Genomic DNA, 144,179 nt, shown 5'->3' on the forward strand with positions numbered 1-144,179 from the left:
CCTTATCTATGAGTTCACTGTTTTTAAAAGACCTTAGACTAACGGTTGGAAAGGCTTCTCAATGGTAGCAAAATTGTGCACTCTGCAGTTAAACAGTTGATCATCTGGTGGGGTTTCACAGAGAACATGAGTTCGTTACAGTTCACCTTTCGGCTGTGTGCTGTGGTTGCAGGTTTGCTGCCCGTTCAGCTGCAGCATGCACTCAAAGCTGCTGAGAGGAGAGGTCAAGTTTTCTATGGAGTGAATTGGAGACAAAGAGGACTAAGAGAGTGAAACTGAAGGGCAGTGTTCTGCAAAACCCTTGGCTCATTGAACACATGATAAAGATAAAAGAGGGGGTGTATTATCCCCACTACCTGCATCTATGCACTACAAACAACCAAAGTTTGAGAACTTGATTTTATTCATTTCAGTGTCAAAAAATATATGGAGCCAAAACTGAATGACAAGTGAGGGAACAGGTGCCCCTGACAGTGGTGTGATGTGATTTGATGATTTTGAGGAGTGGGTAATGCCACAGAGACCGGAGCGAACGTATTCAGGCCACCAGTTTTACTTTTAACTTGATTCTGATCTGGTGTTTGGTTCAAACCCGCAATGCTCTTTCCGAGCAGATCAAGAGTCTAGCCCCACAGGGATAGCCAGAAATAGAAAGCAACAGTTAGAGAGGGAAGGGTGAGGTGGTCCTAAGGGTCTTAAAGCATGTTAGTATAGACTGAACAAGAACACAGTAAAGTGTCTTTATTAAAAAAACACCCTTTGGAAGGGAATGCATCAATAGCTTTATAGCAGAGCTACTAAGTATTAAGCCATTTCAAGTCAAAACTTAGTCTTCATAGCAGTAAAAATCGCACAATGATAAGTACTGTGCAAACGTCTTGAGCCACCCGTTATTGATTTATTTTTGCTTTATTTTGCTTTGTTTATTTTCAAAGCGCCAGATTTTGTTGTTTTTTACTTAATGTGGTCTTAAAGGGTAGGTCAATGTTTTTCTTTGGATAATTGGATGCTTTTTCACTCATTTTCATTCCTGTCCTCATACCTGATTATTTTCAGATCAACACTTGCCACTGACTTCTGAATCATCAAAGCTTCTAAAACGGATGAGCCAGTGTTGTGTCTGCACAACAAGACTAAAAATATTGAAGACTATCCAAAAGTAAAGTCCTTAAGTAACCATCTGGCCCTTCTGTTGATAAATCAACAGCCTCATCAGAAATGGTCTCAGTGGAAGGGTGGGTGTGAAGAAGCCAATCTTAAGGAAGAGGAAAAAGGGTGAAAAAGGTGAGGCATGCCACATCATGCAAGAAAAATCAGTGGCAGCAAGTCTTAAAGTTGAAATTTTGCCATCAATATGTATGGTGGAGGTCAGGAGAGAGCTACAAACGTGAGTGTCTACAGCCATCTGTAAAACATGGTTGAGGCTGCATTTAGTTGGTGGTGTTGGAGTTGTGAACACAAAAAGCACAGAATGATTTTGATCCACCATGCAATACCATCTCGATCATTGCTGACTAGCATTCAGTTTTTTAGCATAACAATGAACCAAACACAGTACAAATGCAGTAAAAACACACGATGGAACACTATCTGTCAAGGACTCGCCTCCACAAACTTCAATACAGTAGTGTGTTGACAGAGAGCGTAATAAAAGGAAGGCCAACATCCAATGAATCTTCAATGTCCTTCAAAAAACCTGGAGAAATTTGTGTTTGCAGATGTCTCTAATTCCCATTTATCTTCTTATCTAATTATAAAGAAATAATGGGTGAATGAAGACTTCCGTACAGCACTTTAGAGTAAGGTTTTATCATCAAGGTTTATGTCACTTCACTGTTGTGATTGGTGTGGGGGTAGGGACAGGCTTAGGGCGTCGGGGGGTTCCCCGGAGGCATCTTCCTTGGGGGGCTCAACTCGGGGTAGCCAATTAGGGGCTCTTATGTGACAGTTTCCTCGTGGCTGCGTGTAGCGGGGCTAGGGGAGGGTCTGTGCTGACGGACGTGGGTTACTGACCTGGTAGCCTGGCTGCCCCTGGGTGGGTCCGGGATGGGCATGAGGTTCTGGGGGCGCTCCGGCTCTGGGGGGGGGGCCTGGCTGGGCCTCGGGGGCTTGGGTCCTGGTTGGTGTGTTGCCGGGGTTGTGGGCGGGTGGGTGTGTGGGGGCCCGGCCTTGGCGCAGGGTGCCGCCGGTGCGTCGAGCCACCTGGGGGGCTCTTCAACTGGTGGGGGGGGGGGGGGGGGTTGTCACATCTTGCAGGAGCTCTCCTCTCTTCGGGAACTCTCTCTGCAGGAGGGGGAGATACAGGAGAGGTGGAGGAAGATCTCAACCTGGGCGTCTATTGTCTTGTGTAGTCTGGAAGATGAGTGGATGACTGGGTGGGTGGAGTTTTCTCTGTGGTGGGGTTGGGTGGACTGTCCCGGGCTCTGTGGGGCCGGGCGGCGCTGCTGCACTGGGCCCCGGTCCGGATGGGCCTGGGCCCCCTTTCCCTGGCGGGTCGCGGAGTATGGGGGTGCCTACTGGGGTCAGCGGGGGAGCTGGCCCCAGGGAGGGGTCACTTGCCCCTCCCTTCTTTCCCTCCCCATCTCCAGCTGCCTCCCTCTTCCCGCTCCACCACAACCACCCACACATGCAGGACCTTGGAGTAGGGGTATGTCACCAGGGTGCAGAGGAGGCCAACCCCCCCTCTGTCCCCTTCTGGCTGCCTCTGCCTCAATTTTATCCCACAACCTAGACATTCACATTAGTCACACTCTCATTACACATACATATAGGATCTTGGGGGTGGGCACGCTACACGGAATCCAAATTACCATCAGGGTGTACACCTCACCCCCGGCGTCGTTGCCCACCTCTCAATTTTAAATACACGTAGACATTGAGGGCTAGCAGGAGGGCCTATGCGCTTACCTGCTGCTCTCTGGCAGGTAGCTCCATGCCCTCCTGGGTTTTAAATGCACCTTAGAACAAACATGCATCAACACTATAATGAGCGGGTGGAGGGAGGTTTGGAGTCTTCTCCCACCCCCATTCTCTGCGGCCTACTGGAGCGGGGGGCTAGGAGGAAGAGTTGGCCGTCTGACTGGGGTCTGGAGTGTGGGGCCTCCCGGCTGCTGCGGAGTCGGGGCGGTCTGCTTCTCCCCACCGCAGGGAAAAGGGTAACACCACCTGGGTCTGGGTGCAGTTCCCCCCTCCAGGGGAAAGGGTACCTAGACCCGGTTCGTAGAGTACGCTTGGGGAGTGTGATTGTGTGTACAGCGTCTCTTTATGTCTGTCTCCACGTTGGTTGAGTGTGGAGTAAGTGCATATGAGAGCATGAGGGTGGGAATGGATGTTTGTATATGTGTGTGCCTGTATGTCTGTGTCTATATGTCAGGTTGGGTATCAGACGCCACCTCCCTGGGGACATCTCAAGCCCTCCAAGGTCTGGAGGCCTATCTTCCCCTACCACCACTTCCCCTGCCGGTGGCGGACTCCCTCAGACATCGGTGCGTTGGTGGTTCTTTGTGTCCGGGGATGGTCGTCCAGGTACACACCGGCTCACTCCTTGGCAGCCGCTTATCAGGGCCTGGAACCTGGGGCTCGCTCGGGCCACTTCGGGGGTGGAGCGCCCCCGGTCTCTCGGCCTGGGGCTCGGTCACTCAGGCACAGCTGGCTGCCGGCGGAGCTCACGGGCGTGTCACTGCAACCCCCCCTGGTTTCTGCTCCGCGGCTGCTGAGTGACCCCTCATCGGGGACTCTCCTCAGCTCTTTCTGGGACAGTGGCGCGGCTGCCCCTCTGATGGTCTTTCTTGGTCTCTTATGTTCTGAGGGCCTCTGGATGTCTGGAGTTTTGATCTCCTCCATACTTGCTTCATGCCCTGGAGGACGGGGCAGTGGCTCCCCACACCCTCTAGCAGATCATTACATGAAGGAACCTTTTAAAAACAAGCGCGTCCATGCTCACAGGTGTACACACGGGTGATCACACACACAAACTACACCCTTTTTGGCTCCTACTTCGAAGCGCACTGTGTGCTGTCGATCTTGCGTGCTTAACGGTAATGTTCGTTTTCTTCTGCTTGTTTTCTTTTTTTCTTTCTCAACAGGTGATCCAGGTGATCGATATATGCATTTTTTTCTTCTTCTTTCTCTCTGCCTATTCTGTTGTGTTTTTTTTTCTTTCTTTCTCCCCTTCTTTCCTCCAGTCAAGTCTGTCCCGTATTCAGCAAATGAAAATAAAATAAACAATAAAAGGTGAATCAAATGGACCATAACGGCAAGGCTGGGATGGTCAATTTGGTAAAGTAAATCCGTTGGGCATCTTTCTTTGCCTTTAGACAATAATTCTGATGGCAAAAGAGCCAAACGGGACAGGCAAAAAAAAAAAAAAAAAGGTTTATGTCAAATCCCAGCTATTCTGCTTCATTAAGACTGTGTGGATATAATTATAGCAGATTACAGGGAGTGCAGAATTATTAGGCAAGTTGTATTTTTGAGGAATAATGTTATTATTGAACAACAACCATGTTCTCAATGAACCCAAAAAACTCATTAATATCAAAGCTGAATGTTTTTGGAAGTAGTTTTTAGTTTGTTTTTAGTTTTGGCTATTTTAGGGGGATATCTGTGTGTGCAGGTGACTATTACTGTGCATAATTATTAGGCAACTTAACAAAAAACAAATATATACCCATTTCAATCATTTATTTTTACCAGTGACACCAATATAACATCTCCACATTCACAAATATACATTTCTGACATTCAAAAACAAAAACAAATCAGCGACCAATATAGCCACCTTTCTTTGCAAGGACACTCAAAAGCCTGCCATCCATGGATCCTGTCAGTGTTTTGATCTGTTCACCATCAACATTGCGTGCAGCAGCAACCACAGCCTCCCAGACACTGTTCAGAGAGGTGTACTGTTTTCCCTCCTTGTAAATCTCACATTTGATGATGGACCACAGGTTCTCAATGGGGTTCAGATCAGGTGAACAAGGAGGCCATGTCATTAGTTTTTCTTCTTTTATACCCTTTCTTGCCAGCCACGCTGTGGAGTACTTGGACGCGTGTGATGGAGCATTGTCCTGCACGAAAATCATGTTTTTCTTGAAGGATGCAGACTTCTTCCTGTACCACTGCTTGAAGAAGGTGTCTTCCAGAAACTGGCAGTAGGACTGGGAGTTGAGCTTGACTCCATCCTCAACCCGAAAAGGCTCCACAAGCTCATCTTTGATGATACCAGCCCAAACCAGTACTCCACCTCCACCTTGCTGGCGTCTGAGTCGGACTGGAGCTCTCTGCCCTTTACCAATCCAGCCACGGGCCCATCCATCTGGCCCATCAAGACTCACTCTCATTTCATCAGTCCATAAAACCTTAGAAAAACCAGTCTTGAGATATTTCTTGGCCCAGTCTTGACGTTTCAGCTTGTGTGTCTTGTTCAGTGGTGGTCGTCTTTCAGCCTTTCTTACCTTGGCCATGTCTCTGAGTATTGCACACCTTGTGCTTTTGGGCACTCCAGTGATGTTGCAGCTCTGAAATATGGCCAAACTGGTGGCAAGTGACATCTTGGCAGCTGCACGCTTGACTTTTCTCAGTTCATGGGCAGTTATTTGGCGCCTTGGTTTTTCCACACGCTTCTTGCGACCCTGTTGACTATTTTGAATGAAACGCTTGATTGTTCGATGATCACGCTTCAGAAGCTTTGCAATTTTGAGACTGCTGCATCCCTCTGCAAGATATCTCACTATTTTTGACTTTTCTGAGCCTGTCAAGTCCTTCTTTTGACCCATTTTGCCAAAGGAAAGGACGTTGCCTAATAATTATGCACACCTAATATAGGGTGTTGATGTCATTAGACCACACCCCTTCTCATTACAGAGATGCACATCACCTAATATGCTTAATTGGTAGTAGGCTTTCGAGCCTATACAGCTTGGAGTAAGACAACATGCATGAAGAGGATGATGTGGACAAAATACTCATTTGCCTAATAATTCTGCACTCCCTGTAGAAAGACAATGCAAGAATCTTCACAGTTGTCATCACATTTTTGTTTCAGATCTTGAGTGAAACAGAAACTACAGAACATTCATTTCTCTAAAAACTCGAAGTCAGTCACAAAATAAGGAATTAAAAGTCGTGAACAATCACCAGTTGACTGGGAACTGTGTGAAACCCTTGCCTCACAGTCTCGGGCTTGGATTATATTTCCTTGTGCGCACTAACTTCCTACTAACACAAGAGACCTGTATTTGATGTTCTTATAGTGCTTTCCGATTTGCTTGCAGGAAGCATTTCAAGTTGGTGCCCTTGTATTGTAATGTTCACCTCATACACCCTCTGATGATAACATTTATGTAACTCACCCCCTAGCAGATCTGTGCAGCTCATGGATGTGGAAAACATAACATTGGTGTCAGTGGGAAACAAACTCTCCTAGCAGGACTAGCAGGCACAGAGCAGTGACCCAGCCTCCAGCAGGAAGGTGTTTATGAATTCCAGCAGAACACCTGTCCTAAACACTACGCACCCCAAGACATATTATACAAGCCCTTTGCCCCAACATAGCAGGTGCTGCCTTTAGATCCTTCCTTTTTCCTTCCTGTCTGTCCCACGCCCCCACACAAACTCACACATTAAAACGCCACAGATGCAACTGCACGCATAATTTCACACGAGACACGTGCCGAATCTGTTACTCTAAGGAGCCCACAGAAAAGCCAGACCGTGCACAGCCAAAGACCACAATAGGCCATCTCTGTCATCAAGTACAAGTGACAGAGACGACCTTTAGGTTAGATCGTGGCATTCTGAAGCTATTTTAAATACACAAGCACATCATTTGAAGGACGTCAGACAGCTGTGTAGTTTCTGAAAATGTGAGTGCAGACTGTTCTTAGGGACGGCACGTGATCTGTCGGGTGTGCATGTGCACGTCTTTGAGTAAAGAAAGAAGGAAAAAAAAGCCTGAGCCTGAATTAATTATTGAAACGTTCCCACAGCATACGCTTCAGAGTGGTGATTATTTCAGACACAGTAGCCTATGTTTAGCTCTGCTAGGGGACAGGGGTAAGACTGAAGAGTCTCAGTAGATGATAAGCTTTATGTTGCTCGAAGAGACTGAGTGGTCTGTGAGGTTTTAATAGAGATGCTTTATCTTCTTGATAAGACTGAGAGGACAAGTGGGAAAGGCTTATCTTCGTTCCTTTTTTGGGTCTGGGAATGTGATGAGCATTTTGTCCTGTCCCATTGTTCAGCCACAATAAAAGATCATAGCAATAGCAATCACCTTCAAAATTTCCCACTGCAAGTTATTCAATTACTAAAAACATAAATATAATTATTACATTTTCAAGTTTAAATTGGTTGACCTTGAAAAACAAGGTGACATAGGGACCATCCTTTTTTTTAAAAACTATTTATCTAATTTAAGGTCTGGGCTTTTGCCTATAGGTAGAAGCTGACATAGGGTGAAAGTAGAATACACCCTGGACAAGTCAATAATCCATCATAGGAGTAAAACAGAGAACCAGACATATTTTGACTGTGGGAGGAAAACAAAAGGAAGGATTAAGATGACAAGGAGGTTTGAGCCAGAAACCTTCTTGTGATGCTACAAAAGGTTCCATTCAAATATTGGAGTCAAATATTTTTATATTGCTAATCACAACACAAAGGGAAAAAAAGATGTTAACAATTAGAAAAGGGAACTTTTCTTACAATTTAAGGATTCTTCTTCTTGAGATAATAAAAAAGGTTTTCCCAATTCTAATGCCACTTTTTCACCATTAGGAGCACATACTAATAATCGCCCTCTGTCTATATATGTGCATGTCCCCATTGTCACCCCTAAGGTCCCTAAGGTGCAAAAAGTGATGCTACATGGTAGAACTAGGCTTAATAAAGGTACTTTAACAAAGTCCTATCTTAATATGGTGCATTTTAATAATTCATTCAGGAACATTCGGATGTTTATATCAATGGAACAACTTAATATTAATGCTTAGACCTGTCATATTTGTAGGTTTTAAGTGATGCCTAATTAATTGCTTTGGGCCTTTTTGGGTAGTTTTGGTAAGGAGTTATTTGGGCAACTATTAAAACTTTATGATTCTCAAAACATACAACTAGATAATATTTTTTGGAAACCATTAGAAAACATTTATCAAATAATAATGTTTGATGTATGATTCTGAGTGAGCTTTTTCCTGCTGAACCATCACATAGACACACACACATATACTCTTACAGACAAAACAACAGTTGGTCTGTGTCTTAATCCAGGGACAGTCCTTTTAAAGTATTTTACTCCCAGAGGGACTGAAAAGGGTGTAGACTCCATTGAATGCCATTTTTAGTGAAGTGGGTGTATTGTTTTACTTGGCAAATGTCTACATTGCCCACTGCTGGTCAACGTTCTATTGCATACACTTTCACTGCTCCCTCGTCTAATCTGAAAGTCTATTTTTAGCCCATGCGCACTGGAAATATTCAGAACATTTGTCATTCCACTTTCTGCCTCGTGTTTGTTTACAGTATAAATAATTTTTTTTTGCAGACACATGTGCTGTACAGTCTCAACGGCTGTAATAAAGGCGCGGCAGCCATGCTGAATCCCAGTGAGGGCCCCTGTGTAGCAAGGGTGTGCTGTGGAGGCAGCTGGCAGACAGTTTTGGAGGTTTTGATCTTGCTATCGCTAAGTTCTGTGATCCTCCCTCTCACAGAGCTCCCTATCATTTCCAAGAGAATCACTCTAAGAGAGTCACATGTGAAAATTGTACTGAAAATAAACAGACTGGTGACATGAAGAGAATAATTAGCATAAATAACCTTCTTTTAAAAGTTTTACATGCATAGCTTCATTCTTTATAAGCTGGACGTTTAATTTAGCCAAAATCTTATACCGGATGCTCTTCCTGATGCAATCTTCACCACTCTGGCATGAGAAGTACACTGATTTGTGACCCTCTGTGGAGTTGCACTGTATCTTTGTGTATCTAGAGAAAGACTATGATAGGGCATGAAGCGAGGAACTGGAAGAGGGTCTGAAGAGGTGGAGGTATGTGCTGGAGAAAAGAGCAATAAGCAGAGATAGAATACATGTATATGAATGAGAGGGAGGTAAGGTAAACATGCAAGAAGCAGAGATAGTGAAGACAGATGGGTTTAAATACCTGCATTCAACCTTTCAAAGCAAAGAACAGTAGACAAGAGAGGTGAAGAAGAGAGTGCGAGCTGGCAGAATGGGTGGAGACGGATGTCAGGGGTTATTTGTGACAGAAGGATATCAATAAGAGTGAATGGGAAGGTTTGCGAGATGGTAGTGAGATCTGCAATGACTTGGAGAAGGTGGCACTGACAAAAACACAGGAGGCCGAGCTGGAGGTGGCAGAGCTGAGGATGTTAAGATTTTCATGGGGTGTAATTGAAGAGATAAAATCAGAAATAAGAAGGAAAACAAGAGGGGCCTCTCAGGAGTGCTTTTAGAGAGGCAAGGCTGAGATGGTTTGGACATTTGAGAGGAGAGATAGTGGATATAAATTAGATAAAATGTGCTAAATAAGGAGCTGTCAGGCAGGAAGAAAACAGGAGAACCACAGAGAAGATTCATGAATGTAGTGATTGAGAATACGCAACGTGTTGGTGTGTCAGAAGAGAATGTGAGGGACAGGGTGAGATGGAGTAAGATGATCTGCTGTGTTGTTAAAGTGTAACAGTATAGTGATCAATAACCCTCTGATTAGTGGCATTACAGTGGTAACTGTGCTGTGTGAGCTTCATTCATTAAGCTTCAGTCAGCAGAGGAGTCATTAGTCACAGGCACAAACTGACAGCTGGACACCTGTTTCAATCATGTAATCTGCACTTATTGATAGAAACACCACAGCAATAGTTTGACATGGTGAGAATGTGTTTTTGTGCTTTCTTGCAGACTTTTGAATGAGAAAACCAATTGAGCTTGATGTTTGTACACTAAATATACAGCTACTGCCAGCAGATAATTAGCTGAGATTAGCATAAAGCCAGAAAGCAGGGGAAAATATAAAAACACAAAAATGAACAAAACACAGGCACATTTTGCACAGTCAAATACAGTGTGGTAGACATTATTATCACTTTGAACTGAGCCATGTTTGCTGTTTTCACTTAGTTCAAGTCTATAGGTTAACATGGTCTGCTAATCTAAACATCTGTTTACATAAAGATGCATAAAGTTTATTTTCTTGTTCTTCTCTGTGCAGAAAGTTCACTGCATGCACTTCCTGTTCACAAACAACTATTTGGGCATGTTTTTTAAAGACTAATATTTGGTTTCTTGGTCACGAAAACAATCATTGGATTATTGTTTTTCCAAGATAAGCTCTTTATTGTTGTTGTGAACACACAAAAGGCAGAAATCTTTGAAATGGGTGAAATCTCCCAGAGCAGCCATCTATATCTTCCTTTCTTTCATCTCCCAGTTTGCTCACAAACAAAACAGGCCTACCAAAGAGTCACTGTGACAAGATCTTGCATGCTTAACCCTCCCCAGCCCATATTTACAACAATAACTTGAAAATGTTCTTTACCTCAGTATATAACAAAGCCTGCCTGTTTCCTCCACATGAGCACAGACATTTCAGATGGAGTTCTCTTGCCAAGTCAAACTAACTGACGATGTAAAGAGACTTTGCTGTGCACTTTTGTGGTGTATAATTAGACCCTCTCGACATGGGTGGTGCTGCAATGGAAAACAAAACATGATCTACCAGGTCCCACCCTGATTTTAGGTATTCCATGGAGCCTTAAGAGACATGCTTTGATATTTGTCTCACAAGGTGCAGTCACAAGTACATAATTCATATATCTTGTGTTTAATGGATTTTCACATCAATCAATCATCCTAGACACTATAAAGCCACATATATTATCTGCAAACTGCTAACCATAACGCTAATTTAGCCAATTAGTACTGTTTATGTACTAATATTTTATTTGGGGTATATTGAATGTTACAATTAAACATCACAGACATATGAATAAATAGTTAACAAGTATTTAACCCAGCAGCAAAGCTGTTTCTTCAATATGACTGCCTTGACCTGCTAAGCGTATTATCACTTTAGACACGTAGGTTTGTCCATGGCCAGCGTCAGCATCATGGACAGGCCCCTGTAGCTCAGGCTCATCCAAAAAGCTACTATCACCCCTCAGCTGAATTCCAACACAATTTAAAAATAAGACCTATGATTTGGTAATAAAAATGTTAAAACACCCACATTACACTGTAATAACAATCATGTTAATTATTCAGTTAATAGTAACATACTGTAACATGTCTGCACAAACTCCTTCCAACTAAAAACAGCTATTATTAGTTTATAAGGCTGTCTTGGAAGCATGGAAGCGCGATCTCACTTGAAACTTGCAAAATATATTCGCTATGAGCATACTGGGCATTTATGGTTATTATAAATGCATATTGGTTCATGATGTGGTTTTAGATAGGTTGTGTAATCTTGAATTTGTCATGTAGGCTGCAAAGGTGGTATCATTGCCCATTATGTCCGTCTACTCTTGCACTGACCATGGCTTTATTATTATGTGCCCGTTGTTTTTCCTGACATTTGTTTGATGATTTATGTGATACATATATAAAAAAACATGCATCTCAAGTTGCTGAGCAAGTGCTTGCCATTCCAGTCACTCATTTTTTTTTCTTCCGTCTAACTGTTGTGGGTTTTTCCCCACATGGCACAGTCACCAAATGCCAGAGCCTCTCTGAAGATTGAGACATTTTTAGCAGTTCAACCAGCTGTTTCTCTAAGAAAAAAAAGAGAAAGAAAAGGCAGTTGCACTTGTCTGGCAGCTCCTGGCATTTTGGCAAATGGTTCTGTGGTTAAGGGTGGACACTCAGTGACAGGAGTGTCTTACAAGTTGGGGTTCAGAATATGCAAGGGATAACTTTTGGAGTGCCACATATTTCCATGTGTGAGACAGTCTCGCAGTAACACCCTATTCGTACGGGTCAGTATCAATAACCCACAACTGCAATATTCTTAATCCCTCTGGATTAGTGCAAAGCATTCTTGGGAGGCTGAGTGTTTCATTCAAAGCTGTGTGACAGATGACAGACTGAGGGATGTCTTCCAATAGAAACACACACACCCAGAAAAGACACAATAATATTGACTTAATGGCAACATTTGATAATCTTATGCTTCTGATCTACAGCTCTGTGTTGCAGCTTTAGATGCAAATAGCAGGCATCAACCCAAAAATCACAACTCACTGAAGTGACGTTTTCGCTGTTAGCGATGGCCACATCACGGTTCTTTTTTCTTCCCACAGCATGACTGTTTTTCATGGAGCAAATGGGGACAATAGAAATAGCTGTGCACATGATGTCCCCTACTGGCAGACTATGTTTAGTGCAACTTGGAGCATTTTTTTTTCAGTGAGTATTGGAAAGATCAGGCATTGTTAAGGAATGGTTTCAGAGCTCAATTTTGTGTTTTGTATGAGCTAAAGATAATGGATAACAGTATGTCTGAATTTGCATCGGTTTAAGGCAGGCAAGCCTTTGTCTTAAGTGGTCATTTTTATAAAAAGCTAGACAATAGCTCCCCCTAATGGTGACTGAAAATAAATACAAACTCCTAGTATTTTCTTTTACTTGCAATAAGTCAGCGCTATCTCCTCCCACAGCTCTCAGAGGACTGAGAACATGGCTTCATAGACTAAAGAAAAAAAAAGAATATTGTCTTTAAAATCAACAGCAGTGGTGGTGAATGTGTTTTAGATGGATGTGCAGAGCAGTCTCCATACAGGAATCTAGGCATCTGTGATGTTGTACAGTAGCTCACTGGATTATTATCGGTAATATTTATCCTGCTTTATATACTTATACATATGTCTTATATCTATAGCAGGACTCACAGCAGAAGGTCACTGGCACTAACCTTCTGGGAAGGGAATATATTCAAGCATCCTCTAGAGAGCAGTGTTACAGACTGTTCCAAAGTATAGGTAATTCACTTTTAATAAGGAATACACCCATACAAAGTTAGGTGTGGAGGAGCGAGAGCTCTAACATTATTCCCTTTATTCATGCACCACCCATAGTGTGTCTAGATCCAAGCATAGGTTTCAGAAAGAGAATTAAAAATATATGAAATAGTTTCTGCAAGAAAACAGGTCTAACTGATTTCCTCTGTGTCTTTGTCTCTCCTGTGCAATCACCTGCTCCATGGAGGAGCGGAGGAAAGAAAGAGGACGAGGGAGGAAGAGAAGTAGGAAGAGAGGCCATCAGAGGTCTTCTTCCAAAGTGAAGGGAGGTTCTGCAGACGCTCTGCGTCTTGAGCCAATCCATCTCCACAGACTGAGAGTCATCAGGGAGAACACCTGCACTGCACTGCTCTGTACAGAGCTCTGCCTGCATGCTTGTCTTCCCGAATGCAGCAACATCTGGCAGAGGAGCAAGTGTATTAAAAAAAAAGGAACATCTGCACAGCATCAAGCAGCCAAGTAAACAAACAGCCCTAATGAAAGTGGTAACAGTTCCCAAATACAAGGGTGCATTGTCGACCACCTATTTTCCTTTAATTAAAGGCATATTAAGCACTGGCAGTGTTTTCTTCTGAGCCCATTGGGGAAAATTACAACAGCTCAAAAGACTGTTCACGTGTGTCTCCATATGCTTAACAAATAACACATAATGTGCAGGGATATGCTGGATTATGCTTTACACTTGAAATATTCCACAAGACAGCAATATAATATGCACAAAAATAAGCATTTATGCAGAAATGCACTGTTTGTTGCACATAGCAGTGTATACTTAAAAATAAATGTACAGTATAGTGATGCTCTTTCATCAGTGAGCATGCAACTATACTACAAATCAAAATATTGTGCAGTGTACCATTCACTGGCATTGAAAAACATCGCAAATTCAATGTAATTAAATTTGAATGACACAGTGTAGATGTAAATCCTTGTACACATCCATACATAAACACACACATGCACAAAAAACACACAAAGCACACACTCCTTGTCTCTCGTTCCTTTTCATAAAAGAGCCCCGGGACATAATACAGAATCCCTCCAATGCAGCGCAGTTTCAACTGCACACTTGAGTAGGAGTGCATACTGTAAGTACACATGATTGGCCTATAACAGTCATGTGACTGCAGACTGTGATCCCCTGTGTTAGGTCACAGTAATTGACGCTTCCATATGGTATAGATCAGACGTAGCCTTCACCACGCATTCCTCTGTCACAGAGGCCCTATGCTACCTACAAAAAAAGTGAGCCAATCAAACACTCTGGTCACTCAGAATCACACATTGTAGATACCTTTCCATAAAAGACGGGTAGCCATGTAGAAAAAAAAGCTATGCTCATGTGAGGTTTTTTTTAAGCATTCTGTGGTTTGATTGACAATTTATTGTGCCTTATCCAAGGTGATATGGTACTGTATGGTTTGTTTTTGGTAAGATTGAAAGAATAATATAAACACACTCACACACAGGCTACTGATAAGAACAGAAACACTGCTGCTAGTCCATGTTGCAGAACCAACATCCTATTTTAATGGCAGATTATTAGCTTGTTCTCCTAACCACGTGCACATAGAGTTGTACTGTGGACTAACCATGTCATTGTAATAAGCTTAATAATCCTAAATCTCCATAGTATTTCCAGAATCCAAAATATATCTCATATTATCATACCATAATTCACTGCATGTTTCTGCCTTCACTGCATGCTGTGGTTATAATGTAGTCCTATACAGTGAGACAAAAAAGAGCTATGCTATCTTATACATAAACCACCAATCCTAACTTTAATACACCTTTTTAGATTGGAAGAATTTGCATATGTCTTCCTTTCTTTTGTTAATAAAATTATGTATTTAAGGACAAATGTTAAATAAATGTTTAACATTAAAAGACAAAACTATATAGCTACACGACAGTGTGCCCTATCATGACAGCCCCAAAACCACCACTATAAACCACCCTAAAAATTAGACCACAGGGATGGCCCGGTGTCTTTCTAATATACATGAATTATATTTAACATACTTTGTTATTTTTACATTTAAGCCCGTGCATCCCTCCCCTGCCGGTCCACTGACCTCTGACCCTCACTGACACTGTGAGCATTGAGGGATTTAGGATCACAGCACTGGTTTATTTTTAGGGCTGATGCATTTTTACACAGCTATACAGTTCCAGGTAAAAGGCTTATTTTAAAACCAGCTCTGGAACCTGTCCACAATTCATGAGTCATCCAATGTGGGAGTTTATACAGTCCGAAGTAGGCCTGGTAGGCCCTGGAAGTTTTCACATCGAGCTCTTACTTAGAGACTTGCTTTCCACCGTAAGTTATCGCGATACTTGTCGATTAGTTGATTAAAGAGCTGTATAATTATCATAAATAAATAAAACTTTAAGCTAGTATCCAAGTTTCATGTCTTAATAATAAATACAGGTCCATTTCCAAGAAATGTACCCTTCCGTTTATAATCTAAACTGGCAAGTAAAAGGTAAATGAACTACTTATGTAAGGTTAACCGAGTAGTAAAGTTAAGCAAAGTTAATAGGAAAACGCTTCTTTTCGGACGAGCGCGTGCTTGGTTGCTAACAGTGACGTAGGTACAGTTTAAAAAGGCAAATATTTATTTATTTATTTATTAAATTTTATTTTAAGTTAAAGAAATTTGTTTAATTAAATCGTTAATTTGTTACAGTGCTGATTCCCATTTACCAGCGCCAAAGTTGTGGGCTAAAAGAAAAAAGGCGTACTGTCTCTTTAAGGCAGCCAGCCAGTCTCTTCGTATTGATCAATCCACCATTTTCCAACACAGAGCGGCGGCAGTGCTAACACAGCTCCGGCAGCGCGAGAGAGAAGAGAGCCACCCCTCTACCTGGAGAGGAAGCCAGGGACCGGGGGCAGTCATGGCAGCGAACATGTACCGGGTTGGAGGTAAGGTGGAGGGGGTAGTATTTTAAGACCTTCCTGTAATTTTTTATGGCGGACTCGCCATGATTAACGTCGGTTCTTTTATGTATTTACAGCGCGTGGTCCGTCTTTTGCTTCCCTTCTTTTATTTCCCTAAAGCTAAAGAGCCTTGTGCTTCACAGATGATGATGATGGTGACTGTGAAGAGGAGGATGGTGATGAAGAGTAGTGGTTCTCTTTACAAAACTGCTCCCCGGATTTCCTCGCTTCTTTTTGCGTTTTTCTTGCAACTTAGCAAACAAGTACTTTAGTGCAACGATGCACTCTGAGTAACATGCATTGCGCTTCTATATATTTTGATGTAACGTAGTGGATATATTCTAAAAGTTTTGCGTGCCATTCAGCTACAGCCCGGACTATACGCTCACAGCCATAAGTAACGTCGTAAGTGCTTTAAGTGTCCTGCAGAAACCTCTCAGTGCTCACAAGACAGCAGCAAGGAGTGCGTGCTTTTAAAATGCAGGGAAGGAGTGGAACAAAAAGTTAAAGACAACACTTTACATGCAGGAACCACTAAAATTCTCAAAGCATGCGTAGAGATCCGTTTTACACTGCTGCTTCTTTTGTGCAGGCAATTCAACTTAATACCAAATTAAAAATCCTGATTTCCCCTCCCACTCATTTTTTCCCTGCATATATTCCCCTGATTTACATCCCGTAGGTACTGTGTGAAAATGAAAACACGATAACCACTATAGCTGCACTGTATTTTAAATAGAATGTGCTGTTTTGAGGGGGTTTGCAGTGGAGATGCATAAAAAATGGAGAGCTTTTTAGATGTGTCTTCAAAAAACTTCAAATTTAGCTGTCAAAAAGTGTCACCACACAGAGGTTTGATGTGACGACTGTAATGGAGATGGCAGTCCTAAGCATTTGCAGGACAGTTTCTTTATTCTTTCTTTATTCATCCACTTTAATGTCTTTTTGGACTCTGTGGCCATTTGTCAGTAGAAAAGGGAGGGAAAGCAAACTGATTATGTTTTTAAGATTATTAAGTACTAATGTCATTTGAAATATGACTGATGTGATTGCAGTTGGCTTGGAGCATGAATCAAAAATAGCCTATGCTGAAGATAATGGCATTGTTATTTAGTCAAATGAAACAAAGCCTACCTGAGTGAGAGCTGGATTATGTTGGAGCAGGGTAAAAAGTTAACACTTTACCAGCCAGATGTTACTTAGTTTAGTATTTCTGTTTACGCTGTCAGTCTCTTACACTGACATACCAACCAGTTAAGCTTGTATGTCTTGTTTGTAGCACACTAATTTGCAGTAAAAAAGATTGTTTCATTTATTTCATATCTACCTCGCAGCTTTAAGGTTGTGTAGTTTGACTAATTTGTGAAATCTAATCAATCAGAATGGCTTAAACATTTAATGCTCAGTCATCAAAGCAAAGTTGATTACTTTTTTGGAAAAGTGAAAAAGTAAAAAGTAAGCTCAACCTTCACAATTCAATTTAAAACTACAAAACACAATTTAATAAGCATAGTCTTAATTCGTCCTACAACCACACTTCTAGTTTAAAAAAATAAAATCACAGTTCTAGTTTGGCCTAAAAATAGGCCTCATAATTGACTGAAGCTTCTCCAGGCCAACACCAGAACAAAGCAGAAGCCCACACAAAGATGGCTGCTGCTTTGCAAGACAATGCAGGATCATCTTGGGAAAGCAATGAGTCCCCTTGAATGAGCAGTGGACAAAAGACAAAAGGTCTTGATGTCTTTGTTTTCACCATCCAGGCCACAAGCCACTCTTCCGGTGCCTGCAGCACTTCTTCCTAGTGCTTTCCCTCATGTGCAGGAAAGTGTTGGTGACTAAGTGTAGGCTACACGATAACTTTTAACCATTTCAGCGGTTGGAAGACGTTTTTATGAATGCAGTGAAATTTTAAAAAAGCCTCTAAGACTTGCTGACGACTTGTTTTCCCCAAGTGAAAACAACGCTTTCCTGAGATCATGATGTTCTAAATTTGGTTGTCAAGTTGTTTAGAAAGTTTACTACAATTTTTGCTAGTGGGTATTCAGACCTATCATTGAAAAAAGCGGACAGGCTTTTAAAACTGTGGAGCTTTGATTTTGTAGTCAATATTACAGTAAGTTGCTTGGTGGTGTTAAGCCAGGTTCAGTTTTTGGCCAGGTCATCCTCTGTTTGTTTCTTTTAAAATGAATTTGTACAACAGGCTTCTGAATGAGGACCTACTGTGATAGAGATGTTCCAAAATATAGTAAAAGATATCCTGTTTGTATTTTCTGAAACTGTGTTGCTCTGGTCAAAATATATTTCTACCTAGAATGAGGAGTGTGGGTTTTATTCCCCCATCACCTGCATCGGAACTGCAGTATGAGGCCATATCCGAGGATGTTATGATCACGAGGAATGATTACAGGATGCAAACACTTCTTCGGTCGTCATATGGGTAGAGGTCTGTTATTTAAAGAAATAATTGGAAAATACGGGATCCATCCTTTAAATAAGAACTTGTATTGAAATGTTTGGATTGTGACAGCTCTTGCACAGAGTTTGCAAAATGTGTTGCATTGTTTACTAACTTAAAAAGTGAGAAACTTGGGTGTTAATGCCCACATTTCCTTTGGATGGTGAGGATTTTCTACAGTAATTATTCAGAATGTGCCTGAAGGTGTTGCACTGTTTACTAATCTACAAACTGACTAAATTACAAACTTTGACAGTGCCCACACTTTGTTTGGCTCATGGCTGGTGTTAATCTCCCACGCTGGCAGTTGTGTCTCTTGCAGGGTCTGGTGGGTGTACTCGCTGAGTGGCGAGCTGAGGCTTCTTTGCTTCAATCCTGCCAAGTTCAGGACAACTAGTTGGACAGATGCATGACAACCTTTTTACATCCATTCAGCAAAGTATCATTGTGTTTCTGAGGGGGTCAAACTGCCCGAACGCCAATCACAATAACCCCTGTTTGCTAGCTTCCTTGTGTTTCCTATGGACTTAAGGGTCTGGTTGTATAAACTTCACTAGAATGCATGTTTGAGAAAAGAGTGGAAAAATTTGCTGATTTATCGCATTTGTTAAGTGCAAGCTGCAGTATGATTGCAAGGTGTCATGGGAGTTGTGATCTAATTATTATAAGATCAAATCCATCTCAGCCTTAACACCACTGCTGACTTTATGCAAAACTGCTTTTTAAACATTTTTTTATTCCTCTGTGTAAAATATTATAATATGTCAGAAAAGTGAGCGGGACGGGATATGAAAGACATATTTTTGTCTCTTTCCTGCTTTTGCCAGGAATCCTAGCAGATACTAGCAGGCCAGGTAGATTGTATAGACTGTACAGAGGTGTATGCATCTGTGCATACAGCAGATCGTACTTGATTGTGAGTGATATCAAAGTGTGAAAATAAGGTGCGAGTTTGACTTTAGGATATTAAATTAGCTTCTATTACCATAGAAACCTTCATCCATACTATGGCAGTCTATCTTGTCTGCGGTTGCTGCTTCTGACAACAGACACACCTGTCCGTGTGACTGCATGAGTAAGCATCGGATGGGGTGTGAGCTGTGGAGGGCGTGTGTTTGCTTGGACTAACGTGGGCAGATGTTCATGCTCTTCCTCTGCTGCCTCTCCAGCTCCCTTTCTAGCTCTAGCCCAGCCTTTGAAAAAAAAGAGAAATATGACTAAAGTATGCTGTACTACGTGTAGACATTGAGTTCTCTAGAGATGAGTTTGAAACTGGAGCACTTTTTGAATTTGAAATAAATTGCATCATTTCATTAAGTTGAAATATTTGGATATGCCATGGTGCAGCTTTATTGGGGCTAGCATATTGCAGACTAAATGGAAGCAAAGATCAGTTGGTCACTGCGTTGTTGGTTTTTCTGTCACATAATCACAGTGTTGGTAGAGCTGTCTTTTAGGGATGTACAGGCAGACTTCCAGCTATCGTTTGAAATGTCTACGAATTTGATGATTCACCACGTAGTCTGTAGAAGTTCAGAAAATAGTCCCATCCCAAGTCATGGATACATGAGGAGAGAGGTGTAACTTTGATTTCAGTAGTCAGTGAGACGTACAAGAAAACACATACACAGAATCAACAGTCAAATTTGTTAAAAAAAAAAAAAGGTTCATACCCTTTACTAGGTATGAACAAAGTTTTATGACCGCTTAATTTTAGACTCTGCTTAAAAGTGCCGACAGGATCAGCGAGTCAGGGTTAGAGTACTCGAACGATTGCTGAGCCAATTTATGTTCTGGATACACTAAGGCAAAAAAGGAAACTGCAGCTGTACTTGTCTACATCTTCACTACAGTAATGATCCCTGTTAAAATTGTTTTGAACCTCTTGCATCATTGCAACAGTGTGGTTTTCTTATTATGTTTCCCACTTCAGCTGTTATAAAGTAGATGATTGGCTGTGGGGAACTGCTGTCTCTTGGTGTTGGTCACAGATTTCGGTTCAGCATTCTTGTATCCTCTTTGTGATGTCTGCGATCTGTAGAAGCTACAATCAGAAATGTAATGAATTTCACATGTTAATTTGCTTTTTGTTAACTAATCTAATAATTCAAATGGCTAATCACTGCAGCTTTAATGTACTACATAAGTTATAATACGCTAATACACAGATTCCCAGCTGTTTGTCTCATGACTGTGCCTACTCAAATGCCTTTAACTAGGAGTGTGTTGCAGGGTGTGTCTCTGAGCTGTTCGACAAGTGATGTTCCCTCTGGGATTGCTTAATTTAAATTGCTTTAAGAAACTCTCAATGACAAAGTTGTTTGAAAACAGAGATTTAGGTAATAAGATGAGCATAGTGTTGGTGAATTGTACTTTCTGGAGGGCATATTTAACATAATAAACCACTACGACTATGTAAAGTGTGTCTCGATGAGACCACCAATACAGTATAGTTTTCAGCCAGAGCTGTGGGATTTGGACTTTAGGCCCTTACAATGTGCATCTTGGATTATCCTGGTCACCTTAACCGAAGTTTACAGTGAATGTTTGGATACAGGTTATTTTGATTGTAATTCGCACACCTGTTCCACTTATATTAGATTTTATCTCTTTCTGGTTGATTATTTATCTCATGTTTTCTTTCTCTCTGTCTCTCTCATCATTGCGTCTCTGCCAGTCTGTCTCTCTGGCCTGGTTTGAATCAGCCCAGCAGACTCTCTCTTTCGGGGCTCAATAACGTGCCTTGATTGGCTCACAGAAAATTTGACTGCACTATGACATCATGGCCGCCGGAGCCTGCCGATTGGCTGACGCTGAAAGTGGGGGATGGAGAGCGGGGTGGTTGTACGCGGGATGATGTGACGGGAGGGCTGATGGGAAACCGAGAGACTGATGCTGCTCATTGCCTACAGGCTCTCTCTTTCTGTTGCTCTCATTTTGAGTTCCTCTCCAGCTTGCTCTCCAACAGGCTTCAGCTCCTCACATGTAGAAACTCCAACATTCAACCAGGCTGTTCTGGACAGTCACTGAGCCATTTTCCTCCCATGGTTATTTTATTACAATTTTTTTTCTTCTTCTGGAGGTGGCAGGAAGGGACACGGGTTGAACTTAAGTGTTTCCATTCTTGGTAACTTAAATTTCCGTGCCAGGAAAAAAAAGAACACGTTGAGCTTTGCCCAAAGTCCCACCTTCTCTAAATGTAGCGGGAGACGTGCTGTCACCAACCAAGGGGGGAAAAAAAAATCTTAGCATGTAGTGGCGATTCACACCCAACACCACATCAAACCGAATGTTCAACATGTGGTTCTGCTTCATTTTCTAAAATGGTTATGACGCATTTTGGCTCCTGATTAATGGGTCCCTCTGAGCTGGTGAGCGTTTGAGGGCCGCAGCTACACGTCATCATTTCTCCCCACGCTTTGCCAAGAGACTTGTCCCTATTTTTTTTTATTTTTTTTTGGTAAATTAGGATTCTTCTTGTAAACATGGACTTTTTTTCCTTTTCATTTTTTTGCAACAAAGGGATTTTCCGTTCTCAGTAGTAATTCATGTGATGATTAGTTGATTGATTATTTACAGCATGGCTATCACAGCGTCCCACAGCAAGTTGGTGTCCTGGAATGTTTTGTTTCCTAATCAATAGTCCAAAAGGGAAAGGTTTTGTTTGTTTATGTAAATAAATTTAAAATCCTTTCTTGCCAATTTCCCTGAGAAAAAAAGAGCCAAAGCTTATAATTGAATCTAAATAACTGTTTCTAAATGTGTATGAAATAACTAATTGATTCATGGCTGCACTACAGTACAGCTTGTTCTGTTACAGGCAGGTAGGAATAATGGCCGCAGCAGTCAAGGATTACTTTCATTATATTCTGAAAATTCTTTCATTGAACATTAAATGATTTCAAACTTAAAATGGGAAAATATGTCTTTAAAGAGATTAAACCGAAATAGATATTTCACTTTTTGTGATGTAAGACTACATGTGAAAGGCGTAAGTCACGTTTCAGAAGCTAAAATAAGTTTCAAGCAGTATTAAATCAAAAAACTGTTTCTGATTACCGGTAGTTTAATTAGCTATTCAGTTTCTGTTCATGCTGAACAAGTTTTTTTTTTTTTGTTCAAGGATGACTTGACCGTGCTTAATAAAAGGATAGTGTCTTGGTCACTTTCCCGCAGTTTCACAGCCAATCTGGTGATCACAACTAGTCACAAGCCAGTTTCTTCAACCCCTGACCTCCGTGCTGCTGACTCACATGTGTGTCTGAAAGCGAGCAAGTCGGATATCTCGTCTTCATTTTCTTTCTCTGTGTGCCGCTCAATTTCAGCTTGGCCTATTTGATATTCAGCAGCGGGACGGAGATGTCACAGTGGCAGCGGAGTCTAGTAACAAGCTGTTACAGGGTGAAGAGTAGACAGGCATGATGTGACGATCTTTTCCCATCTTGTAGCAATGTTCAACAGTAAAAAGAGGGTTGCTGGAAGACGCAAGTCATAAAATTTGCACTGTGTATGCCTTCTGAATTGCTTTTGCTACTTGGAGGAAGTGCTAAAGTTTTACATCTTCATGCAAATGATGATTGTTCAGTGGCTTAATGCATAGAAAATTTTTTCAAGGGTTTAAATAAAATAAACGTTATCTGCCAACCGTAGCTCTGGAAATTAGAGTTATCTTGCATTACAAAACTTCAGACTGGGCGTGAACCTCTTGTATTCAGTTATAAGTGTGGGTGGAGAGAAGAATACCAATGAGCATAGTGGAGCAAAAGGTTTTCCAGTGGAGAAGTCAAGGTGTGCCCCCTATGCAGATGCAGTGGTTGCTTTGCATTATTATGTGTTAAAGATTAGCGTGGGCGAGACTGTCTCTGAGATAAACTTTCAACGTTTGACTGTTGATTATTGGAAATGTTACAGTCAGCAGACATATTAAATATATACATGTCAGATGTGATGTCATTGGTAGTTCAGTTTATTTTGGTTGTTTGTGAATTGTTAGGAAACTGTTTTCACTCGGGTTCCTCTGCGCCAAAGACAGTGTCTTTACATGCCGTTTTTTCCTCGACAGAGTTGCAGTTAAGAACACCCAAGACGAGACAAAGAAATTCTGTGAATTGGTACAGATTAGTTTGAAAACTGAGTAAAGAGAAAAAAAACATAAAAAAACACTAAACTTTGTTCATACTGTCGTTCATGGGAAGGAGCTCTCAGTATGCTCCTCTGGTATTCAACAGGCAAAAGTTTGTTTTGTATCCTCGGTGCCCTATGACATAAATGCATCCTGGCCGTTGCATGGGGAGTACTGAAAGCATACAGTATGTTTGCAGAAACACATTAAATACTGCAATTTATGCATGCCAGGCATACGTATGAAAATAAAGCTCAAGACAGAAAAGAAAATGCAATGCAGAGAAAATGAATTGCAAAAATAATTCTTTAGCAAAACCAATTCTTCAGCTGACTGTGTGTCTTGCGGTCTCTCTGAGCACCCCTACCTTCACCCAATAAGGACCCCAGATAAGTAGTTGCATAAATGATCAATGAAACCTCAAAGAATTCAGTGTTGGAAGTTCCAGCATATAAGCGCTGCAGCTTTTTCTGTTGCAAAGCTTTGAAGAGATCTTATATCCAGTAGTGAAAGCTTCATTTCCTGCTTGGATAATGTGTGTTGTGTAAACCATCTATAGGTTGTTATGTAGATGGAAACATGATATCATCTTACACAAAGTTACAAAATGCCTTTCTAGTCATACTTGTCATTAGTTTAAAAAAAAAAAAAAAAGCCAAATGAGTCCTCTGGACTGAGGACGGGGAGGGAGAGGCAAGACTGAGACTAATGCACTGAGACTACATTTACGATTTCAGCAGAAAAAAACTTTATCAATGTCTGAATAATTTATTCAGTTGGTTTTCAAAGGTGATGGCTAACAACTTTAGAGTCAAAAATGGAATATCTTCCATATTGGTTGAACTGTTTGGTTGGGCAAAACCATTTGACCAACCACAAAACTGTTTGAAAGCCACCTTTGGGTTTTAAAAGGAAGCTGGAACAGAACGGCTTGATAAATGCGTCTTAGATAATTGTTTTAATTGTGTTTACAATGTTTTGTATGAGGATTTTTCCTTTAACTGTGGCACTTATTATTGTGCGGGTTAGACTTGGATGTCGTTGCAGATTATGGGTGTGCTAACAGGATGGGTGCATGCCTAAACCAGTTAAGTGTTGGACACAGGAGGAGCAAGAAATGAAGGCAAGAGTCAGTGTATGTTGCGGTTGTGCTGGTGGAATTTTGGGCGATCTCTGGCCTAGTCGGTCAAGAAGACGGGTCTTAGGGGAGCGTGGGGGGATGGGAGGGGGCAGATTTAGGGTGAAGGGAGGATAGCTCCAGCTCCAGGCAACATACCAAGTGTGGGGTATAATCTGACAGCACTCAGCCAAGACACATGCAGGGCTAAGACCAGGCACCCTACCAAGACTGGGGCCTGTGGGGACATCCTGGTGAGAGCTAAGCCTCCAATGGGCCTGGAGTGGTGCCAGGAGCAACACACACACACACGCATACACGTTAACACGAATGCATAGTAAATCCACACACGCGTGGTAAAGCCTGTGCAGTGTCTCTCGTACACCCACACACAAATGCAGACACACTGCGCATACAAACACCACCACACATGGGGAGAATGAATGGAGCAATAAGACAAAGAAAGCATGAGGGCTGGGGAAATACAAGGTTTGCTATTTGAATGGAAGGGTTGGAGAGCCAGTTTTGTTGTTTATGTGCGAGTGTGCATTAGCACGTCAACATCTCATTCTGTCAGACTTCCCAACTACAACAGCAACTGCTGTGTATGAAATTAGCCTAATCGAGTTAAATCAACATTTTGTGTATGTCTCTGCTGCACTTTCCTCTTGACTAATCAAGCTGTCGTTGTGTGGTCCAATTGGAAATTGCCCTGAACGTTTGACTGACCTCACATTGCTAACTGACACTTCTTTGTCTTTCTCTTTCCATTCCCCACTCTGTTTCTTTCTGTTCCTCCTTCTCCTTCTTGCTGTTCCTCTGCAGATTATGTTTATTTTGAGAACTCGTCCAGTAACCCACTGCTGATCAGGAGGATAGAGGAGCTGAACAAGGTGAGTGTGAGTGGGTGTCTGAGGTTGAATTTATACCCTTGAATGCAGCACATATCCCAGCACTGCAAATCGGATATTAATGTCTCTATCTCAAACATTCAAATACACTTTAATGAAGGCACATTTTAACTAATATTAGGTGCTTTTTTGTATATTTAAGTAAAAATAAATAAATGTATCTTGTAATGTAGAATAGTTTTGCCATTAAAATCTATTTTCATTAGCTTTTTTGATATCTGAAGCTACTTTATACTTTCTACAGCTTGTTCAGTGCAAAACTCCTCTTAGGTAGGAGGGGAATATATTAAACTGCCTAATTATTTCTTTCACTGTACATGTGTCATTTCACTTCATAATTTATTAGAGTGAACATAACATCTGAACAAATTGCACTTTGATTACAATGCAAATTTTGGTTTGGGGAATGTTGAAAAGAGGCATGTAATGATAGGCTGATTTATTTATTGAGAGAAACAAAATCATTATCTGTGCTGAAGTGTCCCAGCTTCTGAAGTGTGATGATTTGCAGATTTTTATTGCGTATGCGACAGCAAATAGGCTTTCATTCGGCTTCAGACTTACAGTCATTAAAAAAAAGAAAATACAGCCTCTTAAAATTATAAGTTTTATATATCAGGGCATCAGAAAAACTTGGTCTTTTACGGGTCTTAAAATTAGGTAAATGTAACCCCAGAAGAAAAACAAAACATATTACACCATGTCATTATTTAGCAAATATTAAGCCAAAATGCGGGAGCAGCATGTGGAAAGACTAAGTATGTGCTAACTGTGTCCACGGGGATTAAAAGGGGAAGTATCAGCCAGGTGCTCCTAATCAAATTCACTTGATCATCATCAAGTATGGTCACCTCTATAAAAGCAGAAGCTTTGTCAGTTTTTTGGTCTGAAGGATTCAGGTGTGTGTGTTAACACAGTGCCAAGGAAGAAAGATGTCAGCAATGATCTTAATGAATCAAATGTTGCTGTCCATCAATCTGAGTAGGGTTAAAAGTCAATTTCCAAACACTTTGAAGTCCATCGTGCGACAGCGAGAAAGATTATTCACAGTTGCCAGTCTACACTAAAGTGGACATCCCAATAAACTCACTTCAAGGTCAGACCATGTAACGCTTGGAGGAATTGCAGACAACCCAAGAGGCACATTTAAGACACTATATAGGCTTCAGTAATTGACTGGACAAGTATGGCTTGTTTGGAAATTTGCCTCTTATCTTGAAGAGAGAACATGGCAGCATGGCTTGGAGAAGGAAAGTCACATCTGAACAAATCGCCAGGACTTCAGGAACAATATCATTTGGACAGATGAGACTATAGTGAGACAAACTGTCAAGCACGGTGGTAGAAGGGTAGTGATTTTGGCATGCTTTGCAGTCATTGAGTCAACTCCTTTTGTATACCAAAGTATTCTAGAGTTAAATGTGAGGTCATCTAAAGCTTGGCTAAAATTGTGTCACCAGGACAGTGATCCCAAGCACACTAGCAAATCTCTTCCAGAGTGGCTGAAAAGTGAAAAAATCCAAGTGATTCAATGATCCAGACAAAGTCCAGACCTCAGCCTGATTAAAATGCTGTGGTGGGACCTTAAAAGAGCTGTGCATAAATTAATGCCCACAAACCTCAATGAACTGAAGTAACACTGTACGAAGAGTGAGCCCAAGTTCCACCACAACAATGTGACAGACTGATTAAGTCGTACTTAAAATGATTTCTTCAAGTTATTATTGCTAAAAGTGGTTCTTAAAGCTATTGAATCATGGTGTGCAATTAGTTTTTCACACACTGCTTCTGCATTTTGGCTTAATTAAATAATGACACATTGTAAATGCCTTGTGCTGTTTTTCATCTGAGGTTAAATTTACCTGGTTCTTAAGCCTTGTTATGGACTACATTGTTTTTTTTTAATGCCCAGATATGTAAAGCCTTAGAATTAACAATGGGTGTACTTTTATTTTTTACTGTTAGTGTGTTTTTAGACAATGCACTACTTGAATATGGGATGCTAGTCTTGACAAATTCTACAAACTAGATCTTAATGAAAAGAGAAACCAAATGTTAGTAGACAGATTTTTATTATACTTTTAAATGTATGATTTATGTGGTTCATATAGTAAATGGTATGTTTTTATTCAGCATAATGCAGTAGTGAAAGCAGTATTGCGTTGTAGTGTCACATTAATGATGATGTTGCTGTTAAGGTGTTGGGTAAATCCCAGCCTGCTATTTGGTACGTTGTTCAGTTAAAGAAGCAGAAAAAGAGATGTCTCTGTAGACTAGTTACAGGTGCCGGCTGTCTGTCCCCTGTTCCAGGCCTGCGCTGAATAATATGGAGAGTGTTTAATGTGATTGACACAGAGCTCAGAGTCGGCCTTCTATTCTGTCTGTCACTGTCAGTCTCTCTGCTCCTCGGGGATCTTTGGGTTTCTCTTCCATACGGCCTGAGATCCTGGTTTAGAAAATACAGTGTCTGAGGGAAAACATTTCCATTGATCAAAACTGATAACTGATCAAGTTAACAGTTTAGTCTGAAAATCTTTGTGCCCCAACAAGCTGCAAATCAGTTGGTTTGCCTGCTGATTAAAATGTGAAATAAATATGCAGTGTATAGCTTTCATGTAACTTGCATGCACATTTCTCTGTGTCTATTTATGATACTATTGTGAAAGGAAACTGTATATTTCACTGTTAAAATCACAGATCTTACTTGGGCGTGTTGCTCAGGTATATTAACAGCAGCCAAATTATATTTGAAGCCTCATCGTTTTTCCCAACCTACTCTCCAGGATGCTCCATCATTCTGTATACACCAGTATTTCTTGTTCTGCTCTTGAGGTACTGTGTGAGCTCCAGGGCCACTCTACCCAAAACCTGCATCAGGTGAAGTGCTGGTTCTTGTGCCACCTCATGGAGGCTACAGAGCAGAACAATGACTGCTATGAGCTAGCTGCAAGTTGGTGGATTTGGAGTCTCCCAGCAAGACCAGAGACAAGAGAAGCAGCTGATTGTGTTGCTTAATTATTTGTTGGTTGCAAAGTACTTAGCAAGTAGAATATTTGCAATGGGGCACATGCACCCCCAAGAATATCTAATTCAGTATGAAACACTCCTCATTCTGCTGTCCTATATTTAAACTCTGATCCATTAAAAAAAAAAAAATCCTAGATAGGCCTTGTTTTTCGTTTCTTACACACAAACTCCAATGATAGTGCTGACCATAAATGGCTGTAGTACACTAAATACAGCTCTTACAGCTTAAATGTGCACATACATCATTTATGAAGTGATACTGGAAATGTTAAGATTAACTGTGGTTCATGTGGTTCACTGTGGTATGTGCTGTCACAGGGTGCTGTGGGAGTTTTATTTTTTTCAAAACTTTCTTCATTTTCAAAGAAAATGTTTTATTTTGTAGCCATAAATGGGCCATTTATCTCTCCTCTGTTCTATGGCCTTTTTTCAAAAATGGAACTGGAAAATTGGATTTTAATTATTTGATGATTGGGAAAGTAGAAAGTCTGCAGAGCTGAAGTGTCTACAGAATGTAAATCTATGTTAGGTGTTCACTTTGTTTGTCATCCCTTCGTTCCTGATACAGTACACAATAAACTCATAAAAAAGTTAGTCAGTGCTCAAAACTTAATGCATAGTGATTTGAAAAAAGGTAAAAGCTATAACTTGGTGTCTAAATTATACTTAGTATCTTTTACACTTTAAATAATCTTACTAGGAGTATTCGTTTCTGTTTTTAGGTAGTATTCAATAAAATATTGTCATGCAGATTTTAATTTAAAAACAGTTCTGTGTGAAAACATCTATGTAGGAATTAATGTAAAGGGAAAAGAGCTGGGCTTGCACAGACAGTCCTCATCACTGCAACACGTGATTTTTTTTTTTCTTTTTTCTTTTTTTGGAGGATTGCTGTGGCCACTTTGTTTTCAGGCAAAGTTAAAAAGCTAGCCTCAGTTATGGGTTTTTCATCTGTGTGCGCGTGCCCGTGCATGCGCGTGTTGGTTCTCTGTGTGAGGCACCACTTGTTGCCATGGTAACGCTGATTGTCTCTGGTTTGCAGACAGCCAATGGGAATGTGGAGGCCAAAGTGGTGTGTTTTTACCGGCGCAGGGACATCTCCAGCACACTCATCGCTCTGGCAGACAAACATGCAAGTGAGTGACCGACCATAACCCAGCCAGCCAAAATCATGCAACAAACAAAACTGCCAACCAGGACATGAAACATTTCTTTCTGACAACCCTCTGCAGTCATATTCCACTGCAAACTTGTGGTACTTTCACATCCAATCGAACAAGATTTCCCTGAACAGAAAAATACAGCTCTGCTTGTTGTTTGGCTTGATTGTAAGCTTGTTTGCACTTCAGATTTTATCAAGGGGTGATACAAAATTGAAGTTTGTTTTCTTTTACCAAGCTGGTCCAGACTTTAGCCCCTCCTCTGATAGACCTACTTGCAGAAAGCATTCGATAAGTTATGTATATCAATATGGTAACGTCTGAGTGTTTGGGTGAGTTTAGTTTGTGCTTGAATATGCTCCTGTCCTTCAGAGCTTGGAGCATTGCTGCTTGGGCTCCATCTCAGGTGCCTTTCGTATGTTTTTATTATTATTTTTTTCTTTTTAAGTTCTGGCTACCAGGAAGTTTAGTCTGAGAGAAGCGCCTTCAAGCGGTGGTTTTAAAAATAGGGAACAGGAAATATAGAAGCTCCGTCAGAGAGACATAGAATGTGATGGTAGCTTTGATAACAGTAAAAGAAAGTAGTGTAAATGAAAACTGTTAACAGGTAACACAAGTATGTCATTTAAAGGCCAAACTATTGAGACTACTAGGTCACGTCCCTCGTGGTCAGTTGGAAATTACGCCTTCAGGGCACTGCTCCAGAGTGCTCCAAAGAAGAAGAGAAGGATACAGGATTTATTGCCACTTAGAGATATTGCTTTTGGCATGACTACCTCTTCTTCCATATTACCTGTTTGACCATGTAAAAGGTGCCTTTTTTTGGCTCATGGAGGTACATCGAGGTCCCACTATGGGCCTTTTATGAGGTAACTATGCAGTTTGGCTACATATATTTAAGGCACTTAGTCTGTTTTCCTTTAATCTTTGCATTTTCTTCTTATTTTATTGTAATTTTCTAGACATATTTTAACTGAATAAAAACCTGTGCAGTTTGCTTGTTAGTTGAATACGGTTGTAAACCTTGTCTGCAAGCCAACCTTGCCTTGGAAGGTTATATCTATTTTAAATGTAACTTGAAAAGACCTGAGTTCATCCTCATTTGAAACTGTTGTCTATCTATTGTGTGTTTAGTCTTGTGGGAAAATATAATCGCCCACTACTACCCACTACTTAAGTTAGCAATCTGTATCCATGCTGAGGGCGATGAGAAGGGCGAAAGCGGATTGTTGAATGAAACGGATGAACCAGAATTGGTTTGTAAAAATGCTGCAACTTCAGTGGTGTGGAACTGGTTTAGCTTTCGTCTGTCAGACACACAACAAAGCACTATTTTTGGTAGAGCATGCTAGAGGCCGTCGTTATTACCGTGTTCTTTGGAAAATACGGCACACTTAAAATCAATCCTTTGATTTTTCTGAAAATCGACAGTGCCCCTTATAATCCCGTGTGCCTTATGTATGAATTCTGGTTGTGTTTACTGACCTCGAAACGATTTTATGTCGTACACGGCGCTCGAAAATCTGTCAAATGTTTTAGTACGACTTTGCTAAGCTACGAACCCGCACCGCTTGATGGATTATCGGAGCATTACGGCTATCGTAGGCAGGAGCCTCGTGGAGTGATACGTACTGTGCTTCAACATAATATTACCGTATTGTGTGTGTATAACCTCTTTTTTTTTTTTAAGTTTTGTAGATATTATACATGTTTATGCTGAGGATCTGTTGGCCAGTTTCCACTGGAAATGCCTTTTGGTTAAACTGTCAGCAATTTGCATTTGCACTGTTAAATTTTTGACATAACACATAAAAAACAGATGCTTGATGGTTTTTTTTTTTTTTTTTTTTTTTGCACTAATAAAGTTGTGGAGTTATAAAGTATTTTGTCTAGTGTCAATTATATCGTTATCGCAAATTTTCAAATGTATATCATGATAAATATTTTTGGTCATATCGCCCTGCTCTAGAAAGCACTCGTAAAACAGATCCGGCTAAAGCAAATAGAAAAAATCTTTGCATGTTATTTGACGTCCATTTTTTCTTGTGATAACCAGCAGTGGAAACACTGACATCCTTTAGTCGAGACCAGCAAAACCAGCCACCAGACTTTGTCTGGGTGTGGCAGGATAAATGTTAGCTCTTCGGGTGTGAAAGTGTGTGTGTGTGTGTGTGCGTGCGTGTCTGAGAGCTAGTATCCTGTTAGTGTGTGAATGTATGTGTGTGTGCGTGTGTGTGTGTCTGTGTCTTAACCACAGCGTCTACTGAGGAGGCCTGGGGGTTGTAACCATGGCAGAAGGGGATTGTTTATTCTGCTGGACCACACAGCATCAGCTTCTTAGTGTGGCATTCTCTTAAGAAGGTCTGATTATTTTTGATGTTTTTGTTCTTGCTCTGGTGTTGATTGAAAAGGAAATATGCTCTTATTGTATATTGGAAAGAGTCATTAAATATTGCTATTTCGGTATTTTTGTGGATCACTTGTATCCTCTCTCTGGTTTCTTGATAAATAAATATGAATGTATAATCAGGGTTGCAGTGTTAAAAACAATACTCCAATAAAGCTAGCGTTATATGGAAGTTGCACTGTGCTGATGGATATTGCATTATGAATGTTGCATCAGTGGACTGTTCCTATATAGAGCTCTCTACCAGCTGCAGTTCAGTGAGGGGGCTTCTAGACATTTTCAATATGTAAAAAAAATGCATGTAAGGAATTGCTGTGCACCCCATGGGTGTGGGCTGCATCCTGTCTGCATTTATGTAGCTGCAGCCCCACTTTGGCTGAGTGTATATGTGCGTCTGCATGCTTGTGTGGGTCCGCGTGTTATATGTGCATGATGTACTTGAGTTTTTAGCTCTGGGCCCTGTCGGAGGAATTGCTGAAGGGGTGCATTTAATTCAGTTTCGTTGTGGACCAGCGGAGGATGGCGGTGGTGTGTGTGTGCTTTTAATGTGTGTCTGCTGTGAGTCATTGATCAAATATTTTGCTTGCAAAGATTCAGAGCACTCCCTCAATGGGGCCTCCGAATCCAGTGGTAGCCCCTCCCCTGTGAGTGAAGCAGGCTCCTGAGTGGTCAGACTCTGTGGCAGATTTGGCATTTTACCTCCACGGCCCCTCCTTCCACACATTTGAATTTGCCATGACTCAAACCTTTTTTCTATTTTGGAGATGTCGCTCCTTGCTTCTATAAACAATAGGAAACACTGTTGCCAGTGAAATGATGCACAGAAAGTTGAATCAGCTTGACTAAAATCAAGCAGGTCTTCGGCTAACGTTATGTTACATCAACCTCCCCCCCCCCCCCTTTTTTTTTTTTTTTTTTTTTAAGGCTAAAATAATGTTCAAAAACAATGGAATATTCTTTTTATTATGTTTTAATGTCGAATAACTAAGTGCATGGTATAGGAGTTTGCACATCGTCACTTACACAGTTAGAAAGTCATAAGCTTTTACTGTGAGTAATAGCCTGATCAACTGTAGCTATTCAGACTGTTTTTGGCTTGTTTCTTTGTACAGCAGTGACTTAACCCACTGCAGGACTCGCACGTTACCTACTGTAAGCAAATAATAAACAAAAGAAATGTATATTTTATGAAAAAGTGTATAGTCTATAGGAATATTTATTCTTTTTGCCTTCATGAAATGCTGACATGTAGCTGTACAGATGGTTGTATACCATATGGATTTTGAAGAATAATGCAGGTAGCAGTCATTTTCAATATGCTGTAAACAAATAAATGAAAACCTATGAAATTAAATTCGTATCTCCTTTTTCTTCAACCTGGTTCAAGTGGTTTACTGTTTGTTGCTGAAAGATATGCCTCTGGAATGAACATAACTGCTTTTTATTTTTAATGACCTTGTTTTCTGCATGTATTTACAAGCACGCACGAAAAGAAATATCTGCCAAAACTGCATTTCGTCAGCTATTCAAACTTTTGCACACACAGCAACAGCCAGATTATTCTAATTCTGTTTCCTACTTCCTTATGTTTCCTACAAAAGCTGGTAGTCTTTAGATATGCTATTGACACTGCATAGCAGTTTGAAAGACACTGTTCACCGTGTCTACTGCACTGCTGTAGAAATGATCTTAAACATGTGACCACGTTTAAACGGGTGGCGCAGTGAGAAGATTCTGGGTTGGAACCTATTGGCTAGGTGTACTGTATTTGGGCACACAGTCTAAAGACATCCTTGTTAGGTGAACTGCTAATTCTGTATTGGCTTTAGGTGTGGATATAAGCTTGAATGATTGCATGTTTCTCTATATTAGCTTTGTGATGGGCTGGTGTGCTGTACATGGTTTACTTGACCTCTAACCTAGAGTCAGGTGAAATAGTCTCCAACCCCTTGTGACCCTAAAGTGGATCGATGTATTGTTGATGGCATATTTTTCTTTCTCAACATCTGATTGAATAAGTTATTCTAGTCATTTTAATAGTTTATTTTACTGGAAGAAGGTCAATCTATATGCAGCGCTGTACATACCTTATTCAAATGGTACATCTTAAGCTCACATACATGCATCACTTGTTCCTAAGCCTTTGAAATGTGAGAAGGGGGTGCCTCCATGTTGCAGTCATGGCTTGAATCTCTAGAAGACATGATTTATTATTTTGTGACTGTAAAGGCACTTTTGTGGTTTTTCCTTCCAGCCAGAGTCAAATGAACATTAACCAGTCAAACCACATAATTTAAAACAATGTACATGGGGATTTGCTTCTTATGTCTCTTGGTAGTTACATGTGCTTGAATTTCTGAATCTCTTCATTCACTGTAGAACACTTGTCTGTTGTATCCTTAACCCTTTCCTTGAGCTATAGGGATAAAATGTGGTCTGCTGCAACGACTGAACAACATCCAGGATGATTTTTGTGGTTTGAGGGGGAAAAAACAAAACAATGCACAAGCAGAACTTGAGTGAATGCATTCTGGAGCTGAAGTCCCATTGTAACCGTTATGCAACCGGCACAAAAAAATGATCGGCACTCCAACACTGCGATGTCGTCTTCTTCCTTTCTTTCTTTCTTTCTTTTTTTTTTTTCTTCAGCTGACTGTGTTGTTGTTGTTACTCTTACTTGGACTGCGCTGTAAAACGGGGGGTGGGAACATCATCTTGATCGTGCGCTTGAGTGAGTGGGAAAGGCGTTCAAAATCACAGTACTTTTTCTTGTTCATCTTAACCTATGACGAGGCAGATCTAAAGATGTCTATCTCAAGATTTATTTGAAATGGGTGTTACGCAGCACATAAAATGCTGTGTCTAGTCATTGATCATGTGGTGGGAGTTTAGGTGTGGTTACTGCTATTTTTGTAGTAGCAGTTAACAACAATAGCAAAAATTCAAGTAACTTGAATGACTAGATTGCAAAAAGATGTTGTAGAGCAGCTCACCATGTAAGCGTGAGGGTTTCACCCACATTTGCAAATAAAAATAGATTTTTTTTTTGGGAACACATGTATGAACATAAAGTAGTACAACATTGAGCACAAGTAGGCCCCAGGTTTCTCAACAAAAAACTGAAATACAGCAACAGCAGTGACAATGCTGTCATTGTTTAATGTGGAGTCTGTCTACACACAAATAGTGTAGAGTAAAGAGGCGGAGCTGTTACTGAGACAGTGAGCTCAGGTGGAGGGAAAAAACAGCACTTGCAATTGGAATCAACTTTAAAATCTTTACTGGGAAAAAAACAACTGTTCAAAAAGCTCCAAAGTGAAGAAAAGCAAAGAAGAAAAGCAAAATCTAAAGGGGGATATGGGGTGTACACTTTTATTTCAAGGGTTTTGTAACATTATTCAGCAGACCTATTATATAAAGATAATAAAGTTAAATAATGTTTTTTTCCACAGGCCATTGAAAGTATATATTTTTAATATATACTAATATATTACGGCAGTAATGACAACGTGAATCATAATTCACTTCGGCAGTAATGACACCCGGTTACGCCAATCGGAGGTCACTAAAATCAATATTGAATCGGTGTGCAACTTTGCCAAAACAATGTCGGACTCTGTAGTTTTCTCTGGTCCCCTCCCCAATCAGACCAGGAGTGACATGTTCAGCTGCATGTTCTCCTTAAATTGCTGGCTGTCTGAGTGGTGTCCCGGAAACGATGTGGGCTTCATAGATAATTGGCAAACCTTCTGGAGGAAACCTGGTCTTGTTAGGAGAGACGGCATCCATCCCACTTTGGATGGAGCAACTCTCATTTCTAGAAATATGGACAAATTTATTAAACCCACCAAAATATGACTATCCAGAGTTGGGACCAGGAAGCAGAGTTGCAGTTTTACACGCCTCTCTGCAGCTTCTCTCATCCTGCTACCCCCCCCAAAAACCCATCTCCATAGAGACTGTGTCAGCTCCCAAAAATACAAAAAACAAACTAAAAACCAGCAACAAACAACTTAAACATAAAAAATCACAAAGAAAGAACAATACAGTATCCACATCTGAACCAAAGAGTGAAACAGTGAAATGTGGATTGTTAACCCTCTGGGGTCGCCAGACGCGCTGGCGCGTCAAAATCACATGACCAATTTAAGACGACACAACTACAAGATGCAGCGAGTCAGAGTCTCCGTTTCAACTTGGGTCGAAAGTGCGGACTTCAAACTATATACCAGTTTTTGAATTGTGTCGATGGGCTACGTAAAACCAGTTATGATGAAAAATACACGTTTTTTTTCTGAACAAAACAGTGGTGTTTACAGCGGGAAGGACGATGCTGTTTTCTACAGACATCGCTAGCAAACACTCTCTACTTGTGTGTGAAAAAAGAAAAAAATACCCCTTCCCTATTGGTGTTAGTTTACCATGTCAGCCAATCAAAAAAATGATTTGGCAACATGTGACACTTGGTGGTTTAGGAAGAAGGGGAAGATTTTTAGGAGTGACACCCCTGACGGAAAGCAGGTGAGCGAAAGAACGAGAGAGAGAGCGAGTTTTCATATGTGAGACATTAGTGACGTTTAGCGTGTTTGGAGGCTGTAGTTAGTGTGCTGTGTAGTTATTGTTTTGTATTGTGTGTCAGTTATACTGCTGAATTTCATATTTGCTCTAAAAAAGCCGTCAAAGGCAGATTCCAGTGTAAACGCTGTTCCCACATGGAAAACAGGACTGATCCACCTCCTGCTGTCAGACCTGTAGGGTTTAGGCCTTTGGTGTTCTACTCTGTCTTATACTGAACACAAACTACATTTTTTGGACTGGCACAAATAATTTGTGTGCCTTCTTATTTGATGCAGCACACCTGATTGTTCTGTAAATAGATTTAAATGGTTATATAAAAAATGCCTGAGGCCTTGGCTGCATTTTTAGGTAAATAGTACCATATAACTTTGTTTGCAAAACTTTTTAGATTTTTAGAAATGTACAATTTCTATTTGCATTTCAAGTTATGAAATTGATTCGTTAAACATGTTTGTGGGTTTTACAGTAAAAAATCTAACTTTTTTCTACTCAAATTTTGAATTTTTTGTCCTAATTTAGATCAACTGTGATAATATAGTATACCAAAATGAAAAAATAACTCAAATTTCAGATATTTGAGATTGTGCAGAAAATAATGATACCAAACAAGGCAAGAAAAACATATTTTAAAGGTGAAATATAGAGGTAAAATCAAAAGTAGTCAAAAACGGCCAATTATACCCTGGACCCCAGAGGGTTAAATATTAGGTCTCTCTCTCCTCCAAGTCTCTGTTAGTACATGACTTAATAATTGATCAACAAATCAATTTACTCTGCCTTACAGAAACCTGGTTGCAGCAGGATGATTATGTTAGTTTAAATGAATCAACACCCCCGAGTCATTCTAACTACCAGAAATCTCGAAGCACAGGCCGAGGGGGCGGTGTGGCAGCAATTTTTCACACCAGCCTATTAATTAATGAAAGACAAAGACAGACTTTTAATTCATTTGAAAGCCTGATGCTTAGCCTTGCCCACCCCAGCTGTAAAACTCAGATGATAACAAGTAAGACTGGTTTCTATCGTCCACCTGGGCCTTACACAGAGTTTCTGTCTGATTTCTCAGACTTTTCAGACGTATTTTTGAAAACGCAGCTGTTTCGTCCACAAGTAAACGGTGTTTGGACTCACCGAAAACTGAGATTTTTTTTTAAAACTCCTTTTTTGAGTTTACATGTGGACGAGGAATACAGAGATCGCCACGCAACGTCAAAGGTATGTGCCTTTTTTCATGGCACGCTGTGCGCCACGTTATTGTTTACATGAGATGAATTGCAGAATGGCAGATGGAGACAAAATACTGTTAATCTGACTATCTGCAGGTTTTACACGCTTACATACACACGAAGTTAATGTCCCTTCATTTACAAAGGCAGAGGCGTCACGATGTGATTATTTTACGTGTAGTTGTTTTTTTTCCTGTGTAAAAATATTCAACATTGCTATCAATACATTTTTCAGATCACAAATCGTGGCAGGATCAGCCTGACATTATTTGTATCCCGCTGTAACTTTACTGTATAAAGAGCTAACATCTCCAAAATGTCAGGAGTCGTTAGTCATTACAAGAAGTGTTTGTGAACTAAAAATCACAGATGTGGCATACTGTTTGTCCGTGATTTAAACAGACCAGCGCTGCTCCCGACGAAGGGAAAAGCAATCCTGCAGGGGAGACCTACCTTGGCACTTGTGCAGGTGAAGCCAAAGGGAAGATATGCTTCACCATATTTTCTAGTCTTTGGCTTAGAATGAAGTTGGTTTGGAAACATATTCAGCTATGCTTCATCTCCTGCTTTGCGTTTCTGTATACGCCCGTGCTAGCAGTGTCCAAGCGTTTTGTCGTCGTCCCCCCCCCCCCCCTTTTCATCCCGCGCCCCCCCCTGCGGGCCCCACACTTTGGGATGGTCTGCTCTAGACCTTGTTTTAACATATGGCATAGAAACTGAACTTTTAACAGTGTTTCCTGAAAACCCTCTCCCGTCTGATCATTTCCTGATAACATTTACATTTTACAATAATTGATTACACAGCAGTGGAGAGTAGACTTTGTCACAGTAGATGTCTTTCTGAAAGCGCTGTAACTAAGTTTAAGAATATAATCCACCCACTGTTATCATCTTCAATGCCCTGTACCAACACAGAGCAGAGCAGCTATCTGAACGCTACTCCAACAGAGGTCGATCATCTTGTTAATAATTTTACTTCCTCACTACGTACGACTCTGGATACTGTAGCTCCAGTGAAAACTAAGGTCTCTAATCAGAAGTACCTGACTCCGTGGTATAATTCTCAAACACGTACCCTAAAGCAGATGACTCGTAAGCTGGAGAGGAAATGGCGTGTCACAAATTTAGAGGATCATCATTTAGCCTGGAGAAATAGTTTGCTGCTTTATAAGAAAGCCCTCCGCAAAGCCAGAACATCTTACTATTCATCACTGATTGAAGACAATAAGAACAACCCCAGGTTTCTCTTCAGCACTGTAGCCAGGCTGACAAAAAGTCAGAGCACTTTTGAGCCAACCATCCCTTTAATGTTAACTAGTAATGACTTCATGAACTTCTTCACCAATAAAATTTTTATAATTAGAGGAAAAATTACCAATAATCATCCCACAGATGTAATATTATCTACAGCTACTCTTAGTACCACTGATGTTAAGTTAGACTCTTTTTCTCCAATTGATCTTTCTGAGTTAACTTCAATAATTACTTCCTCCAAACCATCAACGTGTCTTTTACACCCCATTCCTACAAAACTGCTCAAAGAAATCCTTTCATTAATTCTTCGATCTTAAATATGATCAACCTATCTCTAATAATCGGCTATGTACCACAGGCCTTCAAGCTGGCTGTAGTTAAACCTTTACTCAAAAAGCCATCTCTAGACCCAGCAGTCTTAGCTACTTATAGGCCAATCTCCAACCTTCCTTTCATATCAAACATCCTTGAAAGAGTAGTTGTCAAACAGCTAACAGATCATCTGCAGAGGAATGGTTTATTTGAAGAGTTTCAGTCAGCTTTCAGAACTCATCACAGCACAGAAACAGCTTTAGTGAAGGTTACAAACGACCTTTATATGGCCTCTGACAGTGGACTCATCTCTGTGCTTGTCCTGCTAGACCTTAGTGCAGCGTTCGATACTGTCGACCATAATATCCTATTAGAGCGATTAGAACATGCTGTAGGTATTACAGGTACTGCACTCCAGTGGTTTGTATCATATCTATCTAATAGACTACAATTTGTACATGTAAATGGAGAGTCCTTTTCACACACTGAGGTTAATTATGGAGTTCCACAGGGTTTGGTGCTAGGACCAATACTGTTTACATTATACATGCTTCCCTTTGGCAGCATCATTAGAAGACATAGAATAAATTTTCACTGCTATGCAGATGACAACCAGCTCTATCTATCCATGAAGCCAGATAACACACACCAATTAGTTAAACTGCAGGAATGTCTTGAAGACATAAAGACCTGGATGGCTGCTAACTTTCTGCTTCTTAATTCAGATAAAACTGAGGTTACTGTACTCGGCCCTGAAAAGCTTAGAAATATGGTATCTAACCAGATTCTTACTCTGGATGGCATTACCTTGGCCTCCAGTAACGCTGTGAGGAACCTTGGAGTCATTTTTGACCAGGACATGTCCTTCAACGCACATATTAAACAAATATGTAAGACTGCTCTCTTCCATTTGCGCAACATCTCTAAAGTTAGAAATATCCTGTCTCAGAGTGACGCTGAAAAACTAGTTCATGCATTTATTACTTCCAGGCTGGACTACTGTAATTCATTATTATCAGGATGTCCAAAAAACTCCCTGAAAAGCCTTCAACTAATCCAAAATGCTGCAGCAAGAGTACTGACAGGGACTAGAAAGAGAGAGCAGATTTCTCCTGTTTTGGCTTCCCTTCATTGGCTTCCTGTTAAATCCAGAATTGAATTCAAAACCCTGCTCCTCACATACAAGGTCTTAAATAATCAGGCCCCATCTTATCTTAATGACCTTGTAGTACCATATCACCCTATTAGAGCACTTCGCTCTCACTCTGCAGGCTTACTTGTTGTTCCTAGAGTATTTAAAAGTAGAATGGGAGGGACAGCCTTCAGTTTTCAGGCCCCTCTTCTTTGGAACCAGCTTCCAGTTTGGATTCGGGAGACAGACACTATCTCTACTTTTAAGATTAGGCTTAAAACTTTCCTTTTTGCTAAAGCATATAGTTAGGGCTGGACCAGGTGACCCTGAATCCTCCCTTAGTTATGCTGCAATAGACGTAGGCTGCCGGGGATTCCCATGATGCATTGAGTTTTTCCTTTCCAGTCACCTTTCTCACTCACTATGTGTTAACAGACCTCTCTGCATTGAATCATATCTTTTATTAACCTCTGTCTCTCTTCCACAGCATGTCTTTTATCCTGTCTTCCTTCTCTCACCCCAACTGGTCGCAGCAGATGACCGCCCCTCCCTGAGCCTGGTTCTGCCGGAGGTTTCTTCTTGTTAAAAGGGAGTTTTTCCTTCCCACTGTCGCCAAAGTGTTTGCTCATAGGGGGTCATATGATTGTTGGGTTTTTCTCTGTATCTATGAAGCGCCTTGAGGCGACTTTTGTTGTGATTTGGCGCTATATAAATAAAATTGAATTGAATTAAACTGAATTTCACAGTAAAACTCTGAGCCATTGACCTGGTGCTGTTACTCAGGACACTGAATTATTATTAACATTAATTATTAACATCTACACCATCACAACCTCTGCTTTCTGCAGCAGGAGGCGCTTCTTAAGAGCACATGGCAGTCCTCAGTTCTGAGAACGGTCAGATGAAGCTACCACATGCTTAAAGGCTTATAGACACACAGTCACTCACTGGTACACTTAAACATGAAGACACAAATACTCATGAACACACACCAAAATACAATATTGTGAGTTGCCTTTTTGCCTTATTTTAATGTTAGAAAGTCTTTTAAGAAGACAAAGGCTCTCCCCCCCCAATGCCTTAGTTTAGAATATATGTATACCTTATTTTATTTAAGAAAAAAAATAAATCTGGTTTTAGGATGGTATGTAAATGAAATGAAAGGATTTTGTTATTTTGACAGACGTTATATCCAGTGATTATTGAAATAATCAACAGCCGCAGCCCAAGTTAATTAATATCACATTTTAAAAGTAAACGGCTAATGGAGGACAGGGCAGTTAGATAAGTGTAGAAAATATCATCTCAGTTTAATGTTGGGCATTTGGTTCATTGCCAAAACCATAATCAGAATTATTTTGGTGAGTTTTGGTGAGTAATTGTTATATATATTATATTGATCAAAACAGGCCTTTGTTGAACTTTTACTGTAACTGTAAATAGAACTTTATTAGTCATTTGAGTTAATGAGGAGGCAGAGGAGGACATGAGGCAGGATAAGGGTGATGTGATGTGAAGAATGATGGAGTTGGGCTAAGATTAGTGTACCTTGTACCAGGCCACTGTTGGATGTCTGCAAAGGTATGTGTGTGGAGGTATCTTAAGGCTCAGAGAGAGTTCTTAGTTCAGCACCTGGATTCTGCTTCATAGTTTTTCACTTTGCGTCAGTCCATTGTAAGTGAGCTTTGGGCCACAGAACACCACAGCATTTCTGGATCGTGTTCACACATGGTTCCTTTTTAGCATTGATAGAACTTTAAACTGCATTTGTGAATGACATGCCAAACTGTGTTCACAGACCATGATTTCAGGAAGTGTTTCTGAGCCCATGCAGGGATTTCTGTGACAGAATCATGGCTGTTTTTTAATGCAGTGCTGTCTTAGGGCCCGAAGGTCACGAGTATCCAGTAATGATTATCAGCCTTGTGCACAGAGATTTCTCCAGATTCCTGGAAACCTTTGATGACATTATGTATTGTTGATGATGAGATATTCCAAGTTTTCACAGTATTACATGGAGGAACATAGCTCAGAAATTTCTTCCACAATTTTGCAGATCAATTTTTTTCCTTTTTGGCAGATTAAGGAACCTTTGTTCACCTTTACCTCTACGAAAGTCTGTCCCTCAATAAGACTTTTTATAACCAGTCTTACTGACCTTTTCCCAACAAACCTACTTATTTGCAAAATACTCCACCACACATTCCTTTTGAGTACCACTTTTCCATTCTTTTGTTGCCCCGCCCCCAGAAGCATTTTGTTCCGAACATGTTACATTTTCTTAATTTTCTTTTTTCTGCTGTCAATACGGATTTAATAGCTCTGCAAGTCATTGATGTCTGTTATTTTAGACAGCCTCCAACCTTTGAAATTAGGATTATGACTGAAATTTAAATTCAGTTAATTAAATAAAGTTTCATTTTTTAAACTTAATAGTCATGGATATGATGGGTTGGTTATAAGAGGTTTACCAGTGGTATTTTAGTAATTACATGAGCCTCTCTGCAGCTGTTTGCAGTTCAGTATATCATAAAAAGTGGTCTGTTTCATAAAGATGTAGTCAGTTGGTTAAGTTAACACCAATCAGCTATGCTTTCCTCACCTCCTCAACTTGCCCTGAAGCCTGCTCTCTCCTCTCCTCTCACCATCTCAACACAGTAAGGCGACCCATTCATCAATAATTGATAATTGGCTGGGACAGGTGAGATGGAGAGGCAATTTGTAGAGTATGGTGTGGGTGCACTGCCAGGAGATTGGCTCCGAGGAGGAGGACTGAGGTTGGGGAGTTGAATTGCTTCTCAAGGACTCACAGCCAGGGGCCAGCTGGAAGGACCAGCCCTACATAATCCTGCTAGAGTGTGTGTGTGTATGAAGTAATAGATATGGGGATGCAGAAGCAGAGTAACACACATCCAAACACTCACACCCACATATTGAGACTTAGCTTTGAAGTCAAGCAAATACTATTTATATTGTAAAATCAAGAAACATACATTTTCTTCAAGGTCAATCTGGATAACATGAAGGTCACCATCGGTAAATTCACCAGTAATCTATTACAGGGAACAGTTTCACAAAACACAAACAGGGAGGTAGGCATTAAATACAGGCAGGCTTTGTGAGTCCACTGTGATCCTAAATTGGCAGGAATGCTCGAAGTGGTTCAAGAGTGCAAAAGGAGACGACCTCAAAGGGGACAACAGCCAAATTTAATTTATTTAGGCTTTTTTTTTTCTTATTTAAAGGCATACAAAGTTTCAGGTTTTTAGTCTCCAACAGAACTCCTGGTCTTTGACAGGGCTTCACATTTTTTTTCCCCTACCAACTCAAACCTCAAATCTAATCTCTTATTCTGCATCCTTATTCCTTTCCTTCTAATAAGGCCTATTTTGACATTAGAATAATACCCCACAACTCCAGATATTCTTTAGTGTAAGAAATCCTCTTATATACTTCACATGTATGTTTTTTAGGTCAACTGGGACTAATTGTGGCTATATTTGTTTATATAATGGGATATTATTGAGAGACAGATAAAATGAGCAGTAATATATCCTGGAGGATCAGGGGTTAATTAAAGTACTCCGGCTTTGGATCTTATTGTATATAATTCCTCTGTTTCCTCACTTTGCTTTCTTTCTTTCTTCATCCATTCTAGTAACAGTACTTTATTGCTATATTCAATCAGAGGTAACACTGAGTCTAATTACTAGTTTTAAATGTATTTACTGTCCAAAAAAAATACCCAAAACATTGATTTACTCTTAAATATTTTCTATGCATACTTTTGCATCACAGTAAAGCCAGTTTCACTGATATTCAACACAACTTTATTTGCACAATATAAGTTTGATTTATTTATTTATTTTTTAATTGCCAGAGCAATGTCTTGTAAAGGACAACCGACGTGTACTTCCAGTTTTTAACATCTGATTCATGGTAACTGCTGGGAACATCAGTACAATATCTTTATAGAAATGAGATTCACAAAACATCTCTCAGGTTAATCTCTGGTACTTTTCCTGTTTGGATCTTGGTCCATATTTTCCTGCCTTCACATGGAAGAAGATGGTGAACGCTGTGTGTGAGTGTGTGTGCGTGCCTCTGCGTTGCTCTGCCTGGGCATTGATAGTGTGTCTGCTGGGTGCTGAGTGCTGGGCAGAGTGAGGGAGAGATGGAGTACTTATTGATTTTGGCCACACATCTCTTCTCCTGAAAATCCCTTGATTGCTTTTGTTCTGCTCCCTGTCTCCCTCTTTCTGTCTCGCTTCCTCTAATGAAACTCCAAATGAATTGGAGCACGTACTGACTGCTCTCCTGCTCTTCGTTTCACTTCTGCTCTCTCATCGGCCTCCTTCCTCACTCTCTCACTCCGGCTCTTCCTGCTGATTTCTCTATTGCTCCCCTTCTACCCCTCTCTCGTTTCCTCGATGTGTTTATGTTGCTCGGCCTACATCTTAAGCTCCCATTCTCTTTATCACTTTTGTCACATTTTTCTCCTGTGCTCTTCTCTACTGTTTTCTGTCTCTGTTTATTTTACCATCCATCTCGTCTCCTTTTCCCTCTGCGTTTCCCTCATTCATCCACATCCATGGGAATAGGAATTAATATTGGAAATGTACTAACCCACTAGCCATGGCTCAATCTTTTACTAAAGGATGACTCAGATACATGGCTCACTTAAACAGGCAGACATCTCTTCAGCAATCTCTCTGTCCAGTCATTCTTGGACCTCTTTACTAGAACTATTCTTTTCTCTTTTTTTTTTCCTTCCCCTTCATCTCACCTGGTGCCCTTTGATTTTTGCTTTTTCTACATGCAAACATGAGGGAGAGAGTGAGAGGGAGAGCGAGGGGGAGAGAGATAACAACTAATAGAAGACAAATCTTTGAGCTCAGCTTCTGACTCAAGAGAAATTAGCTCAATCAGCAGCATGCAACTAAAGGGAAACTCCTGAATTGTACACCTCAAGTTCAGCTTATTAGTCAGTCAATATACTATCCAATTTGTGAGAACAGTTAAATAAATGTCTTCTGTGATTTAAAAAAAAAAAAAGAAAAAAAAAAGGGCTTTTATCAAGTCTTAAAAATAACGGTAACAAGGTGAGAGAGACTAACAGAAAGATTTTATTGGTTGTGTTCTGGGAGATATACAACCCAGCCGTTCTTTTATCCAGTCAGCCATCCATTCAGTCAGTTTCTTAACCTATTATCTAATTCAGGGTCATGGGAGAGGCTGGAGCATGTCCTATTTGACATTTGGTTAGAGACAAGGTTTACCCTGGGGAGGATAGCAGGCTAACACAGAGAGACAGACAATCATTTATGATCATGCTCACACTAGGGCTGGGCGATATGGCCTAAAATTCATATCGCAATATAATTTGAAGCATGTGCGGTAACGATATATATCACGATATATTCTTTTCTTCTGTATAATGTATTTTCCACACTATAAAGCACACTTAAAATCCTTGAATTTTCTCAAAAATCTAGAGTGTGCCTTATGTATGAATTCTGGTTGTGCTTACTGACCTCGAACCGATTTGGGCGTGCAGAAATCTGTTAAAAAATGTTTTAGTACAACTTTGGTTAGCCGCACTGCTTGATGGATTGTCAGAGCATTACGGCAAGCTACATTGTAGCCACAGCCACCCTGGGGTGCACTGACAGAGGCGAGGCTGCCGGACACTGGCGTCACCGGTATACGATATCGTTTCTATCGTATATCGTTTCTATCGCCCACCCCTAGCTCACACCTATGGCCAATTTAGAATCCCAAACAGGCAGACACCAGTTGCCCAGCAGGTTTGAACCCAGAAACATTCCAAAGCATTGATTTTGCTTATCTGGACCTTGTGTTTTTAGTGGGAGAGGGAATTTTAAAAATTATGTATTTTTTGTGTGTGTGTGTGTGTGTATATATATATATATATATATATATATATATGTATCCTGGAATACTTTATCTTTTTGCAAGTGTAGTACAAAAGTTGCAGTACAAATTTTTTTTGAAGATTTTTAAACCCAACAAATTGTTTTGGAAACTTATCTTAATATTCAAAAATGCAATTGAAACAATGTCCATCCATGTATGCATCCACCAGTCTTCTTCCACTTGTCCAGTTCAGAGTTGCAGGAGGGCTGGAGCCTATCCAGCTGCCATAGGGCAAGAGGCAGGGTGTACACCTCGGACAGGTTGCCAGTCTCACAGGGCTAACACGGAGATTACGAAACCATTCACGCTCACATTCACACCTATGGCCAGCTTAGTATCACCTGTTAACCCAACCCCACTAACTGCATATGTTTGGACTGTTTTATTGATCATTTATGGATGGCTTCAAATTTCAAAACAAACAAAAAACCCTTTTGTGTTTCTGTTCTATATTGACATCAAAGATTTAACATCAGAATCTCTTTACAGGTGTATATTTTCTGTAATTTTTCTCATGCTCTTAACTTTTGAATTACATTTTTTTGCTTAAAAATACAGGACATAACAAACAGCATATCAGAAGGGCATTAAAAGCATGAACAGTCCTAAGGTAACAGCGATACCTGGGATGTTGCAGGATTTGAGGTGAAATAGACTTAAAAATTACTTCTTCTGCTATTCGTGCACAATAAAATCCAAACCCTTTTCTGCATCTGTCTCTCTGCCTGCTCCACTTTTCTGTCACTCAGACGATTGTTTAGGCTAACTCCTTACGCACACAAACAGAGCTCAAGGTCGCGGCTGCACAGAACGAGTGCACACACACAAAGAAAGTCTGGGTTGAAAGATTTAAATATTTATCATTGTAGTGATTATTTTCTTATTGGATTTTATTGATTCTTGATTATATTTTGATTAGATTTCTGATTGTATTATAGCAGGAATAACTACCAACAATAGCACATTAAACTGTGTCACTCTGTGCTACCTTACACCCTCAAAGGCTGGATTGGGCCTTTTACTTCACTTTTTGTAGAGCTGAGCCAAGTGATCTCAGTCCACTTGACATCCTGTTTGATTCTTACCACTTTATGTAAAATATCTGTATATATGCACAGCTCTCCCTGTCCTTGGGGGCTCCATCGTTGCAGCTCATCAAATGTGCATCCTCTGTGTGGAGTGTGTGGCTTCAGCCGATTCACTTGCCATTCTCACTTTTTTTCCCCCCCGCTTATGGACTTCATCGTTCTGCCTCATCTAAAGTACTTATGTTTGACACTCCTCCTCCTTTTTTCTTTTCTTTTTCTTCACCTAGGGGAGCTGGAGGAGGAGATGGAGAATCCAGAGATGCGGGATCTCCCGGAGAAACAGAAACACCAGCTCAGACACAGAGAGCTCTTCCTTTCTCGCCAGCTGGAGTCTTTACCAGCCACACACATCAGGTACACTTCATTTGTGTCACAGGACTAGATGCTTTATTTACCTTCTTTTTGTGGGACTTGCTTGTGCAACTTCTAAACCCACCCACCTACTTGACATTCTATTTTGGTTTCAAATACCCATCTCATGCTGTGACTGAAGTTCTGTTCACTAAATGTTTCTTCATCTTTTCATCCAAATCTTTTGGGTTACAGTTGATTCAACAAACCCAACTTTTTCTCCAAACAGAACATTTCTGATGAAATTTTCCTAGACGGTAGGGGGTCGGTGAAGAGAAAACAAGACAGACAGAACCGACTTGTTTTTAGAAAAAGTAGTTATAAATTTATGGTAATAACAAGATGAAAAAATGGCAGCTCATTTTTTGTTTTGTTGTCTTTTTTTTATGAATACTATCATGGATGAATGCTTTGTCGTTTTTCTGTGTTGGCTTCAAGCCAATAGGGGGTTAATAAAAATTGGTAGTGGTTAGAAATTTTCAGCTAATGAGCAGTGGCTTAATGTAGCATTGATACTGTAAATGAGTAAAAATTTAGGCTGATTAACACCTCAGTTACGCAGGCCTAGAGACCGGTTAGTAACCATCTGGCAACCACCAGTTGTGAGGGGGATAAAAAATGTGTATACCTCCAGTGGCTGCAAGTGATTGCTGGAGACTGCTCTTGTGCGACTGCAGCAGTCTGCTAGCGACCGCAGAAATCACACGGAGGTTTTTGGTGCAGCACCTTTTTGCAGCCAGTGTAGGTCAGCAACCACTTGGACCAGATTGAGGAACATTTGTTTTTCCCCCATGTCGAGTGATTTGCCAGATGATTGGTAACTGGTCTCTGGGCCTGTGTAACTCGACCCTAAAATTTAGATGGATTGCAGCATTATTGACTGTGAATCACCTTTTGCTTAAGTAGGAAATTTAGATCAAGTGTAGGAAAGGTGGACTTATTCACATCACTAATGCAGTTTACGTTGTTTGCATTGATTAATAAGATAATTTTCGAATACTAAAAAGCGAATCTTGATGGCATCATAATGTTAAGACCTACAGTATAACAAATATTTGCAAATTTCTTCTGATTATTCCCATTTCCATGTTGCAATTTTTTATTTACATGCATTGCATGGACTCATTTATACTGTTATAATGTGTATTCATGCTTTTTGATGCAAATACTGCAATTTCCTTGATGTCACATTGCCTGCTATACGTGAAGCTGTGCTGGCGAGAAAGACAGACACAAAGTAATCCACTCATATGCAGGGTACACGCTGAGCAGTAAATGTCAACAGAAAGCTGTTTCTAGATATAAACCTACCTCTGCTCATCAGTAAGCTCGAGGCAAACCTACCTAATCATTAGCATATTATTACTTGACATTCCTGAAATCACAAGAAGAGCAAACTGACATCTGCTCGAATAAAAATGCTCTGATGAGCAGTTTGTTTAGTGAGAATTCAAGCTTGATTAAGTTTTCTAACTTAACAGTGTGTGGCGAGGTTACACAGTGTGCTTGAGTTTATTACCCTGCCAAATCGTATTTGCTTCAGGCTAGAGAGGTATGACTAATTAGCTGGTAAATAATCCCAGTTCAGACTGTAGCAGTTTGGGGACAGGGATGAGTGCTGTTGGTGTCAACACACGGGGCCAGGATTTATCCCAAAAAAACTCCAAAAAACCAAGCTGGGCAAACTGGACCTGAATCAATACCATCATTGGAGATTCTGAGCTGTATCCTACATTTCTCTTGCAGAGGAGTTTGGACCAGAGAGCAGCTTTCATCTTGCACTTACATAACCACTTAAAATCCCATGGACTTTAAGCCCCGTCTGCTTTTCAATGTTTCACATGTCAAATATTGGCTCATACTTTTCTCCTCTATGACTTCCTCCTGTGTCTTTCTTAATTTTTTTCTTCTTTCTTTTTCTCTCACTTCTTCCTTAACTGTGTTTCTTACATCCTTCAGGGGAAAGTGCTGTGTGACGCTGCTGAACGAGACAGAAGCCCTGAAGTCCTACCTGGACAGAGAGGTACGTGGTCATGATGGAGTCTCAACTGTAATTAGGTTTTAGATTTCAGTGTGTGTGTGTGTGTGTGTGTGTGTGTGTGTGTGTGTGTGTGAGAGTGTGTGAGTGAGAGAGAGAGAAGAGGAGAGTAAGAATCTTATGAGTTAAAGATTCTTGTTTCCAGATGAATTATTCAACGTGTTGACCTAGAATGTTCTTTTCACGTACTGTAATGAGGAGACGAGAGACTAGGAGAGGGGGGAAATACACAGACACAAACACACACGCACGCAGACCAACTGATACACCCCACTCTTTCGCCTCTCCGCTCGCCCATCCCGCTTCCTGTTCCTTTCATTGCATCCTCACACCTTCCTGTCATCTGTATTTCCCAGGATGCCTTCTTCTACTCGCTGGTATACGACCCTCAGCAGAAGACCCTGCTGGCTGATAAGGGGGAGATCCGTGTTGGGAACAAGTACCAGGCCGACATCACCGACCTCCTGAAGGAAGGTACGTTGTGCTTAAAATTTTTGGCTGCTTTTTAAAAATGACTTATTCGCTTAGAAGCACTGTATCCATTTTCTGCAGGGCACTTTTTACCCTGCAGTGGACTGATTATTTTTTTAGCAATATGTCTGCATTAATGGGAAAAGTTTAACAGTCTGAGCCACGACTGTCAAACTTTTTAATATTTGTGCAACTGCTCAAATTTCAGGAACATGTCATGAACTTTTATGACTTTTCTGCCTTAATACACCACTTTTTTTTTCCTCTTTTCTGTTACGAGTAAAGTTGAGAGAACAACCAAGTTGGGTTTCCATGGCAATCACACTGTGGACTAACAATGATTATACATAATCACAGCATTTGAAATAACAGTTTATTGCATTCGTGTTGCACAATTGATGACTTTACAGTCACCCGCAGAGAAGCCAACTGTTCATAACGCATCCCAAATCTGACATCAAAAAAGCTGTCATTGAGGTATACACCCACGATGAAATATAATAGGTCGTAAAGTGTAGCAAAATATTTGTAAGCATTCATTTTAATAACTGGGACTTGACAGTTTTGTACAAACTGTAATGTTTTTAAATCCAACTTGTTAGTAACACAAATCCACTATTATTTCCATTTAGATGAGCAGAAGGATATTTTCCGGGCATTCTCTGCCAATAGTTTGTAAGGTAATCATTAATCAGGTAATCATTTTCAAATGTGACTGTTTTTCTGCCAGATTATGGTGTTTTGCTGGCATCCTGTGTTTTGCCAGAATTTTATTCTTAGCAGGTGGGATGCATCTGAAATTGCAATTAAAGCACCATGGGACACTAGGCTTGCTAATTAAACCCAAGTTAATGAAATTCTTCTACATGTGTTAGAATCTCAGGCAGGCTGGCTCGTTGGTTGAAGGCTGGCAACTTGACAGAGCCCACCTCTTCAACTCTGGGATTCATTAAAGCCCCACACAAAGCAGGATTTATTTATTATTTTAATCTAAAAGGAAAATTGCAGACAATTGAACTTGAGTTTTTTGTGTTTGCTGTTGTTTTTTCCCCCCCGATAAAGACCCATGGCAATCTTGGAGAGCATTAAAAATGGACTTGCATCCACATTTGTTTGTCTTGTGGTGCATTTAGGTGAGGATGATGGCAGGGACCTGGAGAAAATGGAGGAGAAGATCTGGGACCCCAACAGCTCACTGACAGAGAAACAGATTGATCAGTTTTTAGTAGTAGCACGGTAAGTCAGCTCAGACATGAAATGTATAACAATAACAAAAACAAATCTGATTTTTGTAATTTCTTTCAATTTCAGAGAGAGTTAGTTGTAAAGTTAGTTATGCTAAGGTAAATTTGCCTCACTTATTAAAAAACTGTGTCAAGTAAACTTAATCCATCCAGTCTTAGAGCCGTGACGTCTGGCTTTTATTTGTGTGCATCTAAAAACAATTATGACAGTTATTATAAAACACATGCATACTTTTTTTTTTTTTTTCAGGGAGTGCACTACATTTAATCAGGTGTACTTGAATCCGAAGTGAATCCAAGAGCTAGTCTAAAACTTCCTAAAGGTCACTAGAAAGGTCAAGGCAAGGTTAAAAAAAAATAAAAACACCCATCATGCTGAACGGGCATTATGGGGTGCCATAAAGAAGTTTTTTGAGTCATTAAATTTAAAAACCTCACCTCTTTAAATTGTTCCAATTTTCTCTTTGACATCATGTCTTTGTGCACATCTGGACCGGTTCCAGCTCAGCTGCTATTTTTACATCGCTTCCTGGAAGTCCGTTTCTGACTACTTGTATGGGCACATTATTTTACCGTGGAGCTCTGACTTGCCAGAGAGCAAACATCAATTTCTCTGTCAAGCTGACCCAGCCCAACCCCCATAACTGGTGGAGAGAGCGAGGGCACATCAGCGAGGAGTGGCACCAGAAGCATGCTTGTTGTTGTTGTTGTATTTTCTGTCCTGAGGTGGTTGAGGGAGAAGATTTACAACAAATGGTCTCAACTACGGCTCCCTGAGACTTCATTCTATTCCCCTTTATGTAATTCAAGTTGAGGAATCATTGTTTTTACACAGCTGAGCAGATCCAGTGCACATTATGGACACACAAGTGCAAGTAATCTGAGTGGGACTTGCAGGGAATGAGAAATAGAAAATAAAATAGCCGCCGCACTGAAAGCGGCGCACTGCTGCTCAGGAAGATTGAAGATTTAAATGTGGTAGAACTTTTGATTTGTTGTGAAACGCTATGATTGCACCTGGTAAAGATGCTGCAGTTATTTAATTCTCAGCGTGAGAGAAAATACATGAATTCACTAAAACTAATAAGTACTACAAACCTTTCCTAAAATCTGTGAATATCTAGTTTTCAAGCCATATTTGGTTGCTAAGCAGTTTTAGCCTGTTGAGGTCTAAATTTGCTTGAGGTGCATTATCTGTCTGACCACACTACAGACTTGAATATTTTATTTGGAAGAACCAAAGTTAGGACTTTGCTGATATGACTTCCATGTTTGTTCTGTAAAGGGAACTATATCAGTAGTTTCTCATGTGTCCCACAGGTCAGTAGGTACCTTTGCCAGAGCTTTGGACTGCAGTAGCTCTGTCCGACAGCCCAGCCTACATATGAGTGCTGCTGCAGCCTCCAGGGACATCACCTTGGTGAGATAGACATATATATGATTTGATTTAAACTGTTAACACATGACATGTGAAAGGTGTTGTGGAGAAGGAGGACTGTTAATCAGAAAATCCTTGCGCGTGAGTCTGTTAGTGATTGTTGAAGCCTGTGTCTGGTTATCCTTAACAAGCATTTGGCCCCAAAACCTAGCCAGCCTAGTGTGGGTCTATTCTGCCCTAGATCCTTTCCTCATATATAAAACATGGATGAGAGCCCTAGCTACCCACATGTACACAAACACACATGCAGACACACAGAAACAGCTCAGATACTCTCATGGAGGCTGTGTCTACACACTCTAAACTGGTAAACTATAATCATATAGCTGCAATGAAATGCATGATTGGTTCAACTCATGCACTGACATGGATTTGTCTTGCATTTAGTTTCATGCCATGGACACCCTCCATGCTACAGGCTACGACATGACTCGAGCCATCGCAGCACTGGTTCCTCAGGGTGGACCCGTCCTCTGCAGGGATGAAATGGAGGAGTGGAGCGCCTCGGAGGCCAACCTCTTTGAGGAGGCCCTCGAGAAATACGGCAAAGACTTTACCGACATCCAGCAGGATTTTGTAAGTGGGAAAACAGTAGGATTTGATTTTAGGAAACATGCTTTTGTTCTGTCATATTTGTGTGCAGTATATGAAACTACATAAAGACTGTAAGCTGAGAACCGGGCAGACAGACATAGAAGTGCTGTTTTCCACTTTGGGTTTCAAATGGAATAACAAAATGTATTGCAAAGTGTCCTTGGTTTATTTAAGAGCTGCAAATACAGCCACTTGAATTCATTTCATTTTACAGATTTTTCTCAGCTCATCAAGCTTTATAATTATCAACTTATGCAGCAATTTGCACTGAAATTAAATTGTGAATTTTATGTACAGAAAACATAAAGGAATATCCTGGAGAGAGCTCTGGCTGTAATACGTACCCTCTAGAAGTTAACTTGCCAACACCTTTACAGCTCAAACCAGTCCTATGATTCTCCCCATTTTAGACTTCGTTTAGGTGTTCAGCTGATTTTCCTTTTATGCAACTTTCAAGCATAACAGTAGTCTTGTAAAGAAGCACTGTGTCCAGCCCCATGGTAAGAATGAATAGTGAGCATTTTTAAACAAACATCCAGTGAAAGCTGCCTCTTCTCTGCTGAAGCGCCTCATGTTCTTCAGTGCTGAGAAGAGTGGCGCTGCCTTTAGTGTTCTCTCACTGTGTGCATCAGTCCGCCACCTGGTGGCCATCTGCTGTCAGTGCTGCAGACTTTTGTTTCTACTTGAGGTTTTTTTCCAACAACAAGACTACACCATCAGTATGGGTGGGGCCACCACTTAAAGGCTCATATTCTTTCAAACTTCATAGAGGCAATGTAACGATTTAGCTTCAGTTTTTTAATCGTATCTTTACCTTTTTAATGAGCGAGTACTACATCAGGTTGAATGCGTGTGTGTTCCTTAAAATGTGAAAGAAATACACAGATATTTTAGCATTCATAATTATAAATGTCACGAAAGGGAGAATCATCTTATTTGAGTACCAATCTTAATTTCTCAGTTAGTTAAAGTCGTTAATGATCATGTAATCAAGAGTTTCAGCTTTAATTTTACATTCCCTGCCTTCAGCAAGATTTCCTCTCTTTCTATCTGTTCCCATAACATCACCTCAACTAAAACCATAATTATTTTCCTCTTCTGTCCCTGTGTAGTTGCCCTGGAAATCCCTGACGAGTATTATTGAGTATTACTACATGTGGAAGACCACAGATAGATATGTACAGCAGGTAACAACTTCCTTTATATATTTCTTAAGGAAAAAAGAAAACTAAGTGACCCATATTAATAAATTTTATATTTGCATGCGATTCACAAATCTGTTGTTGGTACCTAAAGGTTAGAAATTCACTAGGTCTAACTGCACTTCTCGTCAACAACCTCCTTTTCTGCTCCAGAAACGATTAAAAGCAGCCGAGGCAGAAAGCAAGTTGAAGCAGGTCTACATCCCCAACTAGTGAGTACTTTGATGCAGCATTTTATCAGCCTGCTTTCATTTTCCTACATATTATCAAGTATTAAATCAGTCGATGCTGCGGAGAAGGTCACAGCAACAACTCTGGTATTTTAAAGTTCAGCACTTGTCGCTCATTATACAGTACAAACTCTTCTTTTTATTATTCACAAACGCTCTCAGTACTGGATCAGTGGAACTACTGTCTCTGGTTGCAGGCTGATGAATATTATTTGTTCTCTTGGTGAATGTCTTGTCTCTGTATCTCTTCTTATATCAGTAACAAGCCAAACCCTAACCAGCTGAGTAACAATGTAAAGCCAGCTCTGGTAAATGGAGCAGCGGGTACAGCGGGTACAGTGGGTACAGCGGGTACAGCGGTCCCAGGACCTCCAGGCTCAGTGCCGACCCCAGGCTTGGGTAGAGCCTGTGAAAGCTGCTACAGTAAGTCATTCTGTTGTGTCCTGTTATTGCGCAAATGCAGTAGCTACTGTCCTGATGTAAGAGTTCTTTCTCCTCCTTAGAGGAAATGAGATTGTCGTGATAGATATACAGTCAAAGCCTCAGATGTTTGCAAATCCTAATCAGTTTTGATGCGACAATTAAACATCTTTCAGTCTCGGTGTGAAAATCTATTTGCTTCTTTAATTGCGCTCGATAATTAACCTGGTATGGATCTTGGGTGCTGCGTCTGTAGTTTTAGTATACGTGATGACAACATCCTTTTGTACTGATTTTCCTAATTTTTATTTAGCTAGCATCCAAGATCATCAGCCTATGTTGATCTCCATCATCCTTGTCTTCAGATCGGTGTATTTTCAATCTAATACAGATAATTTAAAGATCTGTTCTGTGCTCTTTGTATGCGGCACACATTTGATATTGGATTTCCATAATAGAGAGAAGAGAAAATGGCCTTATGTGCCCTGCAGCAAAGTATTGTTTGAATTATTTTAGAGGCTGTACTTAATTTAACGATGAATGATTAAAGCTAGGGCTTACTACACCCATTTTTGGTTTTTTTGTAATCATCTCTGCTTAGCCATGTGATTTTGTGCTGTGTGTTTGTGTGTATAGCCAGCAGCTCCTACCAGTGGTACTCGTGGGGACCTCCCAACATGCAATGTCGCCTGTGCGCCTCATGCTGGACCTACTGGAAGAAATACGGAGGGCTGAAGATGCCCACGAGGTTGGATGGCGAGAGGCCCGGACCCAACCGTAACAACATGGTACAAGCTCACACACGCTTCACTAGATATTGACTTTGTTTCCTTTCCACAAATAACAGCCTTACTGTCTGCCGGAAACCTTGCAGTTCACCAAAAGTTCATCTTCCAGAGAAAAATCTAATGTTGGTTATTAGTTAAGTTAATTTAGCCTTTTTAAATTAACCCAGTCATTGTATAAAATGAAAATGACATCTGAGACGCTTGAATCAGTATGATATTATTGTTTGGGGGAAAATGGTCCAAATGATGCTCTTTTAAAGCAAACATTTTGTCTTATGACAGTAGGAAAAGCAAAGGTGGAGTTAATCACAGCCCAGTTCCATTAAGTGTCCCAGTAAGCCTCGAGAATGAATCAAAGGTGGAAAGTAGGTCTTTCCATCTTTGAGTGCGGCAACCACAACCTGTGAAAAAGTAATATTTATTACTTCAAGAGAGAAAGTACCACAGTGTCCTAATTTGGGGTCTACAGATGCCAAACACACCATACATCTATGCATTTCTCTTCTTGTGGTTTTTGTCCTTTTTAATAAAGAGCAGTGTATCCTATTTTATTTTAAATATTTTTTATTACAATCCTGTTGAGTTTTCAGTAAAATCCCTACAGCACAGAGTGTTGTGTTGTGCATTTTAAATCTATACCCTTTGAAAGCCTACTAGGAGTAACCCTGAGAGCTCTCTTCTGAACTGAGGGACTTTCTGGCATATTTCAGGTCTGCTTATAGAACAAAATGACTGGGTTTGCATCAGAAATTAAATGAGGGTGATCTCTGTCTGTGCAGCTACCCTGGGAAAAAACAGGACCTATTCTAATGGTCATTGGACCGCAACTTTACGGACATATACTGACGTGTCAGAACTTAACTGTCTTTCACGGGTACTTTATGGGGGGAGTTAAAAAGCACTCTAGGCATCTGTCTTTCCCTTTGGTAGCCATTAAATTCCTATCAGGCAATGACTGTAGTCCAGATGTTTTCCTTGTCTTTAGTCCTGTGATAAATTGATCTCTCCCTAATCCATCATTTAGCATTCAACTGTAAATACACATTTCTACTAGTACAGGCTGTTCAACATTTTGGTTACAAAAGAAGTTTCTCATCCTCTAAACCTTCTCTAGAGCCCCCATGGCCTGCCCCTTCGCCACAGCGGCAGCCCCAAGTTTGCTGTAAAGACCCGGCAGGCTTTTTACCTGCAGACCACCAGCCTAACACGGATGGCACGTCGCACCTGCCAGGACATCATCAGACCTCGATATATGGCCAGGCACCCCTACCTCCCAGTCAACACAGCAGCCATCAAAGCAGAATGTAAGGAACCGTTTCCCTCATGCATAACTATGACATGTTATAACATTTGGGCGCTCTGTACACGTCCTCATATTTCTAATGACAGTGTTGTTTCACTGAATGTGTGCAGGTGCTCTGCGATTACCAGACAGGCCAAAAAAGCCTTTGCCACTGAAACCTGTGGAACGTAAACCTCTGGAGTCTGTTGTTCGGTATTTAGGTGAGATCAATTCGCCACTACATGTTCATTTTTCAGTTTCTAGTTTTTCAGGTCACTTTTAACTGGGTGTGATACATTGAGCTAGGTATTATGACAAAATGAATTTATTTCCTCTGTCATTTTCTTCATGTGTCTCTGATCATGTTTCAGAAGCACATCCCCGTCCATCCAAGCCCAATCCACCGACTCGCGGAGGGTCAATCTCTACAGGCAGTCTGACACCTATAAAGTCCTCTCCCATCCTCAACAACGGCTCTCCCACCATCCTGGGCAAGCGTACCTATGAGCAGCACAATGGACTGGATGGTGAGCCAGACAGACTAGAAACTTTGAAGCACATATACAATCTGCATGTGTTTGCCTCGTCAGCGTCAAAGAATGTCATCTTCACCGAACTCCTATTTGTCACAACCACCATAGAAGATTATTTCCATCTGCAGTGGTATATATTTGGCAGCATGTCTTTGTTCTTGCACCTCTCCACCCTTCCTCACTGATATGTGGAAAACCAAAAGCAGGGAGAGCAGCAGCGGCATCAAGGCTTTCGTATAGAACAGAGCAGGCTGGGATGGGGGTGGGTTGCAATGTGGCTTGCAGATGTGCAGCATCTGTGGGCAGGCAGAAATATATCAGCATTTAAGTCTGTAAGCTTGAATTCAGCACATGCCCAAGTTATGCTTGATATGTTGAACATTGTTTTGTTTTTTGGTTGTTAAAGACTTGTACCATCAATATGCATTTTAATCAAAATCCCCTTTGTTTCTCAAAATGAAAATATCCTTTAAAAAACATTCAAAGGGTTTTGAAAGGTTTACAGGCAACTTGAATTTGCCTTGGTGTAGTTTGCTTGTCTCATTTGATCAAATTTGGACCATTAAAGAGGCAGTTCTCATGTTTTGAAGTTGAATTAAATAATACTTAATGTATTTGCCTTTTTATTTTTAAAATTCAGTTTTTAAATTATTGCAATTATGTCACATTTACATTTATTATCTCATTATTGTGAATCATTTAACACAGATTATTTAAGCAGAATATAAATCTACACCTGCGACCTCTGCGGCTACAGCACATAGTTACGATCCACTGCCGAAGGGTTAACAGTTTGAGTGGGGCTCTTATGTTGTTATATGTTATTTATTTATTTTTTGGGGCGTTATGTCCCACTTTCTTTCTCCCCTGTGAAATGGGAGATGGGTAGAGACAGACTGGGAAATGAAGAGAGGGAGAGAATGCCAGGGAAGGATGGAAAGAGGAGAGAGCAAGAGGGAGATTGCAACAGGATCCGATCGGCCTTGCTTCTTTAGCTGGAGGCTACGGTCTATGTTGTCATGGTAACGGGAGAAAGGAGGATCAGGAGGGTTTGGTAAGTGTATCCTGAGGGAGAGTATCTCCACTGCTCTATGAGCCCACCTCAGGCCCATGCTGGGATAACACACCAGGAGGAGATCGGAGTTGGAAATCGTCCAGGTTCGAGGATTAGTTTTCATTTGTTTCACTTCCAACTAGCTGACTCAATCATATCAGAGGACAGAAAGGGTTTCTGTTGCATGTTTATTTTCATTACTTTTAAACATCGTTATTTATTTGTCTTATTAAATGACTGTGTTTTGTGGCAGAGTGAAAGGGATCATTTGTGGTCAGAACGCACACGAAATTGTGACCCAAGTCTGCTGCTCAAATTGAGTTTATGGAGCGTCGTAATGAGTTTCAGCTCGTTGTTCAGCTGTTTCGCCTGCAGGTTTACTGTTTTGGTTTACTGTCACGCTCTCACAGCATCTTTTTGGCTGCGAGCAGGCACAGTGAGGAGCTGATGAAAGTAGCGAGGCGTTAACAACCCAAGGGCTGTATTTCCCTTAGGAGCTGGTAGAGACCACAAAGGGGACCAAAAGAGGCTTAAATCTTGACTTTTGTATTTGTTGTCTGTCTAAATGGCAAGTTTGTGTTTGCTGCCCCCAAGTGGTAAAAGAAACTTCTTTCATCCAACTTTGCTACTTATAAAATTTGCTACGTTTTGTCTTGTTTGCTTAACCCAGACAACACTATACATATGGAACAGCCAATTAAATTCTTTAGTATGTTTCTATATGTATGAAGTTGGAGATATGCTGCATCATTGTGAATAGAAGCTTCTACTGTGAGTAAAAAGCTGGTGAAAGGGACGAGTAAAGTCTCCTTCTAGCGTCAAGAATTGCGATGATTTGCTGAAATCGTTTGAGGAGTAGAAAAGTAGAAAGAAAAGAAGAAACTGAGACCACAAAACAGCATAGGAACAATATTATGTAATAGTAGCATGTAAATGCGGAGGAGAGGCGCTCAGACCTCAATGCAGAAATATAACTTCTTACAAAACTTTGTGTCTGAATGACAGTCTGCCATGAAATCTCACTAACAAGTATTTGCAAAATAGCCTTTGTTGCTTCTCTAGCAAGCATGAGTGCATTTAGAGTTTTTAATTTCAATTTAGAACATCAATTAACTTGAATATTACATCATTTTATTGCTACTTTGTGTTGCTGCCAACTAAATGTGAATGTTAATGGTGTTGGCCTGATGGGCTTTGATTGAAGCGTATAAAAAGTAGTGAAGTGGAAGATGTGGAGGCACACGTTGTTTTCTAAAGCGCAGCAAAAATAAGGTTTGGTGTTGTTTTTCCTCTGTGCTGAAGTACTTTAGGAAGCCAGCAGAGGGCAGAAGAAAGCAATAATTTTGTGCAGCCCCTTACTAATAAGGGAGCATCTGAAAATACTGTTGTTTGCCTGTAGACTAAAAAACTAGAGCTGTATTTATTTTAGTTTTCTCCCGTGACATCTCTCATGGTCTTCTTTTTTTTTTTTTTTTTTTTTTTTTTTTTAGGTGCCAAATCCAAAGTATTGGCTCCACAGTGGGACATTATGGCCAAACGAATGAGTGAAGCAGTGCGGCCCTCATCGTCCCTCCAGGACGAGGTACATGAACTGGACTGAGCACTCTGCGGGACAACCTTCACTGCGAACCTCAGTGAGGTGAGAAATCCCCACTTACCCGTGAGGATGCTTATTTTTAATTGCCTTTGTGTTAATAGTTTTGCTGTTCTGTCTAACAATGTTGTTTCGCCAAAAACGAGGAAAGGAAAAACATACGCCTATCCAGCTACCCCTATAACCTGAGACGCTACGAAAGTAAAATACAAATCAAAAAAATCAAAGCAAAGAAAGCATCTAAGGCGCTTGTATCTATTACAACTAGGATACAAACCTACAGATACATTGCTTTGAAGAATAGTGGTGAACTTCTCACTGAGGGAGAAATATGATCAGGAAATCTTTGTTAATGACTGTGTTGCATCACTTCAATGTTTGGTGAATTTAAATCCTAAAAAAAGGCAACAGTAGAAGTCACAGCTGTGTTTTAATGATGAAAGTAAGAGCATTTCCACAAACACAGTGTGAAGAGAGAGGCATTGAGACTAAGTGGCTGTGTAGCCTTAAACTTGGGCTAATAAGGGTTCAGTTTGTTAGGTAACAGAGATTAGACTATGGAGCAATGGAGGAAGGTCATGTGGTCTGTAATGAGTGCATCAGGGTAAGAAGAGAGGCGAATGTACCCATCATGCTTGGTGCCTACCCTACAAACCTGTGAAAGCAGTGCTATGATCAGGGGTTGCTCCATGTGGTCAGGTCAATATCAGCTGACTACCATATACTGAGTGACCAGATTTTTCCCAGCAGTGGATTTTTTTTCTTTCAGGGATATTGGAAGATACCAATGTTAGGATTCATCAGACTCAAATTATGATTAGTAGTTCAGGGAATAGGACTAGCCACAACTAAATCCGGACCTTAAGGCCTTTGAGAATGTTTTGGATGTGCTGGAGAAGACCTCATACAGTGGTCTGACTCTCCCATCTTCAAAACAATCGGCAGCTGGGGGGGGGGGGGGATTTATGCAATTCCAGATGGAAATAAATGTTCTGACCTGTGTTAATTTTTGTATTTTTTTTATTTTTTGAAAATAAGTTTACTCCAATCAGAACTAATTACGTTCAGTCAATCAGAATTGATCTCCTTGCATAGGAAGGTTGTCACGTCTGCCCCCGATAAACAGGGTTGGAGGGAGAGAAGAGTTGAAATGTAGACTCCTTTTGAATTTGATGTCAATGAAAATAAGGTGCTTTGTAAACTGTTACACTTTATATTTTGGTCAACTAAATAAACTTTTGATTCAGTCAACTATAATCTAAAGCTAAAAGAATCTAGATGCCTAAATGATGAATAAAACCTAATTAAGCTTTGTTGTCAAAATTAACACTGGTTTTGATGTTGCATTAGATCAAAAACAATTTGTGCTTTCATTAAAGGTAAGGAGCAGTTAAACTAAATACTCAGTATTATTTTTAAAGCCAAGAAGAGTTTAAGGGGTATGAAAACTTTAACGTTTTAATGAGAGGTAAAACATTATGGTTTTTGCCCAGTTTTGAGAGTTTTTGCTGTCAGCTGTCATTAACTGTGTGTAAAACCTTTCCCTCGTGTGTTTCTTCCACAGCAGCGGGGGATATGAATTGGATGAGGCTTTTCCCACTATAACCATAGCCGAGGGCAGCTGAAAGGAGACGACAGCATTGGCTACTTTTCTTCAATCAGTATGAGTCTATCAGACTTCTGAAGACTAATCGATCAGTTTGGCTGTGGTCAATCAGAAAATGAGCCTGACTGTACAGGACTGTGTTTATTACTTACATTTCTCGTTATTACTGTCTTTGTAATTATTGTTATTGTTATTTTAATGTTTTTCTTTTTTCTTTTTTTACCAGTTATAACTCAGCTTATTTGTTTGTCGATCAAACGTTGAAACTTGAAGTTTCAAGAAAAATGCTTGCAAAAAACCCTGTGGAAAAGGGTGGAAGGAACGTAACAAAAGCCACTTGCATCTTCTGTGTTTTTCTTTTTCTCAAGTTTAAAAAAAAAAAAAAAAAAAAAGAGAGAGACGCACTTTGATTTCAGTGACACGAGTTCAAAATGTCTTTTGTTTTTCTGAATTTGAATGCTTTCTAGGAAATTTTCTGTTGTGTGAGTCGGCCCTGCTCTTCGCCCAGAGAGGTTTAACTTATTGAGAAAGACTTGGTGTTTTTTCTACCTTTTTCATAAGTAATGCATCTATGCTTCTAAAGTGTAATTAAAAAAGGAAAAAAAGAGGTAATTGATTTTTTCCCCCCTCTTCCTTTGGTGTCTGTGCACGGAGGTGAAAGTTGCACTGAATGTTCTGTTTTCAAGCTGGTGTTTACCCGTCTTTCTTACTCCTGCAGGTATGCAAACAGGGTATATGCAAAAAATAATGGAGAATTTTTCATTCCTAATTGCTTTATATGTTATATGATTAGTATTAGAAAAGATTTCATGCACAACCAGAAACATGTTTTGTAAGCAAACATCTGAAAACTAAAAAAAAAAAAAAAAGCAGGAGTGTGCTCTGCTTTCATGTCCTGTCCTTTGTGTGTTTATTGTATGTTTGCTAGCAGCTTTGCAGATTACATCTCTTCTCCTGCAAACATTTTTCACTTTGGGGTAACATCCTAGGCTCTGTAGACGCCTGACAACCTGTGCTGGCTTTTTAGCCTTATATCAGAACATATCTGAGCCTTAAAGTCTCTAATCAAGTGGCTGGGTAAAGCTGGTGGTTTTGCTGACCAATTTAGTGAATTTGCATCATTGTCTTTAGGTGATGGTGGGCTGAACTCACTTTTTAGTAATGATGCTAACAATAAAACGCTTTAGAAAGTTGGACACAGCACATGTACAGTTTACAGTATTGTAGTGCAGCAGATAACTGAAACAATCTTTCAAAAGTGGATACAAGCAGCAGAATTTGCAGGTTTGTCCACTTGGAGAAGTGTGAAAAATCCTATTAGCTACTTGAACTTCTGCATTTTCCATCTTGACCGTCATTTCAACCTTAGAAACAACTACAGAATTTCAACCACTGGATACATTTAAGAAATGTTACTCTTGATTTTTACATTTTTGACTTCAAGCAAATCAAAATTTATAACTTAAAACCCCTTTACACCACTGAAAGCACACCTTTAATATTCATGTCATTATATTTCTGTGTAGTTCATTTGAATTTTACATATTTGATGCACACACTTGGCTCATCTCTCCTGTGCTGGCACGGCATGCTATCGGCCTCTTCCTTCCTTCCTTTTTTTTTTTTTTTTTTTTTGAAGGCTTAAACAGTCACTCCAAAAACAATTTTAGAACCACCAGTTTACCTGACAAGCAATACATGGATGCAGAATCTGGGGTTTGAATTGCAGACCTTCAAGGAGACAATCTGCTCTAAATATAAATAAGAGAAATAAACGAGATTTGGGGGTTCAAGGCTGAATCCATTCAGGAAATGCAACTGAGACAAATCACATGTATACTATTGCACACCACACCCTGTGTGAAAATGTAAAAAACTAAAAAAAAATATATATATATATATATAAAAAATCACAAAATGACTTTTAAAGTTGACTTCTACAAAGTTGAATGTGTATCATTTGACACAAAGATCATTCAAAAAGGGAAGTGTAGTTTACATAATCTTTAAAAAAGAGGAACTTTTTGCCTTTGTTGACATTCATCTTGAATTTTCAGTTAGCTAATAGAATTTTGGCTTCATCAAAAAAGCAATAAAAGAGTATGTGTACAAATTTTGCAACTTGTATTCACCTGGAAATGTAGATTTATCTGCTGCACTATTCCAGTCTAATTGGTAAAAAATTTAAATTATAGGACTAATAAGGGGAAACAAGACTGTCAACTTTCTGTAGTAAAAGAAGTCATTAAGTGAAGTACAGGGTATTAGCAGAAACAGGGTTTGGTACACCTGGCTGTTTTATCTGATTTTTGAGCATTCACAGGTGAAAACTAAAATAAATTTGGCATTTTGGGTAAACATTTGAAAGCCATCGCCATGTAGGGTTGATGGCTGATCTAACTAAGTGTAAGAATATGACAGCTCTCCTTTTTACTGACATCCAGGTTCAAAGTTATGAAGACTCAAAAATGTCAATAATAAAAAGCACAATACCCCTATATACTTTCAACTGTTCTTAGTGTAAAGCCAAAGTTGAATGAAAACTACATATTTAACTAAAGTAGCTCCTCAGGGAGGACACCCAATCAGCAGAGAAACTGAGAAGTGGTACTGATGTATTTTTAATACTGATATGTTAAAATCCATGTTGATGTTACAGACTCAAAATCAAATCCATGCAATAATCTACACAGTAAAAAAAATGAAGTATTTAAAATCTGGGAAAGGAGATCACTGATTTCAAGTTGGTACGTTGTAATAAAAACTTGTTTAGTAATAACAGGAGGAACATGTTAACAGGGAGAAATCGCTAATAAATCACAATATTGAGGTAAAGAACTTGTCGCTAAAGCAAATCAAACAGCTCTTTGCTAGCCATATTGTGACACCTTTACAGCTTTATTCAAGCTATTTCACCTAGCTTTCCTTATCTGATAAGAGGAAGATGATCAGCATGTTTTTTTGTCAGCATGAGATCGATGCTGATTGCCAACATAACGATTCTGCAAGAGCATCCCTCCTTACTTTATGTGGCCTCATGGAAAATCCCGTCTATGTGGTATTTTAGCCTCTGCCGTTAATGTCCAGTTGAAATCATACCTGGTTAGTGATGTGCCCAAGCATACAGATAAGATTACCATAATCATATAATAAAGTTTTTCAAAACACTGAATGGCCTTTCAAATCTTGTTATAGGTACTTTGAAGACCACTTAGAGTTCGTATTAATATTTCAATTATGTCCTGTAGTGCATCATGTCAGGTTTAATGATTGTACATAATATTACTGTTGTTACTGCGTGGGGTCAGGCAGTGCATTATCTGTTGTTTAGACTGTATCATCTACTTTACATACTGTATTTTTCCAGTACAATTCACACTCCCCGACTCATATATTTCTTGGCCAGCACATTGAATTAAATTAGTTTTCATAAATCCTATAATGACTCATGGAAAGTCCTTACTTAAGCTCTTGTTTGTGAACTATATGTATGTCTTGGATTGTGACTACACAGCAGCTTCATCATGTGCCTGGAGCACCTTTTCTTCTGCTGAAGTAAATTGTTTGGCAATAAGACTCAAGTTACCACATGCCCCTAAACACTGTGACTGGTTTCTTTTAACTGAAAGAGAAAGACATGCAGATGTCACTGGATATGTGTGAGGGTTCATACCTCAGCAAACTCCTAAAATATTCATTCAGCTGGAAGCCTGTGGGAAAATCCTCTCATGTCCATTAGTTTAAGATCAAAGGTCTAAACAGGAACGAGTAACAATGGATGTTTGGAAATTATGTTTATGTACTGCATGTGTTTTCTGAGAATTAAATATGTTTTAGGCTGAAACGGAGGTCAGCGCCACAGTTTACATCATATTGCAGCAGCAATTACTTAAAGTAATTCACTTTTGTTGTGAAAATTTTTTAACTACAGAACTAAAATAAAAACAGGTGATTTTTCTTTGGATGCAACTTTTATATTATCCACTTTTAACATAATGCTTCCTGTCTGTGTTTCAGGGAGCGGGAAAACAAAGCACAAATGAGCCAAATATGTTTCTTTTTATATACTGTTTGTAAATAAATACAACCAAGCCATTTGGATCATCAAGAATAAGATTTCCGTACTGGATCAATCGAGGTCTGCATTAACAATGACCACCTCTAGTGGTGTTGGCCAACTGGGTGCCAATGGAAACTGTGCTACTGTTGGCTGAAGACAAAGAAGCAAGAGAAAAAGAGGACGGGGTAAGGAATGTTAGGAGGCAGTGAGAGATCAGGTAGAAGTGAGACTATAGGGACTAAAGGGGGAGAGCTGGCTGATATAAAGGAGCGATAGATAGATATATTGTGCGTGCAGGTGGAAGGGAAGTAAGGCCAGGAGCATAAAGAAATTAGGACTAGGTGTATAACAAAAAGACAGATGGCAAAGGAAAAAGCTTAAAGTGAATTATATGTCAGGCTGGACACTCAGGAAAGAGAAGAAGACTTGTATTGGCTGGCTAGACAGAGAGACTGAGTGGGAAGGGATGTGCAGCAGCTTAGGGTGATTAAAGGACAGAGATCGAAATGTGCTAACAAGTGAAGAGAGTGTGTTGAGAAGATGCAAGGAATACTTTTAGAAGTTCACGAATGAAGAAAATGAGAGAGAGGAGAATGGATGGAGGACATTGAGTAAATCAGAAAGTGCAGAGGATTAGTTTTGAAGAGTGGAAAGGTGGTAGGTCTGGATGACATACCTGTGATGGTATGGAGATGTTTAGAAGAGAGGACAGGGATCGACAAGATTGTTTTACACCATCCTGGAGATTAAGAGAATGTAATGGAGAACATTTGTACTTGTACTGAGTGTGAAGAACAAGGGTGAGCTGTAATAATTCAATCGAATTCAGTTTTGTTTATATAGAGCTAAATCATAACAACAGTCATGTCAAGCACTTCATAATAACTAATTAACTAAATGAAATGCGGAGTGATCTATAAACACATAGTGACTGAAAAGGGTTAAAGAAGAAACACTCATAGGGAACCACAGCAGTCTAGGACTATTACAGCATAATTAAGGGATATGTTTTTTTAAAAAAGGGAAGGTTTTAAGCCTAATCTTTGAAGTAGAGAGGTGTTCTGTTCCCCAAATCCAAACTGTGAAGAGAGACCTGAAAGCTGAAGGCTCTGCCTCCCATTCCACTTTAAAATATCCTAGGAACCACAAGTAAGCCAGCAGTCTGAGAGCAAAGTTCTCTATGAGGTCTCTAAGATAAGATGGGCCTGATTAATCAAATAAGGACTTTATATTTGATTCTAGATTCAACAGGAAGCCAATACGGGAGAAATATTCTCTCTTTTTAGCCCCCTTTTTTTAGCATTCTGGACCAGCTGAATGCTTTTCGGGTAGTTTTTGGGACAGCCCACTAGTAATAAATTACAATAGTCCTATAAATAATAAATTCATGAACTGGTTTTTTAGCATCACTCTGAGACAGGATGTTTTTAATCTTTAAAGATTTTGCGCAAATGCAAAAAAGCAGTTTTACATATTTGTTTAATATGGACACTGAATAACAGATTCTGGTCTAAAATGGGAAAAAAGTCTTTTCACTAAGGTCATCCAGGTCTTTATGTCTTCAAGACATTTCTGCAGTTTAACTAATTTGCGTACGTTATCAGGCTTCATTGATAGATAGAGCTGTGTATCATCTGCATAGGAATGAAAATGCATGGTATGGGAAGCAGGCATAATGTAAACAGAATTGGTCCTCGCACAGAACCCTGTGGCACTCCATAATTAACATTAGTGTGTAATGAGGACTTTCCATTTACATGAACAAATTAGAGTCTATTAGATAATTAAGATTCAAAGGGTAGTGCAGTATCTTTAATTCCTACAACATTAAAGATACTGCACTATACTGCACCATAATATTTCATGTGCAATGAAATATTATGGTAAATGCTACTGAGCAATGCACTGAGATCTAGCAGGACAAGAGGGCATAAGAAGTACAATTTGCAACCTTTAATGCAATGTTTGCATTAAGAGTGTTGATGGAGAAGTAGAGAAAAGGTCAGAATCAGTGTGCATTTTGTGGATCTAGATAAAGCATATGATAGGGGGCCAAGACAGGAACTGTGATATTGCATGAGGAAGTCCAGAGTGACAGAGAAGAAGTATGTGAGGGTGGTGCAGGACACGTATGAGGACAGCAAGACAGTTCAGTGGGTTCAAGGTGGGGTTTACATCAAAGATCTGCTTCGGTTCCAGTTTGCAGTGATGATGGACAAATGGAGGGAAAGCAGGAGTCTCTGTGGACTATGGTGTTTGCAGATGACTTTGTCATCTGTATTGAGAATAGGAAGCAGCTGGAGGAAATCCTGGAGAGGTGGAGGTATGCTCTAGAGAAAAGTGGAAAAAGTAGAAGTAGAAGCAAGACAGAATATATGTGTGTGAATGAGAAGGAGACAATGAAGGAGGCGGTGAAGGTAGATGAGTTTAAATAACTGGGTTTAAATAAGCAATGGAGGATGCAGAAGAGAGGTGTAGAAGTGAGTGCAGACAGGGTGGAGACTACTGTCAAGCCTAATTTGTGACAGACAGATAGCAGCAACAGTGAAATGGAAGGTTTTTATAAGATAATAGTGAGACCTGCTATAATGTAGGATTTGAAAATGGTGGGCAAGCATAAAAGCGTGACTCTTCAAGTATTTTGCCAGGGTATGGATATCAAGAACAAAACTGCATTTAAAACTTTTAATCCAACTTCAGTGAAAGTCAGGACTAAACCTCGGAAATGTCGATCTATTATTCCAAGTCAGTGTTTGCAGAACTATTCCTTCATAAAAGTCTTTACCTGTGTTGTTTACATATAGGTTAACACAGTTAAATTGTTAAAGTAGGCCATTCATTGTCCAACTGGGCGTGTGTGTATGGTTTTCTTCCGTCCTGTGACTTCACACTACATTACCTGAATGAGAGGGCTTCCACCTGACTTCCAGCCCAATAATAAACAACCTGAAGCCACGCACACGCTGAGCTCCGGTGCAGAAACGGTTAACCAAAAGATGCAAGAACTGCGTGAGTCTGTCTGAGCATGTGCTGCTGGTGCCGCTGCTGCTGCAGTGAAGTAAAATGTGTCAATTTTCATCGGACAGTAGAGACACCGTGGAGGAGAAGCCGGGGACAGCAGATGAGCGGCAGGAAGCGGACACAACCAGGACAATCTCTCCGGGGGAGATGCATTTGATCGTCCGGCTTGTGTGCTGAGGGACACCGCAGAGCTCAGCCGAAAGGTAAACGAAATGCACAGACGATGATTCACGTCGGTGTGCTGGAGCTCAGCGACATGTAGCCAACATGTTAGGATTTAGTAGAAATAGCCATGATCAAAACAAGTATTCGTGAGGCTCCCTAGTTATTATTTTGCAGGTTTTTGTAATGTATCCAACCGTGGGAATTTCACCCGCTTGTTACTAATGAGTGTTTCCTTGCAAGTTGATAGTTGTGCAGCCGCGTTTCTGTTAACCGTGCCGCAAATTTAGTACACCGAGGCTGGAAAAAACAGCTGGACATCCTGTGTCAAAACTGGTCATCACTTAACATGTTTTGTGCACAGTTAGGCTGTTGGCACCTGTTAAAATAAGGATATGTAAGCGTACACGAGCGCATTATAAAAGCAGCCTGCGCGTATAAGTGTGTCTTTTTCATTACGCGGAGGCTTTGTCAGAGGAAAGCAAGTGTTTTCAAACCCTCTCTGTTTTGAATCTGGCCTTTTTAATTATTATTTGTCAAGGATAACCATACCGCACTGCTCAGTAGGATGGAGGCGTGATGCTGCAGCGGAGTCTCGGCAGCCGGGCCTGCGCAGTGGCCCGTAGTTTTCCAGGGACAGGATAAGATGACTTTGGACATCTAATTACAAGTAGACAAGCGATTCTTTTCTGTCATGACTTCTCTTCTGGATCATGGTCACACTGTAGGATGTGTTTTTACAGAAACACGGTGCCATATGGGGTTTGGATTTTCAAAATCCCTCATTGATTTATTCCATGTAAGGCCTGCAGTTCACTATCATTTGGGGTGAGATAATCCCTGCTGCTGCAGCCTCTGTAGCCTATATCCCGCCTCAGCCTTTTACACTGACTCTATTGACATTTTGGACCTATTTATAAGCCATTCACTAGATTTCACAGTGAGGATTCCCCGAATGACCCGTTAATATAAATGCAAATGCTTGAAAAAACTGCATTTATCAGCGTGTGGGCATCTAAATTAACGTAGCTGTACAAATGGACCTGTTACCTGTTTTCATACACATATATGAATTGCTAACCTCTTGAGTTATCAGGCTTTTTAAGACGCGTGAAGGAAACGTCACAGCCCCACATTTTTTAAAGACAATAAAAAAAGTGAATTTCAGTCAACACCAGCACAGCAGTGTCAGTGTTTTTGTTGTTGTTGTCATTTTCACCACTCAGTAAAGTTCATTTAACCTAGTTTCACTTTATATTTTTTCCACTGGTCATCCACGAAGCAGGATGGATCCATGCTTTCGTGTTGTTTCCGTGAATCCTGAGCCTACCATGTAAATGTCTTAGCAGAAATGAACACTCATCAGACCAGGCAGCAGTTTCCAGCCTTCTGTTGTCCAGTTTTGGTGAGCCTGTGCAAACTTTAGCCTTCGTTTAATGTTCTTAGCTGGCCAAAGTGGCCGCTGGGGTGGTCTTCTGCTACAGGGGTTATTTGAGAACTGCTGTTCACTGGACATTTTCTCTTTTTCATACAACTGTCACTGTAAACCCCAGAGATGGTTGCGCAGAAAAATAGATGAACAGTTTCTGAAATACTGGCATCAACAACCATTCTGATACTCACTTTGAACTTCAAAAGATCGTCTTGACCATGTCTACTTCCATTATTGCTGTCATGTGATGGCTGATTGGATATTTGTGTTTACGAACGGTTGAACAGATATACCTAATGATGTGGCCGCTAAGTGTAAGTTTATATTTTTAGGGTTGCGTTAAAACTCTTCAATTAGTTAAAAAGAACCACCACTGAGCAAGAGAACTGAAGATATTGATCGCAAATTACATCCACGTAGAGGCATCTATAATACATGCACAAAAGAGGAGCAAGGCATGGGTTCATTCTGTATTTGCACTTATGCACTTTGGTATATGCTGGTGAAAAACGTGCGTTTCCATTAAGTTGTCTTTGTGTTCTGGACTAAGCACATTAGTGTCATGTTTATCATTATTGGATACATCTTGATTTACGGAGTTTAAGGTTTTAAAAAAACTCAAGTATTAAACTCTGATCAGAGCAGGTGCCAGTCCAGCACTCAGCTTCTTTTGTTTTTCAAAGATCTCTTCCCTTCTAAAACCTGTGCACCGAGACCAATCTCAATTATGCGCTGTCAAAGATTGATTACGAAGCTGTCTGATAGAAGATTAACATGCGCCTGCACCCCTCCATTATAGACATTACTCTCCATTGCAGCATGATGACCATGTCAGTAAATCTCCTGCTTTCTTTACAGCTGCTCCACGATTTCTAATCTATGGTCCATGACCCCTATGCTACCCTGGATAGAGGGCTTAGCTCCAATATCTCAGGGCCTCTTACTAAATTGCAAAAAGCTCAAGAGCTGGAATGAATGTGATTGGAGGAAGGTTGTGAAAACAATATGAGAGTATTTTCGGGATTGTGAAGGGTAATTCTTAAGATATTTATTGGGTAATAAGGAACGATGATAAACTGACATATAAGCTGGCAGAGAAGAAGAATGACAGAAGGACATGCAGTTTAACTATACAGAAAACAACCCAGTGCATTTCCATCCTCCGGGATACCCGAACACACTTATCTTTAGACATCATTCTCCGTAATGTTATTCCTACCAGCAGCACAGAGTACGCTTCCTCTGCACTGTGCGTTGATTGCCAGATAACTTTGGAAATCCCACGTCACCGCATGAGCTGAGAAAGCAGTAAAGAGTTGAAGTCACTCCTCTTGTCAGGCTCTCCTGTTTCATTCATGACGCTCCTCAGCTATTTCTGTCACTTTCCAGGAGTACAACTGAATGAAACACTGCAAGTGCTTTTACAGGAGAGTCTGCACTCTGTGTTCCCGTTTTATGTGTGGCCATTCAGAATAACTGTAAGCTTATATAATCGAGAATGTAACTGTCAATTTAATGAATTTCAGGAACTATAACTTAAAGAGGCGACCCTGGAGACATATCTAAACACTGCAGCAACCAAACATCCTTATATAGAAAAAAACACCTTTTCTTCTTTAAAAAAAGTTTTCTATCAACAAATCTGAGTAATACCTGATTTGTGTAATAAAGTCTTCATTGCAGTCTTCATCAGGTCATTGAGAGGTAATCAGGTATATTTGTTTCTATCAGTGAGAATGAACCCTTCAGCGTTCATACCACTCGGTTTATTGAGTGCACTCCTCCCCCACCGCTCTGTTTGTTTTGTTCAGGCTTTCACCTTGCAGATATAGAAAGAATGCCTACTATAAAGTTATATGAGCCTCTGTTGGCACTGCTGTGTCCAGGCTTTTAGTCCTCGTGGCGTCTCTCCCGCTCTATCAGCAGCTCGGATACTTTACGTGCCCCCGGGGAATCTCTGGAATTAGGGGGATGCTGTGAAGGAAGGAGGGAGAAGTGTGTCTTTGTCTTTAGCATCGAGGTATCATTGTCTCGTAATTCCATCTGTTTTCATTTGTTTCTAATATTTATAAACAATATGTTTATATAAACATATAAATAATATGTTTATATATTATTTGTTTATTATTTGTTTATATATAAACATATAAATAATATGTTATGTAATATGTAATAAATAATATGTTTATAATATATATCATGATATATATATATATATAATCATGTCAATTATATTATATCAATATATAAATATATATTATATCAATATATATATTATATCAATATATATATATCAATATATATAATATATATCATGATATAATATATATCAGTCATATTTTTACATCACCAGCTGTTAATATCTCCTCTGCAGCCTGTTTGTACTTTTTTGCCTCAAGTGGTGAAACAAGTTTGTGGTTTTCACCATTAGCAGCAACAGTTGTTGAAGATGCTCCAGATGAGGCTGCACTTGTCTTACTGATGCCAGGTTTTATACACTGCCTTTTAAGTGCAGGCACTGGTATCAGCTGTAAATAGATCAGTCCACATAGATGTGGCTTGTTGAGCGTGTTTTGGAACTTTTATTTGCTTCATCTTACAGAAAAGGTAGATGTGATATTTAGGAGAGTGACAGTTTGTTGTTTCAGGGGTAATCGACCTGCCTTCTGGAATCATTTGGGATCAGTTTATTTTGCAATACCTCAGTAGGTTTTCCCATCCCCCTTCTTTCACCCCTAACTCTTATCGGACATTTTTACGTAGGCCCTGTTAAACACACACTTCTTGCCGCTTGCTCATCGTGCTTCTAAAAAAGCAGTATTGACCAGGATCAGCTAATGGTGATCAAGGAAGGGACAGCAGTCCTACAGATTCCCAGTCATAGAACTAGCAGCATTCTGTACACTCTTGGGGAATTAACGGGCTAATAATCATTTAGAAAATCTCACTTAAGAAGCTGGAACTTGTTTGGATTTTTAGCACCAGTGGCTAATCATGTGTGCTCATTGCAATTCTGACTGGTGTATTTCAGCAGAAGAAGGCACAAAACATAAATACATTTGCTTTAAAGCGTCAGTATTTTCAAGTTGATTACATCAAGGGCATGTCGCCTGCAGTGCTGTTTCCATCAGTGGAGATGAAGCAGTGGTTAGGTCACCTTGGTGACTGACGCTTAGCTGCAATGGATATTGCTGGTTTCTATACACTCCACTGCAGCCTTCAAAAAGTGACCTTCTAAAAGTCTGCATAGGCCTGGGATCCGTGCCACGGGGAGATATATAGTGCATGAAGGGATTATCCTGTGCTGCAACGTGGTGTGTTTCTGATATGGTGTCAGAGTTCACAGCTGTCAGCATACTGTTAGCAATGTAAAGGTATCTGTGTGTATCTTTTCTTTTTCAAATTGACTTTGGCTGAATTCTCATTTGGTGTGTTTTATTTGTGCCGTTCTTCTGTTTTTTCACTGCTGTCAAGAGATGCATCTCAGAGACTTGACACCCTTGTTTTCAACCAGACCCTCAGCTTTTTTTCATTTAAAAGCTCACACATGGCTGGTGTTTACCCTCGTGTCCTCAGGCAAACCCCTCTTAATCACTTCCCCCTCTTTCAGTTCAGAGAGCACCCTGCCTGTGTTGTGTCTCCCCATGGTCATACTGAGGTTTACAAAGCAGGCAGCTCCATCACATCTGCCATTCTGATCACCATCAGACTGTGATGTCCCGTCGCGGGGCTCAATAGAGTGCAACGGCGATGCGGGTCCCAGCAGCAGGAGCTGGAAAGAGTCCTGCTGGTCAATACTTTGGCCCGATGAGAGAACCGTTGGGGTTGCGGGTTGGTGGGCGATATCCTACAACGACTGCAACAGCAGCAGAATCAAATAGCACCCAGTGTGTGAACTGTGTCATGCTGAGGCAACAAGTCAATAGATATTCCTACACGCACACACATTTAAAGGAGGGAGCAGAGGTGTCCTGTCAGCTTTTAAGATGCTGACAATGTAATCACATCAACCAGCAAGGGAGCTTTGTATGTGTCATCACCAGTAACTCTCCCCCGATTTCCCATCAGCCCCCCCACTGTTTGCCTTAAAAAGCAAAAGTGGAGCAAAAAGGTCAGGTAGCAATGTCTGTGGTGTCCAGTGTTAACATTCAACGTATAATAAAACAACCTCCCTGCGATTTTAGGGATACCAGACACCAAATTTAAAATTGATTCAAATGAACAAAGTAACAAAAGATTGAACCAAATAAGTTTTTTTTTCATGTCATAGTTTAATGTTTTCAATTCCAGAAAAGCTTTTGAGGAAAAAAAAAATACTAGCTCATTTTGAATTTGATGACAGCAACATGTCTCACAAAGGTTAGGCCATATCTGTGTAACATCTCATGTTTCTTTCTTGTTTCAACATAATCATCTGCGAACTGAAGAGACCAGTTGTAGGATGTCTGGGAGGGAATGTTGTCCCATTCTCATCTGATATATCATTATAGCTACTCAAAAGTCCTGGGTATTCTTTGTCATGGTGTGCCAAATGACACACTGGTGGGAGGGCGCCATCATATGCTTCCTAGAGAACGCATAAGATAGGATGTCAAGAGAGAAACTGTGGTACTGCATGAGGAAGTCAGGAGTGGCAGAGAAGTATGTGCAAGTGTGAGAAATCAAGCTCAGTAGAAGCTGTGTGTGAATTAGCGGTAGGCAGGTGTAACAGTGAGGCTACATGGAGCAGAGGTAGTGAAGGTGGATGAGGATGTTCCCCACGTTCATCACAATATGGTACAAAAAACAAAGAAAAAGGATTGCACTATTACGAAACTGCATAAGCAAGTATTGCACAGTAAACAATCAGAGAATTTCCATTGTAATCTTATCTTTGTGATAACTCTCTAAAATGTAGTGTAAAGAACGGGTTGAGCGGCTGAATATTTCAGCGAGTCTGATAATATTAACGTCCCTGTTATATATTTCCAAGAGACAGGAACCTACTGAAGAGAAAGAAACAACCCACATATTTTCAGTACTTTCAATGAAAATGATTTCTTTTTATATAAAGCTAAGAGCAAGTCATGTTTGCTGCACTACTCTACTAATCATTTTAAGCCTTTTCTTTCACCCCCGAATATATCTACAGGCCCTTTGGCACAAAGTCCAGGGTTAGACGGCTGAATGTCGTCTCACATATTTTTCGTCATTAGCGGCTTAGTGGGCATGAGACTGCTGTCAGTGAAGCAAAAAAAAAAAAAAAGAGAGAAGAGAGAAGGGGGAACTGAACTGAAAGAAGAAAGTGTGGGAATAGAATTAAGGCATGTGATACTCGAGTGAGAATGGGAAGCTTATTAGTTTGTGAACTCTTTTAAGGCCATTTTCAGTTCAACATTTTGACCATCACCACAGCCTTGTTCTTTATTTCCCCCTCTACCATAAGTGGGAGGGGGATCAACTGAGAAACTGAGGATGTGGTCTTATTATGCTGACTTTTCAGTGAGAAAGTAAAAATATCTCAAAGAAATCCTGCGAATTTTATTTTAAATAGGACCACGATTTACATTTAGGTCCATGTGTTTATGTCACATTTGTAAAAAATTTTCCTCTACATACATTCTATAAAAATATGATCTCAGCTTTTATTCAAGAGCTTTAACAAAAGTATAAAGATTTACATCCATCTTCATGCATAGTGCCTCATTTTCAGAATCTTCAATAAGATTCAATTTGGATGCAAATCTTTCACAGCCAATGCCTGCCTGAAGCCCAGAGCCAATGGACAAGTTGCAAACTTATGTTGCTTTTTGCACTTTGCTTTGAGTCATTATTTATTTGCCCAGTGAAGCACAGTCTGATCAGTTTTGCAGCATTTGGCTAAATCTGAGCAGAGTGTATATTCCTGTACACACAGAATTCATCCTGCTACTTATACCCGCATTCATCAATAAACCTTAGTATCCAGGTTCCCCCATGTGTGGTATAAATGGCATAAATAGATCAAACTAAATAAAAGCAAGCCTGCAAAAGTGGGTCTTAAGCTTCTTTTTAAAGGTATCAGCAGTGGCCACAAATCTTAAATCCAATAAAAACCAGTCACCAGTGGTAAAGATTAGTGCTATCATATTTTTTTATAAGTTCTAATATATTCAGACCAGAAAGTCAAGGTTTCTTAATAACAGCATCTTTACTGAATGTTCCCTCATCCTCTTGACAGTAGAATAATTCATTTCAATTTAATTCAGTTTTATTTATATAGCACCAAATCGCAACAAGGCGTGTTACATTTTAGTTTAAAGACCCAACAATAATACAGAGAAAACATGGGCATGTGCTTTGGCCACAGTGGGATATATATATACAGTATGCAATACTTTTGTGATTTGGTCATCTCACGCAGAATTGATTTTAAATCCTTTTTGGATATAGGTTCATGAGTGCCTGATTACACTACGTGATGCTATGAATAAAATGCATTAAGCTAACCACTGTATGTATACAGGTATTTAACCCACTCCTGAAGGATGACTTTTGTTTTGAAGTGTTTTAGAAGGAAAAGCTGTAAATTACATGGAAAGTAAACTGGGTCAAGTGTCAGGTATAGGTGGTGCCATGGACTATCTGTCTCGTTTCTCTTGGAAGGAGACAGATAGGAGGCATACTCATCTTGCTCTCACCTTACCCCTGTCTGCTCTACTGAGAAAGTAAGTCAATATAGCATTAGGAAGCCTATTATCATAGGCTTCATCTGCAGGTATTGCCCCCTGCTGGTTATTAAAAATAATGCAAGTTTGTGCACTTGGGCAATGGTGCATTTTTTCAGACCAAGTGGTCATCTCTAATCCTGCACACATAGTCTGTGAATACAGTGCAACATAGCACTTTACATTTAACATTTTGGTAAAGTCACTATCACGTCGAGAGTGAGATTAGAAGATCCATTCGACTCATGTCTGATCACAGACTATATGGCAGAGGTGGGCAACTCCAGGCCTCGAGTGCCGGTGTACTGCAGGTTTTAGATATCACCTTGGGTCAGCACATCTGAATCACATGATCAGTTCCTTACCAGGCCTCTAGAGAACTTCAGGACATGATGAGGAGGTCATTTAGCCGTTTGAATCAGCTGTGTTGGATCAAGGACACATCTAAAACCTGCAGGACACCAGCCCTCGAGGCCTGGAGTTGCCCACCCCGCTATACGGCTTAAGCTTGAATCAAGTCAGCATACTCAGCACAAAGAGTGGAAAGAAGTGGAACCTGCTAGCCTGGCTCCATCCAAATAACATATACCCATCAGCACCATTCACTCGCTACATGTTCGATAGGTCAGTGTCATTTCAGAACCCTGAACGTGAGAATGTGTTGAATCTTCAGTGTTTTTTCCACTTTAAGGATAAGTGCTAAGATTTCATTAATGTCCTTATCTTTCAGGCGCTAAAGGGAAATTTACTTGATTATTTTCATAAAGGTCACAAGGAGCTGTTCTGATGCAGTAAACCCTTTAACGGGAACCAGTTCTTGCAAAAGGCTAAAGCTTGTGCTCACAATATTTGACAACTATTGGCTGACCCAGTCATGCTGGAAGGGATGAGAAGGAGAGTATTTCCCAGGGAGCCACAAAAAGATGGTATAAAGGGTTTAGGGAGGTCAGTTGGTCCATCGCTGTGGCCCAGTTCCTCACATGAAACCCTTGTTTCTTGTTTGGGAGAAATGTGTTAATCCCCAGGGACTCACTCTGGGCCCCAGCAAACCTTTGAAGGAATAAATAGCCCCAAAAAATCAGCTTTTGTTCTTCAAACCAGCTTTTGTACTCCTAACCTCTGTCAGAGCTTGTATTTAACAGACCGGTTATGAGCTATTGTATAATAACTGCCACTATGACACAGTTTCCTCTGGAAACATTGTATAGCAGATGATATATACACACAGTGGTCTTATAAACTATGTAGTCCTTGAACCTGCCAGTATGGAGCTGTTTTCCTTTTGTGTGTTTTTTTATTGGACGTGCAGTGTTTAAATAGAGGAAGGATCTAGCCCTGCGTGGGCCTTCTGATACCTGATACCAAAGCCTGTGTGTGTGTGTCAAGCTGCAGGATTTAGAAAAAGAGCACATGATGTAGGTAGTCAGATGATGAAGCTATACCTTACATAAGAAACACCCGCAGTCACTCAGTAAATAGCATCAGCTGAGGGAAGGGCGTAGAGTTTAAGTGCTCTGCAGCCCTCTAGTCTCTAATTTAATCTTCCTGATGTCAGTACACTATTTCATCACCTTGTCCTTAATTGAACTATGGCTTGGTACCATTTACAATTAAAGTTGTAATCCAAGATTACAGTCCTGGCAAACTGTTGTTAATAAAGATAACCGCAAATAGCTGTAGACCCCAGACAGCTTACACTTGTGTCATCACTACTTCAGAAGTTGGCAGGAACTGTAATATTTAAAATCAGGAAAAGTAATGTATGTTTGTTGTTGTATGTTGTTTTCAGACTCTCCAGTAAGATACTGATAGAGTTTCTTTGGGGGCCAAACTCATAAAGAGTGCAGACAAGTTCATAAACAAATGAAAAGGAAACTGGAAAACAATATAATCCCTGCTGTCTTACCTCCACACTGTGGTCAAGTTGCAATGAAAAATAGGTGTGAATGTAGAAAGTCAAACAGTACAGGAGACACATGTGTGAATAGTTTTCAACACACCCAGGGTTGGAGTTTCACTAAAAAGAAACCCTGTAGTATATTACAAATTACTGTAATTACTATGTAATTACTTGCCGGAGAAAATAATGTGTTACACTGATTATTATATTACTTGAAATACATTATCACATAATTATCAGTTAGCAACATAAACCTGAGGCTACAGCCCCACACACCATTACATCTCTATCCTAAAGAGGACACACAAGATCTTTTTTAGTTTTTAAATATAAACGCAAAACGGACAAAAACAAAGCAAATTTGAAAACAAGCCTAAAGAGTTTTCAAAGCGATTCTACTTTCAAAATATGTGCAGATAGAAATGAAGGTCACACGCCTGATATCGCTGCCTTGTTACCAACTGAAGAACAGGCTCTGGATGCTGGACCAGAGTCTGCATGCTTCTTTGCTACCTTTGTGTTAGCATGCTGTCTGTGCAGAGCTGAAGTTGTGTTATCAGTTTTATGCAGCTGTTTCTGTCCTGAACATTTTGCACTTTCACATTTCGCTCTTGTTTTAATTAATATCCAAATCTCCACTCCTCAATAGTTCCGCTGCTCCGGTCGACTGATTTATCTCCTTCCTACACAAAAACCTGCGTACCTTGACGTTTGCATGATCAAAAAGTCAGTACAGCTCTGATATGATGGAAAGAGACACTAACAATAAAAACGAGAAATGGATGTTAATACATTGAATAACTATAGCAGAACGAATGCCAACTATAAATAGAATCTAAAGAGTACAACTTGAAAATTGTTAGAATTAATATGTATCCTGACCAGTGTCTTGCTGCCTGCTTGTCATCTTTCTGCCTCTTTCTTTCTCTCCTTTTCCTTCAGATCTTTGTTTTTTTGCTACAGTAAAGTCTGTGTGAAGGCGAGAGGAGGAAGGATGGTGACATCGGAAACCCCAGAGGCTCCCGTTCCTCTGACAGCGCTGTCACGCTGGTACCTGTACGCCATCCATGGTTACTTCTGTGAGGTGATGTTTACTGCAGCCTGGGAGTTTGTGGTCAACTGCAACTGGAAGTTCCCTGGCGTGACCAGTGTATGGGCGCTCTTCATCTATGGCACCTGCATCCTCATTGTGGAGCAGATGTACCTAAAGCTGCGCGGTCGCTGCCCCGTGCTGCTGCGCTGCATCATCTACACTTTATGGACCTACCTGTGGGAGTTTGGTACGGGGCTGCTGCTGCGCCAATTCAACGCCTGCCCTTGGGACTACTCTGAGTTCCGCTACAACTTTAAGGGACTGATCACGGCTGAGTACGCGGTGCCCTGGTTCTGCGCATCCTTCATTGTGGAGCGCCTCGTCATCCGCAAAACGCTGAGGCTGCGCTTTCATGAAGGGCCCGAGGATGGTTGGTCAAACCATCAATCTGATGCTGGGGGTGGCCGAGGGAATGGAGGAACTGTGGGGGGTGGGAGAAGGAGAGAGAGGAGCAGAGGGATGGGAAATAATTCTAATGGCTACCTTAAAGCAGAATGAATCAAGGAATTGATAGAATGACACAATCCAAACCAGCCCAATCCGACCCTCCTTTTCATAAGCAGTCCTACCCCTCAGCTGTGTGAGATGAAGACACACAGCTGTGCAGACTGGGCTGGTATGCAGACAGCCAGACAACAAACACCTAACTGGGGCTTTAAATGCCCAAATCACACACTGTTAACACAGGGGTACCGTTAACTACATGCTGCTGTGTTTGCTGCATTTCATAACGCACCACCCATTTCCATGTGGGCTTGACCTTAAGGAGATCAGGGCTCTCTCTCCTGTCCCACAGTGTTTGGGTAAAAGAACTACTGTTGCAAAGAGTATGTGTGATTGTCCTGTGGAAGAATTAATTCACGAACAAATACATTATTAATGTTTTTCAGGGGCACATCAGTCTATATTAAAGCAGAATGCTTGCTGTGTAGAAATCATAGTAAAAAGTAGCTTGGTTGTGAAATGTCCTTTTTTAAAATGTACATATTGTCCTTTAGTATTATTCAAAGTACTGTAGTAATGTAGCTACAAAAGGATCCATAAAGGTGCTGTATACCAGCATTTTATTTTGAAAGGTCATTCACGGCTAAAAATAAGGAGCTTTTGCGTGTGACAGGAAACAGCCTGCTGGTATGATACCACTATATATGTGCTTGCCTGAGTGAGGTGGTTAGCAGTGACTGAACTTTCAAAATAAAATACTTGTATTCAACACCTTAAGAGTATACTGTCCACCCAGGAAGCAATGCGCCATCTGTCAGCTTATGTCACGACGAATGTTTCTCTGCAGTTAGAGAATACCCACAATGCCTAAAAAACAAAAAACAAAAACAATGCATGAAAAAATTGTCTTCCAATATAATGTGACATTTTTTTTACAGAGCTCATTCAGCAGCCATACTGTGTGTCTCCACAATCAGTCTGCTGCTTGTGTGTTAATGACAGTAGCTCAGAAGGTGGAGCTGGTCCACCAGCTATCAGGGTTGATTGCCTGTTGTCTCCTTACTGCATGATGAAGTGTCCTTGAGTGAGACGTTGATACCCAAACTGCTCCCGTTGAGCAGGTCATGGCCTTGCATGGCAGCTTCTCCGCCACTGTGTGTGACTGTAGGTGTGTGTGTCTGCAAGCTTATATGATGGCACTAAATAAATGCAGGGACGCCTTTCTGCTGTCATGGTTACGAGTCACGACCATCAGCATAAAGCACAAAGCTTCTCGGTAATGTGCTTTTTTTTTTTTTGCAGCTGTTCAAAAACGTGCACACGGCTCGCTGTCTGCATTTTGTTTTCTTTAATGTTGTCGAGGCCACACATGCCTCATGTATGTATGTAACTGTCATTCACTGGAACACAATACTCCTTCCTGTCCAGTTACAGTGCACACGTATGAATATGTTTGCTGAACAAGTGAAGCCTGTGAATGGAGAATCTCATGGATGGACACCGAAGGTGAAGTATTGAATTCCAAGAAAAAAACTTTTTTATTTTATTTACAAAGAGTCATCGAATTATTGGTCTTTAGGTTTCCATTTCTGTCCCCGTTGTTTTTGTTGCCGACTTAAGTGAAGGAGAGGAAGTTCACAGCAGAATTTGTTAATAATTTACTGAAGAAACACTCACTTTTCAGCCAAAATGGAATTAGTTGCTCATGTGTTTTATAAATTCATGATGTGTAATTTGACCTCTTTGGTATTACGCTGGATGTTTCCATGTGAGGCAGAGTGCATCAGTGGAGCCGTATTATCAGCGCAACTAGGTTAAAATGCTCAAAACTCTGACACTTTTTAACATTCATGTCTTAAAAGCAGGTAACCCACACAGAATAATGGTAGTTCTAGACGTAGAAGGATCAAGAAGTGCATACACTTGCCTCCATATGCAGGAAGCGATGGCATTCTTTCTATGTGGTGCTAACTGTTTAAATGTAAAAGAGGTAAAACACTTCACTTTGATTTCAATGTACTGGAGGACTGATAGCATATACTGATAGCATGTCATATAGAATATGATTGCTGAAAAGTATATGTTCTACAGGAAAGACACACTGTGCTTGATCAACTTAGACTTGAGCAGTTATTAGAAACTGATGGACTCTGTAAAACGGTGACCTTCATCTGTGTTGCGTCACTGAAATGCAGTGGCTTCCCTTCACTGTCTAAGCTGGGATGAAGTGCTGCCACCCGGTGGATACACTGAAAACAACTTTTATTATGCTACAATGGAAACTATAATGTGTAGAGAAAAACTTGTGAAAAAAACATGTTGTGGTTTTAACCCCATGGCATTTTTATCTAACTTTAACATGTTTATTTCATATGTGACTCAAAAGGCTTAAAAGCAATATAATCTATGCCCCAGCTATGTTTAACTTCTCTTTAAAATCCAATGAACTACAATATGGTATGCAGCTAATTAGTACTACTGCTTTAATGGAAGAAATTACAAGAAAATGCAAGTGTATTCTCCGCAATATGTGAATGAAGGCGTGCTGAGTGTGCATAGGGTGTTGTACAGAGACACTGTCTCTGTGTGTGCATGTAAAGTGTGTTAAAGTTGATACTCTGGTATTTTTACCTCCAGTGTGCATGTGCAAGTGCAAAAATTATCTCGTCAAACTCAGATTTTAACCTGCTGATTATTAGCCCCCCATGCACTGTAACAGTTGCTTTAAAGAAACAAACAAAAAAAGAAATGTACAGGTTTTTAGTGAAATCACTGTACTGTATATCAATCATTTTGTTTTTTGTTCATGTATGATTTATCAGTTGCTGGGATTAAATATATTTATTGGATCTTGATATTTGTTTGTATGGAACCTTTTTTTAATGATCTATGTCAACAAAATGTATACATTTACCCACATTTCACTCAAAGACAACTCTGGATTCTTCAGGGTTCATCCTCGGGGTACAATGAATATCTGTACAGTAGCTCACAGCAGAGATTTCCCTCTGGATCAGGTCATGGCTACTCCTGAAAAGTAATACAACTAAATCTTTTCTCCTGCTTGGCTAAAGACCCAGAATTAAAAGTAAATAGGACGATGAAATTAGTTGTTTTACATCCATACAGTTTGAACATAAAACAAACTTATATAAAAGGTTTTTTTGGGGGGGGAACAGCGCACACATTAAACCCCCCCTCAGCGTTGGAAAACATCTGCAGTCTGAGATTAAGCAGGTGTAAGTCTTTGTTTGAACATTTGACTTCTTTACATCGAGCTAATTGCTGCTTATGCGAAATCACAGAGCAGGCCATCAAACGTGCTTTACAAAAATGCTCATATCCTCAAGGGATGAGCAACTTTCCCTGTGATTGAGTAACTGGTGCTCTGAGTGAGAACTTCTAGGTCACTACATGTTCTAGTGCTTTCCTTCAGGAAGATTTTCACAGGGTCACATCTGAAACTGTAGCAGACACAATCACATTCTTTCTCTAGATCCACAAAGACAGTGTAATTTATTCTAACCTCTATACTTCACCGTCAACATCCTCAGCATCAGTAACTCTTTCCCATAGCTTCATGGTATCATCACTTTTATCCCTCTGTAGTTATTGCAGCTCTGCACATCATCTCACTCTTAAAAACTCTGTACCAGTACACTATTTCTCTATTTCTCAAACATTATCTCACTTTCTAAGATTGTTTTTAAACAGTCTGGTTAGAAAGCCCACTGCCCCCTCTCCCAGAAATCTCCATATCTCCACAGGCATGTCATTTGAGTCAACCACCTTTCCGTTTTTCATCCTCTTCATAGCTTCCCTACTTCCTCCTTACTAATCCTCTTCACTTCCTGGTTCACTATCTGCTATCCCTCCTCCTCTCTGTCATTGTCTTTATTTTTATATAGTTTTAATCTTGCGAAATATTTTCCATCCAGGGAATGAGTAAAGTTTTTCAGGATACTTCAAAATCTGTAGAATAAGGGTGAGTATTCTGTGGAAAACCTTCTTGGTTTTGTACCTGCTATAGAGAGACAGCAAAGGGATGCTTTAATAAGACTATCCGATTGTTAAGTGATGACGTGACGAATTCTACTTCCGGGCCTAAAGTAGTCGTTTAATATGGCTTTTGTGTTGTTAACATGTTTAATGTTATGTATTTTCTTCTATTTAATCTCAAAAAGCTCCTAAAACAGTCAGTGATCACTGTTGACCTACCTCGGCTTTTATTACCGCTAATCATTTATTTAAGCTCAGTTTTTAAAACCTTAGGATGTAACTACAGCCCAGCCCATGCAGCAGTATATGAATGACTAACCTCGTATTGTGGATGGATTATCTCAGTTGTTCTCCTGGCTGAAGTTTGGTCCTTTTACAGCATCCTGCCATGCGATTACATTTGTTCCTGACCACCGAGAACACTCACGTTAACTTTTATCGAGTGGGAAAAAAGTTAGCTTGTTTATATTATGCTAAAGGGGCGATTGTGGCTCAAGAGTTGGGAGTTCGCCTTGTAATCGGAAGGTTGCCGGTTCGAGCCCCGGCTTGGACAGTCTCGGTCGTTGTGTCCTTGGGCAAGACACTTCACCCGTTGCCTACTGGTGGTGGTCAGAGGGTCCGGTGGCGCCAGTGTCCGGCAGCCTCGCCTCTGTCAGTGCGCCCCAGGGTGGCTACAATGTAGCTTGCCATCACCAGTGTGTGTGAATGGGTGGATGACTGGATATGTAAAGCGCTTTGGGGTCCTTAGGGACTAGTAAAGCGCTATATAAATACAGGCCATTTACCATAACATAGCTGTATCACTAGCGGTCATGTAGCACATCATTATATACCAGCTAGCCCAACTTCAGTAACCCTACAAACGTCACTGCTGTTTAGTTTTCTGTCTTCATTTATGCTGGAAGTGATAGCAGAGCTGTACGTTTTAATTTGTTTCCAAAACCCTGCAGTCAGGACATGCTATATTGTATTTAGATAGAAGCTAGCGAGCTAACTCCCTGCTAACTTCTAACTCCGTTAAATGTCATAAATTCCGTTTTCATGGATGCCTGGATGTTAAACTCAATTGTTATACCTGGTAGAGCAGAACGCTGATCATTTTATTAAAGATGAAAGAATTTAGACAGTTTTTCTACTCTCAGTAATGCCATAGTGATCGTTTGATATATGGACCTGCAGCGGATTTTTTTTTTTTTTACTTTATTTATCACATTTTAGACATACAGTCAAGTAAAACAGGGATCACATAAAAGATGACATTGTGGTAGTACAATGAAGAACAGAAAGAGTGACAAGGACAGTGAGACAAAAGTGAGTACAAAAAATAAAATAAATTAAGGGGAACATAAATAAACAAAATGGACCTGCAGCAGAGTTTAGGTCCAGACACGGCTAGTGACGTCAGACTGAACAACCGGATTGGCTTGTTAGCGGAATGCTAACTTTAGCATGCTAACATGCCCAAACACCAACTATATGCAAATTAGCAACAAATAAACACGTACGACTGAGACCGGTATTCGTCATGGTTTTCTTCATTTTTCAAGGTTGTTATGATTAAGCAGGTGAGGTGATGAAAAGTTTAAAAAAAAAAAACATTCAAATTAAAACGACTTTTCATGGCAGAGCACAAGCCTACAGTCTACAGTTAAGAGACCTTAAACACACATCAACTCAGTGGTACTCCAGGCTGTCCAAAGGTTTTTTGAAGTTTTTCTTTGGACTCCTTTTCACTCATTTTTAGTCCAGTCGTTGTACTTGACCATTTTCAGAGGAATGCCTTTTGTTTGTTGAGCCACTTAACACTGACCTATGACTCATTTAAGCATAAAAACAGGACCATAAAGCAGTGTTGTGTCTACACCTAAGAACATAGCAACCAACTAGTACTAGTACTTGCAGCCTGTTGCAAAAACATACAATTTGTTCACATTTCTCTAGTTGAATCTAGAAAAATGCCAACTTTGATTGTCCTACAAGACACCTGGAGAACTATTTCTGAACACTACTAAAAGAAATGACAATGCGAGAGTTCAGGCTGTGTGGAAGAATAATGGTCACAGATCATACCAGATATTGACTTTCAAGCTGATTTGAAATCCACAAACCTTTTTGATTTGACCTTATATACTTTATACACATTTATATTTGCACAGCTTTCAGTGAATCACTGCACCTATTTCCTGTTTTCAGGGCAAATTTCCATCTAAATCACAGTAGTAAATGTAATGTAACACAGAACCTTAGTCTTATAGCATTATTGTTTTTAATACTATATTTTTAGCCTATTTTTAGAGTGTAAATTGCAGTGACCTAGATTATACACTCCGTGTTTCTGAGTGCATGCCTCTATCACAGTTATCAGGATCATGGTTAATTATGCAAGCAATCCTCTGAATTACTGCCAAAAATCTTCACTGTTGCCTTTATAAAGTGTAAACCCCTGGCCTATAGGTGTTTATATTATAGCAGGTACTTTTCATGTGTTCACAGCAAGCTGCAGCTCACTTCTTTAACCACACGATGGCTCTTTTTCACCAACAACGACAGGCGAGCGGACAGGCAGCTTGAGGACACAGGTTGATCCTGAGTCATCAGTCTGCTGAAAGATTAGGTTGTCGAGTAGGCAGTTTTTATGGCTGTGCTTTCCAAGCAACGGGACAAAGATGGGTTTAAAATGTAACTTTTCATGATGCACACTCGTAGGATTTTATAGCAGTTGAGTTGCCCATCAAATATGAAGGTTTCACTCATCTTTGTTTTTAACCTGTAATTTATTTATGACAGGCTCTGACTTCAGCATTTTATGTAAGCATAATAAAACTGGAGTTTGTTTAGTTACATGATGGTGCGCTGACAGATTTGTGTTTGTAGAAGAGAAGTAGAGAAAAAATTTTCCATCTCCTCCCTCCTTGCTACCACACCTTGCACCAGCTACTGAGAATATGGGTCATTAACATGCCTTGTCAAATCAATTGGCTTTGAGTTCCAATTGGCCCTGGGGCCCTTCAGCAGAGCCATGCCTACCTACCTGTAAGAGGGTTTGTCTTCTTCACACGCCCGAATGCACTAATTGGCACAAAGCTGCTGTGGCCCTGCCTCAGTCGGCACTGTCGGCAAGTGGCTTCATCACCCTTCTTCCAATCACTCTCTCGCACTCCAAATAAGGACATTCAGAACCTGTGAGTGTGCTGCCTAAGGCGGGAATTTAAGACCTGTCTTGTGAGTGTGTTGTGTTGCTCGTGTGCGTGCGCCCCGCACTTTGTTAAGCTTAAGTTTCACCGGGCTTTTCTTGTGTGACTTCATTGTTCTCTGTGTCAGGTCTAGAGTTTGCTTAACAGGAAGTGGATTAAAGTCCAAGCGTTAATGTAGAATATCCGCAACAGCTCGACTCCACTGAAACTACATTGCCAGAGAGAAATCAGAACTCTTAAGCAGGCTAGTAGTCTTTATAGGTGCAAATTATGAAGTCTGACTTAGCTCTGTTTATTAGTTATATTTTGTATGAATGTGAAAATGGGCTTAAAGTTTCTCCAACCTCTACTGAGGCCCTCCTCAAAGATTTGGCGAAAACTCTTCTTGGTTGATTTTTGTTTGCTTGTACCATTCCAAATTCTTACAGTGTTTATAGCTAAACAAGCTTTTAAAATACACTCGCCGATTCTGGGCAAGCATCTTTTTTGGGGGCTGAAGGAGGAAAAGATTTCACTCCCAGTCCTCTCCTAAGAGAATATATTAGGGTACTAAGCTGGGTCTCTATGAGGTAGTTTAACATTAGTAAATGAAATGATCAAGATAGAGTAATGTAAGTTTACTTTGAGAACCTTCTTGCTGTCTTTTAACACATTTCTCAAAGCATAGCTGGCAGTCTGATGTTACATTTTTTTAAATTGCAATACTGAATTTGCTAAACTGACTATGTGTACATGTAGGGAAGGGACTGATGGCAGCTGAATGTCAGGTTGGCATTGAGAAGCACTGGGCTGAATGACAGCGCTATGGTTCATTTAGTGAGCGTCATTAAGGGTGTTGGGGGTGGGGTTGGAGGCCGAGGTTTGGTTGGGAAGGCAGACTGACAAAACGAATCGTTCCATCAAATCAAGGCAAGGCCTTAACATTTGCATTTCCACTGAATCAGAGCCAGTGAAGAAAGAGCTCTCCATTGAAGGGAAACTTGTTTGACGTGTGAATGAGCGAATGCATCAGGCTTTTGCTAAAGCACATTCATGCCTTCACAGCTTTGGACAGAGTTTAGGTCTTTTGCTGGAAATCGCAGACCTTTTTAGTCACTTTTTCCTCTCATGTAGGCTGCTTGGCAGTCAGGCCCTCCTGCAGTCAGGGTTGGACCAGCACAGGATGAAGAGCTACATGTTCATCACTTTTCTTTTCCTTGACCTTACTGTACTCCTGTGTCTTCACGCTGCAATAGAGAGGCCAAATAAATCTGCTCACTTGGATGTTTGATTTTGCCATGGCATCCACATGGCATGATGACTGAGGTCTTGGGCTAGATGCTGGAATTTGGAGGGCTACCATATTTAAATATGCAGCTTCCATATGCAATATGGAAACTTCAATCCTTTGGTCCACATATTAGGATACAAGTTAACACCAGTGACCAAGAGCAACTGGGAACATAAAGTTTTGTCATCTAATCATATGTTTCTCTTTTCCATTTAATAAGCTAAAAAGTGGGCCACTGCTGTAGTTGCATTTATGTATCAATTTAATTCAATTTTCAATGTTCAATTCAATTTTATTTTGTTATTTATTTAGTATTATCAAGTACTAGATGGATACTATTGACTTTGTTAAGCCTCTAGTGCCACCAGGTTGCCAAAATTATGTTTTATATATATATATATGTATATATATATATATGTATATATATATATATATATATATAGTGCTGATTCTAAAGTATACATATAAAGAAATTTAAAAATCTAGTCTTTAGTAGGCCTAAAAATTTGATAAACAGTAACAACACATGCCGTATTACACCATGTCATTGTTTATTTAGCAAAAACTAACCCAAAATGCAGAAGCTGTGTGTAAAAATACACCTTGTAGAACCACCTTTAGCAGCAATAATGATGTTCTGTTTGACATACCGGTCAGTCTGTCACAGGGGATTTCAATAAGGTTGACGTCTGGACTTTGTCTAGTTCATTGCAACACAATCATTCATATCTTTTTCAGCCATTCAGTTGGCTTGTTGGATATTTGTTGGTGTGCTTAGGATCATTGTCCTATGGCATGACACAGTTTTTGCCAGACTTTAGCTGTCAGACAGATGGCCTCACATGACCTTTGGTATACAGAGGAGTTCATATTCGACTGCCCAGGTCCTGCCTGCAAAACAAGCCCAAATAAGTACCGTCCACTATTGTGCTTGACACATGGTTTTGTGCTGATATGCTGTGTTTAGTTTTCACCTATGCATTATGTCCAAAAATCTCCACTTCCTATCAAAAGGACTCCTGTGGTTTGTTCAGATGCAATTTTGCAAACCTAAACTGTGCTATCATAAGAGCAGTGTTTTTCCAGTTGTATGTCATGAATTTTAACATTTAACATGCTAACTAAAGCCTGTAGATTCTGACATGTAGCTCTTTTTTACATCATATGACCTTATTGTGAAGTTCCCTGGATGTCCATTCCTGGGAAGACTGACAGCTGTCTTGAATGTTTTCAAGTTGAACAGGATGATGGATTTCAATCACAACATCAAATTTAATTTAATTTTTCTTTCAAAAAAATTAATATATAGGCTATTATTTTACTAATATGCAGCTGAATTGTGCACACATGCACAGCCCCAAAGGCCTACTTTAATCCAGGAAAAACCCAGATTTAACATTTATTATGCAATCTGGTTTAGTAATGCATGGCATGCCAGGCTGCAGATTCCTCACTATAACTAAAAGGCACAGCCACTGATATACAGTTATTTGGGGGAGCTTTGTAATAAATAGAAACAAATAGACGTATTTATATTTTGGTCTAAAAAGTGCTCCAGCATAGTTTTAATCACCTCGGAGATTGTCTTGATTACCTTTCCTCCTTCCCAGGTGTGCTGTGCTCCCTGAGGTCCCTTTTAAAACAGATGCACTCATTATTTATATCCCATCTTAAGGCATGTGAAATGAGACACTTTGAGAGCTGTGTCCCAGAGCTGTGTGATGACACATCCTGAATAAAAACTATCTGTATTTCGGATTGTCAGGATAATCAGCTTGCCTCTGAGCCTGCCAGTTAGTACCTGGCAAAGCTCCTGTGTAAAACCACAACAGGGGTTTGTGCATACTTGATGTTGACGGTTTGAACTTCCATCTGCAGCGCTCTAGAAACCTGCCGTTTTGTTAACGGTCACAGCTTATCTACTACGAGGCTTTGCATAACGAGATGGAACAGCGCTTTCCCACGCTGCTTTACATGTATTTATATCAAAGGTAATTGTTTGAAATGAAAGTGTGGAGGAGCTATCATGAGTCCCTGTAATGTAGTTAAAAGTGCAGAGTTAACCACTGAAGATAAGGTGTTATTACCAAACACTTAAGTGAGCTATTATTGAATTATTACAGTATGTGAAACTCTGATTCAGAGGTGGTAGGAGGGATACAAACAACATAAACAACCTCACAGCTACAAAGCCTTCTTGTGAACTCGCAGGCAATCCGATTTAAGCAATGTACTGTGTCAGTGTAAGCACGGGTGAAACGTGCTTTCATAACCAGGCAACATTCAAGCACAACGGATCTAGGCCCGGGGTCAAAGGAGAAGCTGCCAAGATGAAGAAATGTTCCAACGCCCTGCTTATTTTTGCGCAAACTGTTTTCCATATTCAAACTCACATTGTTTGCACTATAAATAAGCAATTTATAACATCCTGTATTTTAGTATATCAGATAGTAAATACATGTTTGAAACAAGCGGTGAAGGATTTTCTTTTCCTTTACTTTTAGTTCGTTTCGAACACTTCCACTACTATCTTATGGAGGTCAGAAATCACATTTATTATTAACTCTGGTTACTTTTCATTTTGAAAGACCAATAATCTTAAAACACAATGGATTGTTAATGTTTAAACCATCGGTTTCCCAGTTCTTTGAGCTTATAATCCTTTACAAAAGAGATCGGATGTTGTTGAGTGTTGAGTGCTTTTCCTTGTAAACTTCTCAAATACCTTCAGAAAAGAGATGTCATTAATCATAATCCCACAACAAAGCAAGCACCAGAGGAAAATAATGTCAAATTTTTCTCATATGTCTTCAATGAATCCTCTTGCATTAATCCCTGACTGTGCATGTTTGAAAAGGACTCAGGCCTTTTGTTTAAAAAGAGCATTTATTTGACTACTGAACCTAATTACAGTTTCAGTGTTGGTTGTTCCTTGATTTTTAATGTTTGTTTTTCTGCAGAATAGGGACTTTTGTAAGTAAGTCAAATTTTCTGTTAAAACTCTTAAACATGACTGCAGGGTCTTCTATAGTGTAGCGAAACATTGTTGCATTGTTTTAATTATATACTGTGAAAGATATTAAAACCACCCTACCTTAATTTTCCTGCTCTCTGTTTGTGTAGTTTTTCTATGTCCGGGACAATTAACAGCAGCTCTGCTCTCCAGGTACGAAGCGGAGCATGAATTATGGTAATAGCTGCTGGCAAGAAGGAAAATGGGAGCAGTTATTAAAATGAATGCTGTTGCTTCTCATTTGGGCCGAGGATGTGGCTGTGTTTGGATGCACATTCAACATATATCCCCTCCTCTACTTCAGAAGCTTTGGTGTGTATGCTTCTTTATTTTGCACTTACATGTGTCATCCCTGCTTAATCTCAAGTCTAACTTTGTTTCCACTTGGCCTTTTCAAATCCAGCTTTTTGGGCACCGATCAGAGTGTCTTAGCTGTCCAACACAACCGATGCCAATTTCCCCCACACCAGCAGGCCCAAGGGCCCCAGTCTGCGTTGTGTCTTAGTATGTTCCGCTAAGTTTCAAACAGACGCCACATTGTGCTGGAGCCCGGGTTCTTCCTTGCTCTCGACTTTGAAGTGGGAATTCTTGCACTTAGGACGTCGTACCATCATAGTTTGGTTTTGATGGCATCCAACTGGAGAGTCTGGCTCTGTTGTGTTTGCTCCTTTTGAACTACACTACAGTTTTCCACCTACCAAACATGACCTTCGACACTCATTTGGCCACCTAAGATGGAGTAGAGATGGCTCGCTCTCGCTATGCCAGTTAGCAGTGACATTTTTCATTTTCATCTCAACAAATAACTACAAAAATATGGTGACTAAAAAGGCTTTTGTGTCATTTTTGCTTATGAGTCAAGCACATGCTTTGTGTCGGTGTTACATGCAGCTTAAAGTGAAATATTTCAGGATGTACTGGATGAACTGCCACAGAATTTGGCAGTCCTATGAAAATGTGAGACCTTCCAGGAATTCTGTCATATTAGATTTGTTTTTTAAGTTAGCTTATGTAGCTGATGTGTCCTCTTAGTCTACTGTTCTCCTTGACTGTTTCCCCGAAGCTCAGATGAGTTTTAACAGTTACAAAGGGTAAAAAAACAAACAATGTTACAACCAAATACTCTTTAACCAGTTCCTCTATCACTGATGAATAATATATTTATTGTGAATCCTTTATCATGGGGAATGAGGAAGAAGCAAATCTGAGCAAACTCTAGCAAATTTGAATGTGGCATGGATGATGTTATCACACAGGCTGGTTTTAGTCTTTCAGAAACTGCTGATCTGCTGGGATAACTGCAAAGTGAGAGAAAAACAACTGTAAACAATGTGTACAACTAAGATATAAAGTAAAGCATCTCTGAATGCACGGCAAGCCAAACCTTAACGAAGGTGGGTTCCAGCAGCAGAAGACCACAGTGGATGCTACTCCTTTCAGCAAAGGCTGCAGTTTAGATGGGATCACCAAAAATTGGGGAATTGAAGATTGGAAAAATGTCGCTTGGTTTGATGAGTTTGATTTCCACTGAAACATTCAGATGTTAGAGTTAGTGTTTGGCATAAACAGCATGAAAGCATGGATCCATCATGTTTCAGGTTCAAGGTTCAGGCTATTGGCGGTGGATCCATCTTCTGATGCCTGCTTCCAGCAGGATAAGACGCCACATCACAAAGCTCAGACCACCTCAAACTGGTTTCTTTAATATGACGGATGGGTTCACTGTACTAAAACAGCCACGAGATTTCAGTTCAGTAGAGCAGCTTTGGGATGTGGTGGAACAGGTTTCTGTGCACTTGCACAAACATCCCACTCACTTTTCTCCCTTTATGTTATGAAAGTTTTTTTGTTTTTTTTTTGTTAATTTACGTTGTAATTTATGTTCGGTCAGTCTGTCTTGTCTCTGCTAGCCAGCTAACTAGGCCTCTTAGTTAGCTAGTTTAGTGTTTTCTGTTAATTTATGTTGTAAATTTATGTTGCATGTAGCACCTTGGTTCCTGGAGAAACGTTGTTTCACTTCACTGTGTGCTGTTAAACTGTATATGGTTGAAGTGACAATAAAGCCAACTTGACTTGACTTGACTTGAAAGACCAACAGCAGCACCGTGAACGTGCACGCATACAGGTACAAGCAAACTGCCACTTCGACATTACAACTTAACTGTATTTAACGGCAACACTATCTTCTCCCCTGTCTGTTTACACTAATTACAGCTGGGGTGCAGATACGCGTATGTGGCCGTGCACATTATTTTCTTATTCAAACAATCTAAGATAAGAATCTAACAGTATTACTTATCCCCCACAGAGGTGATGCAGATGCTTTTTGTTGCATAAGCCTCTTGGGTCATACTCCTCCTCTCATGTTTTCCAACTGTGGAATGACTCGCCCGTAGAGGCAAGCGTTTGTGTTTTCCATGTGGCGCTTCCAAGCCGCTGGCAGTGGTTTTGGCAAAGTTTGACACAGGCCTCTTGAGGAACTCCAGGATACTATTAGGCTGAGTGACTGTGGCTATAACTGTGTGTCTATTTGTATGTATGTGTGTGTTTGGGTCTCTGCTATGTTGGATCATTGCCGCTGCACCACTCGGCACCCATGACCTGATTTTATTTTTGTCACCCAGGTGTAGAAACAACTAACTAGCTTTTGATATACTGTACAAATATATTTGTTACTGCAGCTGTGGGTACATTATATGCACAGCACGAGGGCAGCTACCTGCATTTAAAGTACTGCTCTTAAGTTTCATGTCGAGACACTTAAACTCTGCATGAAAATTTGACTTTTATGTTTTTTTTTATGCTACTTTAGGTTTCCACTGCATTACATTATAATGTAGTGGAAACGTCTGAGAAATGTCAAAGCTTTTTTCTTTGAGCTACTTTTAAAAGGTGAAGCTGTGTTTTATAGAAATCACATAGAAATCACACTTGCCTTATGAAAATCTTAATAAGTTTGTATTTTCTTAAATCCAGATTTTACATGAAAATATAAAAATAATGTCTTTTGAAGCCTGATAAACAGAATCATCAAAGAAAAAGAAAAAAAATCTCTCTTAGATTTTTTTCATGTGACCAACAGGAAGAGCATGAGTAAAGATCACAGGCTGTACGTAAAGAATAGATGTAGCCACCGTGACATCATCCACTGGTTTGTGGTCTGGTGTTTCATATGACAATGGCAAAGCTTTTTGTTTTTTAAGCATGTGACCATATTTGGATAAGAAGAACTTGACAGATAGTGCTCTTTGTGATACTAATTATGGTAGCTGATTCTTATCTGACACTAGAACCTTAATTCTGGCTTTTTGTCTTCTGGTAAAAATAAAAGAATGAATTTATTATTAGTAAAGATTAACTCGCACCTTTAAACCTCATGAAGGCCTAAAGTTAGTGGGTCAACTCAGCTAGTTTAAGTCACTGAACTGGATCACTCGACCTTGTGTGCGGTGTTGGTGCTTTTTGGTAGCATTTTTAAATGAAACATTTTACAAATAATATAACCTGCTCTCATTAACTGCACTAAAACCCATCCAAGATGTCTTTGCTCCAAGTTTCGTGAATGAAATTGTTTTGTTTTGTTTTAGCATTAATTAGCAGATATTTACGTTGCTAAGCAAGCTTGTCTTTTACTGCCTTTGAAAATCTAATGCTACAGTGACTGTGCCCATCTTTTATGTACAGTCTATGATCAAAAAAACAAAAACAAAAATTCACCGTTGCAAACGTTGTACATGAACGGCACAGTTACCTATGGAGACCAAAGCTGCTTATATTCCAGTGTGTAAGCATATTTATTTCTGCTCTAAAGTCTTAACATGGCACTGATTGGGATATGTAGGAGTGAGCGCTGCAGCTCTGCTCTGTTTTCACTCAGTATTGAAACTATATAGGAGCATGCCTGAGGCCCAAATACGGCTATTACTGTATGTTGTGTATATGAGCCACTGGCATTGGAGCTGCTCTGCAGGAGGCTACAGTGCGGCCGCTGTTTATGCAGGTGTGCTGCAGTATGACGTGTGATTATGAAATATGCTGGACATTCATTGCCCTTGTTTGTTCAACCATTTACTGTGATCAGAAAAGCCCCCATTTGAGAGTAAAGGAAAACAGTGTGATTTCCGGCATGGGTCAATTTTGTGGTTTAGCCTCCAACCACTCCTGCACCGCCAGAACCCCCCTTCACCTTCTCAAGTTGGGGAAGGGGAACGCAGAGGGGCACAGTCAGCGTTTATTTATGGAGCTGCTTTGGTGTGCAGACTGACAGCTGATATTTCCAAGGTACAATGTTAAACTGTGGGCGACCCGCTGAACTCTGCGGAGAGCCACCTGTGAGCTATGCTGCTTGGTTATTCCTCCTCTCGCGGCCGTGGCGATGTGGGGAGGAAGCTTGTACTGTACTGCTGGCATCAGGCCACAGTTGAGCTGTCAGAACAAATGTTCATCACAGGAGAAGACAACTTTATCTGACACACTTTGCTGTAGCGCTGCAGGGCTTAATGTAATTAGCACCCTATATGGTTTTAAACTTTGTTGTAGAACTCTTTATGATAACTTCAATATTTACTTAATTAACTATTAATAGGTTGGCAGTATGCACTAGGATAGCAATTAATACAGTAAAAAAGTTATGTTTTCAGCTTAATTAGAATTAAAAAACATTTATCAATTATTTTTATACCTCCTGTAAATGAGTAACAGGGGGTTAAAGTAGAGGGTGAAAAATGGTCGTACATGTTTACCCAGCTACCAAAAACATCAAGCACCAAAAAAGTTTAATTTGGCCAAAGCAAAAACGCCATCTGGTCAGTTTACTCGTGTTGATTTTGGCCCAAACTGCAGCTTGGTTTTTGTAGTCTTAATGTGGTCCTCAGCTCGCATGTTCCTCTCATGGGAGCTTCTCCTTCTTCTTGCACGCTCCTCACTTGCCTCCCACCTCCCCTAATGCATTTTATGAAGCAGTTAAGTTATTTTACATCATGTCTACTCTCCCAAACAACTCTCCCCCTTTCTACAAATCTCTCTTGTCATTATGAAAATAGTCCTAAGCTGAAGCTTTGCACGCCAGCATCTGGCAATAGAATGGCCCTCTGTGGGCCACGACTTGGGTACTGTATGGCTGCGAGTGTGTGCAGAAGTGTGATTTTTGAAGGAACAGGAGAAGGTGGATGAGTGATTGCTCGCAGGTGACTGCTGTACAAAGTGCTCGATAGAAGCCGTTTTCAGGGTGACAGGTGAAGTTTCCAGTGTCGGGTGTAATTATGACAAATGGCCGAGGTCACAGCTCAGATGTCCTTTTGAAAGCTTCATGCGGGAACTATTCAGCATTAGGAAAGAAAAAAAAAACAGATGTTACACATGCCTTCCAGTCACATCTGTAAAGATCAGCATTCAAAAAGCTACATTTCGCTGTCATTTTATAAAGCTACTTTTACTTTGCTTTGCATCACAGACATTAAGAACAAATTTAAACAACACAGTTATTATACAGACACCTTAAGAAAATTGCAAAATAAAACTCAGAAGAATAAACAAGTGAATGAAAGCATAATGAAAAATACAAAATCAAATTAAACACATTTTTTATTATGATTACATTTTCAAAGAAGGCAAACTACACATTATTATAGTAAGATTGGAAATCCAGTCAAAGGGAAAGCTCAGCATGACTGAGTGGGCTTCGTGAGACGTGCTTGTCACATAGTTAGCGGCAGAAAGTCCCATCCACTGACACTAAAATCGTTCTGCTTAAGTCTCCTAAATTCATATGACAGCAGCCTAAACACAACTATAATAAATGATAGCAGCTGTTGTTCAGCTGCTTCTCAAATATAGTTTTATTGCACGACAATTCTATAGCTATGTTAATGGACTTAATGCTCCTGTGAGTATGGTAACATTTGCTCCACAGACAGGCTGATCCTCCACTTCTTTTTGAGGAAAAACAAAAAAGACCAAATCAAATTCTTTCTGATCTCTTCTAGTTACCAGATGATTTCCACTTGTATCTGGTCTTTTAGTCTGATGTCATTAGACGTGTCTGGTCCCAAACTCCACTGCAGGTCCCAAAGTCAAATGATCACTGTGGCGTTACTGAAAGTAGAAAACCTGTCTAAATTCTTTCATCTCTAATAAAATGATCAGTGTGGCTGCTCTACCAGGTGTAACACTCAAGTTTAACATCCAGGCATCCATGAAAACAGAATTTATGAAATTTAACGGAGTTAGAAGTTAGCAGAGAGTTAGCTTCCATTTCCGACATAAATGAAGACAGCAAAGTAAACAGCAGTGATGTTTGTGGGGTTACTGAAGTTTGGCTAGCTGGTATATAATGATGTGCTACGTGATCGCTAGCGACATAGCTGTGTTAACATAATATAAACAGTGAAGCTGGAGGATGAATGCTGACTTTTTTCCACTCGATAAAAGTTAACGGGAGGGTTCCTGATGGTTAGGGACAAATGCAGTTGCATGGCAGGATGCTGTAAATGGACCAAACTTCAGTCAGGAAAACAACTGCAATATAAGATTAATCATTAATATACTGCTGCATGGGCTGGGCTGTAGTTACATCGTAAGGTTTTAAAAACTGAGCTTTAAAATGAACAGTGGTAATAAAAACCGAGAGAGGCCAACAGTGATCACTGACTGTTTTTAGGGGCTTGTTGAGATTACGTAGGACAAGATACAAAGCATTAAAACATGTTAAAAACACAACAGCCTTATTAAACGCAGAGTAGTTTGGGCCCAGAAGCAGGGTTCTTTATGTCATCGCTTAAAGACCGGAAAGAGGAGTATGATAAAACTTCCCTTGGCGCCCTTGCCCTGTGTCCTCATGTAAAGAAAAGTTTTTCTGACACAGAAAAAAACACCCTGTATAAGTCAAAATTTGGAGGTTTTGTCTCAAAATATAAGACAAATATAAGAGAAAATAACAAAAATTTTTGAAAATTTCAAGTTCTTTAAAAAAATTATTACATTTTGAGATAGCCCAACCCCCTCTTATTGACTTATGGATGGACAAAATTTTTTTCTCAGTGACAGAGACCTGTTTTCATATTTACTAATGACTCAGTCACAAGCTGCAGCTTACACCAACTACAACATGAAATTAACTTGTAATTTGTAGTTGTTTGTGACAAAAAACAACAACAACAGGGTAAGAAAAAACAGGGTATGCTCATTGACTAATGTTTCATCACAAGATATCAGCCAATGAGCACACAGAGTTCCCGTATAACAGTGAAAACACTCACAAAGTGTGTAACTAGGACTCAAATGCAGACTCTGCAGGCAGAGTGAACAAAAAGCACACCTTTATTGGTGGATGAGAAGCCAGTCCAAAAATCAATGTTCATGAAAAAAAGAAGATACATGCAAGAGTAATGCTGAGAAACACATCAGGAGGATGAACATTGAAAATAGGACTGTTTGTACACATGAAGGTAATTTGGAGAAGCGGACACAGCAGAGTAACACGATACAAGTGATAATAATCCAATATAATGAGATGATAAGGGAAGTAAAACTAAACACAAGACGCTAGAGACAAGTAAGTAAGTAAGACTAAGTAATGAGAGGCCATATGTACATGCACACAGAAGCTCAACACTAAGGGAGACAAAGAGGACACATGCTAAAAACAAACTATAACTAAGCATTGGAATCCTAACAGGAAATAATAAACTACAGGATAAACCTGAAGTACGTTCACAACAACAAACTTACAGACCATGATTAAAAAAAAAAAAATACAAGCACTTGGCACTGGCACCAAAACTGGCACTTCCTTAACCTACTGGTGATGCAACTGTGGCTACATCCATCATTTATATACAGGTTATGTGAGCACCTTAGATGTGTAGATCTGCTGTGCAGCACATTAATACTTTGGTCCACAGCATGCATCTTTAGAGTAAGCCCCAATTTCTCCACTGCTGTAATGACTTTTAACTTTTCCCCCCATTTTTTCCCTCTTTAATCCAAAGTTAGTATATATAGTTGTTAATATGGTGTCATTATAGTTATATATATATAGCAGTCATGTCTGCTTATCATTACGTATTACCTAAAATTGGGCACTTCTGGCTTTATAAAAGTGATGTTTACTCTCAAATACAGAGTGATATCTCTTCATCTCGGCTATTTAAAGGGCCAGGTTCTCTAAATTTTAGCGCCGACTATTAAGTTTATAAGGCTGCCAGGCTTCTAGTGACACAAAAACCTCTCATGGAGTTCATTCCTCTCCACAACCCATATTAATATATATATTTTTTAAAACGTCATGCTGCTTTTTCCAAGTTTTCATTTGAACATAAGGAGTGTAGATACGTAGCCAACTAATGGAAATAACATAACGTTGTGGCTTGGCTTTCCTCCTGTTCAGTTTTATGAGTCACCAGCCTGCACTGATACACACAAGATGCAGAAGAGTGCGGAAGATGGCTGTGGCATACGTGCTGGCTCTTCCCCGGTCTTCTCCTGTTCCATTGCAAAGGATTGCATTAGGTTTAAGGCTGATGTGGTCATAGGGCTATATGTTATTAGATCATAACATATTTTTTACATATTATACATGCTTATTTTCCTTATTCACTAACACGAAGTGTTCAGTTTGACATACGAATTAAAAGTTTTGGGAGAGTTACAGCCTTTGGCAGGTTAACTGAAATGCATATCTAGTGCTCAGAACTTTAAAAGAAGAAAAAAAGCTGTAATACCGCAAAAACCTTTCAAATGTACTTGAAAAAAATATTGACCTTATTTTAGGATTGATATTTCATCTATTATACAGTCGTGAAAAACAAAGTTTTCCCAGGATTCTTTGCAGTCCTGTAAAAACTGAGCACTCTCTTATTGCTTCCATAGGAAATAAGAGAGTAGGTAGCAGTCAGCTGCTAGAGCTACTGAACATCAGCAAGCGTGACCTCCGTCATGAAGGCAGATGTTTTGCTAGCCTGAAACACACCCGAATGGCTCAGTCTTACCAGGAGAGGCAGTCCCAGCAAACTGGCCCTTTGCAAGGTCATACCATGCAATGCTCAGAGAAAATGCAAAAAATAGTAGTTACCATTAACATTTATAGCACGATCGGAAAATAATGGATAAGTATTTCATGTTTGGAAAAGGTCTCTCTAAAAAGATCATGCCAGCATTGTTTATGTTTGCAAAGATGCATCTGAACCCCCCCCACCCCACCAAAAAAACCAACAAAAAAACAAGAGACTTCTGAAACAATGTACTTTGGACAGATAAGGCCAAAGTGGAAATGTTTAGCCATTGAACAGCCCCATAATTAAAGAGAAAACCAAACACAGCATATCAGCAAAAATGCCTCAAACCAACTGTGAAGCACAATAAAACAAAAAGGATTGAGGTGTTGCAATGTCCCAGTCAAAGTCCAGACCTCATTCTAACTGAAATGCTGTGGTGGAACCATAAGAGAGCTGCCTATAAACGAATGCCTACAACTCTCAATGAATTCAGCAGTGTTGTAAAGAAGAATCAGCCAAAATTCCTCCACAAGAATGTGAGAGACTGATGAAGTCATATAGAAAATGATTACTTCAAGTTACTGCTGCTAAAGGTGGTTCTTAAATCCTGGGGTGGAGGTTTTTTACAGTCCTGTGAAAAAACGTTCTTTTTTACATGACTATAAAGCACCACTAAATCTCCAAGCTCACAGGAGACAGAAACAACTGAGGCATGATCTGACCTGTTATTGAGCACGTGTCTTTTTCTTTCCTAGACTGATGCCAGTTCCTAATAGTCTTTAATTCTCATCCATCATCTTGGCATGCCCTACCCTCCATCAAGCTCACTGGCTCAGATCCAGTGGCCAGACAGTAGACGGTCGTTGTGATGTAACAGTGGGAACTTTACCTGAGGCTCCTTTTTTGTTTCTACTGAGCTGTTTTTGACCTTTGTGAGTCAGCATGCTTTACGCTAGTGATTGATATCACACAAGCACACACACACACACACACCCTTCAACCTTTCATTACCGCTCACAGGGATCTTTTAATGTTTGCTCAGGCTGTTCTGACTTGTCAATCAAACGAGCAAAGAGGCACGCACACATACACAGACCTTTCGAGTGAACTAGATGGAAAATAGGTTAGGAGAACTGGAATTACAGGTTTGGGGGTTTTCTGCAGTAGCAGTGTGCTGTGTGAATGGCTGTGCAAAGGCAGAGTGAGTAACCAGGTCTGTCTCATTGTTTGTGAGTTCATCACTGACCTCATTCCCTTAATTTCCCTGGAAAACAACATGGTCAGGATCACATGGAGCCAAGATTACCAGGTCTAGACAATGACTGGGAAACCAGCGAGGCTAAGTGGTAATGCTGATTGCAAGGAATCCTGTTGTCATGTCAGCCACCAATTGTGAGGAAGGAAATTCAGAGGAAAACAAACTCAAAGTGAAAAATATGGCAGTGAGGAATATCCCATATTAATGTATTTTTTCCAGTCCTTCGCCTTAGCCACAAAAGATGATGTGGTTGTGTTTCTTTTAGGTTTCTACCATAATATTTGATAATGTTTCCAAAACAAATCCAATGAAAACCATTTTTTCCCACCCCCAAACCAAAAGGGCGACGATACTGTAGCGCCTTTATTCTGTGTTCGGGCAGAAGCCTTTTTATTATTTTCCCACTCTAATTTAGCACATTAGCATGCATGCTAATAAGCACTACACCCAGAGTACAGCTCAGGCGATCAGTAATGAGCTTTGATTGTACCAAGCACATAAATCCCATAGCTCTGATGAGTATCTACAGTTTTATGGGAGCAACACATTGCCTGCAATGAATCCAGATTAACTCCATCTCAAAACTGTTTATTATACATACAGCTCCTAAATATCATTCATTTGGAAAATTCCTTTTTTATAATTGATTTTATACAATAGTTAGGTCTCAAAGGAAAGCTGTGATCGGTCCCCTGCAGCTGTTTAAAGAAAGGCCAAAATGGCGCTGCAAAGGTCACGGGGTTACAGGGTTAAGAGTTCACACTCTCCTGCACATAACCCTCTCCGCGAGCTGTGTTCAGCAGGTGTCACCGTGCGACCTTGACTGGGATTCTGGGTTGCTGGGAATGTGAGCATTCAAGCATTACTCCTCTGGGATGGCGTGAAGCAGATCTCGACAGTGCGGCTGTGATCTTAGCAGGTCCGGAGTGCTCAGGGTGACAGACTTAGCCAGACTGGACTGCGGGTCACTTTCCACCGGGCGCCCGACTGCTTTGATGTCTGCTCATCGTACCTCGCCGACAGTTGGTGCTTTTCTGCGTCTTTGCCTGCTCAACATTACTCTGCCAGACCACCCAAATCTTAAAAAATGTCCTGGCAGGTTTAAATTTTCTCAAGAATGTGGTCCATCTGAGCATCCCCCAGCCCATCTGGACCCCTCTTAACCTGGGAAACTCTGCCATGATTGCAGCCTCCGTGTTAAGTGTGTGGCGCTCTCTGAGTGTGTGGCCTCGTCATTGGGGACAATTGAGAGCCTCTGTAAGTTAATTCCAAAGGCTCAATATCATCTAAAGAAATTCACATGTGCTCGCTCGTGCAAAGTCAATAAATGATTCAGTGATCCATCGTGTGCTCTCTCATACATGCTCATTCTTTCATATTAGGCACACACATGAATACTTGTGACAAAGACTGGGTCAGTGCAGGGTGAAGATAGGTTAGACAGAGCAGATTAAAGGTACTTTCCTCTTTACAGTGCCCGTTCTTAATTTGGAGTACTTTAACCCCAGTTTACCGTTATGCTTTCAGGCCAAAGTCTTCTTCGCTTGTTTATTCAGACTAACGGCAGGTGATTGACGTTGATATGGGAAGCATTTGATAGTGTTTATTGGAGTTTGTCGGAACAGATGTGAAATGCTAAAGGCTCTTAAAGACGCAGATCAAAGGTAAAGTGCATGTTTGTGGAGATAAGGTGAAAAATGAGGGAGGGAGGGAAGACGGTTGTCAAGACACAATCAACCCGACTGCGTCTCGAGACTAAAGCTGCACCTGTCTGTGTCAGTGTGTGCAGGTGAGAGATCACTGGAGAGACATGACATAAGAGGTTTTGTGAAGTTGACAGGCAGATTGTTGGAAAATAAAACCTTTAGCTTTGGTTCTGGATAGATTCGACTTCTTGGCTTCACAGACTCAGTGCTGTTGCTTCTGTGTGGTCAAATGTGAAATTCCTGCTGTAAGAAAATAATGAATGTAATAAAATACTTAAGTTTATTGGTGGTTGTGGTGCATCGTACCTTAAAAAGTGCACAGAGATATTTCGTACAGAAACCAAAGACCTTTGGGAGAAACAATTCATATTTGGAACCGCAAACTATCAGCTGTTCTGAAATTGATCTTGTCAATGCTTCGACGGTTGAGCGCTGTCACAACAGCCAGAGGCGGTTTAACAATATATTAGCTTGCACTCTGTGAACTCGTCATTTTATTGTCCATTAAAAATGATATACTGAAGCAACTTGAGGGCTTCTGCGAGTATTCTAGTCATAAATGTTCCTTTTAGAGCACATTTAGGGCACCTTTCAAATATAAGCAAGCTTTACCTTAAATACAATATAAATATAAAATGTATATTTCTCTCTCCTGTGCTGGACAACAATGTGTAAGATATTAATGCAGTGCTTTATTTACATATTTAGATATTATAATTCAAATTTTGGGGACATAAATGAGACGTTAGTGTCATAAATTTTAAACAATAGGATCCTTTCATAGGGTGTTGTAGGTGCTGGAATCAGGCCATTTTAGTCCCTAGCTATGTTATTGTTGTCAGGTAGTGCGATGGTATAATATGATGTGTGGTTCAACTTAAAAATGGTTGTAGATGAGATGTTATTATCATGAAATACAAATTATACAATGCTTTTATAAAGTTTTAGGTGCATAAATGCTAAAAATGGGTCATTTTAGCTCCATTGTTAGGTGGTTGCTGGGTAACATGACACAATAATATCTAATTTAGATAAGACGATTCAGGGGCCCAAGGTTTACCTCTGTGCCAGGTTTGGTTTCTTAACTCCCGATCACAGTGGAGGTGTTTATGGTCACAGAAACAGAAAGACATATAGAGATTTTTTTGTTTTCTAGTACTATTTTCTGTGTTCTCATATATATAAGCAGATCCTCACATATGGAAAGTAGGAAACAGTAAATATTTGGGATTTTCCCCTTGTTAAACATGTAGTTAATTATCTTTGTCCTAATTCTAACTGATAATCACGAAGCAAAGATAGTTAAGTGTTAACTTTGCTCTGCCTTAAGTTCTCAGCTACAACACAGCACAACTTCCACTCACTCCGTTGTAGAAAGTTTAGATCTGTTTAATACCTATATTAAATAGTTTCTTTAATCACTTGAATATGCACGAGAATGTCTGTCCTTGCCTAACTCAAAAACAGATTGCTTCTATGATTGCAAGTCCACATGCCTTTACAAAAGGTAAGCTGCACAGGGGATAAGGAAGTAAGATTCGTTTTGTTTGTAGAAAAAACCTGAAATATCTCTGACTAATGTTTATTGTCCTCAAGAGGGAGGTCATGAATGTGTAACTCAGATGATAAAGTTGATAAAGACAGAAGGAAAAGGAATCATAATCAGACTTTTACTTGGCCCTTAGGTCCTGTGTGGATTCAATAGCTGGAACTCACAAGGCTGAGAAAAAACAGTCACTTCTACTTATAGATATATGGAAAACATTACCACTAAAGACTGTATCTGTTACTCCATATAGGAGGCTAGATTGCATCTTTATAAAGATTCTGTGCACTTTTGGAGCAAGGACTTTATCAGATCATGCAACGTTTACTCTAAAGTTAAAGTTAAATTAAACGTCTTATGAAGGATGAAGAACTCCACCCAGACTTTTTCAAAAAGATTTGAAAAATACATTCAAAGATTTTCTAAATGGATTTGGGAAATCAGGGAGATTCCCTTATGGGAAAGGAAAAAAACTGCACCACTCAATACAAATATTTAAATGTATGCACTCACTTTCATTTAATCAGCTGATCACATGGCAGCGTATTTAGGCATGTAGACCTGCTGAAGTTCAAACCGGGTGTTAGAATAGAGAAGAAAGGTGATTTAAGTTACTTTTAATGCCAAACAGCCTGGTCTGAGTAGTTCAGTATCTGCATATCTACTGGGATTTCCCTGCACAACCATCTCTAGGGTTTACAGAGTATGGTCTGAAAAAGACAAAATACCCAGTGACTAGCAGTTCTCTGTGAGAGGATTCCTTGTTGATGCAGGAAGTCAAAGAAAAATTGGCCAGAATGCTTTGTGCTGAAGGCAAAAGGGGAGTGATAGCTGGCAAAAATCAATTAAAATCTTCATGCAGAAACTTTTATTAAGGGTGAAATACAAGGAATGAAACCCCCCCCCCAAAACAAACCAGAACAAAAGGAAGTAACTTAAGTGATATCAACAGAGAAAAGGAACCAGATTCCAGTGGATGATCAATGTGAAGGAGTTTCAATAAGAATTTCACTAGCAGGGCCCACGTCCTCATTTAGGTTTGACAGCGTTTTAGTAGGTGAAGGTGAATGCTTGGACATGACTTGAGCTGCGGTTTGGGGAAGGCCTCGAAGGTGACTGGTGACGGCTCCTGGGCCTGGCAGATCCCCATGTACTAAATAGAAGTGAGGAAGTTAAAGAATTGAAAAGGGGAGGGAGGGAGGGTGGGGCACGTAAATGAGAATGAACAGCTTGCAGAACTGGGGGAACCTATATAGATGAGAACCGGAAGGAGCGTGTTTGGAGGCGTGGTCCCGCTCCTGAAATTCCCATACATAATCTCCAATAAAGGCAGCACTGGCACTAAGCTTATGTGAAATTTCTAACAACACACAAAAGTCACAAAAGACTTCAAAAGATTTTCTTCTTTATTCTTAGATCTTGTTAATATTTAGCAAGTCTAACTGCTGTAGACAGCGATAACAATTCTAGGAAGAACAATAAATCTGTGTATTTTCTAACCCACATTCAGTTTACGAGTGTGTGATGACATGAGTCATTGCCCAGAATACCCATGAAAAGTCTAGGAGTCTTTGTGATTGGTATTATAGTTATTATTGTGTTTTGTGGCCGTTCTTTTCACATCATAAAAACGTGCGTCTTGTCTTTCAAAGTATACAATTCACAGTCACAATGAGCAAAATTAGCAAATAATCAGAAATGTTCATAAAAGGTCAGGAAATCATAGTACCAGCAACAGACCATACTTTTTTTTGTTTTTTGTGGCATCATCACTACTTGTTATCTGTCACCAGGTGATTATGTGACAGTGGGACATTTAAGACGTAAGCAGCTGCAGTAGTTTTTTTTAATTGGCCGGTACTAGGCGACTTTGCATTTAGTTAAAGCTTTGCCAACTGGGAGTTTATACTTTTGCATAACAAAGTAATAAAATAAAACATTTTATGGGGTCATTTTTTTTTTATCAATCTACCTGTTGTGCTGCTGTGTGTCTAAATAGATTGTTATCGCTGGTGAACTCTGTGTGCTCAATATAGGAAAGGACTATTTGTACAAGTAATAGAGGACTTTCTTCTTTTGGTTTCACCTACACCTCTTCTTTTCCCCTTGTATATCTTGTTACTGATAAGTAACCAGCTATGTCTACTCATGCAGGTGTATTGTGAGCATGTAGATTGGCCAGCTGTAGCCTCTCTGATGTGCGCAGAGGAGCTAGTTCTTTGCTCTCGTGTTGGTGTATCAGCCCTAGTTTATCCCGATCCTGTATCCTGTTATTGTCACTGTGTTAATTTTGCACTTATGCACCCAGTATGTGACCAAACAGCGACTGGAATGCATACCTCTATATTTTTCAGAGCTATAAAAGCAGAAACCCAAAATTGAACACACGGGAAAAAGAAGCACAGAAAACTGATTCGTGATTTCTTTTTCCATGAAGTCTGTCAGCGAAATTGCTCTTTGTCTGAACTGATATACTACATGATGTACTACCTTCTTTCCAATGTGTGAAAACAACATTGTTCAGTACAAACCCATTCAAACTAACACGCCACACATGCATCTAATGTGGCCTAATAGCACTTTTAAAAGGCTTTTTACAATAATGCTCACTCCGCAGCTTGCTCACAAAGCTGGCAGGCTGGCAGGTTAGAGCTTGTGATTGAGTCAATGAGACTATTATGTTCCCCATACTGCAGCCAGAGCCTATAACTTACTCAAATGCAGGCTGGGGAAAAGACCCCACAGTGCTTATGGGCCTGTAGGAAAATCAACACACACACACACACACATGCTCATTTTAGCATTGTTTAAGCATGCCAGCTTTAGCACTTAGACAGATGTACACCTACACATGCAGACACACTCTGCATTCGATCTAAATATACACTCACTGACTTTCAGGGTTTGTGGGAAATGTCAGAAAGTATCTGTGAGTCAGTGCATTTCATACTTGCTTTTCAATTTGAGCTGTCACACTTTGTAGCTATGATGCTATCACTTTGAGTAAAAGCAAGTCAATTCTGAGGTATCCAAGCGTGACACTGCACACCAGCCGAATACTCAGAACTGTCTTTGCTGGATTTCTCGGTACAGTGTCTCTATGACCACATTTTCCCATGATGGCACGCTTACACACACACACATAGACAAACACATTATGAAGACTAACAGCTGGGCTATCACAGCTGATAATTATTGAAGGTTTAAACACCAGATGAGTGTATAGTTTATTATACGGCCTCTTGGCCTAACTGTTTTCTGCCTTTACGCAGTAGTCAAGGGTCAGACCCCTCTTATCTTTGAGTTCGCCCTTCATTCCTGGTTGAGCTGTGCACCTGTGCAGTTTTTAGTTGTGGTATGTGGCTATTCCATTTACAAATTACATATGCAGATAGACATCTCACTCAAAATTATCTTCCTGCTATCTTTCTAAGAAAGGTGAAAACAATAGATGAATGCAAAGCCTTCAAGCTGGTAGAAATGTCTACTTTTCCAAGTACTACTTTTAAGCATAACAAATGAAATGACTATGTAAGTGGAGTATGTAATACAGGAAGTCTTTCAGAAAACAACTCCACAAGCAGAGCGGAGAATCTAAGTTATGTGCACAACTCACACCCACAACTTCAGCTTGGCTATAGGCCATAATCTGGTTCAGTTTAAGTGTGACAAGCAACTACACTGTCAGCCGTAGGTTTACCTCATTTACCACCGTCTGCAACAGGGATGATAGTGGAGAAGAGGCTGTTGCTAAATGTTGTCCCAAATCCTTATTGTTTATGTGTGTTTACAGTGTTTGGCTGTCTGCTCTGTACAAAGAGCATCTATTGCATGTCTGTCTATAGTGAGGTTTCTTCCTGTTAAGGTATTCAAACCAAGGGCCTGATGTTTGCTGAGCAGCAAAACTTTCCCAACATACCTTCCTTCGCCCTATTGGGTGGTGCCTTTGTGGGTTTTCATTGATTTGAGGTTTTATTATGTCCTGCTACTGTAAAACAATGCTGAATTCGCTCATGTTATGTATTAAAGTGAGTCTTAAAATTGAGAAAAACTATTTTTAGGCGAACATCCAAGCACACGCTCAAATGACTGTAAAAAACACGCACATACACAGTCCCACTACAGAATGGCAGGCCCCAGGGTGAGGGGAGCAGTCTCAGGTGTCGTTTTTTTTCTTTGCCTCCACATCCATTACGCCTATAATCAGGTCGTAACCCAGTTGATGCCTTCATGAAACAATCTGCTGCTCTGCAGGCGTGTGGGTGTGAGGTATAGCGTGGCAGGGTGTGGAAAACCTTGGTCACACGATGACCCCGCAGCTCCTTTGACTTTACCTGAGCATGGGCGAGTTGCCTTTTAATATGAGGTAAACACATTAGGGTATATGTAATTACAGATTGAATGTGGTGTATAGTTTGAGTCATCACAGAGAGAGTGAATGAACTGTGTAGGACGGTTTGGTGTTACTGTACTGTGGGAAAGAGGTGTGCAATGTCACTAATTGTGGGTTTGTGCCACCAGGGGGCAGTAGAATAGTTCCCGCAGGAGATGGAGGGGGTAAGGGGGGGGGGGGGGGGGGGGGGGGCTTCGCTGTAGGAATGCATGTCAGTTTTCTGGACTTTCTGCTTTGCCATTTTCAGTTTCAGAGCACTGATGCGTCGCATCTATTCTTGGTCCAAACACCTCCATCTCTAGTTAAACTGCTACAGGGTTGCAGGCCCACTCATGAGGGGTGCGAGGTCGGCGTTTTTTGTGGGCGTGATGGAAGAAGTGAGTCGAGTACAGTATGGTGAAAGATGCACCAGAAAGGAAATGCGAGGGGGTTGAAGATGAAGTGAAATGTTCTATGGCCAGAGGAGTAGTTTTCTTCATGATTACTCCTGCTGTGGTTTAGGGAGGCTGAAAAGTGTAACGGGGGAGGAATTTGTCTCCGCTCAGTTGTGGTCATTTATGAGGAGAAGGGTGTGAGTGCTTGTGGCTCTTCGTGATTGTGTGAGGCTTTTGAGTTTAAATTAGTGCTATTAAACCCTGATATTTGGAGTCTGCAATGGTGGGAGAGGCCTGGTGTAAGAGAATGAACACCAAAATGTAAAGATAAGTATAGCCCAGTGGTTTGGGAGATATGTAGTGGGATAGGATGAAAATAACAATGCCCTGCTTCAAGAATTTGCTCTTTTTTTTAAACTTTTCTAAAATATTGCAGAATTAGAATCATCATTTCAGAGCTAAAATCAGAAGACAAGAAAATGTCTCTTTGACTTAGTGCTATGAGTGCAAAGTGCTATAAAAAAGGTTTGGGCATGAATAGATTAAAGCGAATTAATTACAGCTGACAGTTGCATGAGTGAAATGTACGCAGATGCTTTCTGCAGCTCGGTGTCAGTCAGTTCATGCGCATATACTGTTGGCCTAGCGAGGTTTGTGGGGCAATTTCGCCAAAAGCAAGTGGTGTTGTGTTTGCGTCTGAGTGGGTGGGTGCGGGTGGGGTTTTTTTGGGGGGGGCTGCATCCATTCCCTGCTGGATGGCGAAAAGTGCAGCGCAGCAGAAATGCATTCCAAGGTGGGGGAGAGCTGCATGGGTTCCACGACTATCAGGTTCTTTGGCTGGGCTGCGGCTTTGGCTCAATTGTAGCTTAATGGCAGGAAAAGAGGGGAGAGTGTATAGATGATTAGTAGTGAAGGGGCCAAACCAGAGAAAAATGTTTTAGCCCCAACCTTTTATTGTTTATAGATAAAACGCTTTGCCAGAGCCATTAAAAGGCGAGCAGAGGGGAGAAAATTCACAGCCTGGGACCATTAAGAACAAAAACGGATTCACTTTAAGAAGAAAAAGCTGCTTGTTATGTGATGTTCAGTGTGTCAGTGCTTGCTGATACATGTGTATGTGTGTCATGTGTGTCGCTTGGAGAAGCCTGCAACAGGCCCTGTAGCCAGTCTGACTGCTAATGAACTTGGATCAGCGTCCGTGAGCGTTGGAGCTGAAAGGGCCCATTCTCCTGCTCAGCCGCAGCCACTCAGCTGTCACTAGCTGACCTACAGTTCTCTGATTATGTCACTGTTGCTTAGAAGGCTCCGCATTCATCCATCATTAGGCGACAAGTCTGGACACCCCAATCAAACGCCCTATTAAAACCTTCTACTGGTCTCTTTTCAGTTTGTTCACTGATTGCAGCTGCTGCTCTGTCCCGGGAAAACCAGTATGCCAAGATAATGCAGTTTTGTCTCTTTTTGCTCTCCTTGAATCAGATAAAGATGAACATGGATAGATGTAGGTGTAGCTTTTATTTCATCACACTATCTGACAGCTGCAATTAGGATGCAGATTTCATTAAACATCTGATTAAAAGCAGGAAGTAAATAAAAATTCAGATAATTTTAAAGAATTTAAAGAAGTTTAGGCAGCTTGTTATTTTACCATAACATAATTAATAGCAAGCTGTATCTACAGACTGTCTGGATCCATCACACAGATTAAGATAGATACAAATTCTTGCTAATAGATTTATAGAAATACTAGAATTTCCTTCTACAAGAACACGGCTACTTGGAGAGTGTTAGGGCAGTCAACTGTGATGGTCCAATTACACGCCATTAATAATGTTACCTTTAAGCTTTTATTTAATTTGAAGTGTTGAGTAATATAAAAAACAGCCCACTACACTTGAGAAATTAGCTATACACACAAACAAACACTGCTTTTTGTAACAGAAGTTAAATATGGTAACACTGGAGTCTGCAGACTTGTATTGGAGACTAGTGACCACGTACGGAACTGCAGTTTTGGCACTTCTGTGCTTTTTCTTTCAGCTCCTCCTTTTAGGAGTCACCGTCCATCCCGCAGTCCATCTTCACCTATCTTTTGTATCCTCGTATGTCACACCAACCAACCCTCTGCATGTCCTTCGTTTTTCTTCTCTTTTCCTCCTGCCTGGCAGCTCCACATTCAACATCCTTTGTTAGTGCCCCCATCTCCAACCCATAGATCATAGCAAATCCGACTGCCATACGCAGCATAAAAGATGGGCATATCACACATTGGTCAATGAAGTCTAGCTCTGAAACCTCAAGATGAGCCTTCTCACCATCACCGTCTTGGTGCTTTGAAACCAGACAAGATGACTGAGGGATCGATCTAACTGTGAAACCCTGTGGTCATTGACTAGTGCCTTGTCACTCATAGATCGTTAGTCAGTGAGTATACCACCGATAATCCTCTTTTCTGACACAAAATGGCCTTAATTATTTGCCCAGTATGACCGAAATTTTGTGTCTGAGGCCATAAACTCATCAAAAAAAGCCTTTACCTCTGGTAACCTTTAAACAGTATAAAGGATGATTTTTAAAAGTCTGATCATGTCATATTGATATATTATAACAGGGGGTGTTTAATACAAATGCATTTACATGAACATTTTATTTGTTTCAATTCTAATTTTATATATTCATACCAGGGTGTTTTGATGGTTTAGTTTTACTTTTTTTTGCTTGCAATCTGCGGCGCTGCTTGTTTAGCCTTCTTGGATCTGGAGGAATCCATTGAGCGCTGGTCACCAGTAGCAACAGGCCTTTGGGAGAAGAAGGAGGGGCCTCGTGTCCATCCGTCCACATCTCTCTCGCTCTCTGCCGTTCACCCCTCCCCTCCCCTACCCTCACATGGGCTTTGCCTTTGGCTGAACGCTGGGATTCTTTCACAGAGGCTGCCGGTTGCCAAGAGAGAGCGAGCCCCAGAAAAGCTGGGCAAATGTATGTGGGTCACTGCGAGTCAGAAGGGGGCTTTTCATTCTCTTATTCACTCCTTTTTTCTCCTCCTTTTTGTTCCTGTGTTCTTTTTTTGTCTCTTTTCGTCTCTTTGGCTCGCTCCATCCACCCCCATGAGTGAAAAGATAACACTGATTTGTGTCAGTCCCGTTTATTATTCTCCTGGACTAGCAGCTAAAACAAGGCCCAATAAGATATGGAACCTTGTTCTGATGACTTATTAACTTCTCCCTCTGTGTGCACACATCTCCGAGCACCTCATTGTGCATGTGTATTTATATAGATATATATCTGTGTGTGTGTGTGTGTATGCGTGTGTGTGTGTGTGTGTGTGTGTGTGTGTGTGTGTGTGTGTGTGTGTGTGTGTGTGTGTGTGTGTGTGTGTGTTTGACCTATGGACAAACAAAACACTCTGTAAGAAGGGGTCGGACTTCTCTAAAAAGGATCTAGAACAGATGTTTTGCTGGCTTCAGTCTCACTTCCTTTCACCAGCTCTTGACTTCTTCTTTCCCTTCCTCTTTTTTCTCTGATGGATGCTGAGTGGTTCGTGCTGTTTTTGTGGAAGCATGTTGGTCTGGCTTGCTCCACAGACGCGGGAAAGTAATCCAGATCGGGAGACATTGTGTGCTATTGGACTTGGACTTAACATTGTATGTTTGTTTCTGCTTGCCACATGTGCTGCTTGTCTCCATCTTTCTGCCTGTTTACCTCTCTGTTAGCTATCAACAGACAATCAGAAAAACAAGCCCAGGGCCCTGATGAGCCTGTGAGGTTGATCAGTGCCATCTCAGCCAAATCTTTGAAATCTCTTTCTCTGTGTTCACACTTACAGAGGCTTCGTGTTAAAGGTAGTTTTGTTTAATTCGACCTGTGTCGCCTTTTGGGGCAGTGAAAGTGAGTGTGTGTAGCAGAGTTCACCCTATTTGTGTCACCCCCCTTCCCAAGGTCGAGAAAGAGTTTGACAATGGGGTATAAAGTCTAGATATCCCAGATATCCACATCAGAGCACTTGCTATTATTTCATTAGATTGAGCTCAGGTTGTCTGACACTGCCCTCTTTCTCCTCTGCTCGCCCTTCTGTGGCAGAGTTTCTCATTTCAGCAAAGACAATGCCCTGTCTATCCTGCAGTACTAAGTAAATGTCAGGTACTGTCTACCCTCCTCCTCATCTATTCACTGAATGCTCTAGGGGCTGAGGGGTAGATATCCATCTAGCAGGGTCTGTATACATGTGAGCAACATAGTACAACTCCAGTCAAGTCGGTGGATCAGGTTTCTCTACGTGTATGTAGCTTACGAGAACATGCAAAAGCTCAAGAACAGATTTCAGGAATCTTTTTTTGAGCTGCGCATGTTAGCTCAGTGTAGGAGTTATGCATTGCTTTTCTTGAACTTCAGCACACATCTATCTATCTATCTATCTATCTATCTATCTATCTATCTATCTATCTATCTATCTATCTATCTATCTATCTATCTATCTATCTATCTATCTATCTATCTATCTATCTATCTATCTATCTATCTATCTATCTATCTATCTATCTATCTAGTTGTTTGTCTGTCGTCCTTCTGAAACGTCAGCTCAGTGATAGGGATGAGGTTGTAATGCAAATCTAGGGTTGGTACTCCTGGAGGGACTGACGGCATGTTATATTGTTAGGATAATAATTCCTCCGATATAAGACACCTCTAGCCAGTCTTTGGCTCTTTCATATCCCCCTCTCTGCTATGGACATCTGGCAGACATACGCTTCAGGCTCACGGTGAAGGGAGGATGTGGGGGCAGGGATCGATTCCATAACTCTGCAGATTGTTGACTGAGAACGTCAGTGCTTCACTTTCACTGGGAGGAATATGGCTCTTTCAGGTGTGTTATTTGTCCTGTTTTGTTTGGCACTACTGCATCTTTTCCTACTTTGACACGACAAGGGAAAAAACCCTCCAAAAAAACCAAACAATAAAAGTCACCTGATTTCCTGTCTTTCGTCTGAGCATTTTTCTCCTCACTTCCTGTACGGCTGGTTTCCACTCCATATTTCTAGAAGCCCCATCTTTGTGGTGTTGACAACAACATGTGCGCAGCAAACTTGTTGTAGGCTTCGCGGTGCTGTGAACAATAGGTCATATGTGTTGTATCTTTGTTTGTTCCCCAAAGCTTAATTGCTATCAGACATTAACCACTGGAGCGAAGGGAGGATGCCTTATAAAAGAGACATGGGATTTGAAATTCCTGCATAATTTATAAGATCAGATAAATGTTATTGAACTCAACAGGAGGAAGTTTGGACAGCTACATCGCACACAAAATATGGAACAATGAACGGAAGACTTAGATATCAGAAGGACGATAATCTCCACATCTATAGCGAATAACAGAAACAGCATTACATTACTCGCCCGTCCACCTCCAGTCGAGCTCCATTCATCTGCCCCGTTTATTTTCTTTCCACTGCGCGTGTCCAGCAGGAGCTTTGCAAGTGACCTAGTTTTTGTCAAGACTCAATAGGGAGCATCGTGCCAGGGGCTCCTGATGCCAGCCAGGTCCGGGGACAGGCCTCGTCAGATAGCGTGAGAGTGGAGAATCCTTCAGCAATGGAGGAACATTAATCTGCTGAATATTTTGTCAATTCATCAGATTGTTGTTATGGGAATACTGAAACCCTGCAACGGGCTGGCAATCTGTCCAGGGTGAGCCCTGCCTCTCGCCCTGTGGCAGCTGGAATATGATCAAACCCCTCCCTTTGACCCTGAATTGGGTAAGCAGAAGAAAATAGATGGCTGGATGCATGAATGGAATACTGAGAAATGCACATCACAACTACAGAAAGTTAAAGTGACATCTTTGTTATTGCTTTGTCTGATCACTGGTCAAAAATTATTTTGCTGTAATGCTAGATGGGAAAAAAGATGTTTGGTGTTTTGCATAAATATTACTGAAACAATAAATACTTTTCTACATTTATGCAGAGCCATCACTGTATTAGCACTTTTGAATGGAGTACAAGGATACAGTGGAATGAAACAAACTCGGGTACCCCAAATTTGTGTTCTACGTAACTAATGTACTTTCCAGTTGTGGAGTCCTGATTTGGAAGTGTGTGGGTGACTGGAGGGAATAAAATCTGTGTTTGTATTTGTGTCTGACTGATAACCAGCTGTAAGCCAGCTCTCTGGAGTCCTTGCTGTGGTTCTTACTATTTATTAGCTAAATTAGAAATTTATGGCGCACAGAAATTGGGGGTAGGGGGTGGGAAAACAACATCTGAAGATCAGAACGGGGTCTATTTTGGTTGTTTGGCATTTTAATGTTACCAATCTCATCAGTAATGTTCGGTTGGCTGTTCTGGCCTTTTAATCCTGGAGGTACGCAGTTAGCTACCTCATGGAAAATGTGCATCATTACCACTCTTGGCTTGGTGTGCAACAAACATGCCAGCACACAAGGACACACATTCAAACGCGCACTTATGAACATACACACACACGCACAGGACTTAGTGTTTTAAAGCCAGACATAACAGAAAGCAACTTTGTCTGATGCTGGCTTACAATATTTCAAATGTCTGATCCATCACTTCCTGTTCCAGTGTGGGTAAAGGCGATCGGGGGAGGTGGGTGTTTTTCTGGGCATTTCAGTCTAATGAGCAATTCTTTCGCTGAACCAGACAGTTTATGGGGTGGCTGCCAGCCTCATTAAGAGCAGCTCTTAATTGCCCTTTTCTAGCCAAAACCCAAAAGCTAAAACATCTGCTGGACCATGAACCGTGTTCCTCCTCCCTGTACCCTCTTCCGCACTGCATTTTGCTCTGCCACTACCGACATCACAAACTTCTAAAACCAGCAAACGACACCATTGTAAGATGGCCTCAATGTGACATATTTTATGTCACGCTGTAATCATTATTATAAAGTCATTAGGAATCAACAACTACTGTTATTAAGCTGATAATAATGGAAATAAAAGAAAAAAATGACTAAAGGTTAAAGTACAATGGTTTTGTTATATTAAAATGAAAATAAAATAAACTGTAAATAAAGGATGGAAGTAGGCACCATTAGCTTAATTTGATGGAGCAGCTTGAATGTCACCATCTTGGCTTTTCAAAGGCGCACAAAAGAGATTTAGTTTTAAATGTTCGCTAGCACTGGCTAGCTAGCCTGGTTAGCAAAGTACAACCCAAATTCCTTTTAGCATTGAAAAGAATGCTACTTTTGGCTAATGAAAAAAAAATCTAAAAGTGTTTAAATTTAACCTCTAATATAATTTGAATGGGATTATATAGAAATGCACCCCAGTGCAGTTGTCCTGAGGGGAAACTAATCATAATTATCTTTATTTTTTGCCTTTTAACATGAACATTTTTAATAGCACCATTCCCAAGTGGTCACCAAAGGAACTGCAGTTTTGGCTTCATGTTGGCTGCTTTGTTAGGACACTGCCAGGCACAGAGCTGTGTTTCACAGTAACAGAGCTGGAGGCCCGAATAAAGCTTTTGCAGTAATTTTCGTACTTAATTTGGCATTGGGTTTGTTCATCACCCATTGCCACAGCTACCAGTTTTCTTCTTCCTTATATTTTGCTGATAAATTTCCCCTTACTTGACACACTGTCATCACCAAATAGCAGCAGTTGAAGCAGAAGTCCTTTTGAAGTCACCAGTTCCAAATGCACGTGTCTTGTGCCCCTCTCTCGCAATAGCTGATTTCTTTAGAAATTTTTGTGCTGATTCAGTACGAATTAAACAACCTTGAGCTCTGCATCCTCGCCGCTAAACTGTTGCTTAACTTCCCGAGCAGCTGCCTCCTGCACTTGGGCGCACTGATTTAATGTTTTCAAGTTACTGTGACACGAATCAGATTACAGGAAATCATGTAGATTTAATCACAGAAAGTTATTGACAGACCAGCTTTCCCTTTGCAGAGCATTTAAAGGAGTGCCTTTCAGCTGATTGTTTCAGTGATTTTTGTCTCCTTTTCACCAGGACATAGCTGTTCCGATTGAACAGCTGTCCTTTAGCGGCACCAAAACAGTGAAACATGGCATTTCCCTCCAAGTTATTGAAACCTACAGCAAACACTCAAAGGAAACTTGAAACTGAACGTGACCACAATTCCAAATTAATGCTCTGTGTCTACTGCATATGCAAATAGGGAAATGTTTTCTTCACAGCAGCTTTTAGGGGAATAACATCACAGTGGTAAGTGGCCAAAAAATTAACAGATGCATGTTTAAACTCTTACACACTTGCTTTCAAAAGCCAGATGCACACGTATTCTTCGCCTGTAATGTCCAGTTTGGAGGAAAGTACAAGTTGTTCCCAAAAAAGCTAAAATAGCAACTGTTTGAAAAAAAAAGGAAGAAGGTATACCTACATTCAAAAGATGCATACCTGTACAGCTTTAAGTAACTTTAAACAGTGAATGGAAAGTGCTGAAGATAAATAAAGTAGCACAAGAAGGAACGCAGTTGATTTGATTTACTGTACCATGTCCCAGATCAAAGCTAAGCTCCACATTGCCATGGTTGCATATCTTTCCTTGTGTCTGAGCTGAGGAAAGTTGTCGGAGGCTGTGGGAGAGTTTAGCCTGAAAAGACCTGATGATAAGTTTCCCAGATATAGAAAGGCTGCTTGGAGACTGATAAGACAAGCAGATTGGACAACATCTTATTGTCAGGTGCCCAAGGTTGCTAATTCCCAGTGTGTGGCAGAGGCTTTGATGATGAGTCACTGTATGGTCAGTGTGTTCTTTATTCACTCTGTGATAGATAGAGAAGAGAAGAGAGAGCTTCTGGGATAACAGATCATGACCCCATTAAACAAAGCCGTAGCTCAATAGAGGAGCTTCTTGTTCTGTCTTCACTTCCACTGTATTCGCTCTGTATTGAAACCACCTGAGACCTTCTCCTGCGGCAAATTAAAATGATACTAAAACAGTAAACAATATGATCTTTTTTTTATATTTGCATGTGGCAAAAACAGATTCCCGACAATGGGAAATGCAAAACACAGAATATTAATTTATTTGAATATTGAAGAATATTTGTGGGGTTGTTTTTTTTTTTTTGCCTGCTCTAAAACATACAACCGGGAACATGGTCACCGAGCCGTGTGACAGATTTGTTTGTATGGCCTACATGTCACAACAGCCTGCCCCGATCTCTCCGAGTACCATGTTGTGTTTGGGTGTGCATTGCCCATTGATTACCTGGCTGGGAGAGAGACGTGAGAGGGGGGGAAAAGTGTGGGAGTGGGTTTGCGAGAGCGTGTGCAGTGGAGGTTTTCTTGACTCTGGCAGGCTGTGGACAGCTGGACCACCAGTTCGAGTTTCTCCTCACAGCGAGGCTGAAATTTCAGCCACTGAAAATCGAGGGTAATAAACGATTGGGGCTCTCAAAACAACTCCTCTGTGTGTTTTTTTTGCTTCCCGCCCTTTCCTTATTTTTCCTGTCCCAGTTCCTTTTCCCTGGCCTGGGCTCGGCTCCGACAGGCGCTGGTATGATAGAAAATGTGATTATGTCAAAATATTTGACTCCAAACATGGTAAAAAAAAAAAATAGAAAGAAAACCTTAAAAGCGTTAGAATTGTGTTGAATCAGCAAAGCCCACAGCTGTTCTGGGCGCAGCGTGGTTCACGTGGTTGGAATAATTTCTTTACCACAGTGGCTGTGTTCTTCGTGATCTAAGGTCAGCCATCTTGTTGTTTTTTTTTTTTTGTGTGTGTTTTTTTTCAGTTGTGATTTTGAGGAAGTGAGAAGTGCTGATGAGACAGCTGTGTAAAAGCACTGCTGCAACTGAGTAACAGCAAGATGGAGTAACAGCAAGATGAAGCAATGCTTGGACATGACTGGGGAAGTGGGAACACAATGGAGATGCATCTCAGGTTGAATCATAGTGACAGTAAAGGGAGCGCTACTTGAAATTACAGATGAACAAACCAGCAGCGATTATTCATCACTCGCTTGTGTGCATTTTCAAGTCTTTTGTGTGATAACCCAAGCTTACATAATATACAAGTTGTGGTTCCAGCTTTTGAGTTGATAACTTTAAGAGAGACTTAAAAGGTGACTGTATGTTTCCTCATTAATACAGCTATGCAGTTACAAAGATTTATAATACCTATAATACTATAACATACTATAACAATGCACCCATCACATCTGAGCGATATAATGGGTCCTGTGGTGTTGGTGATGTTACATTCTAGGCCATCATACTACAAAGAGAGGCCTCACAGACAGCTAATAACGCAGTGGTGCTTCTTTGGGACCCTTGAAAGCCAGATTTAAATGCACTTATGTTTTGTTTTTAAGCTTGTAAGTTAATTCTGGAAAGGAGCTATTCCCCAACAGAGTCTGTTGCTCTTTAAGAAAAAGGAACTTCAGTCCTCATGGTCCAATATTGCTACAGCCAGCACTGTGTGCCGGTGCCAAAGGACAACTTGTGTGTTACTTTGTGACATCAGTGTCTAATAAAAGAATTGAAGTCTTTTATTAGACTTCAATTCTTTTTAAGAAAAGCTCCAAATGGTGTAAAGTTTAATTTTGAACAGCAGAGTAAGCCAGCGTAGCTGTGCGCACTGGCTTCTTTTCTTTATGCAATTCCAAACTAAACACGTTCCGTTCCAGCTCCGTATGAAAATTATTGCTTTGAAAAATTCCTTGCTGGGAATTATATGAGAAGATTGATACCGCTCTCATATTGATTGCATAAAGCTACAGCGAACTGCTTCTTAGTTTGGCATAGTACAAAGACTTGAAACAGCTGTGTCTCAGTTTAAACAGTTGGGACACTCCCTTGTAGGACATGATGCACTGTGCAGTTGTGTATGACAGTTGTGTTGTGTCTCAGTCAAACAGGCTTAGAGACCAATAAGGGACCCCCCTGAGAGCCTCTGGAGTAAATGTGTATTTGGCGAGTGGTTGCTGGAGGTAGGTGGCTGTTGCTAGGTGAAAACCATCACAAAGAAGGTTCTGCACCGAAAACCTTATGATTGCTTTGGCCAGCTGCAGATTGCAAACACACCCCATTTACACTCTGAGCTGTGGTGAAACAGCAGAAATGCAACATAAGCTAGAAACAGAGAATGTTTGCCTTCAGATTAAAAGTTGTGCCTTACCTCAGAAACCAACATGTTTAAAAGGTGCAGCTTTTACTTTGAAGTGTCTAGATTGCTTAGAGAGTAAATGGCAAGTGTTTGCAAACAAATCAGTCTTCCATGCAAAAAAAAGTGACAAACGCTGGAACATGTTAGCAAACAAGCCATTCTCAAGAAGGCTTTTGGTGCACCGTGGTGTAACTCCTTGTGACAAAGTTCATGCTTGCAACCAGCAACCATTCACCAATCAGTTGCAGAATTCACGCTTTTCTCTAGCAATCAGTGGTCACTGACCAGTTAGGCCCTTACGCCTGTGTTAATGCGGCTTTAGCAATCCTTTAGCAAGCCAGTAACCACCCGTAGCTGGCCATTTTACACTTCCAAAGAGTTGGAGGTGAAGCTAGTTTAACATTCAGGTCTTTTGCATTATGAGCACCTGATGCAAGTTCTTGTAGTGCACTTCATGTAGCTGTGTAAATATGATTTGACACACAACAAAGCCTTATGTATACTGTACAAGTATGATTGTGGCATCCTGTTGTTAAGTAGTGAAAAAGCATATTTACCTGTATTTGTTGTGCCCGATTCATCAGTTTCTTAAACACGAAAATGACCCACTTTCTTTTAAGGGCATCGGCTATAAATATAAGCAAACTTATAGCAAAACCGTCACATGAACAGATCATCCAAGCAGAGGTTTCAGGCCAGCTGTCAGAAAGCTGAGCTCACCTCTCTTCTTACTCAGCAGAGCATAAAAAACACACACACACACTCTTGTCTCTTCATTTCCTTGCTCTTTCTTAACCCCCCCCCCCTCGCGCCGTGTGATGAATGGAAGGTATGAATTCTCTGCGGCCTCCCCTGGTTTTTCTCTGAGGCCCTCAGCAGCTGAACAAACAACACGCTCTCAACTTAAAGGCGCAATCAAGAATTTATTGGAACCATGTACGTTTTGGGTATATTTGTGTATGGTCCTGAAGCACTTGCGCGATAACATGGAAAATACTCTTTTGTGCAGTTGTTGTAAGTCAAAACCTGGATCTTTTCTTTTATTTCTTCATTTTGAAAGTGTAAACAAACCCTTTATGAGCTCAGACTACGCAGTTGGACGCTCATTTATCAACACCTAAGGTAAATTTCAATGAATAAAAATGAAAAAAATAAAAATAAAAAATACGCCCACACCCAAATAAATCATAACATAAACAAAGGCAGTAACAAGGAACCTTCTCTCAAGTTCTGTCTTTAAAACATGTGGATTCAGACTGATAGAGGTGCTGGTGGTCATTGTGGGAAAGAAAAGGGTGTGTTGTTGGTCAAGTCTGGAGGGGTGGTCCTGCTCAGGACTCAGGCCCAGCTGTTGCGGCCTATTTATCCATGCCACAGCTCCAGAGGTTGTGGTAGTGGTAGAGGGTTGGATGAATTGGTGAGGCAGAGCATGAAACAGAGAGTCTAGATGACAAGAGCGGGGGGAGGAAGACGAGATGGATGACGATGATGAGAAGCAGATGGAGGGCGTGCTTTTTTTTATTCTTTTCTTAAAAACGCTATCAGACTGTGACGCAGGTTGAGCTCTCCAGGTGCATTGTGGGTAGCCTGTGTAAATACATGCCCAGCTTCTTGTGGCTCCAGATTGATCGCCATAGGCTGCCTGCGGTAATGCAGCTGTGCGCATCAGTGGGAGAACTATCACTGGCTTAAAATACCAAAAATCGTACTTAAGGAGAAGCACAAAATCATTATTGGCAAAATATAATTAAAATATCAAGAAGTAACACTTTTTGCTTAACTTTCCAACGTGAGTCGACCAAATTCCACTGCATAACTGTTAGTGCATTTTAACTATGAAAAAGGAAAAGACAGGTGGGATTTACATTTCAGACCATTGTTGACCTTCAGTAACAGGGGAAGGATTTAGCCTAATCAATCTAAAGGCCACTCAAATAATATGGAAATACTACTAAGATACTAAGTATCTTATTATAGTACCTGAGTAAATGTACCCACTTTCTAGTCCAACATGTAAGGTGAGGCTGATCATGAGATGATGTGAAATACACAGTGAAACATTGGAGGCTTGACAGCTCTTTAACGATCTGCAGGCTTTAACGATTCGACCGGTCTTCTATTCCTCCCACCCGCTCGCTCGCTCACCCGACCCACCCACCCATGCATCCACCCACCTCTCTGCACGCTGCAGCAGCCAGAACATTCCTCACACATCTGGCTGCTGAGTCTTTCCCATACGCTCTCCCTCTCTCTCTCTCTCCCACCACCCTCCACTACAATTACCCACAAGTCCTGTGTTCTCCTTTTCTCTTTTCTTTTTACGATTCTCAGCCCCCTCCCCAGCCCAAATCATAAAAGCATGGAGCGCACAAACATCATTTATAGTTATGATTTAGAAGCAAAGAGGCTTTTAGCTGTCCGTAGAGATGTGCCATCCAGAAATATGCTTTTTTTTTTCATGTCAGTCGACTATGTGTTGCCAGAACTTATGAAAGCAAGACAAACATAATGAATCAGTTAACCAGTTTGAACTGTAATTTCTTCTCTAGATAACTGTTTGCCCCTTGAGATGATTGTGCTGTTTGGAAGGGAGGCAAGTAAAGCAGGAATCAGTGAGTGGGAGTGGGAATGAGAAGAGTTTCTGATGATAAGGATGTCTTGTGGGACCTGGTGTGTGTTTTCCACTGTTGAAAATTAATTATATTTAGGTACCTTTACTCAAGGGCCATTTTCACGCACTTACTTTACTTGAGTATATCTATTTTGTGCTCCACTTTATTTCAAAAGGAAAGACTTCTTTGTGCTGTAAACTCCACTGCTTTTATCTGATAGCTACAGCTGGTTACGTTTACAGTAATATTTAAGAATTATGTTAAAGGATAAGCTGGTTACCTCACAAAAAAATACTGTTTGGAGTTTGGCCCCTAATCACATTTGACATGGACTGTAAGCTGTTGCACCACAGAAGAGTTTAACCTCTACTTCACTGATGATTTTAATCTTACGTGTCCCGAGAAACAAAGAACTACAACTAATAAGCAACGTGTGTTTTACAGAAAGAAACCTCGGAACAGGTCTTTCAAGTAGCATAGTGGCAAAAGAATTTACTGTTGGTTGAACAGGTATTTCATCTACTTTCCACCAAAATATCCAATCTGTGCTTTGAACTTTGGGATTTTGCCCTGTGTTAAAAAGTTCCTTTTTTCTAGTATTTAGTTTTTTTTTAAATTTTGTGTGTTTTTCACTAACTGCTTGGTTAGGATTAGGTAACACAAACTACTTGGTTAGATTAAGAAAAACATAATAGTTTGGGCTAAAAAAAGATGAATGTAGCGTTTTGTCTGCTGCCATTTTCCTTTCAAAAAAATGGATGTGACAAGGAGCGGCTGGTCTGACAGTGCGGCTGCATTCTCATTGGCTGTCAAATTGTGATTAATAAGTTGTTAGCCAATGAGGATAATGGTTTCATACCGCAAAAAACCCCAACATAATTGTGAATGTTTTTATAAAATGATTTTTTTTCAGCCTGTCCCAAGATGGGTGACTGAGCCCATAAACTTGTTAGGAAACAATTGTAAAGGATGTATTTCCATAGGCAACCACAGCCATCGCCATCTGGTGGCCTTCATATAGAATGCAGGTTTAAAGCACAAGGAAGCTGCATCCATATTTTATACTGTCTGTGGTGAAAATATAGCTCTTTACATCATTAACTCTGCACTTTAAGCTTAAAGGCAAACCCCGCCTTTATCCTTACCCCTATCCTTAAGAAATGTCCATATTTGACGAGCTGGAAGTGAGACTCCTTTCAGCCTCGCTAAGACCAGGTGCATCACAGCATCAGCTCAACCTTGTTCATATCTTTTAGACAAAAGTGCTTTGGCAAAATGTCAGTATGTGATGTCACTGAATTAAAAACAGAACAGAGACGATTAGGATTTTTATTTTGTTGTAGAAAATGAGTTTAATGAACTAAACCTTGATCAATGAGATTTTTTTGGCATTGCAAAAAATAAGCACACAGAGATTCAAATCATGGCATTGGCTTATTTGCCTAAAATGTATTTCTTTTGGACACCATGACCACAACACAACAGGGAAAATTCAGACGAGCCCACCTGCCACAGGAGGAGTTTATGCGAAGAACAAAGACTTTTTGTATTTTGTTCGTTGTGTTCATGTACTGTATATGCAAGGCGACTCTTTTCGTTTTTGCTGGATTGTCGCTTTTAAGTGCTTCTTCTGTTTTCGCCATTGTTGTGTGTGAGAAAGCTGCTCAGAGGTCAGAGGTTGATGGGACATAGAGTCGGTCAGTGCTGACGCGTCTCCGGCGAGCCACATGTCTGAGCGTCCACAGGAAGTGAGGGCGCATGCAAGGGGGCGCGCATGCAGGAAGGCGCTTTGGTGTTACTCCCCACCAGGAAAGAACTATTGTTAAAAGTACCCGACTGTGTTTTTATCTGAAGGCAGTGTTTACTCCTGCTTTGTCTGTAATCTCAGGCCCGTCGCTCCTGTACCTCCCACTGTTGGCGCTTGGCCACACATTTGTCTTGCAGCTCTTGTGTTTTTTAGATTGTGGCTTACTTTCACACAGTGGGAACAATTGTTGCGACACTTGAGTGCCTTCTATCTGAATTGGATTAAAGGTTTGTTTGGAGCTGGATAACACCCACTAGAACTGATATGGTGGGAATACATATGACTAAGAGCAGTGTGTGACAGTACCTAACAATACCTGTAAGTTTAAAGGGGGAAGCAGGGGAGAAGGAGAAGATAATAAAAGAAAGAAAAGAAAATAGAAGTTCTGTCAAGCGTGAACTCTCAGATCCTTTAAAGCAGTTTTAGTCCCGTGGCCTTGGCATTGAGTTCTGCTTCTATGTTGTTTTATTCTGATAAAACCAATCAACCCAGGAGGAAAGAAATCAGACACGTTTCAATGTCCTTTACCAAGAATCACAACAAACACTGCACTAAGAAAACAAAAGTTCCTTGGCTAACTGGTGCTAAACAGATTTATGGCCACTAACTGAAGGACTGGGTCAACACCTACATGGTTCATTTGTTTTATTTGAGGAACATTTCATTGTTCCATGTGGCTCCTGTTAGTTTGATCTTTGGTTCTTAACTCTGCAAGACTTCTCACAGTTTGGTGTTGCTGTGATCCAAGTTTCTTTACAACCAGCTTCCCTGTGCGAAAGTATGACCCTGTCCATAGGGTTAAATGTAAAGTAAGAGCTCTATGATCCTAGTGAGTCTAGTGTGTTTTGAATTTAGAGTCACTTTAATGTGTTTTTCAGAAAGAAAACCCATGATAATATGTAATCAAACTGTTGCACTGTACATAAAAACTTAAATTCAAAGATCATTTCCTGTTATCAGCACCAACCCCACTCATATCACCTTTTCTGTCACGTCAGTATCGGACTGTACACTGTTCTTCTGCGTTCCTGCTCTTTCGGCTGAAATCCCCTGCGTCTGCCTTTAATAGAAATGGAAATTTGAGGCCCTCCCCTCCCGCGGCTCACCGTCTCCTTGCTCCACTCCCCCAGAATGAGCCAGGATGTTTTGAGAAGTGGGATATTGCTCCTAATGGATTCCAAACACCACAAATGTTTATTAGGAAGCAGGGCATCGTAAAGTACGTCGGAGGTGGGAGTGAGGGGTGATTGGGAGGAGGGGTGGGAGTGTGCATGGTTTCTGTTTTGTTGTAGTTGAATATTCATTTTTAGCGACATTAACCCACTTTACTGGGTCTGTATTTTTAGCACAGCCAGGTGCTTCATAAGCTTCTCAGATGAACATTTTCTTTTTCTGTCCTCTCCTGCACAGCTTTTCTGGTGTGGCAGATGCAAATCTAATGACAACATCTGGATGACTATACATGACCTTGGTCAGGCTCGACTAGTTGCTTTCAGACCGTATATTGGATGCTGTTTGATTCTAAAGAATACAATGAACCGGTGGATTTTCCCATACCAGTATTGCTAAAGGTATTTGTGCCACAGTATATCTAAATCATGGAGCTTCGTTGTTCTGGTTATCCACACAGTTTTTCAACTGCTTGACCCAATTCAAGATTGCAGGGAGGTTGGAAAGTATCTCGGCTTCCACTGGGAAAGATTCAGGGTACATCCTGGGCAGATTGCCAGTCCATCACAGGTCCAACATAAAGAGACAATGCTTGAATTCACAACTATGGACTGTGGGGTAAAGGCTGAGTACACAAACAACATGCAAACGCTACATAGGCCGCAGCCATGAAAGCCAATGCAGGGCCTTCTTTGTGCGATCATCATGCGGGGACTATTAAAGAAACTCTTCCAGATTCTTCTGTCTATTAAGAATCTGTATACTTATGGGCAACAAGTACCACAAAGATCAAGATATACAATAAAAACCTGATACATCTTATTCCCATTTGCCATAAATATTCTTTAGTACACAAAAAAAAGCACATCACTGAGCAACACAGTTGATTTCTTCCTGCACTGCAATAAACATGGCAAATGTTGTTAATTTGAAGTTAGTTGCTGTTCCCCAGCATGCTGCTGTGAATAGCCACCGAAGCATCAAATGTCTATTAATGTGTGCAGTCCACAGCAAATGCACTATTTGGCTGATGTTAGCTAGAAGCTTAGTTGCCGAACTGTCTTATAAAATTACAAAGCCTTTATTAACAAATGTGAAACTATATATTTGTAACCTTTATGTCATCAGTATGAACAGATGGACTTGGAGCAAAGTGCCGCAGGTGGGTTGGAAACATAAGAAAGTACTGGAAAACACACTGAAGCTGCTCCTTAAAGTGTAAAAAACAAACGTATGTTGGTTTCAAGTTGTTTTTTGAATGCAAGACTAACATAAAAAGCACTTTTATAACTGAAATGATTACCTAGAGGATTGTTACAACCACTAATCATAGTATAAATTAAATAAAATGTTAATGATGCTGAAGTTTTACAACCTTTTTTTTTTGCTGAGCTTCGGATAAGGAGATTGATAGAGCTGCCTCTATCTTTAGATTGTAATAGCAAGCATAAATCTTGTGGTGTATTGTGTGTTGGGGTGCAGATGATGTGCAGGCACATATGCTTCTGCATAGCTGTGTGTAGCCATCCAGCAAAGGCGAACGGAAAATGTGAAAATAGATTGAATGCCTTTGCAGTGTGTTGGCTTGCGTGTGTGTGTGTTCATGCATTCATGGCCTCCTCTTGGCTAGGTCCATCTTTGCGTCAGAGGCCCTAATCTGGTCCTCTCCTCACAAAGCCCGTCTTTGATGTGATTCTGCTGCTGCTGCTTCCTGCCATGTTCAAATAAAGCTTCACAATCAAATTGAGTCTGCCTCTACTGAATGCATTAGCGTTTAATAGCGTTATTGATCAAGCTGGAATAATTGTACAAGCCCCTCTCACTATTCCTTCCTGCTTCTAGGCTAAACCCCCCTACCTCTGCAATGCCAGCGCTGCTTCAGAAGTGAAGCAGTGAGTTGAGGAATCCTGGCAGGAACAAATACCCTCCAATGACTTTCCCTCTCAATGGGCGATGTGAGGCTCTTTAGAGAAAAGATGGGATTGCATTTGTGATTTCCTGCTTGATCCTTTAATCTTTTTGGTCTCTTTTCTTAGACAACAACACATAATTTCACTCCTCAGATGCTTAGTTGGCCCATCCAGCTCAGTAAAGTCACTTGTTGATTTACAGAAAGGAATAGCGCTGCAAATCTGCTTTCTTGCTAAGAATTAAACAAGCTACATATATAAATATCTAAAATCTTCTTAATTTAATCCATAGAAACCTGAAGAGCAGAAATGACAGGCTGGGATTTTCCACAAAGCTGTGTACCGGACTTCTTGGCTGAGATCAGTAACTTCTTGAGGCCTACTAACAATTGTGGTCCCCTAAATTCAGTATGGTGCATTTTTGCCACTTTGATGGGTAACATCTTAACTGGCTTAGTTTGTGATTGCATCCAGACTTTGTGGTGGCGTACTTGGTAATAGAAAGTACTGGGGGGGAGTAACTTGTTGTAAAGTAACTCATTAGTAACGGAACATTTTAGTTTTGCACTAATCAGTTAGTAGTTACTTTGTTAGATACACAATTTAAAGTTTTGCCGTATTTCCCTTTGTTCCCTACTAGCTTCTGTTGCACTCTATGCACGTTGCAGGCAGCTGCATTAAAGGGGCCAGTGTTGGAAATATTCACATTACTTTAAATTTTTTGGCTAAATAAAAGGCAAGAGCAGTGAAATGCCAATTGTGCATGAAGAACATTCAGTGTCTGTCAACTGCAATGAGCGCTAATTCAAATTTGATCAAGGACATTTACAAGCTGCTGCACAACTTATGGATAATATGACTAAAGTGGGCAAGAAAAAAGAAGGGGTGTTCAAGTTTAAGTTACCCAACACTGATCACAGAATAATGTTATAGAACAACTTACTTCAGCTTAATTACTGCCCTTTAGGAGGTGCTGATAGAAAGCAAATGTGCGTGTTTTCTAAAATATCAGACTCTTCTTTGAAGTTATTTTTCCCCACAGATCATTGGCTGTGCCTCTCCAAGATCGTGCATTGAGAGAGCTGGCGTCTCTGTTCCTCATCAGTAGACTCCTGACAGACGTGCTTTCCAGCCCCAATAATCAAAAATGAGGGGAGATGTTTTCTCTCTGGTGCTCACTGGGAACAGAAAAGCGCAGTGGGAGGGGAAGAAAAGGGGGAGTCAGCTGAAGATTGGAATTCTCCGAGACATGCTCGGCCCCCGCCTCCACGGGCCTTCACGAGCCAACTTAGCCGTTAAATCTCCTTTCTTCTTACTGATGACCCGTGAGTGATGTGGAAGATTGGGTCACAGGTCAGTTGAGTGTTGGGAGGAAGGGCATGATGGCGATGATGAAGGTGGCAGCGGTATCGCAGTTAAACAAAGATGGGGCAAAGCCAGGCGAGGAGGCGCACTTGTCTTCTGTTTGTGTAATCCATCCAATTTGGATTGTTAAATCTAAATCTGTTACGGATTCATCAGAGCCCATACTGCTCGCAAATTACTCCCAGGTGTGCGTAGGGCGGTGATTTAGAGGATGTTACTGGAGAGTGAAGCTCATGTCACTCTTTCTCTCGCTGGTAAATAAGAAAATATTCTCAGTTGTGTAGCGTTTGATAGAGTTTTTAGAGAGCTCCTTAAGTGCCAGTAACCAGCTTCCTGACACTGCTGGAGTTACTACTGTGATTAGTGCTTTCCAAATCATAAACCTTTTCCTTTTTCTTGCACTGTGTGCTGCAAATACCCTTAAAAACTACTTTGCATTCAATATGCATTGCACGTCTGACTTAACACATCCCTTCCCACTTGCTGTATTTGTATTTGCTGGGTAAGACTGTGAATCAAAAAAATGATGCTTAAACATGAAATTGGAGGCAGTTTTTTTTTTATATATGTTTGATATACTCTATATTGGTTGCTTTTTATAGGATACTAATCACTATGGTGGGATGAACAAAACACACCCACAGTAAAGTGTTTTGTGGTCTTTCAGTGGAAAAAGTTTCTTGTGAATCTGAGAAAGAGGAAAGGAACTACAGTAAAGTGAAAACAAGTGGGAGAGGTTTCAGTACCCTCTTTAAATGCTGTGAATGTAAACATTTAATCCTTCACTGTGATGGCAAATAAAACAAAACAATCAGAAACCCCCTAAATTCAAACTACTCCAGGCTTTGAACTAAGCCATGTTTTAAGGAAGTGCAGCATTAGATTTTGAACTTTTGTTTGCAGCAACCTGATGACTTTAAATCAAAATGTACACTCTCTTTGCTTTAAAAAAATCCTCACTAACTTCCGAGGATCTGTATCACCTGTTGCTTGAATTTTGTATCCATCCTTATATTTTTTTTAACATAAAACTGCTATTAAGAGTTAATGACAAGAGTCAGATGTATAAAAAAAGTCCTCGCAGTCAACATTTCCACAGTCTCATTGAGCAAGAACAATAACCAGGTGTTAAATGTAGAGCAGCGAGGGAGCAGTCAATTATTGTAGGCTCCGAGCTCAGCCTTGTTTTTGATCTGTACACTAAAGCCACCCTTAGATTTCCTGGCCCTGCCTAATCTCGTACGATACAAGGGTTTGGCACACTTCAACCAATGGACTCCAAGCTGAGGTAAACCGAGACACGCCCACAACGCTCTCTCCTATTTATGAAGATTCATATCTATTTTTAGAGCTTCACTACCATCTAAGGTAGCTACCAGGTATCCTTGTTGTTTAAAATGTTGTCTAAAAGCCAGAATGTCCCCGTTTCCTCATTGGGGTTATGTTAGGATAGCCTGAACTGATCTATTATTCATTCCCGTTTCAGCTTTTCGTAAATAAAATACATGTGGCTCTTTTGTCTTTTTGGAACGGGACATTTTGCGTTTTCAGCCTGTTGTTTTGATGAAGTAAACAAGGGTTTTGAGTCTTCTATTACAAAGACTTCTGGTTTTTCTGAGCCTTGGCAAAGCCCATTTTGCTCTGCTGGTACAAGGTCTGTTGCTCTTCATTTCTTTTATCATTAGTGCTCTGATCAGTGTTGTGGTCAATAAAGAGTCCAACTGTTGAGTCACTAAAAGGCAACTGAACAATTGCAGCAGTTTACCGATTTCATCTCATTTGGAGTCATTTAAAGACATCCTTTGTGCCTCTGCGAGAGGCACAAAGGATGATTACATGCCAGAGACAAAAGTCCGTTGACCTATTCTGCCACTTAATAAATGACAGGTGTATTAGAAGTTCCAAAACAAAACTGCACCTCATTTGAATAATGTTTTGCCTGAAAATCCCTCTTGAGTGAACTATGCCAACCAACACATCCCAGTGTCAGTCGCATGAGTGATGGCTGAGAATTCAATACACTGTAAAGACAGAGAGGACGAAAGCGGCTTGGAGGAAGAAGACACAGAGGACAGAGTTGTTTTGTACACAATGGGGTGTTTCATATTTTAGGGCCTTAAGGGTTGAATTGAGCCCAGTATCTCGAGAGCTAGCACAGCAGTGCCAGGGTCAACACCTCTACACTGTGATTGAGGAAGCATGAAATCTGGACGAGTGCACCCGTATTTTCCAAATCCTGCTATTGTCTAAACAGAGAAGTGGTTGTGGGGGTGTTTTCAAATGTGTACACCGTGTTTCAAAAGAGATCTAACATGTAAGACTGATTACTGACTTAGCCATAAAATAAATAAAGAGGGACTTTCACTTGGAGTTTCCAAAATGTCCTTATCAGGTTAGTGTGCCAGGCACGTGCTTTTAGTTTTACCAGACATCTTCATTTAATAATGTTAGTAATTGTCTTTAAAAGAAACATGTAAAAACAACTTTAGAAAAAGCAGATGCTTTAAAAAGCTTCTTTTTTGGAAAATTTACCTAGGAAAATGGAAACTAGGTGCAGTGATTTAAAACATGTGAAACATGCGCATCCATCCATCTATTTTCTTCTGTTTTGAGTTTGTACATTTCTAATGAACTTGAAAGTCAAGACTTGGTGTGACCAACTTTAGACTTCAACACAGCCTGAACTCACTTAAGTAAGCTTTCTTGTAATGTTCTAAGTATTCTTCAGGAACAGTTCTCCACACTTTCTGAAGGACATTAAATTTTTTTCTTTGGATGTTGGCTGCCTTTTTTTCAATTCTCTGTCAACATACTGGCACACTGCTTCAATAATGTTGAGGTCAGATCAAAATCTGATGGTACTTTTCATAGTTTCAAAGACTTTGACAGAATCCCCCACACCACCACAACATTAGCTGGATCACAGGTTGTGATGTCTTTTTTCTTAAGGACATTACTTCGGATAATTTTCATCTGCTGTAGACAGATTTTTTAGACCCTTAATTTCTTCTTTTCCCCCCCCACTCGTTCAGTTTCATTGCATTCACATTGCAGATAACGCAGGTGTATGCCACACTTTCAGGTAATCAACTTGTGCTGACATAATTTTACGTCAAGTTATGTCATCTTTGGTATGTTTTGTAGATTCATCTAAACAAAGTGCGTAAAGACATCGTTTAAAATCGGTTCTTTGTTTGTTATGTATAGACAGAACCTTCAAGAGACGAATCACTTGAACATCCCTTAAGTGAGGTGTCTTTTATATGCTTTAATGATACATAAGCCAGCATTAAAAGACCTAACAAATAATAAAATATTTGTCTGAAACTGGTGAGGTACACAGACTGGACTGAAAAAGCAGTCCATGTCCAAAGAAACACACTGAAAGACCTTCAGAAACCCAGTGAAACTGTTGCTCTATAAGACCACTTTAAGAAAATGATAGCTTTGAAAACTGCAAGTTAGGTGATTATGTTGCCAGGTGGAACACAAAACGATTGAACCATGAGGTCATTGTTTTACTGGGACACAGTGATGTAAATTGGACTTGGTGATTTCACAACTCTGTCTTGTCAAAACAATCACACAGAGATAGATACATATTCTACTTCATTGACTTGATAAACTTCTGAAACTGAAAAACTTGCTGCAGCGCTATTATCAGTGTGTACACATCTTCATTTCAGTTTTAGGATCTTTCATATTGCTACGCTTTCCAGGTCACATGTTTGCAGTTCTTGTATCAGAGATTTACTGAAAGTTGAACATGATGAGGTTGTTGTTTATTAAGTTTCCATTAAGGTATTTCAGAAGCTAGTTTGCAACTCGAAGACACGACTTGACTCTACTTCACCATCTTGCAACTTTGCGTGTGTAATGTAAGAAAAAAACAATATCAGTGCATATCAGAAACATGTCTACATACATTAGCCTAGCTCTACATTTACACTGCTTGAATGAGTAATTTTACACTAGAATAGGAAAGAGAAACAACAAAGAAATAATAGGAAAGAGCCAACTCATAGTGATTATCAGATATAAAAATTAACCGACCTCTACAGTTCCCCTCACTCATAAGGGGCTTTCTAAGTCTGGTTAACCATCATGGGTCCAAACCCTCTTTTCCTAACCACAGTCTAAAAACCCAACCAAACCAAGAAAAAAATAAACCACAATATCTCTATAGCACAAACTTAGTAACTACCCAGTGAACTTATTCAACGTATTTAGAAACGGCACAGGCAGATATTTTACTCCATAGCTGGTGGATTTATATTGGATTTATAAATTAGCTGCAATTTAGCATATTTGATTTATAAAGGATTTGAATATTATATCATGTATATTATAGCTGTATATAATATTAAATTAAATTCAATTCAATAAAACTTTATTGATCCTGAAGGTTGACCCCGAAGGAAATTGGGTTAAGGCTGCCGACCTTTTGCCAGCGCCATACATTACACAACATCACATGGGGAAGACCGGTCAGAGAGGTGTAACAATGGAAAATGCACAACATGAGGAAAGAAGAGGAGAGAAAAAAAGCCTGTTTGCCTCTAGTGGGCCATATAAACCTAATTCATTAAAGAGTAACCCTTGCAGTAATCTTCATAGTCAACTTGCATAATCTTTCCTACAAAGTAAACAGCATAGTCCCGGACAAGCAGTGTATTTCACTATAAAAGCACTACAGAGTCATTTTCAGATAAATTATCTCTCTAAAATGTCAATAAAACTCTTGATTTATGTACCTTCCCAAATATCATAATCATCTTTTTTGGTGCAAAACAGCTCGGCAGCTGTTTATTTCTGTTCATCTGACTTTTCCCATGAACTGAGGCAGGGGGTAATACAGGTAACTGTTTGTTGTGTGATGACAAAAATGTTTATTCATGTTATCCACATAAAGTTCAAAATCTAATACTATACTTTCAGTATTATCAAGTGTATAATCTTTTATTCAAGGCTTTTAAGACTAAGGGTACATAGGCTTTTAAGGTCATTCAAATTTAGAAAAAGGACTCTAAGACCAAATGATTATTATTCTTATGGTATAGTTCTGGTTAGCTTAAACCATAAAACATGATGCTTATTCAGCATCTTGACTGAATTAATAACTTAATGTCACAATATACAGTGATGGTATCGTTTTGACATGTGTTTGTCTTGTACGTCCTACTTCGCTGTCTTTCTACCTCCGTAGTGTCGTAAACACTTTCTCTCTTGACATTTGTCGTCTCCTGTTTGTGCTTTCCAACCACATCACTCTAGCCAACCACAGTCTGTGGTACCCAATGCATCACAGCTATGCTGGGTCTTATTTTAGACCCCCAAAGGAAGTTCTTTCAAGGTTTAAGTCTCCAGTGATGGGGATGGAAACCCACATTTTGGCCATGACCATCAGCCTCTCTTAGATAGTCTCCATTTGTGGTTTGCCCTTTCTAGATCTGTAAACACGTCTACTGCACCTACAGACAATGAAAGATCAGACTTTGAAAAAGATGATGTGTGGGAGGCCCATTGCAGGCAGCAAAGGTTGACAGCAAATATAGCCATGTTGCTATATTTAGCAACATGGCTTTTTTTATATGCCAAAACATGGCTGTGCAAAGTCACTAAACGGGATTAACAGAACTATTATATTCAAGTACACGTTCAAATCTTAAAACATATCCGAGGCATAACCTTAGCATAACCTTTGCGAAGTCAGTTGCAGTATTTTTGCTACATGGTCAGACTTTAGATGTCACATTGGCCCAAGTAGGTGAATCTGTGGCCAAAAACATTTTACTCTTAACATTTTAACTGAGAAAAATGGGGCTGATTTTAATCCGGAAGCCACTAACATGCAGTGAACAAAAAAGTCAGTGGCAATCGTGAGCTGGCTATGGCCCAAAATGTTGAAGTAGACCAACAGAAACCACAGTATCAATCAAACAAAACAAACAAAAACCAGTACAATCCAGCAATAGTCAGAACAAACAAATGTAACATGTATGGGGAAATAAGCAAGCAGACATGTAACTTTGTAGCATGATGTCATTTACCTCAACAAGCACTACCCTTAACCCCCACAGCTAAAACCCGCCATGTATTGAGATGAATATGTACAGCTGTAACTGTACCTATGTGTACAGAGGATTCTCTTTATTTAGAGTGGCATTTTCCATTGAGTTCAGTTGATCAGGTTTTTCAGGTTACACCTGTCAAGTAATTGCAGTGCTATCTAAATAAAAAAATAAAAAAAATTATAAACCGTCTTATATTTGAGTGTCTGATATAAGTACTGCGGTTGAGGATGGAAAAATAATTCCAGCACAATCAGTCTAATCCAGTTAAAAATGTGCAGTTTAGAACTAGACAGCAGTGACACTGCCAATTATCTGTTTAGATGATTAGTCATCTCTCTTTTTAATAATCTTCTTCACGCTAAAATATAGAAATTTCACTTACGAGATAAAAGGACTAAGAGTCTAAAGCTATGCTAGCAGCCATTGTAATTATAATGAAACAGTTGAGGAAGTTATGTTAGTTAAGCTAATTTTATGGTCGAGCAGAGGGAGCACGTTCACTGTCCGCTCCAGCTTAGCGACTGGGCGTTTGCCTGCAGTGAGCTCTGTTGTCAGATGGTGGCAGTGTACAAAGCATGGTTGATTTCTACATGTTGTTGTTGGTCTGTGATCCAGAAGGAGACCGAAGTTATGACACAAAAAGAGCTGTGAAACCAAGTGGTTTTTTTAATCTTTGGAGATTTTTTTGTAGTTCCCCTATTCCCAGTAAACTCCATTATCGCTCCTTTTTCTATTGCGCCCTACTTGTCAACCAATCGCCATTCGGCAGTTACTTAAGTCATCTGCTTCCAGCAGTGTGCAGTCAGCATCTTGAATGACTGCATGAGAGTGCGTCGCTAGGTTAAATTGTGGGCAAAGACGGTGCCTCATCAAAAGCTTGCTTGCGATTGCTTTGGTCGCTAGTAGATGGTCGCTAGTTGCTACAGTTGCTTGTCTGCATGGAAGATGACGACCTGTCTTCAGACACTAAACATTTACTTTCTAAGCTGTAGTGAAAAAAAATGTGCCGCAATATGGAAACATAGCATGTTCACCTTTAGAGTAAAATCTGCTAGTCAGCATCTTTCAGCATGATGGGCGACCTAGCTACCAAGACATTCAGAAGAGATTTTAAAGCAAATTCTGAACTCGTCCTTGGTACTGCACTGCTTTGAACTAAATGCTATATACATTTTGACAGTGACCATACTAATGTGCAGATATTTAGCTTATATGTTTGCCGTTTTCAACTTCATGTTAGCATTTTAGTTTGCAACCATTTACTAATTAGCATTACAGCCAAACAGTTTCCTGTAAAGCAAATTATTGGAATAATTTTCTTTTCTCTTTTCTCTAATTTATCCACTGTTTGATAATGTAGTCTTGGAGATGTCATGTTGACACTTACAGTGTGCAGACGAATGACAGACAGATTTAAGTCCATGAAGCGATGAGTTAGACACAGACATGCACAAACCATCCAATTTTTGTATCCTGAAATGTTTATGTTCTGGTAAATGTGCTCATTTACAGAATGGGGCTTAGTTAGAAAATTGCATAGATATGTGGTATCAAGCTTGTGCCTCGGCAACATATCTTATCTGAAGATTATCATCCAGATGCAGGGATACACTTCTGCAACTGGACTTGTTCTCTTTCTTTCCTGAAGGCATCTAATATATTAAAAGGGAACTTTTCTATGGAGATGATTTTAATTGATTTAGGTTTCTCCCATTCAAGAGTACTTACCTAAAACTGGTTTAGGGTTGAACTCCTCAGAAAGGTGTCAGAAGAGGTGAAAGGTCAGGGAAGACGTGGATCAGGACAGGAGTTCTTGGGTAAAATAACATAATAAATGACCATGGTCTTGCTGGCGCAAATAGGAGAATGGTTGTTGGTTAGCTGAGGTGTGTGGGAGGATAATGAAGGTGGGGTGGAAGAGGGGGTGGTGGTTAGGGGAGGTTGCAGGAGGGTCAAGAGGAGCTTATGGAAATGCAGATTGCCTCTTTTTAATTCTATTGCCAGGCCGAGCTTTGATGTGGAAAAAAAAAAGAAAAAAAACTTTTCATACAGACTAACTTTCACCGTGCCTCCTTCCCACCCACCGTCCTCCCGCCTTTACTCCCTCATTGCTTTGCTCTTCAACTGACAAAACAGACCCTCCGGCACACTGAGCTGTCTCCTCCAAACTTGTCCAGCTCTTTTGGCGCTTTGCTTTTTTTTTCTTTCTTTCACTCTTTTGCTTCTCGGCCTCTAACCTCAGCTGCAATTTAGACTTTGCTGAGAAACTGTGAACTTTCCAACGGGCACAAAAACAATCACCTATTAAAATGGGATTTGTTCCACATACTGTATTCAAAGGGGTTTAATCACAAATCCCCCAAATTTATGTATTGCTTCCATGAAAGTGTTGAAACATGGTTATCTTAGCACCATAAAATTTCAAAAGCGGGGAAAAAGTCCTGCGTTGATGAACAACTCAAGTAGTTTGGTTGCCAGTTCCAGATGCAAAAATGTTGAACATTATATTGTCTGGTAGAGATTTTCCTCCCCTATTAGTGTTTCTCCAACCGCACTATCTGGTATCCAGTGTATCACAACTATGCTGGCCCTTATTTAAGTCCCTAAAGGAAACTCTTTGAAGATTTGACTCTTCAGTGGTGGGGAGGGAAACCTACATTTTGAGAATGACCATCAGCATGTTATATTCTCCATTTGTGGTTTGCCCTTTTTAGATCTACAAATACTTCTCCTACACCTACAGATTACAAAACAGACTGAAAAGGATCATTTGTGGTAGGTGCATTGCACGCAACAAACTATTTCATCAAATGTCATCATTGTAAATATTTCAGTTTTAGTATTAATCTAAATATGGTACTAAGGTAAAGGAATGGATGTGTGACTCAGCTTTCAAAGTATCATTACCAAGTTTATATGACTATTGTATCTGCTTTTTTGTTTTATTTTAACCAATCAATCACTTATAGTTAGTTGGACATTTAGGTATTCTTATGGAAACACCAGATCAGATCTCTAATGCTTTGTTTTACAAGGTAAAAACACTTTGAGTTCAATGCTGTCAGGGCACTACAGGCCACCACAGTCTCTTCTGAGCTTATGCGAAAAATCATACATCAGGAGTTCGTAGATTTTTGGCACAACTATACTGGGTCTGATGGAGCAGAACCCAGAGGCTTGTCTTTTTTAATTTCACACACCCTTCTATCTGTTCAAGACACGAAGCAGACCACCTCCTTCCATCAGAATGGTGCCCATCCAGTTTCAGTTCTGCCCCGGTGCATCTGCCAATCATGCTGAATTTCTTGTGGTAGCCCAGACCATAACCACTAACTTTAGTTGTTTCAACTTTGGCCCCAGTAATTTTGTGGCACACCAGTGATTTTTTTCTTTTTCTTTTTGATGGAAATGGATGCAACTGGTTCTAGATTAGGCACTTGCACCATGTTGGTGGAAAAAGGCTATACATTACCCCAAATCATGCCTGACTGCTGACAGTTTGCATGACAATTTGCATATATTTTACCATTAGTGCTAAATCTAGCCTTGAGCCCCCTAGCCCTGAGCAGCTTTGTAAAGCATGCTACAGAGGCTTTTATGAAAGTTTTTATGGAACTTTGTTCTTTTACCTTGCAAATAGTACTCATCCACAGACATAAAGATCCTTTGATGTATAAAATCATTGGGGTTAAATAGTGCAGATGAGAGAAGCTTAAAGTAACATGCATTTTCTGATATAGCTGCATTTGTGTCAGTGTAGTCAAAATAAATGAGAAATCTGTCCAGTCACATGAACATACATATAAAACTACTTATGTGCCTGACATATACACAATCACAAGCTCCTCATGTGGCTCTTCACACACTCCAGACGTGTTGATAGGATGCTTAATCCCTGCTGAATATAAAACGTGCATTGTTTTTGATGGGCAATATACTGTAACACCCCCTTCACCCTCCTTCCCAATTTGAAACCCTTTCCCTCCTCACCCAGATCACCCTTTTAAACCTTCCATTCACTAAAGACCTGAATTTCTGATTAGGCAAAAGAAAAGAACACACACACACACACAGAATGATGGAGTTAAGGTTTTTAGGTGGTCTGGAAAATGCAGAGTGGGCATATTGAAATACAGATAAAAGAAAAAAGGAGAGGAAAGACTGAGCCTTACAGAAACGGTTGGCTAATTAAATCTTTATACCGTCTTTCTGAAGAAAAGCTAATCTGGTGGTGGGTGGGGAGCTGGCCATTTCTGCTTTTAAAAGAGTTTTCAAAAAGTTTTTCTGTTCTTGTTTCATGCATTCTCTTTCTCAGCCCACCCCTGGTTTTCTTTACTTTGAGTGAAATATTTTTTTTCCTCAGCGTTTGATGGAAGATTGAGATTGAGTTGGACAATGCAGAGCCTCATTACTGGAACGAGGTCTGAGCAAAGATGTCGAGAGAGAAAGGGGAGGGAAGAAAAAAAAGTAAATCACTCAGCAAGGGGGAGGATTTAAAGCAGGGAGAAATGTGAGTTTCAGCTTACATCTGAATGTATGAATACAGTGGGTGGTGGGGTAAGGGGTGGAATAACAAAAAGGAAAGGAAGTGTGCTGTAAAAGAAGCAGTTAGTGGCCAGTCTCATGGAAGGAGGACACACCAAGATTTTACCTTTGTCTCCGTCCCAACTCGATAGAGAAGCAGAGAGTGATGAGAAGGAGGAGGAAAGCCAATGATCTGAGATCAGATGTTTCCCTCCTGATAACAAGCAGCTGTGATGATCACTTCCAGACAGGGACTGTTTTTTTGGGTTGTTTTTTTTTGCAGCAGCAAGGCCATAGGTTGACGTCCACATGCCCTGACCTCAGCCTTCAGATCCTCCAGATTTCCCCTCTCTTGTTCCACCTTCAGCAGGAAAATCTGACTCGGCAAGCCAAGTCAGGAGACTGTGAGGCCCAAATGTCATTTGCTAAATTGGATAATGAAGGCAGAAATATGTTTTGGCACTCTGGTTGTAAACAATGCTGGGATATTTTTAGTGTGGAAGGAGAAACTGTTGTTTTTCAATATGTATGTATCTATCTGTCTGTCTGTCTGTCTGTCTTTGCCTACTAAAAGTTGAAGATTGCAATGAAGTGGTGAAGCTGGTGAAGCATTAAACATCTAAACAGCCACATACACTGAATAACGACAACATTAAAACCTCTGACTGCTGATGGTATTAACACAAATCCACTCTTCATAACCACCGCTCTGCAAAAAGTGCTCAAGAACCCTTGACCTGGCTTTGAAACTCCCCAGATCCAGGACACCTCCAGATGTCCCATGTCTGTGCCCTGACAGGTCAGACGGGGTGTAATGGTTGTAATGTTGCGGCTGATGTGTTTATTATACCAGCATTCGCCATTAAGTGAATGTTAATGTTTCCTGCAGGATGTCTGATGAGGTAACACGTTAGCCGTATCAGCTTTATACAGCACAGCGTTGCATCCGTATTGTGGTGGCTGTAATGGACCAAGAAACACAGCATTTACTGCCAGCAAGTGCACAAATATTAACACTGCAAATGTTTAAGAATATCTGGCTCATGAACGAGGAAGGAAATGTATTCAAGAAGTCCGTTAAACTTTGATAATACACTGTGCTTATGGATGTTTATAGTTTTAAGCCTCTTTAAGTTTGATATAAAACGAATTTCTGTTCTGTTTGGACTTAACTGGATGAAAGTGAGCTCATTAAAAGACTCAAATAACCAAAATTAAGAAGGGAAGCAAGAACAGGTAGAGTGTAAGGGAATGCAAGGAAAGGAACGAGTTAAGTCCATTTCCTGAGTATAAATTAAAAGCGTCTTGTAATCACATTGCAGGAATGCAGTCGGTGTACACTGTTAAACACTCCCTAAGCCCTGGCTCCACTTCACTCTCTCAGCACTACGCACAAAAGAGCCTTTGTTCTCTGTGCTCTTGAAAAGCAATGCTCAGTCACTCCCTCCTCCTCTACCCACCCCCCATCCCCTTCTCTGCGCACTCGTGCTGGTTCTGTCATTCCCTCTTCACACTCCTTTTCTTTTGCTATCTGTTTCTTTCATTCACAGACTTGTTTTTGGCCTTCTATCTTTCCAGCCACGCTCTAGCCTCCTCAATATCTGCACTCGTGTATAGCAAAGGAGCAAAAGAGAGGCAGCATATATGAGCGTAATCCTCATACAAATGCACAACTCAAATAATAATAATCATCACAGCCCTGGGTGATTCGCAGCCTTAGCAGGAGCAAATCCACAATGCCCTCGATCTTACCAAAAAATTAGATTTTTCAAAATGCACTTCCCTCAAGATTTGCTCTGGCCCCACAGACAGCTTTTTCTGGTTAACCACACATTTACGGTAAGAAACTGAAATGTACTGTGGAAATCGGGTGGAGGATGGATGGGCACGGTCTCTTTCTCTTTCTCTTTTCAAAGCCCCTAGAATCTGGCTGAAAACATTTAGAAACCAGATATATGCTAACACACATTGCCAACCAATTACAGCACACACACACACACACACACACACACTTGGCAGAATGGGAGATCTTGGGCGTGGAAACTGTTATTTTGTTTAGCAACCAGGTCATATGTGACAAGCTTATACAATCTCCTTGTTGAAACATGTTTCCTTGGCTGAAACCCTCACAAACTCCTCCCTTAAACCTCGCGGCTGTCTCCTGTTGATTGATTTTTCTATTATGTCAAAATAAAGGAAGCGTACACAGGCATGTTTCGGCACTGAAACACCTTTGTCATGGGCTGAGTTATCTCTTCTTTAAAAGAGCAACGCCCTCACCAGCTTTAACTGTCTCGGGGCTATAAACTGTAACACCGATGGCATAATTACTCAGGCCTACTTTTTGAGTTAATTGGCTACACGAAAGAAAAAGAGAGCTAATTTTCTGGGAATGGTCTTTTACCTACTTGAAAGTTATGCTAGAGAAATTAGTTTATCGGTTGTGTTCACTAAACACTCTTTTACAGGAGGTGTCTGATTGCAGCTTAACAACTTCAGATTTGTTAAACATGTTAAACA

At 40.4% G+C, this 144,179-nt stretch overlaps 2 protein-coding genes across 4 annotated transcripts; both read left to right on the plus strand.

The window, feature by feature from the left end:
• Nucleotides 1-15,418: 15,418 nt before the first annotated feature.
• Nucleotides 15,419-64,424, plus strand: mta1 (metastasis associated 1). Of its 3 annotated transcripts, XM_086274205.1 has the most exons (19): nt 15,419-15,524; nt 15,846-15,964; nt 25,502-25,569; nt 29,657-29,750; nt 47,936-48,062; nt 50,019-50,082; nt 50,454-50,571; nt 51,702-51,804; nt 53,133-53,232; nt 53,638-53,826; nt 54,957-55,031; nt 55,200-55,258; nt 55,536-55,699; nt 56,333-56,484; nt 57,599-57,788; nt 57,898-57,987; nt 58,138-58,293; nt 60,844-60,992; nt 62,512-64,424. In XM_086274205.1, exons 2-18 carry the CDS (start codon nt 15,937-15,939, stop codon nt 60,951-60,953), a joined length of 1,887 nt encoding a protein of 628 aa, XP_086130331.1. In that variant the 5' UTR covers nt 15,419-15,524; nt 15,846-15,936; the 3' UTR covers nt 60,954-60,992; nt 62,512-64,424. The 3 variants fall into 3 exon arrangements, with proteins under 3 accessions (XP_086130331.1, XP_086130330.1, XP_086130332.1); XM_086274204.1 differs by lacking the exon at nt 15,419-15,524 and having other exon boundaries at nt 15,820-15,964; XM_086274206.1 differs by lacking the exon at nt 15,419-15,524 and having other exon boundaries at nt 15,820-15,964; nt 62,515-64,424.
• A 5,235-nt stretch (nt 64,425-69,659) lies between these two features.
• Nucleotides 69,660-84,206, plus strand: tmem229b (transmembrane protein 229B). Its single transcript, XM_086275613.1, has 2 exons — nt 69,660-69,837; nt 80,757-84,206. The coding sequence occupies exon 2, from the start codon at nt 80,809-80,811 to the stop codon at nt 81,403-81,405; it is 597 nt and encodes a 198-aa protein (XP_086131739.1). The 5' UTR covers nt 69,660-69,837; nt 80,757-80,808; the 3' UTR covers nt 81,406-84,206.
• The last annotated feature ends 59,973 nt before the right edge of the window (nt 84,207-144,179 follow it).

The sequence above is a fragment of the Aulonocara sp. 'chitande type north' Nkhata Bay genome, linkage group LG19 (assembly GCF_057382095.1).
Source record: "Aulonocara sp. 'chitande type north' Nkhata Bay isolate Kocher_YH1m ecotype deep benthic linkage group LG19, A_spYH_male_GT1.1, whole genome shotgun sequence".
Classification (NCBI taxonomy): domain Eukaryota; kingdom Metazoa; phylum Chordata; class Actinopteri; order Cichliformes; family Cichlidae; genus Aulonocara; species Aulonocara sp. 'chitande type north' Nkhata Bay.

What these genes read in the sequence shown, in the direction of transcription:
- tmem229b (XM_086275613.1), top strand. Translation starts at nt 80,809, where the DNA reads ATGGTGACATCGGAAACCCCAGAGGCTCCCGTTCCTCTGACAGCGCTG.
- mta1 (XM_086274205.1), top strand. Translation starts at nt 15,937, where the DNA reads ATGGCAGCGAACATGTACCGGGTTGGAG. An exon ending in CCTCCAGGGACATCACCTTG is followed by an intron (nt 53,233 to 53,637) that starts GTGAGATAGACA and finishes TCTTGCATTTAG; the next exon opens with TTTCATGCCATGGACACCCT. An exon ending in CCGACATCCAGCAGGATTTT is followed by an intron (nt 53,827 to 54,956) that starts GTAAGTGGGAAA and finishes GTCCCTGTGTAG; the next exon opens with TTGCCCTGGAAATCCCTGAC.